The sequence below is a fragment of the Apus apus genome, chromosome 9, assembly GCF_020740795.1.
Source record: "Apus apus isolate bApuApu2 chromosome 9, bApuApu2.pri.cur, whole genome shotgun sequence".
Taxonomy (NCBI): domain Eukaryota; kingdom Metazoa; phylum Chordata; class Aves; order Apodiformes; family Apodidae; genus Apus; species Apus apus.
This window is the reverse complement of record NC_067290.1, coordinates 4627547-4753645: the sequence shown is the minus strand read 5'-3', so window position 1 is coordinate 4753645 and position 126099 is coordinate 4627547. Positions and strand designations below refer to the sequence as shown.

Below are 126099 nucleotides of genomic sequence, written 5' to 3'. Positions count from 1 at the left end.
AGCAGAAAGCAGCTCTCACTTTGTCAGCTGGACCCACATATTTCTCCCCTCTGTGGTGTCAAGGTGAATTTGGCTGTTATGGACTGAGTCAGCCCCCTCATGGTTCCTCCTGCCAGCTGCCTGTGCAGGTGAGTTACAACTCAACATAATCCTGTTGCCATCAGTACCCTGAAAGTAATAAACCTCTGACTGTTATGAGGCAGTTATTGTCTGGAGCCTTTCAACAACAAAAGAAGGGCTTAAAAAGTCCCTGTAAGCGCCACAGCTGCTGAAAGAGTGTGCTAGAGTCCAGAAATCTATTTTACTGCATAGTTCTCCCACCAAGCCTCCTCCTTTCTGGGTAAATGTGCCCTCATGAGGGTCTTTTAGGAGGGAAACAATTCTGTGTTTCCGCTCATTCCAGCTCCAAGATTTGCAGTTACTGAAGGCAGAAAAGGCTGTGCAGAAACCTCAGTCTGAGGTGAGGATATGGAATTTCAATCTGTGCTGTGCATAACAGGAACCCAGGCCAGGATGAATCATGCTATGTTACTTCAGTCTTAAATTTTTTTTGCACTGCGTAGGTTTTTCTAGGGCATAATCCATCAGGCACATCCCGGACAAATTCACTTTGAACATTTCTTGCACTGTTAGTACAAGGTACACACACTTCAGATGTCAGAAACAGTAACTAAGTGGGCTCAGCATCTTAACAAAACCCTTCCATCATTTCTGCAAATCGCCCCACAGCTTCTGAGTGCTCTTTATCACAGCCATTTGACTACTACTTTTCTTGTTAGATTTGTCAGTTCTGAGGTATTTTGATTAAAACCACACTGAGTAATTTCACCTTTTTTCCTTCATCAATACAGTAATTTGTAAATATCCCAGGAATTATTTTTTTTTGGTCCTCCCACCCAGGAATGCAAATGGCCATTATGTTCTCCCCAAGGTATCTCCAAATAACCCTTCTCCTTTTAACCTTAGGATTTTATTGTGTTAGTTGCTAGGTAACTGAGTAAGATTTATAGCCATCTATTGTTAATTTTGAAGGCAGTGTTCAATTTCCCTGTAAATAGCATTTGGGAGTTGGAGTCCACACCAATACAAACTTGCAGCCCAGTCCTGCTCTGTGGAGAGGAGCACCTGCTGTGAAACGTGGAGCTAAATGGATATGTAAAGCTTATTCCCAAAAAAAAGGGGCTCAGCCCCTCTCAAAGTGGGCAGGCTGAGCACTGCTGGGTGCTGGAGCGACCCTGCTGGTGCACGGGATGTGCTGGGCACTGAGGGCATCCCATCCTGCTACCCTCCAGCCCCCTCCTCATCCTTGCAGGCTGTTCCTCACTCCCCCACATCACAAGGCTGCAGCTTTTCCCAGAACCGAGTTTCTTCTTTGCCAGGCTGGAGCCTCCCCAGGCACAGCTCTACCTCGCCTGGCTGGCAGGGAAGGTGGGTGGTAGATGGCCCTGGTTTGTGCAGCTCCTTAATGCTTCTCAATTTGAGGCTAAACAAAGCAATCAAGTGGGGTTCTGCCAATTTGCACAAAACCTCCTCGCGCTATAGCAACAAGTCATTTTCTACTACCCCCCCTCACTCCCTCGAGCTCTCTTGCCATCCAGCAGAATTAACTTGCTTTGAGCTGTAAACACACACTCCTGCCAGGCTACTTCTGCTTTTCAGGACCATTCCTGAAGATGAGAAAAAAGAAACATCTTGGGGGTAATTCACAGAGGTGCAAGTGTCAGCAGCCAAGGAGGTGTCAGGGCTGAAGCCTTCCTGCCCTTCACTTGCCACAGCAGTGGAAACATCACATATATTGTTCAGTCCCTCACACTAATCACACATTTGCCATCCCACAGGTGGAAAGGTCCTTTCATTTATTGTGGTTTTTTTTTTTTCTTTGAAGCTGCTTTATTGTCTCTTCTCACTGGGGGAAAAGAAAATAGCCTTTTTCTTCCCCTTTCACAGGAGTGAAACCTGCTGATAAATAGGGGAGATTCCTGGCAAAACCAGACTGCTGGTGGTTGTGGGGGGGGGTGGTAACTCAAATCAGGCAGAAGTCAGGTGGCTGATCTAAGGAGATTCAGAGAAAATTATACCTATGATCCCTGAGATGCCACCAGAAATGGTTTCTCCTCTAGCCACAAATGTTGTAAGGTTTTACATCTTTGCTGTTCTTATCTGCTGGAGATGCTGGTTCTTTGGCCAAGGCAAACAGCCCAGGACCTACCTTCTGTGTAACACTTCTGATCCTCTGAAGTCAGATGCTTCTGTACATTCAGGCTGTTGAAAGGCTCAGGTCTTTAGGAATGATCGAATAGGAAAAAGCCATCAGTGAAACCTAAATTCAAGTAGTATCTGGAAAGCTTCACATACCGCTTACATAATGTGGAGGAAAGCTGATGAAGAGGAGGATATTATCAGATTACTTTGGGCACCTGGGACAGGCAGCCTCTCCCGGGGCGGGTGTGCAGCTCTTGGGGGTTATTCCAGGTGAGCTGTGCACCAGCATGAGGCACACCCTCTGCCTCTTCCACATAGAGCAGAAGAAAGCTCTATGACGTTGGCAAGAGCTGTTTGTTGGAAGGCCTTTAGAACACCCCACTTCATGCAGTTCAGTCAGCAGCATTTAGGAACATCTCTAAAACACATATCTGAAGGGCAGCCTCTCTCCATTTGCCCCAGCTCAAAGCAAGAGACAGCAGAGTGGTCTGCTGTAATGCCCTTGGCTGAGCTTCCCTTCCATCATCTGTGCCACTGATCCAGGTGGATTGTCCCCCAAACACCTGGATTTGAAGGGGCTTGATACGCTCAGGGATCCCCTGGGAAGAAAGCAGTGAAGGAGAGGAGAAGACAGCAAAGGCTCTCAGGAGCTAAGCCCCAGTGCAGACAGGAGGAAAGGGCACTGGCTTCTGCTCCCACAAGACAAGGCTTGGACTCACCCTGTTACTCCCTGCTGCTGCTGAGAAGCAAACTTCCATGGGAACTGCTGGACTATGCCTCCATCCAGCAGCTTGGCCCATGCCACACGTGGTTTACTATATCAGAGCTGAGTTATTTGCCAGTTCAGCTCACGGGGGCACATTTTATCAGTAGCTGCTTTTTCTCAAGCTGGGCAGGTTGGCACCAAGGGGTACCTCTTTGTTCTAGCCACGCTCTGGCAAGGCAGCAGCCTCAAGGGCAAGTCACCTGCTCCGTACACCAGGAATTTCACCCGGCCCCTGCTCTAAAGGGCTGGTAAAATCTGAGAGCTGCAGTTGGAACAGCTTCATCCAGGGAGCTCAAGCCATGCATGAGGCCAGAGCTCCAGCCCCTGGCAGCAGCTGGTACCTGCCTGTATCCTTTGCTGCAGGAGGCTTCACTCACACCTGCCAGGGGATTACAGAGGTATGGAAGCAAATTAACCCCCACTTGTATTTGCCAGTCCCAGCAGCTAACCTGGACGTGTTTGTTCTTGCTGGATTTCACAGGGAGCCATCCGTGCTTCCCTGCTACCGTGAGTGGGAGCAATTAAGGCATTTCACAGCAAATGCTCCATTCTGTGCGAGGGAGGGGGAAGGCAGGCAGCAGGCAGGGAATAGCTTCAAAGAGAAAGGTCAGCGAGCCAGTGAGGATGGATTAATAAAGGACAATGCAGCAAAGATCTGATTAATTTAATTGCTCAACTGAAATGTAGTCACAGATTAAAGAAGGATGAATAAATGACAAGCATATGAATGGTGCCAAGTAGTGATTTTAAAGGAGAAAATGCACAGAGTGCTGCCTCCCCCTGCACCCTTGGCCCTGAGCGTGGAGGGATTTGTATTCACTGACTACTCCAGACTTCTGGTTCTCTTCACACTGTCCTCTTGGAGGTGGAGACACCAACTACCAACAAGTGTTTAAGTAGCTGCAGCTTCATATTGCTGCTGGCAGCTCAGATTAAGCAGAAGCTTGGCATGTGCCTGCGTCTGAGAGGAGATGTCATGTGGAAACCATTTGGGCTCTTATGCTCCCAGCAGAATGGAGGTTTTCCTGGTGGGAGTGGATTGATGTGCATGGCCTCAGCCTCTGCACTTCATATCTAGTCACTGCCTTGAAGGATGTGAATACACTTCACAAAGGAGAAATCTATTTCTCCCTTCCCTCCGCTTGACATGGTACCTACATCAGATCTCCCCATACTTAAGAGTCAACAGATCATGTCTCCAAACACTTCCCAAGCAATGCTTGTAACTAGAGAGGGGCACAAGTCATTTAATGGAACAGTTTACAGGTTTGTTTTCGTTTGGGGGATTTTGGGGTGGTGTTTTTTTTTTTTTTTTGGTTGATGTTGATTTTGTTTGTGTTTTTTAAATTTTGTTGGGTTTTTTTTTTGTTGTTGTTTTCTTTTAATTGGAACAAACACACCAAAAGAACCTCAGGAAGCAAAGTATAAAAAGCATATGGGTAAGGTCAAAATACTCATTTTGATTTTTCAAAACCTGTGCCTTACATTTGGTAACATAAATGAAATAAATAAATGAAAAATGAAGCCAACTTTGATGTGGAAACTCAGACTCTTGCATGAAGGCCAAAAAGAACTTAGAATTCTTCATCTTGCTATTGCAAAGAGAGGTCAGAAACTTGTCAACTAAATCTGCTTGTGGAAAGCTACAGTTCCAATTGCCTGGATTACTCCAGCACAGGGAAAAATACTTGGAAAACTCTGGAGTGAGACCAACAGGCACTGCTTTTGGCCACTAGCTTCTTCCTCTGGCACAATGCAGAGCTGGCCCCAGGAATTTGTACTGCAAAGGGGCTCATCCCCTCCCTCTAAATTACCAAGAGTTACTAAGGTTAGTGACTTCTGGATGAACTCAAGTATATTTCTTGACTTGAAGACTTCTCAATTGGAAGAGTTCAAGTGATGGGAGAACTTACTGCGTGGGCTGAGCTGCTTCAATTGCTAATGGCTCCTGGGGTTGGTGGGATTCCTGTGCCTGGTAGACAGGAGAACTGTCTCACCCCAGTGCTGTTTCCCCAGCAGAAATGCTTTCTCTAAGTCAGCCCACAGTCATCTGTTTGGGAAGAGGAGTCATGTCAGGAAGAGCCAACAGACCAGATCTGGAAATGCCTCAGTGGAAAATTGTCTTTCAAGCCCAGACTGCCCCTCCTTGGTCTTTTCTGTGTCTCCCCAATTCTCAATATGATTTTCAAAGCATGGCTATGCAGGAGAAGGTGTTTTTCTAGCAAATGTCCTGATTTAAGATTAGTTCCTTGAGATGTGTGTTTCCAACAGCCTTCAGTAAAATGCATCTTACTTTTCTAGAGAGGAAAAAATGTCTATTTTGGGCATAGAAGGGAACATTGAAGAGATGAAGCAATCACCTCTGTCTCTGGAGCAATTAGTCCATATCAGCCACACACTGAGGCTGAAGAAGAGTGCTGTAATTTTCATAGTATATCTGGACATGAGGATGAAAAGTGTTAAAATGACTCATTATACAGGCTGGAAGGTTAAATATGATTCAGGGGCTGTGCACAGACCCCCTGCTGGCTTAATTCCACACCAGCCCACATTTAAAGCCTTTGCAATCGTGTATTAAAGATAAATGATGGAAAATGGAAGACACCTTTAAGATACCAGTCATTTAAACTAGTAGTCAAGTTTTTGAAATACAGCATATTCTATTTTCTGCATCTGATGCTGTTTTAGACAGCTTGTGGAAGATGTCCTCACTCCTTTTGGGTTAAAACACAGAAGCTGAAAAAGGCTGGACCTGCCAGGACTAAGATCTGCTGCATTTTCTGAGGCAAAGCAAGAACAACATACAAGGGAGGGCAGAAAAACGTAACTTCTTCACTCTTACCTGCAGCTTCTGGGGCAGAGGTGATATAAGACTCTGGATGCAATTTGTCCCTTGGTTGTCCTCCTGGAAGCTGGTCCTCACATTGTTTTTTTTTTCCTTTTAACTCAGATTTCTTCTACCTTGATTTTCTTGTACATTTGATACTATTTTTTTTAACTTAGAGAAGCTGATTTTTAAATTTCTTTTTTTTTTTTTCTTCCCAGATCTCTTTAAATAGCTCTGTTAGTGGTGTGAAACAAACCCAGTGTCCCAGCTTATCCTTCAAAAATTTTTGCAGAAAGAACTGTTTGGATCCTTTGGCATCCCATGGCAAGGAATGTCCCTGCTGGGTGGATGGCAGCAGCAGCTGGTCATCAGGGACCTCCAAGTAGCACCCAGGGCACCTCTGAGGTGTGCTCGTGCACATTCTGTACCTGGGGCTGTTCCTCCCCTGGAGAGAAATTGGGAAGCATCAGTCTATCCAACTGGCAGGGTACAAGTGGATGGCCATGGCCATTCTCCAGGATGGTCCTTGGACCACAGACTCCAATGTGGGCTTGGGGCAGGGCTCCATGTAACCAACATTATTGCCTTCCCTCATTCCTTTTGCATGGGACACTCAAACATGGAACCCAAAGCTTGGAAAGAAACACCAGCACAGAAAGGAGTGTTTAGCATTCAATGTATTATTCCCTTGGGTACAAAGTATTTTGCCTCTATAATAGCACACAGGTATTGAAATATGATGGCAAATGCAGAAAGATCATACAGACATGTCTTATGAGTCTTTTCATTTCCTCTGGAGTATAAGCAGAAAGAAACACTGTACAGGAAAGTGCTTGCAAAAAACCCCTCAGTTTGTAGAAAAATAATGGCATTGATATATAAAACCCCGAGTTACAGCCTGAAAAAGAAATGTCCAATGTCTCTGGTCATCAAAGTCTGCTCCTATTTAATGAAGCCCATTAATGAACTACAGGATCAGTGCTCTATCTTTTTTTTCCCCATATAGTTTATTATATATTTTGTTTGTTTGTTTTTCTTGCTTTGTTAATAGCTACTACGAAACTATATGATAGAAATGAATGTGTACAGGTCAAAATATTTTTTTATAAATAGCCATTCACTTCATTAGAGAAAGTATAAGAAGCCTGTACTTTCTAAGCACCACTGTTTCTTTCTAAAGTTCATAGTGCAATTTTCCCTTTTTCCCTACAGAAGTTATACATAAGCAATTATCATTACAAAAAATAATCACTATTCCATTACTACTCCTTTCCCCTTTTCCTCTTTCTCCTTACCTTTTCCCTTTCCCTTTTTCCCTTTCCCTTTTTCTTTCACTGTCAAAATGGTATTTTTGGCATTTTTCTCAGAAAGGTAGAATTTATTATTGTCATGCACAGACATACAATGTAGGTGTAACATCAGTCTTTCTAAGATTTGATCTACTTATGCACTATTAAGCCAAAAACCCAAGTGATGACTAAAAGTCTCATTCTTTCCTCTAAGTCTGACTATTAATGAGAGCAGCAGAGGAACACACACAGAACCAGTGGAGAGCACCAGTTCTTTAGCTGCTGTGCTGTAAGAGCCCTGCTTGCCTGTGAGGTGCTCCCAGCTGGTGGGAATTCATCCTTCCCTACTGCCAGGCTGACAGGTTTTGCTCTGAAGGCTGAACACAGCCTGGGTCTGAATCCAGGGATCAAATATTTTATCACTATTGATCCAACTGTTTCATGACAGGCTGGTTACACATCCTTTGGGGAGCTCTGCAAAAGACTCACACAAGATCCTGAGGCTGGGTTTGTTCACTAGTTGCATCCAAAATTGCAAGCCTTATCCAAAGTAACAGAAAAGCCTCTTGGGTTTTCCAAACTGCTGGCAATTTTGAGCTGCAAAGTTTCCTTTCCCTGTACTTTGTGATAGGAAGGTGCTGCCCTGTCACCTTGTCTGTTGGAGCAGCCAGAATCACAAAGTAAAATGGTGGCAAGAGAGATAAGGGACATAGTCACAGACTGCAAAAATAATCTGGTCACATCACCCCCATTCAACGTGCTATGAAGCTCTGCAAAAACCTGGCATGGCAGAAGCAGAGCACTATGTACAGGCAGGGGCCACCGCGCAGTCGTGGTGGGCGCCGATGAGAGCTGGATCCTCTATTTAAAATAATGATAATAATAATAATAATAATAATAAAAGCCAACGCTAGATGTCTGGTTGTACATGGGATGGCAGAGAGGCAAGGAGCACAGATGCCTTACCAGGAAGATCTGAAGCAACACAGGAGTAGGCGTCAAGCAGCCTGTTTTTGAAGGGAGGGGAAGAGTTATCTGTAAGTACAGAGTGATCTTGTTGAAAGGAGGCAGAGCCAGCACTGAAGCCTCCCTTTGCAGATGGTCTGTGAATGAGTAGGAAGCCAGGAAAATGCTGCAGGTGCCTGCAATGGAGTCCCCAGGCCAAGAGGAACGGGTGGCTTGGCGGGGGGGCCCTGACCCCCATCCCCTGCTGCAGACCCTGTAGTCCTCACCGGCCCCATGGGGAGATAACACGGCAGGGATGGTTTCGGCTTCACCTCAGGATTTTGTGGCAATGTCCATAAGAAACTGCACCACTTCTCAGTGCTGAGCCCAGGGAAACATATGGCCTGATCAGCCTGTCTGGGATGAGTTAATACCCCGCTTCCAGATGGAGCCAGGAAGCACAGTGGCACATGCAATTAGGAGACAAATATGTGATTTTTTTCTAAAAGCGAGTTCACTTCAGAGCCCTTTGAGACAGGAGCTCGAGCTGAAGAGCCATCTGCAGGAATTTTCCTAAACCTGGGCTAGATCCTATTTTCTTTGAGTCACCTGACAATTTTTGCTTTCTTCCCTTTTTTCACTGATAAAGGCACTGGATTAACTAAAACTACAGAGCATTAATAAATATGTTAGCACCAAACCAGTGCTTTTTAGCACTGGCCACAGAGGTCATGTGAAATTCAAAACATACCTGTGAAGGACCAGACCTTTCCTCACATGAACATCACACGCCCTTTAGGTCAGCAGTCATAACTGACTTAAAGATGGCTACTCCACCAGGTACTTGAAAGACTCTCCTGTCTGCCTGCCTCCTCTGCCATGAAACAACAACTTGGACTCCATGAGGGAGGTAACCAGCTGCCTGACAGGAGCAGTGGCGGGAAAACCGCAAGTGTTGGGAACAGCGAGTCTGCCCAGGGATGGCACAGCAGGATGGGAGGAAAGTCCCTGCCTGATTGGCAGGGAAGACCCAGGAACAAGAGTCTGGCCAACCAGGGATGAAGGAGCAAGTCCCCAGAAGCCATAAAGAGACTGCCTGCTTGCTGCTTGCTGCCGCTCTTTGGACAGACACTGAAGCTGTTGCTGCTCAGCTTTTGGGGTTTCCCTGCTTCCCTGCTTGTCTGAGGAACCTGCGCTGAGACTTCTTCCCACCACCTGTGGGTTCTAAGACCGGGCTGCAGGGGAAGTCACCCTCACCTAATATATAAATACCTAGACCATCTCAGGAATAAAGTAAGGGAGTGCATTTTGGGATCGTTCCCTCCCTAAGGTGTTCCTGCCTGACTCACTTCCGCACAAACTGCGACCCTATACAGGACAGGCATTGGGCATATCCCTCCTTCCTCTTCCCCTCTTAGATAATAATAATTAATCTGGGTGTGTAAATAATAAGTTGTATTCACATATAAGCATTAGGACATATATAGGTGTTCGGTATTTGGTGTTTTAAAGGCATTTTAAAGACCCTATCTCTTTTGATTACCCTCTTTGAGCCTCCTGCCCCAAATTGTTTTGTTTTTCACCTCAATAAACCCTGTGTTCATAAATTCTAATCGGGTGTTGGCTGCTTTTATTAGAAGCATTAGTGAGCATTAGACAAGTGTCTCACCCTAAAAGTCAGTGCTGAAGTTCACTGCTCCTCTGTGAGAGGCGAGCGCTGCGTGCGGACCTCTCGGCAGATCCCGAGAAGTTAAAATCACTCCAAAAAGGAAAGAAAATAGGTTGCTGATCGTGACATATTAATTTGGTGTCAGAAGTGGGATCTGGGGAGTATCTTGTCGTGCTCACTGTGTTTCTAATTGAAGAACAAAACCAAGTAACAATGGCAGCGAAATTCAGCGGTGATGCCGTCGATGGTGCTGTTTGCACCATAGAAAAGGAGGCTCAAAACTGGTTAACTGTGTCTCTACAACAAGAACTTGAGCAGTGCTCTCTTGTGCTCCCTTTTCAGAAACGCCTGAGCGCACATGGTTACCTTCCCTCAGCCCATTTATTTTCTATTGTATTAAATAATTAAAAGGAAGGGAAATCAGCTGAATTAGTAGAGGATTTGCATTACCTGGAGGGGGGAATCAAACTTCCAAAGTCTACCAAAAAGGAAATTAAAAAGCAGGGTATAGATTACCTTAATGCATGAGCATTCTTTACCCTTCCTGTAGTAATTTGGAATGAAAATGAGGAACCTCGCAACAAACTGGCCACTCTAAAATCTGATAATTCATCTGAATTTGGTGATTTCATTCAACATCAGGAAGGCTCAGACCCTAGTGAGGCTGACTTTGAAAACTTCTCTGATGTTGAGAGGTGTGTCCCTCATAGAAAATGCTGTCCTTCAAGCGAGGAGCTAAGCTCTGACTATACAACAGAGGAGGAAGAACTGAGATCTTCCTCAAAAAAGACTATAAGAAGGTGCACTTTGCAGTGAAAACTGGCAAATACAGGTCTGCCCTTAAGGACAAACCTAAAAAACGACAAGTGCCACCTCTGTCTCCTCTCACCAGGGCAGCAACTCCTCCCACAACTCCTCTAACACCTCCAACACCTCCCCAGGAGGTGGTGTTCTCCATATTTCAAGCCACATCCACTTCCAAGGCTACACTCACTACATGGGAGGGGCAAGAACCAGCCAGTGTACTGACACAAAAAACACCACACCCCTCTGCTCTTGTGCATAGTAGGGCAGAGGAAGGATTGGAAACACGTGAAATGACAAGACTGATCAATAAAAGAATGGACAAATTAGAAAATAAATTTAATCACCTGGCTACTAAATTAGAAAGTGCTTCCTCTTCCTCCTCTTCCTGCTATAATACTGATAGTTCAGAAGAGGAAGGGGAAAGGCACAAAATAAAGCATAAATGTCTTCACCCAGTCATGTGCACTGATATTTCATACCACGGCGAGGGTGAAGTCAGACAGAAAAATGTAGTATATAAGGAAACAATGTACACCCCAATGGAAATAGCACAATTAAAAAGGCAATATAGCCGCCTCCTTTCTGAAACAGATACGAAGTTAAGTCATTCTAGTATCTGCTTCAGGGGCAGACAACATCATGCTAACTGAGGAAGAAGCCTCAGGATACTGGGGATCAGGAATACTGTTAACAGGAGATCCCAGATATCCATGGACAATCACACAGAGGGCTGCCTACAATGTGGGCTTTATAGACCCCCCTTCACAGGGTCAACCTGCTGTATTGAAAGGTGACTCGTCCAGTCTGTTGGACAATATTCACAAAGTGGCTACTATTCAATTAGTATATAATAATGAGGTGGCCCCTCATGAAGAAAGTCCTCTTAATATCAGAATAAATCCAGAATATTCTGATTCCTGGGCTACCTGAGTCATTGAAAGGTGTAGCCGTTGACATTAAAGAAAAAATTCAAACCTCATCTAGAACAAAGGGGCAGATCTAGCCTGGGAACTTACCAATTACTCCAGAACACATGATATGCCCGAGGTGGAACTGACCCAGAAATCTGCTGGCACCAGACAGGTGATTCAGTCTCCAGTAACCACCAGAAAGCCCTCATATGCTGCCACAGCCACCAAGCCACCTCGAAGCCCCGCAACGGCGAAGGGAGTCACAGGGTGAGGGGCAAATTGTTAGTAAGAATGAAAATGGTAAAAGGCAGCAAACCAACAGCACACGTAAGGGTCAACCTTCTGAACATAAAAATACTTTGTCTCAGGATGATATGGGGCCTTATGATCAGCTAAAGGAGGAGGCTAAGTGTAAGGGCATTCTGCCTGGGCTTTTAGCCCAAAATTACTCCTACAATCACCTTAAAATGCTAATTGAGGAGTGGCCTGCAAAGCCCAATCCGGGGGAGAAATCCCATAATAAGAATCAGGGAAACTAAATAGCCCTCCCTCTGCCAACAAAGAGGTCAAAAGGATGGCAGAGGGAGGGGAACGGGGATAATCCAAGAACAGTCAATTTGACTGACCCCCTGAGTGGACCCCGGGAGGCCACCCCACAAGATGAACAAGATTGGCTAGCAAACCAATCAGGCCCTGAAACGTCAAGTCCTCCAAAAGATTGGCAAAATGTGTTAAAGATCTGTCCAAAACAAAAATAGGGACTTGGAACTTACTTGTGCTGTTGGACCAAACCGTCGTCCTGTTACACATTTGTGGTCGACACAAGGAGCACAAACCTCCACGCTAAGAGCAGAGCCGTCTGTTCTCCCGTGTCTCGCAGCCGCAGCCGTGGTGGCCGACGGGCGACAGGCCGGGCTTAGTTACATCTGGTATTCCCAGATCTGTGCGCAGGGTGTTAGAGCAGCAATGAAGCCTCAGTACAAGGCAGAGGCAAAGAGGGCAGCAATGGCCACTGTGAAGACTGTGAAACCCAAAAAGGAATAAAATGAGCTTGCCTGCAGGGGCTCCTGCTCACCTGCGGTTCCTGCTTCCCTGCAGTTCCTGCTCACCTGCAGAACCTGCGCTGAGACTTCTTCCCACCACTTGTGGGTTCTAAGACTGGGTTGCAGGGGAAGTCACCCTCATCTAATATATAAATACCTAGACCATCTCAGGAATAAAGTAAGGGATTGCATTTTGGGATCGTTCCCTCCCTAAGGTGTTTGTTCCTGCCGGACTTAGCCCCACACAAACTGCGACCCTATACAGGACAGGTGTCAGGTATATCCCTCCTTCCTCTTCCCCTCTTAGATAATAATAGTTAATCTGGGTGTGTAAATAATAAGTTGTATTCATATATAAGCATTAGGACATATATAGGTGTTTGGTATTTAGTGTTTTAAATTAAAGACCCTATCTCTTTTGATTACCCTCTTTGAGCCTCCTGCCCCAAATTGTTTTGTTTTTCACCTCAATAAACCCCGTGTTCATGAATTCTAATTGGGGGTTGGCTGCTTTTATTAGAAGCATTAGTGAGCATTAGACAAGTGTCTCACCCTAAAAGTCAGTGCTGAAGTTCACTGCTCCTCTGTGAGAGGCGAGTGCTGCGTGCGGACCTCTCGGCAGATCCCGAGAAGTTAAAATCACTCCAAAAAGGAAAGAAAATAGGTCGCAGATCGCGACAATACCTAAAATAAAATGTAAGCACATCTTGTCTATTTGCCTTACATAAAGACAGATTGAAATGCCAAAAATACCCCTATGCAGATTGTGTAGCACCGTAGAGGGCCAAAGCAGCCCGTAAGTGAAGGAAAATTACTGATTCAAAGTAAACAACTGAATACAGTGACAATAAAGTATCACTTGTCATAATGCTACATATAATGTAGAGTACGCAAAATGCAGTAGTTTGACTGCAGGATTTAACAATAAAAAATAAAAATAATAGTAAAAGCAGCCTTAATATAATGATTTTACGTACAAAAATATTAAATCAAAATAAATAAATCCAAACATAAATATTATACTGTACATTAAGAATATGCTATCTATATACACACAAACAGGTACAAAAGTGGAAGGCAGAGGTATTGCATCACTATCCTTCATCCGACTCGTCTCCGCTGGCTGCTCTCAGAGAACCTGGAAAAGACAGACAAGGTGCACATCAGAGTCAGCTCTGAAACCTGTAGCTGGAGAGATCGGCACAAGAGCAGAGCCAAAGTGGGTGCCAGTGAGGTGGGAAGTGTATTCCCAGCTGACGCTGATATCCATGAGGGCTATGGGGGGGAGCGGGGACTGGGAGCACAGGACCCCATTGCTCCATGGGGTGCGTGGCCAGCACCACGTGCTCTCAATGCACTAAAGCTTTTGCAAGCTTGGCCTGTTCTGCGCCTTCAGGAGGTTTTTTTGGGAAGATTTCCCTTGGTGCAGAGGCAGCTGGGAACTCACCATTGCTATAACACCTGAACATCGAGGCCTGTTCCAGATGATGGAGTGCACTTCCCACAGTAACCGCCACATTTTCCTACTGCTTTGGTACCATCCTGCAGGCAAAATCAGAAATAACATCTCACGTGAGGGCTCAGGAACTCCACACCACAAAAAGGGCCATATCTGGGTTATTTTAGCCAAGACAACAATAGAAAACATCTTGGAAGGAAAACAAGTTATGCCTAAGTCAATCTACAAAATCACTGACATATTAAAATGTATGCAAATGTAATTCCCTTTAGTGCTACCTCCTTTAGTGCTACCTACCTTTAGTGCTTCAGGTGGTGAACACAAACAAGAAAGGGTAGTTTTGATTTATTACACTGAAAGATGTCCAAGAAGAAGGCCATTTGATGAGATATCTCAAGGGTATCTGCTTTGTCTGTTCTGCCCCACAGTGAATAACTGTGATGAATGGAAAACCTGGCTCAAGGAAGAGCAAACCCTCTTCTAGACAATGGCAGCCCCTCAATGGTGCCTGAGCACGTGAAAGGCAGAGGAAGCACAGGCAGCACCAGGAAACATCCATTTGGAAGGGAAAGGCCTGGAGTGATTGCAGAGTCAGAACAAGAGGGATGGCGGGAGGCTGTCCCCTCTCAGCTCTGCATTGCCACAGCCAGAAGAGATAAAAAACCAGAGTGGTCCTGGTGTTGGCCTGGTCTCCAGGAGAGCCCAGCACATGTGGTGCAACTCTGGTCTTGAGTTGGGAGATTAATACCTCCATCTGTCCTTCCTTATCTACTTCTGCAGAGACTTTCTCCTCTTGGTCATTACAGTGGACAGACAGTCCTTGAGAGGAATTCAGCCCTCAATTACCAGAAAATTGGACGTAAGTGCAGGACAAGCTTGCACAAAGCATTTATTTTTAAACGAGCTCCATCCTGCCCTTGACACTATTGATCTGCAATTGCAGCAGACTGCTATCATCTCTTCTCACTACACCTTTCTTTCTTCTGCTCCTGTGGGCAATTACACTCCTGAAACAGCATTTGACAGATGCCACTGGGTGATGGAGGTAAGAGTTGCCTCTTAGACACCCTGTCTGTTAAAGTTTGCTTTAATTCTGCCAGCTGTGAAGGTGGCTGCTCTCCACAACCCCAAGGTCAGTTGTGCAGGCTTCTCCTTTCTGAAAGGGAGAATAGCAAAGCACCTTCCAGAACTAAGTCATGGAGTCTGTGCTGGTCCTCTTCTGCCTGTACTGGAGGATGCTCTGCTCCAGCACGGTTGCACCAGTAGCATTTAATTCCCCTTTAAAAGCCCCAGCACTGATAAGGCTCATGGGCTCAAGGGGCTCCCCAGAGCCAGGGAAATTGAAAACCATAACAGGAGAGGATATTTAGCAAATTGCTTTTTGTTAAATAATTATGGTGACCTCCTTCGGAGAACTTAACAGGGGCAATCAAGATGACTCATATGAAGTAGCAGCCAAAAGAGCAATCTTGGGTTTCTCCAATTTCAGAACATGACACAGAAGCAATTGTGTGAAGGCACAGAGTGATGGAGGTGTTAACAGGCTGGAAAATTAAGCCATACAAGTTCAAATTTGGCTCTGAAGTGATTTTTGAAGGCCTGCCTGGCTCATCTGGAGGCCTCTGGTTAGCAGAGCTGTGAACAGCTCCAGGGGATGGTCCTTGGGGTGCACCCCAGCCCACTCCAGCTTCAGTGACTCGGGTCTCTCTCGCGGAGATAAACTCAGCCCAGCAGAAAGCTCCACATCTTCTACCAGGCACGTTTTGGGAACAAGCCCTGCTCAGGGCAGTCTCCTGGCACCCTCTCCAGCAGGTCAAGCCCTGCTCTGTATCCTCACCCTGAGCACCCCGGTCCTGCCTGCTGCGTGATGGATGCTCTGTGCCAGACACCTCAGACAACCAACTAAGGATGTGTCTGCCCCACAGCATGCAGGAAAAGCACTGGTTAAGCTTCATGGTTAAGCAGGCTCACCAATCAATTGTAATAACTCAAACCAAGTTAAACCCCTTAAGGCCCCCCCCACTCACAGACAATCACGGGCAACATTCTAGATTTTTGTCATTCTCCACACGGAAGGTGTTGCCACAAAAGACAACAGGGCAATTAAAAACTGCTCACGAGTGGGTAGAACTGTAAGGAAAATGACAACTTACTGGGGATTTCTGAATTTCTGACACTGCGTAATTCCCTTGGGAGAGCCACTTTGCTGTTCCCATTAAGGACAGGCCTGTCCCATAAAGGTCTATGCTGAAGCGACCCTATAAAAGAAGCAGATGAGCTTGGTTATCCCAAAATGTCACACTTTGGTCTCCCACCACTTGCCACAGTGTCATTTTTCTACCAGGACCTTGCTGGCAACCTTTTCAGTTCTTCCCGTGGCTCTGACAGTGATGAGCACATCTTGCACAAACCGCAGCCTGTCTCAGGTTAGGGGTTTCCTTCCCGTTGCTGGCTGCAGGGAAGGAGGGGCTTTGGTTTTTCGCCGCCTTTTTCTCGGTTTTGCACTGCTTTTTCGCAGTTTGCCGGCTGAGGGCATTCTTCGCTTTTCCATGGCAAACTGCAGAGCCTGGTGTGCTCCAGCACTTGATGGGAAAGGTACCCCAGGGACGTGCTGCAGTCGCTCTCACTGCTCCCTCCTCAACTGGAGAGGGCACACTTGTCCTCATTTTCCTTATTTTCCACTGGGCTCTTTTTTTTTTTTCTTTTCCCCTTTTTTTTTTTTTTTTTTTCACCCCAATACCAGTAAAATCAAAGCTCTTTCAATGGTTTCTTGCTTAAAAAATGTCCTTCACTTCATTCCACCCTGTCTCAAAATGCACAAAACGGGTGGAAAATTAAGGGCTGTATTTGCACCCAGATGCCCCTAGCCTTCCCCTTGCCCCCACTGCAGACCCCCAGCCCTGCCTGTTTCTGCACCCAAGGAGGGATCCTGTGGCCACAACTCACAGCCCAGCACGGCCCTGCAGGACCAGATGGCTGTTAGCCTCGCTCCCTGCCTTGGGAATGTTGATGGGCCAGGTGGATGGATATTAACATTCATGAGCCATCCCGAGGCTACAAGTCAATCTCTCAGCCGCTGAGCTGTAAGGAAAAGTGTCAGCTCTGAAAGCAGGGAGGGAAGGAGATGGAGAGCTTTGCCCTCTGCTGTCTGTTGCTGAGACTCCCTACTTAATGCCCTTTGCAAATATAATCCATCCAGTATCTTGGACTATCCAAACATACCACTAGTTATCCCCCAGCTCCACAGAAACAAGGTGTGCTGGGGACACAGAGCAGGACACCTGTAGCACAGTGTTAATTTGTCTCCTAAAGACTTTCAAGAAAGCATATTTCTTCCAAGCGATGGGGTAATGTCCTACATCACCCCCTGAAGCTCCTAAGGATGCAGCTTAGCCTGTGCCCAGCTCTGTGATTTCATGACTTGGTACCTTGTGGTTCTGGGCCAGGCTGGATTTGCCCTGATGTGCAGGCACTGCCTTCGTTCTGTCAGCGTTTTCCCAGCCCCAGAGTGGAGTTAGTGGTGGTCCCACTGGGCTGCTCTGAAAATGAGCAGCAGGACATGGGGATGGTGGGGCAGCAGCTGACAGGTACCATCGTGGACTCTGATGAATGGGCTCCATTGGTGCAGTAGCAGAAGCTCGACCTGTTCCTGCCCTGCAAAGGTCTTCCTCTCTTCTTGATGAGCATCTCCCTCCTGAGCTGGCTTAGCAGGAGTCCTGCTGTCTGCTGCCTTCTACATCCAGAGGGGTTATCTCACTCACATTCCCACACCTCTACAAGCAGTGGTTTCAGCAGATATGGGACTGTGGAGCACAGAGGCAGGGTCCCAGGGCACCCTGATGGCCTGATTCACTGCTGCTCTCCCTGCCCAGCATGTCCACCAAGCTCTGCTGTGGACTGATACTCCTACCTCCAACTACACATGCAAAGCCCAGCCCTTCTCCCACAGCTTACCTCTCCTTACCTTTCTTCTTTACTGTCTGAAAACTTAGGGAATATCCTTTAGTTAGGGAGTGTCCTTTAGACAGTCCTTATGCTGGTCTGATAAAAACCTGACATTTTTCCATATGGAAAATGAAAAGTGCTTGAACAAATGGAGAAGTTTCTGCCCGCTGAGATGAGAATATGACACTGACTGGGTTTGGGCTGATGCGATCAGCAGTAATTAATAGAGGGCCTGAACATACCAAATGGCACAGATTCCTATGAAATGCTGTTGTCAAATACCTGTGGGCACTTGGCTGCACTGTAGCAGTCCCCAGCAGTGGCATAAGGAACAGGTCGTCCATCATGTGTCCGTGCAAACTGTAAATCAGTCGCTGTGGAGAGCAGTTGGTGAGGAACAGGGAAAGAAAGATGCAGGGAGACAGACAAAATAAATGTAAACATGCTCTTCGCTAATGTTTAAATTGACTAAAGCTGTTTTCATACATTAATCTTGAGAGTCAAGGCCTCATCTGCTTTTTATATTTATTTTTAATATTAAATCCCCCCAATTCATCCCACATGTGACTCCCATATGTGAGAGCTGAATTTAACAGGAGGCTCACACGCTCAGTGCTCACAGCTCAGTTTAAGCACTTTGGTGATTTAGGGCCCGGGTATAAATAATAACAAAACTCAAACCCATGACTTGGGTTTTATTTCTCTATCAGAAAATCCCCCACTTTCAAGAAAGCCATGGAACCTCTTAAATCTCCCTTTTAAACAAAGGCAAACAACCATCTCTGTGCTCTCCTGGCTGCCCCAGCCCAGGGGTCGGGATTTCAAAGGGAATTTGGAGTATTTTGCTTTGGAGGGATCTGAAGTAACCGAGAATCATTTAGATGGGGATGTGAGATAGCTCCTGCCTGACAGAGGTAGGTGCCCAGCTCCTTTTGAAATTCAAAGGGAGCTGGTATCAAATTCCCCGAGGGTGGTTCCTTTGAGAGCTTTGCCTAGGAGCTTTTACAGACTATTAGTAGCTTTTTACAGATTGATAGACTGGGAGGTCTAATGGCTTGAAAATTAAGTGATTAAAAAAACCTTATCAGATGAAGAGTCACTTTACAAGGAACAATTTTGATTTGCTTAAAAATCTCCACTATTTACTGAATGAACCCCCAACAGCATGTTGTATTTTTAAAACATTTGCTGGAAACTTGATAGCACCCTTGGAGTCAAGGGAACTGAAACCTTAACCCTATGGGATGCTCCAGGCTCTCTGGCTGCAGGATGGCTCCCAGCTCCCATGCTCCCAGCTCCCATGAATGACAAGAGAGGCAGAGTATCACTTACACTGCACAGCTACAGTCCCCTCCCCTGCAAATCCATGGCACCAGCTCCATCACTCTCAACACAAGTGATTTCCCCATGGTCTGGCTCTGCCAAGAACCTCCCAGAAGGAACAGCATCCCTGACCCCAGCCAAGTCCCTCGCACTGGGATGCCCTGACATGGCTGTGTGTACAATGGGGTCCAGCTCCTCCCTGGTTAAGCTTTCTGCCTGAGCTTAGTCTGAAAATAGGAGACCAAAAGAAATAAAATCCTTCAAAAATTACACTGGCCTGCCAGGAGCACAGAAATCCATCGCAGATGTACTGGTGACTGTCTTAATAGCATCCTATATTACAGAGAAATAGTATGAGCATCTCTGATGTACTCAACTTGTTGTCTCTAAGTGTAAAGCAACAAACAGCTGGCCAAGTTTCAAAGTGGCTTTTAACAGGAGAGCTCAGATATATCACTCACTAGACCACTACTGCTTCTTTGTAGTTACAGCTATATTTGTGTAAAATAAACATTAATTTAACTTTTTTTTTTTAATGGCAAGGCCCTGTTTTTTACTCACTTATTATTTGCATAGTGTTCAGGTCCAGCCTTACTTTGCTGAAGGTGGAAAACCCAGCTGCTGTGTAATCTTTCCTACACTGGCAGTCTTCTCGTCTGCTCCCGTTATATGGACACTCAGTTGGGTTATGCAATCTAAATCAAAAGAAAACCCTTCTACTCATGACCGGAAAAATATTGCCATGGAAAACAAAAATATTGCAAAGCTCAGGATTAAGGGATTTCTTACCTGTATCCATACACTTCTGAAAAATTCTCTGCATCCCCATTTACCAGGGTCACATACTCCTTTGGACTGTCAGTCTGCATCCCAGAGCAATACACCTGAGGACAGAAGCCAGGATTTTGTTAGGTATCATGTGCAAAGGATGGCTGAGAAAAATGAAGGTAGGAAATGCAAAAGTGGAAGTGAAGAGCACAGGCAGGGTCCTCTTGCACCTTTGAGAAATGCATTGACTATCAATCTGTGGCTGAAATGCACCTTTAATGTCTTTCCTTTGACTTGAAGGAAATATTCGCCATCTTCGATGATGCCTTTGAAACTTTTAACATCCTTGCAGCTCCTTGGTAATTCACCTGAAACAAACCAAAAATACTTGTAGTCACTGAGCAACCGTACATCAACATTTCTTTTGTAACACTGTGAAGCATCTAAAGCACCAAAACACCTTGTTTGTATTTAAGAGGTCTCCCTGAAGTGCTTTAATGCTTAGTTGGGTGGCTCCCAATGCTTGAAAATACCGTGCATCTCTAGGAGCTTGATGGCAACAGATACTGAAGCCACAAGAAAGGCAAAGGAAGGTGCAAATCTGCAGACTTACAGTCATGGGTGTTGTGACATGTCCTCCTCTCCTCTGGTTTCATATCTGCATGGCACAAGCTGCTGACCTGGTCATCATTTGTCAAACACTGCACTGAGCGGTGCATGACTCCAACTCCACAGGTGACAGAGCACTGCAGCGCAGGAGACAGACATTTTAGCTCAAGGCTTTCTAGGCCCCAGAAGAACAGAGACAGCCCACTTCCCTTGTGTCAAGAGAAGGCAGCAAAGGCCCTAATCCTGCAAAGTGTTCAAACACGGGCTTAATTTTAATCAAATCATCCCTTTTGTTATGAATCCCTTCATTATTATCATTGTCACTAATTATTTCGAGAAGACTACTGAACTTGCATAGCACTTAAACACTTCCCAGGACAAGGCAGTATTGGTTAAGGTGAACCACGTGTTCCTGTGAAATTGGTTTTCACACTAGATAAGTTCTACTAGAGAGAAATGTTCATCAGAAGGCCTGAATGGTAGATAGAAATCCTCTCCTGGTGGCTGGGAGACATTGCTCGGGTCACTGACAGGGGCCTCCAAACAAAAATGACGTGTTATTTTTTCTTACCCAAATTGCACCAAAAGCCCCATGACCTCCAAACCCTGTTTCTCTTCACCCTCTGAAAAAAATGCCTGTATCTGTGCACATACGGAGTCATCCTCAAATGGCTGAAATCAAGGGCAATCTTAAGGCTGAAATTGCAGAAGTTACTGGAGCTACCAAGCAGCACCTCGTGCGAACTGACTGCTGCTGAGTGTGGGTGCTGGGAGGTGGGAGCCTCTTGTTCCCCCTCCACATCTTGTTATTTCAGTGCATGAGAACAGAAAATGAGCTCTTTCTACAGGCACCAGGTTAGGCTGCCAAGAAAATGATGATGCTTATATATTTAAAATAAGTCTAAAGGAGAACACCATGAAGGAGATGGTCTTCACTCATGGCATTTGCCACTTGGCCTTTACTCTTTATCAGGTCCAAATCCGTAAAACTTAACTAAGGAGCTGAGCAGAACTCTCTGTGTCCATCAAAGGTGATGGTATTTTACATTAAATCCCTTTGAAAATCAGAGATGAGAAGGGTCGTGGCACTTGGTAGTCACACTCAGCAGCCCAAAGTGAGGAGAAAGGCCTTGCTCTCTGAAATGGATACTCTTTACGCTGAATTTGTAACAACGAGTTGGGCATTTTGCACTGAAATTCTGGGGGAAAATACCAATTATTTGAGGCTGAACTCTTTGCTGTAATTCCTCTGTCCTGACTCACAGCGAGGATGTGAGGCTTCCTATGGAGCAGAAGGAACTTAGGTTTCAAATGCTCTGTCATTTACTGTCACAACTTGCACTACATTTTGCTTGACTTGACCCTCGTTGCCTTGTAAAAGTTTGACAAATTCCTACAAATGCCTGAGCTGGTTTAATAAATCAAATTTATGGGAGAAACACCACATTTCAAAGAATGTCAGAAGCCCAAGAAGTGAAATGTTATCACCTTAACTAAAATTTGATCTTGTAGGTCAGGCCCCAGCAGAACCTTGACACAAATAACTAGCAGAAAGTGAAGTTCTTTCCCCTGCCCTGTCCCAGCATTTGTAAGAAGGTGGGGGAGGAGGGAAGAGAAAAATAAAGAAACATCCTTTTAAGGCTCAAATTACCAGTGTTTTGGCCTACTGGTGGTTCCCATGTCTTGCTCACACACATGGGCAAGTGAGAACAACCCCAGCTGCCAGCTATCCATCACTCCCTCTACTCTAGCACAAGGCTTTCAAACCTCTTGTTTCCTGGCAATGACCCTACTTCCTGACTAAGCATTAAGCCTCACCCTCAACACTACCACAGATTTTGGCTGACTGCACTTTCATGGAGATCATAACTCCATTCATAGCTGCTGGGACTTCCCGATACAGAACCACAGAATTGCCAGAGTTGGAAGGGACCTCTAGAGATCAACTAGTCCAACTCTCCCACTGAAGTAGGATAACCTACAGGACAGTATCCAGGCAGGTTTTGAGTATCTCCAGAGATGGAGACTCCACAACCTCCCTGGGGAGCCTATTCCAGTGCTCCGTCACCCTCACCATAAAGAAGTTTTTCCTCACATTTAAATGGAACTTCCTATGTTCCAACGACGGAGTCCAGCCTGGAGCAGGAGCTCTACATGCACCAGGACTGCTGCTGCACAAGGGGTATTAATTGCATTCATTTATGCAGCTCTACCCCCCTGCCAAACCTTAGGACAGCATCCCCTCTTTAAAAAAGAAAAAACATGCTTCATTTTGTCCAGCTAAAAGCAGAACTTCGCCCAACTTACGCTTCCCCAGTTGCCAACGCGCCAGGAGGCCGAGACGGGGCACTCCCCGAGGTAGCAGGGCTGGATGTTGGGTGGCTGTGTGCCAGGACAGTTGACTGTGTTCTGGTACCCGTACTCGTAGTGGTCCTTCCCGGTGTAGATCTCGCTGCAGGACACCAGGCGCTGCCGGTACCCCTTCCCACAGGTGACCGAGCACTGCGGGCAGAGGGAGCGCCCGTTAGCGCCGCGCGCTTTGGGAAGGCTGCCCGGAATGGGGAGGAAAAGCAGGCTTTGAACCAGCTTTGAGCACAGCAAGCTGCTCCCAGGGATCACTTGTCACTGTTTCAGCCACCTGTGGGTACTGTGAGCAGCTACAAGCGGCTCCCAACGCTGCCTTTCAGCATCCAGCTCTTCCCTGTGCTGCCCCTACAGCTGCTCCAGGACCCCCCACTCCAGGTTGAGTCCTGGACACAAATTATTTCTCCCCAAGGGCAAAGAAAGGAGCAGAAGATCCTTGGGAACTCAGAAATACCTCTACTGTTTGAGTTCTTATTATTATTTCATTTTTTCTTCCACCTTTTTTTCTTTTTTTTTTTTTTTTTTGCCATGAGATGGACAGAGAAACAAAACAGTCCAGATTGACCCTGAATTGCAGGTATTTGACTACTGGGAGAAAGGGAAAGTTTTCCTTGTAATTAGTGGACAAACAGTGCTTCTGCCCTCCTCACCAAAAGGCTGAGTGGGAGCTGGGGTGAGCTGAGCTCCTGCTCCACAAGCCTTAACCCACCTCTCCATCTTCATGGGCCTGAGAGCTCCTAAGGGCTCACAGGCAGTGGAAGTGGGTAGAAGGTGCCTGGGCAAGGGGCAGCCAGGGCTCCAGCCTCACAGGTCTCCTAATATGTCTCTTAGAAAACCACCCAGGAGACCAGGCTGCTTGGAGAAATTCTCATCTCTCCACATTTCTCCCTCCTGTGCTATCTTGGGTGGCTTGTTTCTCCTCCCCCTCAGTCCTGGCATGTTTTCCTTTTCCTCCTTTTTTGTTCTTTTTAATCAGTGCTGTGTCAGCAGCTGCCTTGTCATTTCCCTCTGCTGCTCCTCTAAGTGGAAAGTAATCCTTCACTCACTGTAGAAGGAAACAGGCTGAGATTAGCCCAGGTTCTCCTGCATGCAGGGCCTGCTGCAGAAAAACCCTCATCTGTTTTCCTTGCCGAGCCCTCTCCCAGCTGTGAGGGTGAACCTGCTGCCTTCCCTCATGCCAGGTCCTCACTCCTGTCAAAGACAGCACTGAGGAAGGACATGTCCCCCTGATCACATCCAGGCTCACCTTTCCCTAAGGATGCTCACTTGGACCCTCAGGCATCTCACAGGGCCCCAGAGCTCTGCAGGAGGGGATGGGGATAAAACCAAATCATTAAATGAAAGAAAACCCAGTGTCTGCTGGATGAGATGTGCTTTGGAAGAAAACTGCCTCTAGATATTAGCTAGGACTGTGAGCATACTGGCATTTACTCTTTAATATCCTGGTCTTCTCCCACAGCCCTGCTCCTTTCTCTCCAGCAGGGAAACTGCACACAGAAACAAATGAAAACACTACTAATTAAACCATGCAGCATTGCCCTGCCACTGCTGATTTGGGCTGCAATATCTCAGTGAGGCCGGCGGCGAGAGGAGAAGAGCGTGGCCTGGTGCTGAGCAGCACAGTCCCTGTGCGGGGACAGGGATGGGGACGAGGATGGGGGGCTCACCTCTGACCACTCCCCTGTGATCCAGATGTACTCGCAGGGCGGCAGCCCGCAGCTCTCCACGTCGGGGGGGGCGTTTGCTGGCCTCGCAGTACCCGCTGTTCTGCACCTGCTTGTTCTCATCCACACAGACCACCTTGCGGTACCGGGACGCCTCCCCGCACGTCTTCATGCACTGTGGGCAAGAAACAACGGCTCATGCATCCCACGAGGGACCTCAGCAAATCAACCTGTATCTGGAGAGAGCCAGCCCTCCTCCCTGCAGCCCGAGCGAGCGGGTGGCTCTGTGCCCCATGTTGGCATCTCTCCTTGGTATCACCTGGGGGCAAATTGAAGACCAGGTCCCTGCTGTGACAGCGTCCACTGACAAATTGCTCCCACTCTCTGGAGATACCAAGCCAACTCACAGCCACAGGGAGAAAGGAGAAGCCTAAGCAACAGGTATTGGGATGGGGTGGAGGTGGGATCCAGCTGTGATGGGACCAAGAGGTGCAGGGGTTGGCATGCTGGGTCAGGAGATGGGGCAAGGGGAAAAGAATGGGGCCAACCCCCATCATTTCATCCCCCAGTATATACAGCTGCTTGGAGAATGACAGCCCAGTCTTCCCCCTTCCAAAATACACACCATTGTACCCTCAGCTGGTGCAGGACCAGCTCCTTCCCTGATCCTTGCCCTGGCACAGCACACCACTGCAAACACTGCAGCAGAGGCAGCTCTACAGGTTTATTCTCTTTTAAACACTGATATTTAAGCCTGATACTAAGAGCGACCCCTGCTAGCCCAGCGCAACTGGCCCCCTACTTCTGGAAGCTTGAAAGACTCAGTTTCTCTCTGTGTCTGCCTTAGAAATACCAGCCCAGGCTGCAAGGCTGCGCTCCTGGGAGTGGGTCTGTGCTCAGAGCACAAAACACACACATAAACCAAAATAAATCAGCAAAGAGCAGATGTCTGGATAAATCCCTATTTTCCTAAAGTTATCACCTGTAATGGACTTCTAACACTCTTAACTAACTGGATTAACAAGGAGAAAAAAGCATGAAAATAATAATTTTATATAACGTGCAGGAAATATCGTCCCCTAAGGAAAAGGATAAAACATTCAATCAGACCATCCCTATCAGAACAGAAACACCATTTGAAGTCACTTAGGCTCAGAGGACTGTGCCAGCTTAATCTAGTTAGAGCCTCACCCTCCAAACATAATTTCCAGCCTCCCCAGAGCAGCTCCTGCTCTCCTGACTGGCCCACAATTAGGAAGGTCATAGGGGGTTCAGCTAATTGTGAAACACAGGCATTGTCAGGCCCCCCTTTCTGTAATTAGCTGTCAGAACCAAGACTCCAAACTATGTGAGAACTTTGAAAAATCAGATCAGTCCTTGGCAGGAGCAGCAAACCAGGAGAGCTGGAGTGAGCACAGTGTGGTGTTGGTCGTAGATATTTAGTAACTGCAAAAGGGAGGGGGACAGGGAAGCAGAGGCAGCCCCACAAAGCAGCATTTATTCCAAAGGAATAACTTAGGAGCTCTTAGGCAACAGCCAACATTGCAAAATTTGCAGTCTGCCCAAAGACCCTAAGGGCTCTGTGTGCTTTCAACCTTATTTACTCTCTTGCTCTAAGTCCTTAGACTGGAAGCTCCTTCTAGGTCTGTGCTGAAGCACAGGGATCCTACAGGGGCTGGAAGAATTTGGTGGAGTGTGATTTCCCCAGAGAGCAAACAAACTGGGCTGTCTTTGCCCTTTTCTGATACCTCCCTATTTTAGAAGTAAAATCTGAAGGGGGGTTATGGCAGGGCAAGAAGGCATCAGGAGTGCTCCATTGCCATGCAGCTTCCCTGAGCAGCACCTTTCAGAGGCACCATGAGACCCAACTTCCCACTCCTCCTGAAAAATGACAATGGCAGCAGGGCTTCAGGATGCTCCAAGCTCTCCTCATGTCTGGCTTGGAGTACGCCAGCCCAGAACGTGGTCACCAGCACAGGGTGAACCGTCCCAGCCCTCCACCACTCATGGACAAAGGAGGCATCTTGAAAGGAGCAGGATGAAGCAAAGCTGGTTTCATGTCCTCCCCTTTTTCCCTCACTCATTTATATTTAAGCCTAAATTTGCAAAGTACATTGGCTCACGCTTAATTTTAGGAGGGTGGATCATCTCCAAGCCATCAACAGGTCTTCTGATGTTGGCCATGAAGAGCTATCAGATCAAAAGCCCACCCTCTGGAGGCACCAAGCCGTTAGTTGCTGATGAGGGACTGACATTCTCAACCTCAAGCCAACCTGCATTGGGTTTCTCTGCAAATAACGGTTGTAAGGCCAAATAAACCCAAGCCAGCTCAGTGCATTTTGTCACCATCAGTAAATTTAAGTTAGATTATTTGTATTTTTAGGGATAACTGGCATTTAAAAGAGTCCCGCAGAGACATTACATAGGGCTCAAAGACAGTCAGGCCTGTCATAAAACAAATCAAAGAGAAACACTCCAGAGGTTCCAATTATCCACCCGGAGGTTATAAAGCGTTTTTCACATAGAAAGTGGACAGTTCAGCTCGAATGCAAAGGCTATTTTTCCTTTTAATATGGTGATAGATTTGGTATGAAAACTCATGTTCATGACTGATCTAAATCTCACAGAGAACAGCAGGGCCAGGGGATAACAGCCATTAGTAGCAAGAGCTGAAAAACAGGTCAAGCATTTGACAATATTTGTCTCTTTTGCCTCATTTCCCAAATTTTGAACTATTTTCCTGGCAGTTCAAATGAAGGACCATTTCAAGCACTTCTGCAACTGTTCTAGAATAATAATAATGATGATGATGATAATTTTTAAAGCACCCCAAAGGCATTGCTTTGCAAAAGCAGTCATTGTTTGCCTTTTTTTTTTTTTTTCCCCTTTTTCAAATCAAAATCTGTCACAGAGATGAAACAAAACCCCATGCCACGAGCACTCAGACATGCCTTGGGTAACTCTGCAACCCAAATCAGACAAGGATGGCGTGATTTTCCCCCAAACAGCAAATGTCAAAGATCCAAGAACTGCATGGCAGCTTCTGGAGCTGTGCACCCTCCTCCCACAGAGGTCCATATTAAAAAAAAACACCCAGCCCTTCTCTCTTCCAATTCTTTCGTTTTCTTTGTGACCCTGGTCTGGGTTTTACTTTGACATTAACAAGGCCCTTTCTATTGACTTTCTTCTCCCTGGTGTGGGCACTGAGAACAGCTAATTAAAGTTGCTACACCAACATAGCAATAAACAGTTCCCAGTAAGTCCCCTATTCCTTTTCATTGGCAAGACCAACTTTTTTCTAACTAACAACAACACAAAGGAACAATAAAAAACACCCTCTTGATAGATTCCCTTTAAAGAGAAGAAATCAAGAACAAGACAGCACTGGGATGTTATTTTACATCCTGCCTTTCATGTCAATTAGGTTCCATTGCTGTTCCCTGCTCAGAGAATACTAATGCAACCTGTGCCTCCTCACTGTAAATAACACGTGGCCAGTACTCATGGCTGGGGAGAAGGTTCTATTACTTGTTTGCACAAAATATAATGTGCTCAGTGACAAATTGCTTGGAGTCAGCCACAGGATAAACTCATATTGGGCATCTCCTGCAGGTTTCTATCAATGGCTGTTTTATGGGTTGGGAAACTTCCAGCCCATCACCCTAGCGAAGCCCCCCGGGGCAAAAAAAATCTCCATAACATGTTAAAAATTTCCATAGTGCAATGGAGAGACCTAGAAATCTAACAAAAAGATTAGCATCCCTCTCCCACGAACGGCTTGGCAGGGTTGAGGGCAGGCAGGGGCCTCTTGCTGCCAGTTTGAAAAGGTGCAAAAGTAAGGAAGAGAGGGGAAAAGGATGGGGTAGGAGCTGTGGCTCTTCAGGGCTAATGACACTGTTGGGTAAGGACAGCAACTGCCTGCTGCTTGGTGACCTACTTTATTGCCTATAGATTTATGAGCTGAAGAAAGTTAACGAGCTCTGTAAAAGTCAAAGTTCACGGCAAGGAACTTGCTGGAGCTCCCTCAGCTGTTCCTATGTCTCTTTTCCAGGCTGGGATGCTTCCATTGGGTACCACTGCATGGTCAGCTTGGCTTTCCCCTCTTCCTACAGCCCATCACACCCCAGCTCCCCAGCAGGTGGGGATGGTCCCCTCCAGCCTTGTGTAGCCATGGCGATGTTACATAGGATTATAAACCCATTGCAGCTTCCCAGAGCCACCAAGACCACGGAAATGAAGCTCAACTTGTTTGCACAGTCCCCGTCAGGTATATTAGATAATACCACATGGGGGGTGGCCTGAGGTGCTCTGCACAGTTACGAGCCACGGCTGAGCTCGTGGTGAAGGAAGGATGAGAGGAAAGCACACACTGCCTTAACCTTCCTTCTGCCCAGCTTCATCTCCTGCTCCAGCCTAAGGGGCTGGTTTTGCTGAGGACTGATTCCATTCACTTGGAAAATCGCTGTCTCCCATGGGAGAACTCATCCCAGTGCTGCTCACGGCAAAACGCATGGACTGAGAGCTCAGTGAAAAAAGAGAGCTGGCAGAAGGAGTCGAGATAACAGGGCAGGAAAGTGGGAATTACTGACATTCCCCAGTTCCTTCAGAGCCACAGGCATGGGGCTCACTGCCAGGGCAGCGCGGCAGGGCTCAGTCCAAGGGGGTTAGTGCTCAGCCTCCAGGAACAGACCCAAATCTGCCCTACCCCAAACCTGCTCAACATTGCATGGGTCCCAGCCAAGCACAGGGCAGCACAAAGCAGTAAAACAACCCTTCAGAGGGATTTTTCAGCTCCCTCTTCCAGCCAGCACACACAAGCTTCTCCTTTTTTTTTGTTAGCAAGTCTGGGTTGAAACCCCAAAACCCCAGCTCCCAGCAGTGAACTCTAGCACCATCACCCCCCCACTCTCCAGCACCATCATCCGCCCACCCTCCAGCACCATCACCCCCTGCTCTCCAGCACCATCACCCCCCCGCTCTCCAGCACCATCAACCCCACTCTCTAGCACCATCATCCACCCACCCTCCAGCACCGTCACCCCCTGCTCTCCAGCACCATCATCCCCCCACTCTCCTGCACCTTCATCCCCCACCCTCCAGCACCATCACCCCCTCACTCTCCAGCACCATCACCCCCTCACTCTCCAGCACCTTCATCCCCTCACTCTCCAGCACCTTCATCCCCCGCTCTCCAGCACCTTCATCCCCCACTCTCCAGCACCTTCATCCCCCACCCTCCAGCACCATCCTGCGCTGCACGCTCGAGCGCACAAGTGACGTGACCCCGGGGGAGGGCAGAGGGGGGGACCCCGCTTACCGCTTGCCATTCGCCGGCTGCCCAGCGGTGCGTGGGGCACTCGGGGAGGTGACAGTCCCGCTGCGGAGGGGGACGGATGGCTGGGTCACATTCTGCCTCCTCAGCTGCCTTCGGGGTGCCACCGTGGCACTGCACAGCGCGCCGCTGGACGCCCTGGCCGCAGGACACCGAGCACTGGAGGAAGGGACAGAAGGTGAGTGGTGGTCCCGCTGGCAGCCGTCACGGTACCTTCCTGGCTTTCACTCTCTGCTTTAAACTTCCAGATGAGGCTTTTCGTTGCACGGCGGAAAAGTTTTGCAAGGGTAGAGCAGGCAGGTTGAAATCCCTGCTCTGCTGAAGCCAGCAGGAATTTTTACCGTTGGCTTCAGTGGGGTCTGGGTTTCCCAGAAGACAGAGTTTATATCTCCAAACCCTCTGGAGATGGCGGCACTGCTGAACCATCACAACATCCCAGGCACAGCAAGGCTCTGGGTATTACTTCTCAGACACTTGGCTCAAAAAAGTTATAGTTCAAAAATGTATCACATGCCACAAGTGTCACTGGAGTGGATTTTATTAAAAGCAAACTTGAATGATATGGAAGAAAGTCTGTAGCAGGAGACAGACAAAGGTACGACACAGCTGGGGTTTCTTTCAGCATGCAGCTAAACATGCACATCTGCCAGGGCATGCCATTAGTTTGTGAAAATACATGTCTTTTTAAAATTAACTGCATTTCACATCCTTCATTACACTGTGGGCACATTTCTCCCCACTCGTAGGCACAGCAAGAGAAGCCGGAATCTCTCTGTGTCTCAGGCATCTTCACATTATTAGCTACACTACAACGCTTTTAACAGCTTTTTTTCTTTCATGCAACATTTCTTAGTGTTGTGACTGCATCCTGTAATATGCTCAGCAGCACTTAGTGTCCCTCTGGTGTAGATTCTTCCTTGCTAGATCTTAAGAGCATATGATACAGATTTGGAATAAAAAGAATTTACATTTATAGAAGAAAGCATGTAAAGATCAAAGGTATGCATTTAAAACACAGCTATGATAATCAGCCATTTGCTGAGCTAACAATTAATATAAGCACCCTTAATAATACATCAGGAACTAAGAAAACAAGTTTACAGCCTGTTATTGCACTATCTGGAGTAACAAGCCTTCTGAAGGCAGGGAATGAGGCGGTGCCTAATGGGGAAGCAATTCTCTCTTCTGCAGAGTATTGTTCCATAATGCTCCGTTTGCTTTACTATCCCATAAAGCCAAGAGGACCCAAGAAAAGCTGACTGTGAATATTCGCCTGGCTTCAGAGATTTGTAAGAGGGCGGGAGGGTTTTTTTTTTTGGGTATAACTTTGGAAAGTAGCAGTTGATTTCTGTCACCGGGGACGCAAATGCTTCCCATCTGCTGCACTGCCTCCCTGTGATTAACGGCGCTGTTTGTCCTACGCATTCCATAAGGGACAGTTAAATTGAATAATGGCAGCAAACTTGGAGAAACATACACACCAGTGTACACACTGTGCTCTCAAATGCCTTTTGGTTTGCATTTATTACCCATCTTAAAAAGCACATGCCCGGTATGTTATGATAAGGGAGAGCAAGTCCTGCCGTGGCTCTTTCACCGGGAGCTGTGCTGGGTGGGACAGCCAGGCACAGCAGGGGCAGGGAGGAGGAGGAGGAGGCATAAACCCAGGAAGATAAATGCTGCAATCTGACCAAATTGGTGGGAAAATTCACAGTGGGGGAGCAAGCCCCCTCCAGGACCCCAAGGCCAGGGCCGCCGTGTCCTGGACCATCCCTTGGAAGAAATTTGAACCTCCCCTCTTTGAGCAAGCAAGCAAAGAGCTTTCCTTTGGGCTAATGACAAGAGGATATGTAAAGGGCGGCTTTTCCTGGCTGAACAGGCTTCCTAAGTGCTCTTAGTGGCCAGACACCATGGCTGGCCATGGAAGAGAGGAACACCAGCATAACTCTACCCAGAGAAGATGAAGCCACAGGTAAGCTCAGCTCTGGGGCACAGGGGAGTAGCGGGGGGGATGGCCCGGGCACACTGGGATGTTGCTGCTGCTGGAGCTCAGCTGGAGAGGGGGCAAAGGCTGCACCCTGCTTGGGAGAAAGGTGGTGAGTTGGGGCCATGGAAGCTTTCCCAGAGGATGGAGGCATCTCCTGTGGGGTGCTTCCTCCCGCTGCCCCTGCTGCAGTGGATTCATAACAATCTAGAAAAGAATTACCTGGCCTCTGAATACAAAACCTCCAGAGAAAAAAACAACTGGGAGCAAAGCCCACGATTCAGTTGGCTTTTTAGCCATTCCTATATTTTTAATCCTAAGTTTTTAATCATTACTTCTCCCCAAAGGAAAAAAAACGCAAAACAAACCAACAACCAAAAACCTGAAGGCTCATGCAACAGGGTCCTGTGCATATATGGTGTCAAGGCAGATGCACTTTTATGGGAAAACCTTGCTTTATTTCTCACACAGACTTTTGCTGGTTTACCCAGGACAAAAGGCAGCCAGCTCACAGCAGCTCAGCACTGGGATTATCTTTTGGAAGCAATTAGACCTTCAGAAACCTCTTTTTGATAGTATCTAAGTGCAACCTGATCATGGCTCCCTATTTGCAACAGTGTCACCGGTGACAAGGAAGGTTGACACGGAGTTCTCGCTCCCATTTAGATCCTGATCTACTGGGTATTCAGAGTGCCAAAGCCCTGCCTGCTTCATAGTCTCAGTGAGAAGTTCAGCATCTAATTCCACCTCAGCTCTGAGGTATTCAATCTTTTGGAAAGCTGTGGAAGCCCCATGCACCTCTTGCAAGGATGGCCAGTGTTCCAAACGCCTGGCAGCCCCAGCTCTTCATCTGTCACTGGCAAAGAAAATGCTGCCAGCACGAGTGAGGATCAGGATGCAAGGAAGCCATGTCAGAGCATTTAACGTGTCTTTGAAAAGCTCAGTTCGATCTTGCAGAACGGCTGTTTCTGGGTGTTTCAACCCCTTTATTTTTTCCCAGTCAAGGCCCTGGCTGGCTGAGCACATACAGCATCAGGGACCTGGGCTGTGGGGCCAACCCACATACTGGCAAAGGGCTGCCTGTTCTTGGTCTTAGCACACAAATATTCCTTAATTGCCTAAGCACAAGAGACTACCTCAGGCCATAAATCACCTCATCCTCTTATTAACTTGGGTTTCTTTCTCCGTTTGCATAAAAGTAACTACGATGACGTGGTGGAATGTTGGGGATTTTAAACCACTTTTATCAACTGGCATTAGTGTATTTTAACGCAATCAACAAACTGTTCCGTTTATAATTATTAGCTGTAAAAAACTGGTTTCAGGAGCAGTTACTTTAACTTAGGTGCAAATAATAAATGACAAATAATAGCCTAGAGCCCTTTTCAGTCTAGGTTTCTGTACAAAATGCAGGTTTAAGAGCTTCAGGTAATAAAAGTGGTAATATTGACTTAATTTCCAATATGGGTGCAGTACTGTGCACTTCACAGGACCGCCTGGGTGCTCCCATACCTTGGGTAAAAGACCCAGACCTCAGTAACTGAACCTCCATGGTGAACACACACTTAGCCCTTTAAACACCCAATCCTCAAACACCCCTATCCTATGAATTCAAAGGTAAGCATTCAAAAAAAATACAAATACAAGTCTGAAAACAATCATAGCACATCAGCGGGTTTACTGTCTTTTTTGGTAGTTGACACTAGAAACCAGTATGCTGCCCTAGTAAAGATGTTAATGGTTTATCCTTCATGGAACTCACATGCAGTGAGTAACTGGTGTTTTGTACCTTAATTTGGAAGACAGACAGCAAGAGAACATGGTGTTTTACAAGTTAACAGTTCATTGAGTCTGGGATTTTCAATAATTCTGCTGATTAGCACACTAATGAGGCAGAGGGAAAAGTAAGGTTCAGAGATAAAAATGTGATGCAGCAGATTCAAGGTGATGACAAAGACATTATTTTCAGGAAAACAAGGACTCAAGGTATGCTTTCAGCTAGCAAGGTGCTTAATAACTCCAAGCACTTTCACATTTCCTGCAGCCTCTGCTCTACACAGAAGTGTCTGACTTTTTAATGAAGCAAAACCAAGTGAGGAGCTTGTTAAGAAACAGAAGGTAGTGAAAAGCATTTTTAATGAGCACCTCTGATTGTTCTTTAGGCTTTCCTGGGAGCTGATAATAAAATTAATTTCAGATTTCTCAAAACTAAGGAAGATTTTTCCTTGGGATGTCACATAGCTAAATAATAACAATATTAAAAACCATGAATAAATTATCTTTAATATAATGTCGTAATGCCTCTTCTAGCAGAAATTTTAAACCCACAAAATGGAATTTGCTTTCAGATAGACACTAAAAGCAAGTTCCCGTGTCTTCAGCTGGTACAAATCAGTGCTGCTCCACTGCTATCCACAAATCTACACTGATTTACACCACCTGAGGATCTGCCCCAAAACTTTACCCTTGAAAAATGCAAGAGGACAGAAGTGATGGGAAAACCAGCTTCTATCCAATCTGACCAAGGAAGGATACCAAAGGGTGCAAAGGGGTATACAACGTGTCTCACCTGTCCCCAATCTCCTGCTTTCCACTTCGGACATCTGCCCCCTCTGCATTTCTTTTGCACATTGGGCTTAGCAAGGTGCTTGCAATAATCTTCTTCTACATGCCTCCCTTCCTTTGACAAACAGTACACATTGCGGTGCTTTTGGCCCCTTCCACAGGAGACAGAACACTGTAAATATAAAGTAACAACAGATCAGCTTTCAAGCAGGGCCGTCTACACGGTTATACAGTGGCCATGGCTACCTAGGGCATTTTCTTTTAACTGGACCAAAAAGCACATCCCCAGGTCCCCAGCAGCCCACACAAAGCTTGAGGGGGATAGGAAAGGGCAGAATTTAACCGCTGGAAATGCTCCCATTTGGACTTAATATTGCCTAATATTCTTGGTCAAAGCCCCCCAAAAATGCCAATATCAAAATAGAGAAAGCAGCCGACATTCAGCAGGGATAACAGGCTGGATTCCTGGCATTGCTGCAGTGGTTTCAAAGGAGCAGAGTCATCTTACAGGGATCAAGGCAGAAGCCCTCAGTATCTACATAGAAGAACTTGAAAGGAACCATTTCCATTTACCTTGGTACAAAAGGAGGTCAAATATTGGTAAATCAGGAGAGTAAAGTGCAATCTACACCTTCACAGAGGGAAGCAACTGCATAAAGGACAAGGCAGAAGAGAAAAATGCAGCCTTTCCATGTCCTTGGTATTCAAACTCATGTTTGCTTCAGCAGTGTAGACTGATTTACCTTTTAAAATGTTTTTCTAACTAAACAGACTGAAACCAAGACATACTCATCCTAAAGATTTATGCATTTTGAAAACAACTCAGAAGGGGGCAAGAAGGCAGAGCCCAAAGAATCAAAGCAAAAAGCAAATCAGCAGGTATGTTAGCTGCAAGCTTTGTAGTGAAGCAACTAATTTCAACCTCCCTCTGCAGGTTCACTGAACTTTTTCAAATGTGACCGCTTCTGGCATGCAAACCCCAAGCAACTGCACTTTGATTTCAGATTAGTCTCCTCCAAAAGATTTAGGAATCAAAGGGGTCTGGAATCACGACAAGAATTTAATATGACAGTTTCGTGTAGAACAAGCCTCTTACTCAGCATGATACACCCAGAGACTCAGCTTCGATTCCTTCATTACATGTTATGCAAGTCATTACATGCTATGTCACAAGCATCCTGGTTTAATCCTTGAGCACAAACACACTGGTTCAACCATCTCTCAATAGCAAATGTTCTGCTTTCTTTTCAGAGTTGAGGCCTCTTCCTTTGGCTTTGGAGCCACTCCATCAGCATATTTCCTAAGAAATAAATTACAGCCCAAGCTCTTCCCAGTCTATGAATACATTTGGAAATTGAAAAACTCCAGTTGATATATGTAGCAGCTCTGGAAGATCCATTAGAATGGAAACTGGCATATGCATTGACAGCTGTGATTATTTTAAATTACTGCACTGCTTCCAAATCCTTCAGCCCCTGTTGTGTTCAGAGGTACACAAAGAACTGGCAAGAGAGAGGTAACTTGCTCCCCAATGGCAAAGCTCAGACCAGTGTGGAGAGAGATGGATGTAACTTACAAGATTAGATGTTGGTGATTAAAAGCTTGCATCAGAGGTGCTCTGAAAAGGGCTGTTTTTCTGCTGTAAGACTGGTACAGACAGATAAAAGGTGGCTGAAGTCCCTTGGGACCAGTAGGGTTTAAAAGCCAGTAATGATGCTCCTCAATGAGAGGTGGGAAGTGGGGGGAGCCTGTGGCAGGCATGGCCACCTCTGAGTTTTCCTGAGCCCACCTCCATTTCAAGATAGACCAAAAACCCCAAAAAGCAATGTCCAACCTTGCACTAAGAAACAGAAGAAATGCTGCCCCTTGCTCTAAAATAAGACTTTCATGAGTTATCCAGATTCATACACTTCTTTTCTTCAGAATCAACAGAAAAAAAAGACTGAGTCAGTGTTATCCTATTTTTATAAGCCTTCACATTTCATCAGAAGTTCATTTTTTCATTCTTTCTACATCTCTCCCCAGGCAATGAACGTCAGCAGCAAGAAGGAAATGTCAAGTCCTAACAAACCCAACTGTAAACTTCTAATACTTCCATCCATTTACTATCTTTGGACTAAGCACCAACACTGATACTTTAGCAGAAATTCAAGTGCTTCTCAGGAAGCACTCTCCATGCAGGCTGATGCCACTTCACTGTGACAGCCAAAGCTAAAGAGTAAATTCACACACTTGATCAGGACTCTCTCTTACCCACCATCCCAAAGAGGTACAGCCAAGTGCATCTTTTCTCTAATTTAAAAAGACATCAGATCCACTACTTATTCTAAAGGAAAAATGACCACTGTCTGCAACAACACGAGGACATTTCTGGTCACCTGAAGTAGGTTCATAAATATATGATCTCACAAATAATATGGTACTAGTAAATTCCTACCTTGCTATCTCCATTCTACAAATTGCTTAAATTTGATGTGGAGCCTGATTCTGACATTTATCTCACCATCAAGCAAGGCTGCACACATGCCTCAGTGCACCCAGAGGTTGAGGCATAATTTGCCTAATTTTGTTAATACTCTAATGTAATTCCCAAGATGCTGGAGTTAATCAATTTCTATGTCTGTCTTTAATATAAATCAAAGTTAGGCAGCTATGCGTTTTTATCTCTAAACCACCCATTTGCTTTTATGCACGTGTGAGTTATGATCTCATTTACACTGACAGAAAAGGAAGGTGGAATAACCTCATGTAACCAAGCATCAGAGACTGCAAATTCCTTTGCAAAGACTCCACTTCATAACTGCCTTCTAATTCTTCTCAGGTATTTCCAGCTTTCATTTGGCACGTAGACTTTAAGCATCTGTAAGCCACATGCAGAAAATAATTTAATAGTGGGCTTCACCTCAATGCCACACGACCTAGGGAAGCAAACCACCTTGCTGCTGCCACCAGCCTCATCAGTTATTTTGGACCTTGGAGAAACTTGGCATCTCATTAGCAGGGCTCTTCATTCTGCAAACGCTGCCGCCCGCTTACGATACCGATCAACACAAGTGCCCCATGAGGTAAGCTTTGACCTTGCCTTCTTTAAAACATTTGAAAAGAAGCACAGATAAACCCCCTCTTTTCATATTCCTCCTTTCATATTCCTCTTTCTTTTTTCTTGACTTCTTTCCTATCCCCCGCCTCCTGCAGAAAATACCTCAAAGTCCTGATGGCCCACTGTGGAATAGGAACCTCATCCAAGGCTCACTAAAGTCAACAGATAGACTTGAACCATTTTTAATCACCTCTGGATCCAACCCTGAAGGTGTAGCCAAGGTATTGTATACACTTTTTCACTCACCAGCTTCCTAGAGTTGAGAATCACACACACTTGGGCATGCCCATGGTCAGCCTGTCTCTGCCTCCCCTTGAGCACTGGAAAACATCTCTGAAATGCTGTTTCCAGCCTGTGGTAGAGGCCTGCCAACAAATAGCACCCCTGGGTGAACCCGGGAGGATAGCCAGGCATGGAGGATGGTGCAGAAACAACAAATTCTGTTGTTTCTTAAAAAAAAAAAAAGCGAGATAATTGTGGTCCATAAAATAGCAGAGAAATACTATTCCAAAAAAATCAGCAGTAGCCATTATGGTAAAGACTCTAGCAAACTTTCCTCATGTTATTATCTTTATTATCTCCTAAAACTACCACAGTGCTTCACACCTGGTGCTTTACATAGAGAACAAGAACAAAAGGACTTTCCTTATAGCATTAGGATCAAAGCATTTGAGCACAGATTTAAGGGTATTACGTTCACTGCATGATTAGTTTTGTTAATGTGCCAAGAACTGGGGATTGGCATGCTGCTGATTTTTTCAAATAAATATACTGCCTAGTTTAAATAACTGCAAGTAAAAAAGGTTTGAATAAATACAACAAAAATACTTCCATATCAACTGTTTCCAGAAAGGTCAGAACATGATGTTAAATCTCTCCTGCAATGCATTGCTCTGCTCCAGCACAGCAGCAAGCTAGTGTTTTTGTTTCCACAGAAATCTGTTTTGTTTCAGAGCTCAGGAATTACAAAGATCATTCTGTTTTACCAAGTACGTGCAAATTGCTTTAAGCTAAACCCTCACTGCATTTCCTACTCTGACATTCTGGAAGGTGAGGGTACGTCTTGTTCAGAAAGACCTCTCTAACATAGGAAGCTGCTGCTTGATTCACTGGGCAGGTAAAAACCAGAACTTGTACCCCAAAGCTCTTTAAAAAAGTTACAAAATTTCTGGCCCAGATTCTGACCCTCCTGCAGGAGACCATGACCTGCTCTTCAGCACTGGAAGCTTGTGTCACAGCCACGCCCTGGTCAGACTGAGGGCTGGGAGCAAGGTCAGTCCAGCACCAAAAGGACTTGACATCCCTGAGCACAAACAGGCAAATCTTGGTGAAAAGAAAGAGGCAAAACAGAGCAGGCAAGAGCTGTGGAGCAGCTCTGCTTCTCGTTCACTTTCTGCACGGAACAGGCTGCTCAATGTGGGGCAGAAAATCAAACCACAGCAAGAATCTGGGGGGCATTCTCCCCCAAAAGCAAAAAAGTTTCACAAAATGCTGCCTGACCACTTTTCCAGGCCCCCCGTGCACCAGCCCACGATCTGGGAGGCATTGGAGATAATGAATGCAAGCTGTGGTGATCACCAGATGAATTCCTCCAGATAGGTATGCTCTGATAGCTCACCAAGGGCAGGGCTGGGAAGAATTAGACTAAAAACGGCTTTATCAGATTCTGCCAGGAGCAACTTTTTGGAGGAAATTAAAATCAATCCTTGTAGGTTTAGTTTTCCACACATTAAGGATTATAGGGAAAGTAAGTGCTCACAAGTAAGCCCTTGTTCATCCTTTCCAACCATCCGAGCTGAAACATGCGCAGGGCAAAATAAAGCAGGAAAACGATGGAGCCTCACAGCATTTTCCATCCCTTTCCATGAGGGTCTGAGCTCCTGGAGGGCAGCAAACCTCTCCCAGGGCATGCAGAGCCCAACCATGCACCCTCAGACTTACATTTCAGCATCCTGTGAGCATACATCAGCTCTTACTGCAACTGGCACTGCTGCTGTCAGATGCTGAGATCACAGCCCTGGGACATTGGTACCTCTGAAGTCTTCAGAGCACAAAGAACATCAGAAGACACACCAAGGAAAGCCTGGATTGTTCCTCACCAGCTCAACCTTTCCTAGAAGACTTAAATGCCTGAGCCTTTGTGTGTTATCCAGCAACAGAGGCATCCAAACTAAGTTAATAAACTTCACAACAGCAAGGGATTTTAGCAGGTAACCCCCTTGACTTCTGTGAGACAAGCTACAGGCTTAAAAACAGGGTGCAGCTGCAGTGGCTGCAGCACTTTAGGAGATGTTTAGGAAATATGTGCTGCTGGCTACTTGGAAACCCTGTTCCTTCAACTGATCTGCTTTAGCATGGTCTCACACCACCTCCATCAGCAGGATTCAACCAGCCAGGCTTTCCTTTCTTGACAAACTGTAGGAGGGAGCCATACCTTGACACACATGGCTGCTGATGGCACGTGGTCGTGATGATTTTAGCTGGTACAAGGCCAGAAAATACATCTGATTTTTGTACAATGAAAAGGCAAGAGTGGTCTCTACGTTCAAAGGAGGACAAATGGACCAGAGACCTAAACAAAACAAACCAAAGCATTATGCTGCAGTTTGGAAGAGGCTTTAGAAATGCTTAACCTGTGCTGACTTCCTAGAGAAAAGGGAGGACTGGAAAAAAGACAGGAACATCAGGAATATTGGAGTGCATAGTCCAAGTATGTCTGTGAGTGCTGTCCAGAACCTCTGTGGAAACATCTCAAGGAGTCTCCTGGAGCCAGAGGGCTGCACTTGGCATGCACAAGAGCAGACTTTGTCCTGCTGTCCCCAGGGAGTGCTCCTTGCCCTAGGCATGGGCAAGAGGGAGCATCCACGCTGGTTCACCCAGGCTCTGCATACCAGGTCTCCATCCTCCCATTGCTCTGCCCTCAGCCCTGCAGCAAGGGCACAGAGTTTCCCAACTGATTACATGCAAAAGGGAGAAAAAAACCAATCCACTAAACCTTGACCTTCTTGATGCCAAGCCAAGCTTCAGAGACTGGCCAGGAACCTGGGATGATATCTCATAAAAAGTTGAAAATAAAAAGGCAAAAAAAAAAAAAAAAAAAAAAAGAAAAAAAAAAAAGAAAAAAAAAGAGAGGGGAATTTCTTGAAGAGAAGGGTACAACTTGATGTGTTACTGCAGCAGAAAGGAGACACTGGTGTGTCTGGAGCCTGTTCCTCCAGCAGCACTGACTGCCCCAAAGGAAAGGATGCTCTTGTGTGGAGGCTCTTTAACTCCTGCAAGATGTAAGACCCTGAGCATTGAAGTAAATAAAATAATTTCCCTGGGCTGGGCAACCTCCTGGAATATAGGGGAGAGAAGCAGATAACTGCAGCAGGAGAAACCATGCTCTCCTATTCTATGGCATCTGCCTACTAAGTAGCATCTTTTCCCCCTTTTTCACCTTCCCTGTTGTTACATCCCATACAAAGACTTCACCAGGTGCAGAAATCAGAAGAGCTGTGAACAAACAGAGCTGCCTTAAGAGCTACTGAACACGAACAACAAACAAGCAAAAGCCCCCAAATAGCCTCAGCAGGTCACTCCAGAGAGGGAGGTGTTAGATGGCATTTCCTCAAATTAAGAGGAGATGTGTGAGCTGCCCAAGGATGCCAATATAATGGGATTTGGAAGGCAATGATGAAGCCCATTTCCATGCTGTGGCACTTTTAAGAGTAGCAACTGAAGCCCATTTTCCATGCTGTGGCACTTTTAAGAGTAGCAACTGAAGCAGCAAGCAGCCCAGGCGAACTGATACTCCATCTTTTTAGAGAACAGTTGCATTATAACACCATTTAGAAGTCCCACTCCAGAACAGGATTTCTCTGTGTTGGATGGAGTGAAACACAAAGCAAAGAGCAATCCCAGGAATGTCAGCCCTATTGCACACCAGGGGGTTGTAGGAGCACCAGGCTGCTTCTTGCTCCCCAGTTTTATAAGGAAAAAATCCTTGGCTTAATGCATCAGAGATCAAACACTCTCAGTCTGCGTATGGTCTTGGGCATCAGACAGATTTTTCATCTGTGCTGCTGGCTCACTCACATCCCCTGTGAGCTAGTAAAAATGAAAACAAGAATAGAGCATTAAGTGCCTTTGGAACAAGACTGACTACCTCATTTCTCCTTATTGACTGCACAACTCAGTCACCAGGAAAGTTAGAAGCACAGTAAATGTCTTTGTGCTTAGTGTCCCTCATCATCACACAACCATGTTTCTAAATGCTGCAATCCCTAGAATTTGAGCAACAGCAGTTACTGCAGTTTGGGATATATAATGTGAATGTGGGCAAAATCTCCCACAGACCTCCCAACATCCAGCTCAGGGACCTGCTTGGAGATGCTGAACTTCACAGCTCATCCCTGCAAACACGTCACTGCTCTAACGCATCCCCTGCGGCTCAACGCAAATTTCATTTACCACCCTCAAAGCCAGAGCTTTGGGAGACAAACATCCCCAGCAACTGCCCTTTTATTTCTTGCTTTATGTCTCCTGTGTGTGAGCGTGTGCATGTGTGTGTGTACAGATCTGCAGCCTTGATGAAGCCAGTCACCCATCAACCGTGACACAAAGACTGAAGCCAGTCACGGCTGAACAGCAGTCCCACCACCTCGTGTTCAAGTTCAGGCCAGCTGTGCATGGCCTAGAAAATGACCATCTCACAGAGAAAATGTGTAAGAGGGGAGGTGTAAAAAAGCAACCACTCAGGCACATCAAATGCATCCAAACAGCCTCTGTGCTGCTCAGTATTACCCTCCCAGCCATCACCTCCTCCTTTCTGCAGGGTTTCACTGCCTACGTGCTCCAGGCTGCCATGCAACGTGCCCATGGGAGCTGCTGGCAGGGGCCAAGGAGAGACTTGCTTGCTTTGTGAGTAGAAACCCAAGTATTTTACAGAAAGTTAGAACAGAAGCATAGGTTGGACTATAGATGGTGAGAAACATCAGTAAATACTGATGGAGTTTCCTGGTCTGACTGGGGAAGCGGACTGAGGAACTTGGGGAAGGGTGCAGCAGGGGAAGGAGAAAAGGGAAAGAAAGGAGAAAAGGGAAGGAAAAGGGGCAGGGAAATGAGAAAATTTTCAAGACACAAGTAAATAACCTGCCTGAGTCCACCCACTGGTCCAGCTCACCTCTGTCCTGGCTGTGGACTGGGAGAGCCTGCTGAAGGAAAGCAGACTAGACTGGCCCTTTTCTGCAGCTCCTTCCCTGGCACTTCCCCAGCATTCAGGCACTGAGTTAGGGAGGGGAGAGGAGATACTCCTGCCCACTTCTTTTACTTCTCCATCAGACCAAAAGACATGAGATTTAACCACCAGGTCAGATCACAACAGGTGCAAAGACTAACGGGAGAAGTGTGGATTGCAAGAGCAGAGCATTAAGGTGCAGAAGATGAGTCCTGGGAGGAGCTGATCCAGCAAAGCCCAGAAGGCTCAGTATTAGGCACCCCGTGGGGCAGGGCAGTCACCTCCCCTGCAGTGTCACAGGAGGGTTCAGTGCTCGTGTTCCTGCTTACGAGAGCACCAACACTAGCAGGACCCACAGCACAAGTATATCTATACAGTTCTCATCACTTAAGGAGAAACAGAAGTGGCAATGGAAGATGTCTGGTGATGATAAAAATAACAAAAAAAAAAATTAAAAAAAATGGAAAATAGAAATTGGAGGTTTGAAAGTAGCAAGAGGGGAATAAAGTGATGTTCCTTGGCCAGGCAACTGGGCACCACTGGCTTTGCCCACCTGTAACCAGCTTAAACCCACCAGCTATGGCTCTGAGTCTCAGCAGGGATGGTGGGCACTGAGCTGAGGAAAGAGCTGCAGGAGCAGCAATTACCCCTGCCACGGAGGAGCAATGGGTGAAGCTCTGCAAACAAAATCCCAACTGCATTTACCCTCTGGGATGAGCTCTGAAAAAGGCATGAAACAGCAAAGAGGTGGATTCCCAGCTGTCACCCAGGGACATGCAGGTCTGGAGGATGGCTGAAGCTGGGCACTGGTGGTGGGGGGCTTAGAACAGGCGACACACAGCAGGGAGCAGAAGGCAGGGCTGAAATGGGTCCAGTTCACTTTTTTTGAAACAAAAGCAAAGAGGTCTGCACTGTCAAAGGCCTTTTCCTGACTGGGGAACCCAAGCAGACAAGTTCTTGCCTTTCATCAGCACATGAAACAGGCAGTCCCTGGAGTCAGCTGGCCTGAGTGAGCCCAGAGGGGAGACAGCCAGGACCCCAAGAGGGACAATAGCCTTGGTGGGCCAGCCTAGGCATACAGCAAACAGCTTTGAGACAGAGACAGCTTCAGACAGATGGCTGCAGATACCCATAGGCTACCCAATTCAGATTTTGGCCTGAATCAGCTTTATTCAGTCTATTTCTGTTTTTCTAAAGGCACACAAGCCACCCAGTGTATCCCTCTGCCTGGGTTATGGGTGCTGGGACCATACGTGCAGCCTTCCTCTGCTGTGGCAACACTTGTCCTTCCCCCACAGGCTCTCAGGGTAGGGCTGTTTTATCAGTTTTCTGATAATACATGGCACTAGAGAGAAATACAGACTCGCTGTCCCAGTCTCAGAGCCTGAACCAACATCATATGAATCAAGGACAGAGAAATCAGCGTGAATCACGAGTGAGTGGAGAGTTCAGCATGCCTATCATTTCATTTTCAAGGATGGCTTTGTTATTGCAAAAACACATGTAAAGAATCATACAGCAGCTCAGTAATGCTGCTGTCACAGCAAATTCATTTTCTGCAGAAGAGAGGAAGAGAACAGCAGAGTTATATACACTTGCAACCAATTCTGCCCCTGGTTATCACTTCTGCCTTAGCAAGAGCTGACATCCTGCCTGCTAAGAATATGATCAGAACCACGACATGGAGAGTATTGCTGTTGAACAGCCTATTTTCAGCCAGCTTCACGGGGAGGGCATTTTGTAAACAACGTGTTGGTGCTTTGACAGAATTAAATACAAACAACCTGAACTTTCCATTGACATCAATGTTAAGATTAAAACTCCTGAGCACCAACTCCCCGACAGGAGATGTTGGCCTGGCAGCCCAATCTCCTCCCACTTCCCACCAAATCCAGGGCCCCTTCACCACTACCTACATCCCTGCATGCAGCCAAAGAGCCCTGCAAAGCCATCAATGCCATCAGCTTTCAGCTCTGGCTGAGGGGATAAGGCATTATTGTCCTAACCCAAACCTGAATTCACATCAACAGTAACATTAGTTTGGCATTTGGTCAGCTGATACACTAGTTGTTTTAAGCTAAGCTTCCGTATCTTCATGGTTAGATCAAAAGGCCCTTGAAGACTAAGACAGCAGCATTTCTGTCCATTTGATAAAGAGCTGGGAAGCTCACCCAGCCTTTTTTCAGGCACTAAGAGCTGCAGCACCTTTGCATGAGCAGTGAGAAGTTTTGACCCCTGAGAGCCATCAGTACTCAACAAAGCAGATTCATTTTAAAATGTTAAAAGTCTTTAGGAAAAAAAACCCCACAGCAAACCAAAGCCTAGAAACCACCCACCAGTTTTCCACAAGTCAAATTCAAGTTATTATCACCCCACTACCATGAAGACCAAATGACTCACCCAGCTGAACCAGGATAGGGTGCTGTGAGATACAATTGTTTTACCTTATCTGAGCCCATTTCCTAACTTGGAAAGACCCGTGACAAATGAATTCAACATCATTCACAAATTGTCTCAGGATACAGATGGATATTATGGTAAACTCTCCAGCACCCAAATTTCACAGAGATTATTGCAAGGAGCAGATCTGCTCTGAGAGAAGTGGGTTCAGCCTTGGGTTTTAAGGGAAGTGATGGACAATAACCCTCTTTGTGAGCATCTCCCCTCATTCTGGAGAACATGGCGAGACTTCCTCTCGGTATTTGAGAGCGTGTATGGAGATCTGTGTTCATACCATAAGGCATTCAGAGGAGAAAAAAACCACTCTCTGTATCCTGGTGACAGTCTCTGTGTGTTTTCTACAGCGTTATTTTAATAAAAAGGTCAGGTCTATCACATGGTGTACAATTCTGCAGTGTTAAAATACATGATCTTAAATAAGCAAGGAAATAAAAAGTGTCATCTCCTCTTAGTCCCCTTTGAACATACATTATCATGACAAGGCATCTCACCAGTCTCCTGTTATAAAATTATCATTTACATACAGAATCTGTTTATTCATTTATCTCTTTAAAACCTGGATTTAACCAGCCAGATAAAAATCACTTGGTTACTGCATAATATCCCAGTGGAATTTTGCCTGAGGACTGAGGCTTGGACTCTTCAGACTCTGCTTTAATTTGTATATATTTTGTAGCACTAATTTCACTGCAACTTGAGTGAAGCTAAGCCAATCAGATGCTTGCAAGAAATTAGTTAACCAAACTTCATAATTTATACACTTTTAACTGTGTTTGTTTAATTATTGAGAACGAAGGTTTCTGTTGAAGAACAAAGCAAGTCAGAAGATGGAACAGTGCAGTAACACTTCAGAAAATTTAGCAGACGTTACCAAAACTAAGTATATGATCTCAATTTAGCAAGAGACTCAAGAAATCATTATACAAATTCATTTATGATTACATTCTACTTGTCTTTAATTTTCACTGGTCAACATTAACATTAAACATTGTAAATGTATGCAATATTTATATAAAATTAAATAACAATATTGGAAAAATAAATACACTTTTACATAAATACATAAATCCATACTGCTGAAAAGTTTCAGCTAATACTATACTCTTGTTTCAAAAGTGACCAAAAAAATATGGTAGTGACACTCCATCCCAACAGATGAAGTATGTACAGCTACAGAATGATGTTTGCAACCCATGACAGAGCTAAAGCAAATCCAGGTGATACCACACTAAAGAAAATCAATTTGGATGTTACTACCTACAGTAGTAGCACGAGGTAGACATATATGGGAAGTGTTCTGCAGGAGGGACACAAAGCCCTTGTGACCCCATAGATATAAATCAGTCTTCAAACAGCTCTGGGGTCCCCTACATCAGAGCCAAATGACACCTCAGAAGTAAGACCTGAAGACTAAAGTCACTTTGTGGCAACGACTGGGGCTCAGCTCTGCAGCCCCTTCACCCACGGGTAGCCAGGAGGAGATGCTGCAGGCAGGGTAGGATGCCCCTGCCCTCTGCCTCTTTGCCTGACATTCCACCTGCTCCCAACAAGGGACAACACACCAAGGTTAATATGACTTAGTGGAGTCAAGGGAGCTTTTCCTGGGTGAAAAAAATAAACAACCCAACCCAAAACCAAAATACAGGACTGCCCCCTGCACTTCCAACGCTGAGGAGCTGACGCAGCCCTGGAGCCTGCTCCTCAACAGCTGTGAAGAGGCTCAAAGCTGAGCAGCAACACCAAAATGCAACACAACCCTGTCCACACCCGTGGTTCTTGCAAATGGTTGGGCACAGGTAACAAAGGTTGGCAGCAATTCCCAGCTGGGAATTCTGCGGGGAAGGCACTGCTCAGGTTGCTAGCTCCTGCTGGGCTCACCTTGCTCATTTTTAGCACCAACTATATCAGTGTATGAATGATCCATGAGCACCTCAAATGAAATATTTCATATCACTGTCCTCTGTACTGGTGAAGCACCTTATAAAAACCAGTTGGGCAGTTTTATGGCTACTGCATAATTCACTGAGGTATGATAAAAATACTGAGGAGCATTACTGAAGGCATCTGTGTTACTGAAAGCACCAACAGAAACCAGAGTGTGGTTATGTTTTAGCAAGATGACTTTTAAAACCATGACAATTAAGGAAGTTCAATACATTATAAACAGACCTTTTTTTTTTTTCTTCTCTAAAGTGCTTTTGAGTCAAATTATTATTATTATTATTTTTAAATCTTCTTCAAATGCTTTTATAACAAAATACACAATAAAGGTTGACACTTGTTTTGAAGGCTGCACCAAAACTGGCAGGTTGGTGGTTTTCAGCATGCCAGAAGTACCCCAGGCAGCACTTGCCTCGGCATGGGGTTCAGCCCCAGCCACCCACCATGGCTGTGTGCCCAGCAAAGCTGCTGCTCTGGTCAGGTTGAATTTCAAAAAGTCCCAAACACCATCCCAGTCCTCCAGTTCCAGGCTGCTCTGCCCTCACAAAAGCACCTCTGTAGCAGACTATTTTAGTGGCAAAGGAGCAATGTGAGACACCTCTGCTCCAAACACTGTTTTGTTATTAGAAAATTCCCAGGGTTTTAAGCCTTTGACCACCTTGCTGATCCCTTGCTGACTTAATGACATCTGGAGCAGCAGCTGGAGATCAAGCCAGACAATAGCTCTCCAGATACAGAGAGAAGCATGAGAACAGCTCACAGGTGCCTTTGCACAGTACATCACACTCATATTATACATACATGGGAATAGAAACAGAGCACGGGCATGAAAGCACACGTGTTTCTCTATAGCTGTGTGTGGGGGGGCACGTAGGGACACGCACACACATCTATATGCACTGGAACACGCTTGGGAGTTGATGCAATTTAGTCCACATTTTCCTCTGTCATCTTGCTTTTGGCAGAGAACAGCCAGCTGGTAAACCCGGAGGAGCACAGTGCAGCATTCCCATTAAATATCAGCACAATTTAACTTCCATGGAAATGCACTGCTTAAATGCCAGGTTTAAATCCAAATGCAAAGAACTCAGCCAGAACCCAGGCTCACAATGCAAAGCCCTCGCACAGTGTAATAAAATGGACAAAGGTGGCTACTTAGCAGAAAGTGCCTTTTAAATTAAAGGACTCGAGCTCCCCTAATGTAAGCCCTTCCTGAACAGGTGTTATTCTGAATATATTGTCAATAATCCTCTTTAAGTGCAGTTTCAAGACACGAAGCGTTAGCACCTTGGTTTGAAGCAAATTAAATCTGTTGTTACGGGATATCCACAAAACTGTTCACAAAGAGAAAGAGTTTATGGTCGTACCGAGCTCCAAGGACCAGCGCTCCAGGCAGCATCTCTAGGACAGTCCTGCACATTGCATTGCTCTCTGTCTGGTGGCTTGTCCAGGATTTCACAGCTCAGATCCGTAAACCTTTCTCCGTTCGGGCGCTGGCACACGACCAGCCGTGTCCTTGTCCCTGCCCCACATGGTTTGGTGCACTGGAAGTCAGCAGAGGACAGAGGAATCACCATCTGGGCAGCAAAAATAGTGTTGACCGGTCGCTGGAAACACCAGCACCTCTCAAGACCTGACGGTTGTTTCTCTTCCCTACCAACCCATGCAGCCAGATCCCCCCCAAACTCTGCATGAGCCTCAGAAGGAGAATCAGCTGCTTTAGCTTCTCTCTCTTCCCCAAGCTGTTCATGCTGCTCCACAACAATATTATACTGCCAGGCCCAACATGATATTAGAGGTTAACATCTCTAGCTGCTCATCTCAGATGAATTTTCAGAATGGAGCAGTGTTTTTATTAAGAAAAAAGGCCTTTGGGTAAGCCAGACTTCTCTTTCAAAGGAAAAATAAAACAAATAATCTCACTTTTTGTAGAATTTGCTTTTGCCTGGGAAGAAAATTTCCCCATGACAAATGGAAAGGCAAACACTACCAAGCAGTTGCTGGTGTTCCCTCATCTATCAGAGGGCTGCCTTTCGGGGGCCAATCTTTCTAATAAATGTCACTGCAACATCCCCCTCTTTTCTCATTTTCCAGCCACTTGCTAACAGAAGCCTTCCCCTGCGCAGGGAGCCTGGGATGGACGGTGCACTCACCTCTCCCCAGTTGCCATAAGCCCACTGAGGACAGGGGCCAGATTCACACGATCTCTGCTCCATGGGTTTGCTTTTCTCATCGCAGTTATTTGCGGTGTATCCGTTCTCATCCTGGCACACCACGACCCGCCGCTGGAACCCCCCCGCACACGTGCTAGAGCACTGGAAGACACAATTGCCCAAGGCTTTGTTGAGGCCAGGAATAATTCTGCATTCCCATCTCCTTCCCAGTGCCTTGCACCGTGGGAATGTGCAGCTAAGAAACCGAATAGAGCTAGCAGGCATTATTAACTTCAAAAACTGCTGTTACTAATAGCAGTGCAATGACTTAGATGCTGACTAAGCAAGGAAAATAAAGACAAGCCTAGTTTTAAGCAGGTGAGTAATCCCCACTGCCTTTAATGCAGTATCTGACATCCCATTTGTGCTAAATTCCCTTTAGGGATTTCTGTGATCAAGTTTTGCAGACTGGCTGGGGTGAGAGGAGCTGGCACTGAGGCTCTTACTGTGCTTTGGCAACAGCTCTGCACAGCTGTAAATGTCCTGGGAGAAGGCCAAGAAACAGAGGTTGGCCTCATGGAAAATGATGCCATCAACTTTCTGCCTGGAGACCCTTAGAGATACGAGGTGTAAGAGGCTGAGAAGTGATCCCTGCACCCTCTGCAACACTTGCTGGTGTGAGCAGGGAGAAGGGCCCCTCCTTTCCCTGTGTGGTGACATTAAGAAAAGCCTGGATTAGCCTGGGGTGGGGGGGGAAATAATTAAAAAATTAACAGCAATAAGAAAATCAGGGCACTTACTGCACCCCAGGGGCCAATCCTCCACTGATTGCCTCCTGGTACATGGGCACGGTTTCGGTTTGGGCTCCCTCCCGGGTGCAGTTTCAGGCGATGATCCGGATAGAGGAAAGGGTGGATGGGCCTGCCGAAGTCAGGGCTGTTTGGATGACAAGGAGACATGGAGCAATCTTGTTCGGTGGCAGGGAGGTCGTCTGGGTCACACTCACTCCTATCCACCAGCTGGTCACTGTAATTGATGCAGATCACTTGTCGCGTTGCCTTACCTTGACCACAAGTCACCGAGCACTGCATTAACAGTGGGAAAAGGAGAGACAAGTCACATTTCCAGCTTTGAAAACCAGACAGACAGCTACTGCTTGTAACAAACAGCAGAAAACCTTTAACTCCTCACTTATACAAGGGCAAGCGTGACAGATTAATGAAACACATTTCCAGTAACGAGGTCTATAGGTCAGTCCTGCAAGAGACACGATGCTTACAGAGCTCCACTCCAAGGCTTTCCACTGCCCACACGGTGTCACGGTGCACATTTCCGTGGCTGATGGCTTCGGGAGGTGGAAACAAGCTGACTCGTCGGCCACCGAGCCCTGGTCATCCCGACAGCTGACATACCTCATCCGGGTACCCTTCCCACATGTGGCAGAGCACTAGGGAAGATCAACAAGCACTCCACTAGAAAGTTTCCTGATATATATTCCAAGGGCTTTGGAATGAAAAGCTGGTCAAAGACCCTTAAAAAGATCACACTGTCTACTGCAAAATAATCCTGAAAGGATTATGCCACACACTTACCGGTGTCCAGGATCCAAATCTCCACTGTGTCCTGTGAATGCCTGATATGGATCTCTTGGCTTCAGGACTATTTGGATGGGGAGGACACGTTGCTATTTCACAGTCCTGCACATGAAATACATGAGGGAAAAGAGGGAAATAAAGAATTTACAGATGTTTCAGTTAAACCACCTCCTCTTCAATGTAATTATCAACCACACACAATATCTTGAAAATCTGTGACCTGCATGCTTGTGTGTTGGCAGGTTTTCTCCTTGCATCTTCTTGGTGAATCAGCAAAATTTGGTATCAATACCCCCCGAGGGCTTCCTATGCAGAACCTCGGTGGACTTTTGACTTCTTCAGAACTCTACAATAGGCATCCCCACAACCATGTGCCATCTCCATGTGCTAAAACCAGATGGTTTTGAGGCAAAAGATGAAAGTTCATTAAGAGAGTTTTGATATGAACACAGATCTGCGAAGCAGCAACTTTATCTCCCTTCAAAGCTCCCTTCCTTCAGTCCAAGACCTGCAGCTGACTCAATAAAGGTTATGCTGCTGAGCTGATAGCAGCCCTTTGATGCCCTGCAGCCCAGCAGATGACCTAGATCCACATGCTGATCTTCACCACACACTAAGCATGCAAGGTTTTGGGGACAGGCGTGTCATTCCGCTCAGCCTTGGTACAGTGCCTAACAGGAGGGCTCTAGTCCTGTCAGGACCTCCTGGGAGGTCTGGCAACAGAAATGATGAATAGCCGTGACTTTACTCCATGAGTCTATGAGCAGTCTTTGCCAAAAAGGAAATTAATACTGATCGTCACTGCGAGGGAGAGAGCAGCTCTTGACAAATGGCATAAATGATTTCCGCATTGCTGTGATTTCACTTACACTGGAGACGTGCGTGCCAAGGGATGGCTGATGACAAGTGGGTTTGTTACCCCTTGACTACAGTGCACTTGGTCTCCATACATGGGAAAAACAGCCCTTTCCTAAGTGTCATGGCCTCAGTTAAACCCTGTGAAGTCATGCGGGACCAAAGCTGGGCAGGGCGTCAAGCACTGTGACCTTCCCAGCTGACAGAGAGATGGCAATGTGCTGCTTTATTCAACTCCTTCAGGCACCCTGGACACTTCTTCTGCTTGAAATGGGAATTTACATCTTCACTTTCAAGTACCAGGGAATACAGCATGGAAAGCCACTTCAGCAAATCTGCAAACGGTGTGCAACACTTCTCAATTTATCTGGCCAGGGCAGACGCATCCGGAATTGTAGCTGGCACAGACACTATATTGTCACATGCAGCAGACAAGAAGTGATGGCCCCTCGTCGTCATTTGTACCACAAAACAACAGTCCTGCAGCCAAGCGAGCCCAGACTGCAGCCAGGCATTCCAGACCCCATGCAAGCCAAAGGATGTGTACCCTCCTACTCTCTGGTTGTCTTCCCATATTCATCTACAGCTGCTTCTTCAGCTCATGAGCTGTTAGAGGACCAAGATAGTGCTTGACATAGGCTGGCACTCAGGACAAGCCTTTGCTGCTACAAGACATCCCCTGAAGCTGCAGCCCCTGGGTTGCCTCTGTATGCTGGCACAAGATGGAGCCAGGTCAGCAGGATTTACCTGGGTATCTGTAGGTCTGGTTGCAGCATTACACTCATTATCATCCACCACTGACACATAGGTGCCCACGACACACTTCACCGCTCTCATCTGGTAGCCTTGGCCACAGGTACTCGTGCACTGGGAGAGGACAGACAGAAGAAAGAAGTGCTGGGTCTGAGTAACTGCTTTGGTTAGAAAGTACTCATCAGCCCAGCCTGTGTTCAGGCACTCAGCATGAGCAGCAAAAATAAAACCCAGCTTCCCTCTGGTTTCTCTCCACTTCATGCATTTCAGCTTTACATTAAGTCAAAGTTTTAATTCACTGTGCCCACCAGAGCCTCGCACGCTTCACTTGCTTCCCCAGGAATGAAGGTGTGAGCATTTAAATGATTTACTGTGCTGCACAGAGTAAATCATAGTCTGGTAGAAGCTGCACCATATCTTCCTTTAAAACTGGTTGTTCAGCCCCACAGTAGCATAAGCAACTAATGAATAATTTTGCTGATGGGAAATGAGTCTGACTGGGAAGACTGGTCTGGGTTTGTTGCTTTTCTTTTAAATCAAAAGCTAAGAGCTTTATGGAAAAGGAGATGCCAGAACACTCCAGGAGAGATAAGCAACTTGTGTTTTGACAGAAAAAAACACCCACCAAACCAGAAACTGGACAACATTAACAGCAACAACAGCTATTCAATGGGAGCAGCTTTTCTATGAAAATTAGGCCATGTATTTATGTGCCTAAATATGGATTTGGGAGAGTAACCTCGGAATCCCTGTTTTTGAAAATCGTGGCCAATTATGTATGACAGAGATGCCATTTAGTAGAAAGAGCAGTTACTGTTACTGCTGCATATCCACTGAACCCAAGCTTTGGCGTGCAAATCAATTAGCACAGTTATGCCACAGAATCTGGATGGAAGGACAGCACCCAGCTTGGGCTACCAACACCTAGGTCCCTCCAGCCTGGACCCCTGCAGCTACTCTGTGGTACCTGGCCCCACGGCCCCACTTGCCACGAAGCACATTCCTGCTGCTGGCACGTCTGCACCGACTCCGGCTTCGTTTCGGGATCGCAGAACCTGTCGTTTAACCGATCTTCTCCAAACTGGCACCAGGTCTGGCGGTGCTTGTGCCCCTTCCCGCAGGTGACCAGGCACTGTGAGGAGGAAAGCACAGGCTCAGGCAGTGCCAGGATGTGCTGCCAACCCCAGAGCTGGAAAATCAACCTGGAGACCCACTTCAAACTGCAAACCACTGCATAAGAACTGCTGCTGAGAGGCAGCTCTTCAGCTGATGACCACGTGTGTTGGGAAACATGTGAGGGTCTTTCAACAAGATGGGACTGCTGTTGGGAACTGGTCCAGAGCAGAGGCTGGAGCACGGAGATTGCAGCCAGGCTGGGACTCTTTGGCAGGGACAAATTGAGACCACTCCCAGCAGCTGTGAGATACAAGGCAAAGCCACAGCACTGCTCGGTGGGGCTTTAGTTGTGCCCAATGAGGTGCCAAAGGCTTGCAATACAACTTGCTCAGCTCTGAGAGCATGCAACGAGGGTCTCAGCTCCCATGGGCTGCAAGAGCATCTGCCACCACCCTGGCATGGCTTGGGCTGCCAGCAGCTCAATCCAAAAGACAGACATTTTGCAGAGAACAATCCCTCTTCCTACCTAATTGCTTTCAGTATTTGCTCAAAGAACATGGTTCACAGAAACAAGAGCTATTTGGCCACGAAGGTGATGAGCAACCTTTGAAGACTGTTCCCTGACATCCCCAGTCCTGCTGCAGGGAAAAGCTTATCAAGACATGGTTTTGTGGAATTGCAAAGGACACCAGCAGCAGTAGAAGAGATAACAGTAATAAGCGACAGGGAGAGGGCTAAGCAAGCCACGAGCAGGGTGAAATCCTGCCCTCCAGTGACAGCCAGAGCTGTCGGGGCTTGTGAGGACAATCTCAAGGGAAAATGAGGACAGAAAGTATTTTTCTTCTAAAGCTGCAGAGGAGCACTGGAAAAACTGAGGAGAAATTACTGCAGGACTGGAGAGGAATTAACCCCTTGTGGCTTTGCAGGGAGGGAAACAGCCACAGTGGCCAGCGACAAGGCCGGTGACTTTGCTCCTGTCTCCAACCTCCTTGTGCACAGGCTTGAGGCAAGAGGCTCTTCTGCAGCAGGCAGGGTGCCACCACACCCCAGGGCACAAACAAGACAGGGACAGAGCTATCTCTTTGCAGGCACTAGCCCCTCGGGATGGAGGACCAGCAGGGTGAGCGCGCACCCTGGTGACCAGGACCTACCTCGGACCAGTCGCCAGTTTTCCACTGGGGGCACAAGAAGTCACTGCATCGTTGCACTGTCAGCTTCTCCTGCTGACTGCACTTGCTGTCGTCCAGGACATCATTGTAGGTGTTCACACACATGGCTCGTCGCCGCCGCGTGCCCCCGCCGCAGCTCTTGGAGCACTGGGAAGGACAGACATGGAGTCAAGACTTTCTGCCACTACAGGCTGAGAGCCCATTTATTTCCTTCTACTCCTGTGCAGTCCGAACTGTGAAGAGACTGCAGAAGACCTCTAGAAGAACAATTTGTACTTTAAGTAACAGGCTGTTACTTTATATGTTCCTTTAAAAAAATCCCATTGTGCTAGGCTTAGTAAAATCTAGCAGCAATGAGTTTCACAAATCCATTTTGGGTTATAACCCCATTATTACTTTTACAAGTGTTGCCTTTCAGTTCTCTCAAATTGCTGTTCCCTCAAATTGCTGTTACTTATTCTCATTTTAGGAGAGATTAATTCTCTCTAACCAGCCTGCCCCTCTTTGCTGTGCCCTCCCTGGAAAGCCCCAGGCTTATTATTCCAGCCAGTCCTAAGTCTGCATTCAGGAATATTTTTGGTTGTGGAAAAGTATACTGCTAAAAAAGTGTAAAGGTAACAAATTTCAGAAGTCCTCCTCTGATGGTAACATGTGCTTCTTGCTCCTGCCAGCAGGGCTGGCTGTGATGGTAGAAGAGAGCCAGCAAGGCTTAGTATAGTAAAGATCACCTCACTCCCTACAACTCCCTGAAAGGAGGTTGTAACGAGGTGGGGTGGGTCTCTTCTTGCAAGTAACAAGCAACATGACAAGAGAAAATGGCCTCAAGTTGCACCAAGAAAACTTTAGATTGGATATTAGGAAAAATTTCTTCACTGAAAGGGTTGTCAGGCCCTGGGACAGACTATTCAGGGAAGTGCTTGAGTCACCCTCCATGGAGGTATTTAAAAGCTGTGTAGATGTGGTGCTGAGGGACGTGGCTTAGTTGTGGACTTGGCAGTGCTGGGTTAACAGTTAGACTTGATAATCTTAAAGGTCTCTTCCAACCAAACCAATTCTGATTCTATGCTTAAAAGTATAAATCACATTAGAAAATAAGAACTACCAGGCTGATTTGTTCTACAGTGTCCTCCAGAAAAAGCAACAGAAGCAGGATCACTGTGGCCAACTTCTATGCGCTGTGTGCAGCCTAAACAGCCTGACAGCCCCACGTGAGGAGGAGACGGCGTCTGTTGTGCTGCTGAGCACCCCATACCTCAGTCCAGGCCGAGTACCTCCACCCGCCCACGTTGCAGTCCCCAGTGCACTTCTCCCTGGTGCTCGGCTTGGGCTGGCTGCTGCAGAAGCGGTCGTCGACCTTCTCTGTCTTCCCCTCCATCCTGCTGTACTTGGAGCAGAAGATCTCCAGGGTGCGGTAGCCCAGCCCGCACTGGGCCGTGCACTCGCTCTTCCTTGCAATGTGCCACCTGGGCCAAGGAAAGCAAATGTCAGCTCTCAGGCAGCAAAAGCCCAGGATTTCATGTGAAGGCACCTGCCTTGGAAAGGATCAGAAGAGGCAGAAGGAGCTGTGGGTCTTGCCCTCAAGGACCCCCACTCAGCCTAAAGATACCCCTGCTTTATATCAGCTCTGGCAAGAGATGCTGGACACAAGGCCTGACCTAGGGAGATGTCAAAGACCCTGGGGTAAAAGCAGGAGCTGGGGTGACTCTGGGAGAAGATGGCAGTGATGTCCCCAGTGGGTTCTGGAGACTGCCCGGCCTGTTGCCAGCCCCACTCCTAAGCCGAGAGAGCAAACTTCAGCACAGCTAGGAGAAGAATAAGATCAAGGGGATTTGGAGTCAATAGCTCCTGAATGGTGTGAGCCCTCACATCCCTGACTGCTTTTCAAACCCCTGCATTTGCCCGTCTCAAGTTTCCAACCTGTTGCAATGGCAACAGCTGTTACCGAGACAACTCGGCCTCCAGCCCCCCGCGAGGAATCCCCTCGGGAAACACGGCCATCTGAATTGCTTCACCAGCAGCCGTTCAATGCCACCATATTTAAGCTCCAGAAAGGAAAACAGATTGGTTTTTTAGAGGAAAATGGGTTGCAATGATTTAGGCCATGCCCCATCCATTCCAGCTCACCAGGAATTGGTCTGGGGACAGCCCCAGACCCACTCTACTCTTAAGCCCATTCTTCAGTTCAAGCACATGGCAATAAATCCAAGCTCTAGTTGTTACCCTTTTACTTTGAGCCTACGTTCTTCCCTCTTTGTAGGCTGTTAGGAGGATGGTGCTGAACCTTTCTGATCCAGACAGATGTGAATTTCAGGCACAGGGGGATTTTTCAACATTAGGTGAATCTTTTTAATAGTAACCGCTAATCCTTTTATTTTTTAAAATCTAATACAGGCTGGCGAGAAAAGGAACTATGGTGAGAGGTGAAAGGGGAATAAACAATAAATATATGATATAATTATACACATGGCTGAGCAGAGTGCACCTTAGTTCACATTCTGTGCCACAAGGCTCAGTGATGGGGTCAGGCTGGGGAATTCGATCACATCGCTGGTCTGACACCGTGAGCTGATCCGACTCTCTCGTACACACCGGTTTCCTTTTGCGTTCTCCTAGGCAGGAAAACAAGCCAGAGATGGTGTGAATCATACAGGGAAGCGATCAAATCCCTATACTCCTCTCAAAAAGAATCTTGCAGTCAATCCAGGACACAACTGTGTCTTCTTTAAAGCCCTCCCAAGCACCCACCTTGGCAGAGCTTACTGCAGGGCTGCCATGGGCCGTATGCATTCCAGTAAAACTGCTGAGGTTTGTCCTCAATGGGGATATTAAAAGTGTAACGAACATCGGGGTTGTACAAATTGCCCACTGATAAAACCTGAGGGGGGAAAAAAAGATGAAGCAGAGTGAACCAACAGACGTCGCTGCTCACTGTTTTCAGTCCAATAATGCTGGGCAGACTTTACCACACACAACATGTACTTCACCTGAAGCGTTATTTCTTGCTCAATCCGATCTGTAGAATTAATCCTTTCAATAGTATTATCCGATCCGCTGTATTCGATCACAGCATTCCCAACTTTGATTTCCCTTTTAAACATACTGACGACAAAGTCTCCATTTAATATAAAGTCTCCATGACTGTTAGATAAGGCTGCATAGGTGCAAAAAACAAGAACTAAAGACGCAGAATTAACTCATACGTACATAATAACGTGGGTCATGCGCTCTCAGGGCTCCGCTTCTTTGGGGTGGGAAGAAGAGCCCACTGGCACTCTCAAACAGAAAGGATGTAAAGAGAGCAGCAGAACTCTTACAGACATTGTGCCTTCTCCTTTTTCCACTGGAGAGCCTCATTAAAACGAAGGCTGAATGCCTGAAGCTGTTGCTAAATAGCTCACCCATAGCCCAGGCAGAGAGGTGCCCAAAAGGCACTGTCAGGCTGGCTGCTCCATGCAATACACACTCTGTATCCCCTCAGATACCAGAGAAATCATCCTCCCCAAATCTTCTTGTTACCCATGCAGATAGAGTGGCTTCCCTGTTGTTTCCAGGTGTGTTATTAGGGTAAATGCACGTAGCCTAATTGCCCAAACGTCATTTTCTGGTAGATAATTACAGGGAGTTTGGTCAGTATCTCTCCCTCTCCCCTCCTCCCCCCTGTACTTTTTATTATTCCAAATCTTAAGGTATGTGAAAGCACTGGAGGCTTAAAGCCTAAATGCTTTATAAAAGGAATGGTTTCCTGAAAACAGCAGTCTGCTGCACAACTTCACACTAATGCGATTATGTAGCTAATTTCCTAAGTTAGTTTCCCCACCATTTCACCCATCATAGCTACATTACTACAAAGCCTCTGTACTGAAAAATCTAAACTTAACACCGAAACACCAAAGGGAAGGTTTTTACACCAAACAAGGAGAGATAATGAAGCAAAACACTGCTTGGTAGCAAACAGACATAGGTGGAGAAAAACTCACAAAGCAGACGCTATACTCGATCAAATTCCACACTTCAGAGGCTTTAATGTCATTAGGCAGTAGTAAAACTCATTAAAAGATTCCTTCCCGTTTACTGTATCTCCTACAACAGTAGGTACATGTCTTGAACTTGATGACAACATCAAATTCCTCCTAAATTGTTAAGCAACTGCAAGGTTCATAGTACTGAGGGCCCAAGATTTCACACTCAGTGAGCTGCAAAATAAGCGGACACATGCACACTTCTCATTTGCTTCTAGTCAGGCCTAATGTGAAGAGATGCTTTCCCAGCAATATTAAAGCAACATTAAAGAAGACTTTACTTCATTGCTTCCCAAGAAGATTAAAGGCCCTCCAAGAAGAGATGAGAAGTTCTTTGGGGCTCTTTCTGGGGTGAGCCATTTTAAATACGCACAACGCAAGGAGAATTGTTTGTCTAGAAAAGATGAATAATGAAATGCATCTCCCTCTCCTAGGATGGAAACCTACCACACCTCAGCCAGGTTTTCTTGGTATTGAGGTGCAGTCATGGTGCACCAACCTGCTTCATTGCTGCAATGTGCAGAAAGGATGCGAGGGGGCTGGAAGCGAGCGGCCGCGTGCATGCAGGGACAGCCAGCCTTGCATGACCCCAGGCTGGGAATGAGGACAGGGAAGACTCTCTCAGCTTTTTGCCTGAATGAAGGGTCCAGCCACATGGATGGCATCTCAGAGTGACTGCCAAAGCTGTCAGTACTATTTCCCTTTGGTGCACAATAGTTGCCTCTACTTGTTTCTGAAGCAAGTTCCTTTACCTTCAATGGGCTTAGGAACCACCAGCCTAGTCCCATTTTAAACATTCCCAATTACAATGAGCACTTGGGCTAAGCCCCGTATTTTGCAAAAAACACTCAACAGCTTGGGGATTCTATGAGATGAAGTGCCCTGCTCAGGGATGTAAATAAGGGACCCCAGGCAGTGCCAAGCACAGGGCATGCAGAAGAGGGAACAAAGCCAGAGAGCACCATCTCCCTGGGACCACACAGGGCCACAGCCTGACTCCCTGCTCCATCAGCAGTCTGAACAGACTCTGAGGGACACAAACAGGGCGACACGACAAAACCAGCCTTCCACTGGCAGATGTAACAACAGTCATAATGTGTGGTTGCATTACCTCCACTATTGAACCCCAACAGAGCTCAGTATGAGGCGAATTACTGGTCAGCATGGTTAAAAATAAACACATGGCCATGATAAAAGCATATGTGCCTGCAGCAGGCTGGTCTAACACAGCACCACGAGCATTTTCATCTGGCTCGAGAGACATACCCACAGACTGGAGAAGACAGTGACTATGAATGTCCAACAGCTGAAGGCCAAGGTATCGATAGGTTTAAATCAAACAAACAACTTTGGCGCAGGGTACTTCATTACAGCTACGTATCACTGTTGGGCAGGGACAAGACGGGCTCAGTCTAAGTGAAACCAGAATCATTGTTGTCAGAGGAACAGAAAATAATTTCTCTTTAGATTTGTTTGTACACACGTCTTTCAGGGTATAGCAAATTTACTCTCCAGCCAAGGCAAGGCACAGTGACAGCAGAGATGTATTAAGTTGCAATGCAAGGACTCCAAGAGAACTGAAAAGCGTGTTTGGTTCCTAGCTTTGTGCCTCAGCTTCCACCTACAGCCCAGGCTCAACAGTCCCTCCCAGCTCCAGAGACACTCTCAGGAGATACTGTAATCTGTCAGCTTCCCAAACTTTGCAGCAAGGATGGCATGAACAAAAGGAGGTAAGAGAAGACTGAATGTTTGGTAGATATACGAGCTAAGTTCTAGCAAACAAAACATGTGCCTTCAATAAATTCCCTCTCCTCCCCAGAGAGCAGTCAGTAGATGTATCACCACAACCAGACATTGAAGCAGAGTTCTGGAGTAAAACAAGGACTGCAACTCACCCAGGTAGTTGTCATCCTCTGGTTTCCCTGAGTAACTGTGCTGACGCACATCAATATTCGTTGCACCAGCTGGGATGCGGACCACAATGTTATAGCCTAGAAAAGATTTAACAGAAATTCAAGGCTATTACACTGACACTTCATTTGCTTTTTAACAGGAGGAAGGGAAATGAGCAAAATTACCTCACATTACACAAGCCAATACTTTTCATTTAGGGATAGCATAAATAGTTATAAAATGGAAGATGCAATAGCTAGAAGGATTTTGAGTTTTCCATCAGTGTTTGTGCGGATTAAGTGGGGTAATGGCTTTTATAGACTCACATTTTTCACTATAAAGTTTTTAGCAACAGATTCTTACCATAATGCACCGTATTAAATGTGCCTGCAACAGTTTTGCATGAAGAATTATCCCCACCACAAACACCACATTTATCTCTTCTTGCTTTTGAATTCAGCACATGATCACATCCAGCTTGCTATAAGACAGAAATTGAGAAAACTAGATTGAGCAAATACAGACTAGAGCAGCATTTACAAACCTCCCAATTAAGGCACACAAAAGCTCTGTATGCAAAAGGCTGCCATGAGACAAATTGGTTTGCTTCCCCACATTTTTCTGCTGATGTACAGTGTGGCCATCCCACACTATTTTCAAACAAAAGGCTTTTTTACAAAGCTAGAGGCACAAGTGCCATTTGCACCAGACGACGCCTTCGCTAGAGAAAAATGTGTTGCAATGTTGTTCCCACAGAGGAGAGTGTGAAAAATAATTGTGAATGGAAATGTACAGTGCTCTGGGGGTCTGACTGGGAGGAACCGGAGCAGAGCACAGGAGGAAGCATCATTTGGATTTAGTCTTGGACCTCCATGGCCCTCGGCAACTTAGACGTACAGACATCCTCCCCACAGGGTTGTTCTGCACATCCACAGGCTGCCACGGCTGCAGCCCGGGCTGGCAGATGCTCCCGGCGGCCCCCGAGCAAAGAGGACACGCCAACAACCCGGTGGAGCAAGGTGCAGAAGTGCCACCCTGCCACGCAGAAACTGCAACCACCCTGGCTGAAGAGAAGGGGAAACAATTACCCGGCAAAGGCCCTGCACGCAGATGTCATTGGTGTCGGGGCCGCAGGGCGTCCCGTCGATGACGCGGTCCCGCAGCTGGTAATAGGCCGTGTTTCCCGCCACGCGGCAGAACAGCTTGCACCGATCCTTCATCAGGACTGGGGACGGGAGGGAGGGAAACCAGGAGCACTGTTACCCAAACACCATCACCCCCAGGGTGACGATGCAGGGGGCAGGATTGGCATCTCCCCCGTCCCACTCCCCCTCCGCCACTTACTGCCGCTGTACTTGGGAACCCAGCGCACGTTCGTGGGCAGCCCGTTGATGTTAAAGTGCTTCCCGTCGAAGTCGGCACACTGCTCATCCCGGAAGTCCTTCTTCAGCTTCGAGCAGGGCTCGGTGTTGCAGGATTTAAACTTCATGCGACGCCCCACGCAGTACTTCCCACCGTTTTTAGGCCTGCAGAAACAGGATCCAAATGCAGCTCTGGAACCCGTTCAGCACAGTTGGGATTTACAACACAGCTCTGTCTTTGTGCCTGTCTTTAACTAACATCCCATGCTGACAGCAGGAAAGATTATACAGGTGTCTAATAAAAAAAGACCATATATGTGATGCTAAAAAGAGATGAAAAAGAGAATATTTCCTCTCCAATGAATGCAGTGCTAGTGGGAAGACAGAGAGGAAAAGCAACATCTTCCTCCCTGACTGGGGGTATAGTTTGACACTAAGGGTTCCCATATGGGACCATCCACCATCAATTCTATGGATTTAGTGGCTTAAGAGTTTCCATCTGATCTTCTGGGTTGCACAGAACTACAGATCACGGCAGAAAGGAGAAAGGGCTTCCCTGCAGAGGCTGAAAGGTCAGGCAGCCCTTAGTCCTTCAGGTTTTCTAGCCCTAAATGGTGGAAATGGTAATGCTAGAGACTTTTAAACAACTTTATCACCACATACTCCAGACAGCACCAAAGACAACCAATACTTTACCCCTATTTTATAAGATGATGACTCTGGTATAAAACTGGGGAGAGTGATATCATCCAAGTCACATAAAAGCCAGTGGATAATAAGCCTAAGAGAAATTCTCATGTTGATTTTCTCAAACTCCCAGATTCTGGGCTGCAGTCATAACTCTATTTCTGTACTTGCATGCAGAGTCTTTGCCAGATAACAGCTCACTTCAGGGACTGAGAAAGCCTCTCCCACTCCAGCTACTGTCAGCAGCCGTGTGGGAGCTGCACATGGATGGCATCAGAGGAGCCCAGCAGAAGGCACTTTTCTGGTGAGGACTCATTTTCAGCTATGGCAATGCTGTGAGGAAAGTACCCTTGGGATACAAGCTAGCCTTATTCACTTTCTGCTCAACAGACAATTATTCTAGGAACTCTGCTAAGATTCCATCTGCCCATCGATGTGCAGCCCTCTATGTATATAATAAATTGTAATAATAAAATAGAAAAGGATTCAGTGCTCTTTAAATATTAAAAAAACCCCTCACAGTCTCTGCTGCTCTCTCTTGAACCTTCAAATGAGATTGGGTGGGCACGGTGGAGGCTTCTCCAAGCTACCACCAATAATATGCATAATAACAACTGCAGTACCACCCAGGCAGCTTTGGTTTTCTCTGATGCTACAGAGATTGCAATCTGGATGAACTGCTGGTAGGGTCAACTTGGGCAAAGCTGTGATTATCCAAAAGGGAAAAATTATACCAACTAGGACCTGCAATGAAGATAACACTCATCTAAGCCCTCAGCGTGGGAAAGCCTCCACCAGCTGAGGTGGAGGTCCCAGCCTCTCCCTTGAACAGACTGTTTCAGGGAAGTCAGTGGAGGGCAAGAGCACCCTGAGCAGCCAGAGCTGCCATGATCTGACAGCTGTGTTGGGGCATGTGTACAGAGGCAGAGTGTGGCTCCTGAAGCTCAAGATGATGTTTGTGCCCAACTCCAGCCTCTACTCCAAAGTAACCACTAAATCTACATCTTCTAGCCAACTTCTGAACAGAACAAGCATCTGCACAAGCAAGAAGCACAGATCAGAAAAGTGACTTGCCAGGCATTGAAGTCCTGGCACTCACAGCTTCTGCCTTTCTGGGCTTTTCTTCAGGATAAGCTCTGCCTTGGGACCCGCTGCCCGTTGGTGGCCCAGGGAAGCTGGCTGAACACATCTTCCCATTGAACCTTCTTGGGAAGGAAATCAGTTTGCACACTTGGAGACTCTCCAAATGCAAATCAATGAGTGATAAATGGGAACCACCTCTGCCCTTAGCATGGAGATGCCCACTGTCAGCTCTCCATCTTGCAAGCACCCAGCATCTCCAGATGCAGAGACAGAAACCCCCTACACACGTAGGAGGGTCTTTACACAGCGAGTCAAGCAGCTCCTACAGCTGAACACAACTTAGCACCTCTTGAAGTACAGGCACATCAACCAACTACAAAGCTCAGCAGTGCTTGTCCCCCCACAAATAGCAATTCTTCACTCTTAACATTTGAAAACTATTTCTGACTCAAGAAGGAGAGCTCCTGTGAAATAAATACGGGGATGATGGCACAGAGCAGCTTGCACTTCCTAAAAGATTACCTGCAAAGCAGGGAAGGACAGGGAGGCTTCTCACGGCCCCATCAGCACCACACTACAGATGTTCACGGGTCTGGCAGGAGGAGCTGCCTCCTCCAACAGCTGTGGGTGAGATGCAGAGCACCACCACATGGGATTTTTCCTGCCAGCATCCTCTTCTGGTTGAGATATGCACTGCTTTAAATGTTCATCATCTGATTGCAGCCTAAGCAAGCAGCATTGCTAAAAAGCCCAAACAACCACACAGCACCTGGTGCAGATTTCAGTTTACAGACTGATTTCACACCAATTCCTAGTGAAGCAAAACCAGTCTAAACCTGGTTTCTACCAATTTAGTCTATTCTCCACCTTGGTGTGACAAGCAATTTGATTTAATTTAACTGAGCACACTTGGGACCACTCCAGAATGGACTTTTCATCCCTTGCAGGCACTACAATGATTTCTAGGGGCTTCCCACCACTGGAGCCTGTCCCATAGACTATTCCCAAGCAGGCATATTATCTACCTCCAGCTACAAAGGGACCCCTCGACCATCTCACAACACAGCACATGGGGAAACTTCCCAGCTGTGGCAGCAGCAAACTCCAGACATTGGTGAGCACGGGTCATTCAGGGGGAGTTAACAGGATTCACCATTTTCACTTTGAAAGCATCTATACCACGAGAGGACTGTTGCAATTTGATAAGGGCTCTAAATTATGCAAACCAGTGATAGGGCATTTCTTTTTAAAAAAAAAAAAATAATAATAAAATTGCAATGACAACATTTTTTATGGCAACCACATGACTTCCAATTTAAATCAATGTAATTAAAATGAGACTTTTAATATTAACTTAGTTAAGGAGAACATGCAGGATTTGTTTTAAGAGTATGTCTAACAACATCCAAAGATCCCAAGCTACTGGGTACAGCTTCCTTTTCTCTAAACATGACCAGTGAGATGGAGATAACACTGAACACATGGACACACTGCCAACTGGAGGATGCTAAAACTTGCCATCATGTTGCAGACTGTCATCTTTGTAACTGTGGCAGTAAATCTCCCCGCAGCCAGCGTTCAGGCCTGAAGCACACTCTCACTTCTGACATTTCAAAATGGTCCCAAACCACCCTGACAGTTTTAGGGTGTTTTTAAACCAGAACTGCTTTTCAGAGAGTCTGAGTAAACAGAAAGAGCTAACCCTGAAAAATAAGTCACAAAGGAATATGGGATACTTGGCACTACCTAATATTTTTATGGATAATCATCAATGATGTAGTACAGAGGCAGAAGGAATGCAGTGCATGCAGAGAAACCTCCTCGGTCTCTCTCCATTTTCCTTCTCTCTGGCATCATTTATGTGATGAACTAATGGCCAGTGTGGACCTGCTTTCAACGCAGCCTAATTCCCCTCACAAGCTCCCACGTACACCCTGGCTTTGCTGCGTTCCTCCCAGCATGTCAGACACCCTCAGGACACAGCAGAGATGCCTGGAGAACAGTGGGGTCTTTTCCCCACTCCCACCCTGGCAGGCCTCCAATATGCAATGCCTCATGCACCAGCTGCCATTACTAACCCTGAAGGTTTTCCCTAGGGACAGCTCCCAGCAGCCCAGGAGCACCAGGTCCAGGCACTTCTCCAAGAGGTGGCTTTTCTTATTTTTTTGGAGCTTTGGTTGGGCTGCCACAGCAGAAGGACCCTGGAGACCAGCTGTGGGGATGTGTGTTCACCTGCACGCCTGCCCATGTGCCTGTGCTCATGCAGTGACTGCAGAGCTATCTGTGAAGCTCTAGCACGCACAGCTGAGAGCTCCTCTGCAGCATCCTGGGAAGCCCTGGGACTGGGAATTGGTGGTACCTGTGCTGTCAGTGACCAGCCCAGTTACCTATGGATGTGTTTACATGTCAGCTCAGACAGCTTTCAGCATCAGTATCAGGTGGATACTTTTGTGACAGACTAAAATCTCAGATGTGATCTGACTCGCACCCAGAGGTAACATTCCCCCATCCAGAAAGCCATTCCTGAGAGCAGGGCTCCTGGCATTGACATGTTATGAAATATGCCTGTTCCCCATCATTCTGCAGCTATGTCTTGCTTTGAAAACCAGGGCTTGCTCTGCAGACCCTCTACGTGACGTGCTACAGCAACGGGCTTTGTCCGTACCAGCCAACCTGGAATTCCCAAGTGGGCAATCTTGGTGGGAAGGATCTGGTCTGGTTAGCTAATGCATTCCTTCAGTGTATGTCAAAACACAAGTCTGCTGCCGTTTCAGAGGCTTGCAGCTTCCTACAGCCCTGCAAGATACTCATCCATGTAGGTGTCAGAGCACATTACCAGCAGAAGCAGGAGCTTCAGCCTTATTTTCTGTACCACGGCAGGGAGGGGTTCAGTTGCAATGCCACAATATTTCACTGGCATGCAAGATACCAGCCCAGTTCTTCATGCACAAAAAAAAATAAAATAAAAAAATCTTAAACAATCTAAACCATCTTTTATATTCAAAGTCTTAATGAAAACTATTTCAGGTGTTACTGAAGATATCTGCAATGGTTTTGCTGCCTTCTACAACAGAGAAGAAACAGAGACTAGACCTATTCTGTATATTTTCAAAGTCATATGAAAACTGGGAGAGGCAGGAGAGTACCCAGCAGTGTCTCATCCACTTGCATCATCTCAGCAGTTCCACAATAACGGGGATGCAGATGGTGGGACACCCTGCCACGATGTGAAATGGGGAGCACAAGCAACAGAGTTGGTGCAAAGCTCTGTGGATGGTGCCAGGACAGAAGATCCCCGTAGAGGCAGTGTGAGGGGTTGGAGAAGAGGTCACTGCCAGCTACACAGTCTACAAAAAGGGGCCTGGAAAAGAACCACTATTAATGATAAGCACAGGGGACTTCACAGGCAGCTTGGTGCCTAGTGTATTTGGGTGCTTGGGTGCCATATTTTGCAAACCCCAGGCCAAAGCAAAACGCCTCACACAACACCAAGATACAAAACACGAGCTGTAAGAGAAAATGGAATTTAAAATCCTTTGGCTATCCTTCAGGATAAAGGAGATTTTCTATCACAAAAAGTGATCAGGGCTGAACAGATGCCTCTCCAGAAGATGGGAATACTTGTCACTGACAGAATCCAAAGGCTCAGCAGCAGAGCTATTTTTGCATGTGGAAACATATTTTATTTTTGTGTCTCCATGGCTACTGTAAAGGCCATATGGCATGTGCTGACTCAGCACAGCAAGACGAGAACTCCTTTGCACTTTGTGTTTCTCAGCATCATTTTAATTAACGTGCTGGTGTCTGATTTCCTCAGCCTCAACCTTCCTCTTCTCTTTCAACACTCGCCCAGCCGTGCTGAGCCAGCCCCTCCTGTCACTTCACCACTGGTGCTGCAGGTACAAGCTCTCCCTTCTCCTGTTATCAGTGATGAAACTGTCACTGCCACATCACTACAGGCAATTTCCTAAGCAATGAGCTGTCAACACCAATGACAAGAAAGTGGAACAAGCCTGCTCAAGCCTTTTCACATCCCTTAGCCCAACCAGCTCTGCAGACCCCTCTCTCCTTGTCTCAGTCCCACATGAGAGCCTGGAAAGCATCCTGCCCACTCCCGGGCAGAAAGAAGGCAGTTAACCACAAACCAGCACAGTTCACAATTGATGTAAACAGGCTGTTTTCACACCAGCTGCTCAACCTTTTACCAATACTTTGCTGGCCACGCATTCATAGAATCACAGAATGGTTAAGGTTGGAAGGGACCTTAAAGATCATCTAGATCCAGCCCCCCTGCTATGAGCAGGGACACCTCCTACCAGCCCAGGCTGCACAAGCCTCATCCAACCTGGCCTTGAACACCTCCAGGGATGGGGCAGCCACAACCTCCCTGGGCAACCTGTTCCAATGCCTTACTGCCTTCATGGTGAAGAACTTCTTTCTGATATCTAACCTAAATCTCCCCTCTTTCAGCTTAAAACCATTACCCCTTATCCTGTCAATGCCCCCTCTGGTGAAAAGCCCTTCCCCAGCTTTCCTATAGCCCCTCCATGTACTGGAAGGCCACTATAAGGTCTCCCCAGAGCCTTCTCTTCTCCAGCCTCAACCCTCTCATCCAGTCTCCACAGCAGAGGTGCTCCAGCCTTCTGATCATTTTTGTGGCCCTTCTCTGGACCCTCTCCATCTCTCTCATCTCCTTGAAGCCCACAGCAAAGTTCCCTGCCATGTCAGCGGGTGCAGGATTTTACATTCCAACATTTTGGAATGCCACTTTTTAATGGGGCACAGATTTCTGCTGAGCTTTGGCTGGTCTGTACCAGCTGACATGTAACTGTAAAAAGGATCCACTGCAAAAGCTGCCAGAAGCTGCAAAACCAGCCAAAGCAGTAAAACGTCTGAAAACTGTATGAAAGAACTGGCCTGTAGGAACAGCTGCAAACGCAGCCAAAGCAGGGGAAAAATGGTGAAAAATGGATAAAAACACGGCTCCTTCCTTACTGCCTCCTTTCTGATCCACAGCTTTGGAGGAGGAAAAACACCTTTGGCAGTGGGACCAATTCACACACCCAGCTGTGCCCTCCCCGGGAAAACTGGAGGCAGGAAACCAACATTAGGCATTAGCTTTTTTCTTCTTTTTCCATCGCACGGATCCCTTTCTAGCGCGTTTTGACCCACAAACCAAACCTGCAACCAGCTCCTCTGGGTTCCTCTGCTGTCTCATCCACAACAGGTAAAACCACCGGTCCCCAGGACAGAGCCACCAAGTCCCCAAGACATAAAAACGGCTGGAGACAGTGCCCATGGTGGGGGTGGATTTCAGAATTAGAATCACAGAATCTTAGGGGTTGGAAGGGACCTCGGAAAATCATCTAGTCCAACCCCCCTGCCAGAGCAGGGTCACCCAGAGCACATCACACAGGAACGTGTCCAGGTGGGGTTTGAATGTCTCCAGTGAAGGAGACTCCACAGCCTCTCTGGGCAGCCTGTCCCAGGGCTCTGTCACTCTCACAGGAAAGAAGTTCTTCCTGATATTCACATGGAACCTCCTATGCTCCAGTTTGCACCCACTGCCCCTTGTCCTATCACTGGACATCACTGAACAAAGCCTGGCTCTCTCCTCCTGACACTCCTCCTTTACATATTTGTAACCATTGATGAGGTCACCCCTCAGTCTCCTCTTCTCCAAGCTCAAGAGACCCAGCTCCCTCAGCCTTTCCTCATCAGGGGGACATTCCACTCCATCATCTTTGTGGCTCTGTGCTGGACTCTCTCAAGCAGTTCCCTGTCCTTTTTGAACTGAGGGGCCCAGAACTGGACACAATATTCCAGATGCAGCCTCACCAGGGCAGAATAGAGGGGGAGGAGAACCTCCCTTGACCTACTAACCACCCCCTAACACACCCCAGGAGGCCATTGGCCTTCTTGGCCACAAGGGCACACTGCTGGCTCATGGTCATCCTCCTGTCCACCAGGACCCCCAGGTCTCTTTCTCCTACACTGCTCTCCAGCAGCTCAGCCCCCAGCCTGTACTGGTACATGGGGGTACTGGTACATTTCAGCCCGTTTAGGCAACCCAGCCTCTTTCCCCCACCCCACCCCACCCAGCGAGGCGGCCCCTCCGCGCACTCACTCGGGCCTGTTGCACTCTCGTAGCGCCGTCTTGATGCCGCCGCCGCAGGTCCTCGAGCAGGTCCCAAAAGGGCTCCAGGTCCCCCAGGCTCCATCTGTCACCGGTGCCTCTCGCTCCTTGGGCACACACATCCCAAACCGGCAGTGCTGTGCACGGAAAGAGGTGGGAAAGGTGGGTTTGCCTTGCTTTTTTCCACGGCCAGGCTGGATGCTGAGACTCAACACTCACTCGTTTCTCAGCCGCTCACAAAACGCAGCAAAGATTTGGCAATCAAATAAAATTCAACTTCATTTTTTTGGTCCGTCACCCCCATATTTTTTTCCTCCCTGCACCCTCGAAGTGGAGAAGAGAAGGCAAGATGTAGAGTCCATGGGAGTGGTTTATGGGAAGACAGAGGACAACAGCAACCACCAAATATTCCCTGTTTACTGGTGCCAAATAGCACAGCAACACTGGCTTTTCAAAAAGCTGCTTATCTGATTTCCTGGAGAGCAGCAGGAACTGCCTGGTGTCAGGGGAGGAGACAGACATTAGGGAAAACATAAGGGAGAAGAATTCAAACCTCACCACAGCTGTACAAAGCCTCAGAACTGAAGAGGGAAAGGAAACTTCCAAAACCAAAGGGCAAATAAAACAGAAAAATTAATTCCTCGAACCAAAGTTGCTGGTTGTTACTTTTTTTTTTTTCACTCAGACATAACATGGGATTTGCCAAGGCCTGGCCTACATTTTTGTTTTCCAGCTATAACTCTTGTTTTCTTTTGTTTGGAAAACTGGTTTAAATTATCTTGGCAAGCCTCCATGCTCCATTTTTATGATATAAATTGTGTCCCTTTGGGGTATGTCTGCTAGTTTGACTATACAGACTGCTGGAGAGATGAGATCCAGGGGAGAATCACCTTCTGACCCCACCAGATCAGACAGAAAAGCACCCCCAAGACCCATGAGAGGGGGGTTTCCCTCTCATCAAATGGTGCTTGCTAAAGCAGGTTTAAACCCAGAGATGTGCTCATTATGCTGGCAAATACCTAAATCTTTGCAATTACAGGAAGCCCAAACATTGCTGATTGCTCACAAATTAGAACAGGTTACAGACCTAAAGAAGAAAACACATAGAGCATCAGTAAAATATTCCCCTGCAATATTTGTTGGCACCAGATGCGTTCAGGCAGGGGAAACAAGCACCTGACAATCTTTATGGCAACAGGGTTCGATTTACTGATGTGTTATGTTTTTCCAGCCCTTTTACTAACAGTGGGACAAGGTTTTATCAAGACACACCATGAGCTCATTCCCCCTTTTTTTAGACACCCTTATGAAGCACCTTAGAGAGAGTTACCCAGGAAATCAGAACAAAACCAAGCTATCAGGAGAGTTGCGCATCCAGCATGTAGGACCCTTCTCCATGACACATTTAGCACCTTTTGCCCATGAAGGCCAGCTTGTCACACTGGTTTGCTGATGAAAAAAGCTGATCTTGGGTGCATTTGCCTACGGGCAAGGTTTGCAGGACAGCTGAACAACTTGTAGCTTGGGACTAGAAGTGATGTTTGCTCAGGGAAGGGCATGGTCTCTAGCTACAGCATGCCCTGGATTTACTTTTATCTGAGTATTTGATACCCCAGAGAGAAACTGGATGAAAAGCACCTGCTACAGTAAAAGACAGGAATAAAAGAAGCTGAAATGCCTGTTTCTTTGCTGCAGGACAAAGCCTTATGATGCACAACTCCTCCTGGCATTTAGAGGGCAGAAAAACTGCAGGATGGGGACTCCTGAGCCAGTCCTGTACCGAGAGGTCCTGACAGCTATCATCAACATACAAAAATACAAGACACCAATCCAGCAGAGTGTTGTCCTGGTAGAGAACTTCTCTCAGCGCTGTTGATGCTCACAGCTAAATATATAACCACAGTCATGCTTGGCACCACTGACCCAGAGAAGATGACTGAATAGCTAACTAGTGAATGTACACAGCTAACAGACCGTGACATGACCTATACGTCTCCCATCCGATGGTTGAGAATTAACCAGGAAATCACCTACGTCCCTTGATTTTATTAAAAATTGGGGGGGTTGGAGTGGATGGTAAATCAAAGAGGGGGCGGGGGTGGGGAAAGAAAGAGCAGCAGCTGTTTTAAATAAACACCAAGGTTATCATATGGAAACGCAATGGTGTTTCTTGGACCGGCGCTGTGAATAGTCTGGCTACGCAACCTTCGTGCCTTTTATATTTTAAAAATAATTTCTAAGTTGAATTACAACATCGGAGCCAAAAAGCCTGCCAGGGTTCTCTTTCCTATGAGCTTACAGATCAGAGAGTGAAGAGAATAATAGAGTTTTTGTCTGGAGCAGGCTCAAAATAAGTTAGGCGCACAGTTGAGCAGGAGAGCAATGGCAGGGACGGGAGACACTACAACAGACTTTCCTTTCCTTTGTCTTGCTACTGAAGTATCAGCTAATTCACCAAATCCAGCTCCCATCCTTGGGCTGACTTTGGCTGAATAGATTAGCAGGGGGCAGACAAGTGCTGTGAAGCTTCATGCATGCATAACATATATGCTACCTGCTGCCATACGGCAGGAGACAGAAATGATCACTGTTGGTCTCCTCTTCTCTTACCAGTCTTTAAACAACCCTGAAAACCACAAGAGACAGAGGCCCAAGTTTATGGCCCCCTTGATTTTCTTGCAGTGATTTATTTCCACCTGACAATGCACTGCTGCTGTGAAACACTGTAAAACATCACGACTGGTGCTCACCCAGCAAAGGCCAAATCCTGGGCTGGGTTTATTTTAGCAAGATCAGATTCGGTGTCCTCACATGCAAAATATGCATAAGCTAATACTCCTTTGTTGTTTTAGTGTCCTTGATTTAAAAATAAATTTAGAGCCTGGTTAAATCTACATCCCTATAGTTTTTCTTAGCTATTCAGGCTCCCTCATTTCCAAAGATATCTCTGAAAAAACCAGCATGGTATTTTCTCCGTCTGCCAACCCATATATCACAGGCTTGAAACGTGCAGACTCGAGGCATTAGTCAGCAAGCAACAGTCTGATGGGGCTCCTGGCCACAGCAGAGTACCAAAATAGTGATTTATTCCAATGAAAAGCACTCCAGACTTGCACCTCAGCACTTCATAAGTCCAAATAAACACTGAGGAGGAGAAAGTTTATGATGATCCAAACCTTAAATTTAAGTTAGACCAACACACAATACAAGAACTACTCCATAAAGCCTTTCTGGGAGACTACATTCTAATGCCTGAACACCAGCAGTCTGCATCAGCTTTTCTTAAGAGCCCATCTGCTCTCAGCTGAGAAGCTCAGGTCACACTTGTCTAATTTGTCTAAACTTGTTAAATTGTCTAAATTTGTGGACTGCAATGTTTTTGCTTACACGGTCTCTATTAAGAGCCATGCAGCTGGACCTGGGCTCTTGGCTGATGCAGGGTAGCTCTAAGGAGGTGCTAAAGCTGCTCAATTGCAGTTGTTTGCACCAAACTCTGCTCATATCCAAGGGTAACAGCAGGTTTGTGGGAACAAAACTGCACTCCAGATTTTTGGAATTTCAGAAGTAGAGTGATTTCTGAGCCTTCAGTGGTGAGCAGACCCAAGCTCACCAACTGAGAGGTTGAAGACACAACATCACAAGTCACAGAGACTCCTCGTATGCCTAAACTTCATCCCAAGTCTCAAAAAAGGGGGGACTTTACATAAAAACATTAACTGCTGGTGCACCACTGACTCCAAGGAGTGGCACAGGAATAGGATTTCCAACCAGACCTCTATTGCATTCTCAACAATGAAAACAAACGTGTTGATGGCACTTTTCCCTAAGAAAGGGAGGCAAATGGATACACCACACCCACTGTCTTGGAGGAAATCAGTCAAGTGTCATTGAACAATTAACTTTGCAGATACATGCAACAGAAGATTAATTACCAAGGAAATCCACAGCTCGTATGGAAAATTATATCTAAAATAGCATTGGGATATTTTTATTTGAATATATTTGAAAGACTATGAAAGAAAGTACTGACTCTTTCTCATGAAAACTCTATTGAGCATTAATAGCCAGAAAAGCAATTTTTAAAGCTATAACTTGTAAAGAAACATCTCATTTTTTTTTTTTTTTACTGGACCCAGATGGAAAATATTTTTGTTCAGACACAAAAATGATGAAAATTAGTTAGGACTTTTCTTCCAAAGCTTCAGTACCTCAATAAAAGAAAAATCCTCTCCATTATTTTCCTCTAGATCTGGACAACTAAAAACTAAATACTTATTCTAGAAACCACAATGCTAGCTGGAAACTAATATTGCACATGGAAATGGGAAGTTTCTATGAATTACTGCCAAAACTGTTCCATAAAGAAAATGTCAACCAGTTCTGTATTTTAGTCTGAAGTTGTCAAGATGAGAAGCCAGTTGGCAAAGTTCATGTTACACAAAATTACTAATTGCTCACATCACATAGGAAATTTCTAATAAAAGCCTAGGGGAGCTTTGCAAAAGTTTTGCTCAAGAGTTCACTCAGGGGCACTAATTTAAAAAGATAAGCACTCCAGAAGGAATACCTGCTTTAAGCAATGTTATGCCAAGAAATCTACTTTAATCACATTATCTGGGGTAGAGTTAACCCGTGCATACCAGCCTTGAAATGCACAGAGCTGCTGTGGGCTTCCACCTTTGTGGTCAGCAGCTGTGCCCCACGGGACTGGCCACTGGGATAGGATGATTTGGACTGAGAAGCTCAGCCTGAGGCCTGGGAAACATAACCACGAGGCATGAACCACTGGGTATTACAGACCTTCCCAGGCTCACATTCTGTCCCGTCAGCCCAAGGTGTGTGTTGGGTACGACATCCCTTGTGTGCACCATCGATGTTGATACACCAAAGTCGCCGACACTGCATCTGCTTAAGTTATTGAGAAGATAAAAAATAAGAAAGAAACATTAACCACGTGTCTCACCAGACAGATGTTCCTCTATGAAATTATCCCCCTAGGATTTATCATTACCTCACAAGCCTGACAATAATTTGACGGCTCGTGAGCCTCCCATTCATCCAACCCCAGGAGGCCTTATTTTGCCATGGCAACACTAGGAAAACCAAGGTGTGGAATTGCACTTACCATGTATGGGCACACTTGAGATCCCGGTCCAAAAATCAACTCACATTGTTTGTTGACATCATAAATCAGCCCGGGGAGCTGCTGAGGCAATGTGTAAGTTCTTGATGAAGGTTCATCAAGCAAACACTCCCCATAACCAGTGCTACAACACAAAGCAGAAACATGGGATTAAGCAGGAGGCGATGAGCCTTCAGTGTTTACCTGAGCCAGCCTTAAGGCAGCTGTGCCCCACATCTGCCACATTAAACAAGCACTACATCACCTACTGCAGGCCCAAGCACAGGATCTTGCTTTTAAAATTTACCACCATCCCTGTGCTAACGGCTGTCAGCTACCCTGACAGAAGCACTTCTGAGCATGAACAACTTGCATGTAGTTCCTGGGCAAGCACTGGTATATATTTAGAAAGAAAAGAATTGATTAGCAGATGCACCACCCAAGAGACCAAGCTCCTGGATTTGCCAGGACACCACTGTGGGTCTCGTTCTGCTCCTCCAACACAACATGTGGGAAGGCATCACAGCAAAACGGGTGATCACAGGGCATCAAACTGATCCTTGGGCTCCTGGAAGTGTTTTCCCACCATGGACTAGTGCCAGGGCTTTATCTTGACCTGCAGAGCAGAAAGGCAGATTCAATCTGCTTCCTAAAACACAGCTCCGTATCTGCACCACAGGGCTTGGAAAACTCACTCTTCGGGTTTGAGGAGAAGAACACACATTCCTTAAAAGCAATATCCATGGGGGAAGACTTATTCTTCCCCATAGAGAGGCTGGTCCTTGCCAGCTTATCACGAGGCTGAACTGGCAGGGACCGGATGCCAGGGCTGCATTCCTGCTCTATGTAAAGGATGCGTGCGTGCACAAATCCCTCTGATTTCCTCCAAATGCTGCACACTAGGATTTCAGATTACCTGATGAACCCCATGGCATGCATGCACATGTAAAAACAGCCTAACACATGCATATGCAAGGCCTTACTCCAGAAATTCAGTGATGTATTTCCTACTGCATTTTGACCACATCCAAGGATTGGTGTAGAAGTTCAGTGTTGGTGCCATGACATGCTGTTGATTTTTGCCTCCATCTTCTTTGCACTTATGATTGTCATCATGTGGCATGTTAAATCTAAGAGAAACACAGCAACAAAAAATAGTCAGTTAAGTGTTAAGGATTTAGTATAGCAAAAGTAAACCCAAGAATTTTTCCTAGATATGCTCCTGACGGCTATTACAGAATAAAAGTATTAATATGCACATATTCAGAAGTGTCAGCAAGCATGAGTTCCTTGCTCTTGTCTGCAAAAAGCTACACAGCACCCCAGTAAGCTCTGCACACCGTCACTGCACATATTTAGCCAGACAAGTCCTGGAGGGAGCCTGGAGTAAAATGAAATTTCTGCCAGTTTCCTTTTCAGCTGATGGTTGCGATCCTGCAGGCAAGCTGGAGTCCAGCCCCACCTTTGGGAAAATGGCAAGTTCACTGGAATGGAGCCAAAGAGCCAAGTTTCTGAAGGAAATTCATAACTTGAGCCCACAAGTGCCCAAAATCCCTCGTGTAGATTGGGTAGCACCCTACGTCAGGTGCCAAATGTCTTCTAATGTTGTTGAATGCCTCGGGCCAGGCTGATCCTTCGTGCTGTTGCCTGAATAGGGTTGCGCTGGGGACAGACTTGGCTTCTAAGCTTTCTGTGGTAGGTTTACAAAATGCCATCAAGCATCAATCTCAGCAGAAACCCAGGCGAAGTCTGCAGCACATGACACGCTGAAGAATGCGGCAAACACGCTAACGGAGACAGAAGGGCTTAAAGGCCTTTGCTGTTTGAAGTGGAGAAGGGGAAATGACCCGGTGTGATCCTGCCTCCGAAGGCTGGGGAGTTTATATCCCATTAAGATTACCTCCAATGAACCACCTTTATGCTCTGCTCCCTGTAAAAGAGCAAAGAGGCATTTCCTGCTCGGGAGAGCCTCTAACCCCTCCAGCAGCTCTGGGGCAGCATCAGCAAAGGAATTAGCTACAGGTTAGGTGTGGGGAAGGCCAAACCTTTGGGGACATGCTGTTGGGAAATCTTGTTTAAACAGACACTGCTGGGGTTAAAAATAGACTGTCTCAGCCAGCAACTGGAGCAGAAAAAGGCAGTTGGAAACAAAGAGAGATCTGTTCCCAGGTACTCATCCATTCCACACCTACAGAGCTCCGCTGGAAACCAGGCATGAGGTGGTTTGGGACTGAACCAGCTGCCCAAGAATTGTAGCTGGGGGGTAAAGGACTATGTGACCTAAGGTAATTTTTCTCATTACCACTCTTGAAAAGAGTCAGAATCAGTTAAAAGAATTTTCCATTGGAGGAGGTGCATCTTGAATGACAGCACCTCTTCTGGGGATGTCCAACAGCACGAGATTTGCCTTCATGAAATGACCTGGCAGTTGGTCAGGCTCACTTGTACATCACAATCACCTGCCAGACGCCCGGGGGAAATTCCTGTGTTTGCACACAGCTGCTGTGCTGCCTTCAGCAGCACCATGCACAGCGGTGGGATGAGCTGTGGCAGGCTCAGCACCTGCTCTCAGAGGAGACTTCAGCCCCAAAGACCAGGTGAGATGTGCTCATGCCCCTCACCCTGGTCCTCCCTGAGGCACCCAGCTCCTCCCAGCCCAAAACCTGCCTGGTCCCAGTGGCTGCTCTGAGACATCGTGATTGCTGGGGAAGCTCCAGCTGACATTTGCACGTAGATATGAGAAGATGCAGTAATATGGAACTCTCCTCCCCTGCTTAGGTGCTGCCTGGGTACTCAGTCACTCACCCTCCCAAAACACAGGTCTGCTGTTTTTACTACTCTCTGATGGGCTCTGGAGCACCCCACTGCCTCCCAGAGTCACATCGTAGTCTAATCTTCCTTGGTAGTGCCTCCTCTCCCCAAGTGTATTTCTCTCCTCTCAAATAATTAGGCTCAGCAGGTGCCAAGTCCTAGCCTGGCTGGCAAGTCCTACCTAGCAGAAAGCTTGGGCTATTTAAATGTAAATGTATTTACATAAAACATACACATGGCCAAGTTCATGTGCTATTGTGAAAGCAGTGCTTAGTCCGTTATCTTCACTAATGGAACAGCTCCTGTATGGGTCACAGACTGTGCCCAGCTCTGCCAGACCTAGGAGAGAACAAAGAGGTTTACAACAGAAGAAGAAATGTTGCCCACAGTTCAACACAGGCAACAAGCATTGTCACTACTAAAAAAATTGTTAGAAAACAAAGAAAAGGTTGTCCTTACCCAGAGTATCACATTTGTCGTGCGCTCTACAAATATCCTGTCTGAAAGAACAGACCTGACACATTAATTTTCAATGCATCAGTGAGTTAAGGCACAAGCACAGCAATAACAACATCCAAAAGCAATTCTTGGTCCTCCACTGGACCTTCTCATGCTGGTTTGCCACAGCATCCAATCAAGACTCTGAACCAGCTCCCTACCACAGTTAGTTTCTCATCTTGTATTGAACCCTTGAGCAGACCTTGGGCAGTCCCAAACCCTCTCAAAGTCATCTGCCACTATGGTGGACACATTAGCCTCATGCTGCTCACCATGACGCTGCTCCCACAATTGCAAATGTCATTACACCCACATCAAAACCCCAACTTTTCCCACAGCTGGAAATACTACACGCTCACAGCCTTGGGCACACGACTGGCTACAGTTTCCATGAGAATATTCACCTTACCTGGTAACAAGCACGGCTGTATCATGTTGAAGGTGACTTCCTTCTGGGTGGTTCTGAGATTGCTGCCACTGGCAGAAGTTTTTTAATGTTGTCTGAGCATTGTAAGATATTGCAGGACCATCCTGATAAGCAACACACAAAGCAGGTATTTTAATTACGCATCCCAAGGCTTGCTACAAATGCCAGTGTCAGAAGGAGAAGAAAACCACTTCCATTACCTGCTCATTATGTATCACGACCAATTTCACAATAACAATATTAATTAAATTTCCAATGCTTGGGTCTTTGTAGATAGAAGCCACCTGTTTAAAAAAAAAAAAAAAAAGAGAATTGTTGCTAACACAGAAAGAAAAAAACCAAGACAACACACACATTTTCCAATTTGCAGCTCTTTCTCTCCTGAGCTGTTCTTCTGCCCCACTCTGTGCTCTGATGCTACTTGGAGAGACCTCCTGCCAGAAGCACAATTTCAGAATGAAACAAACCTGCTGGTGACACAGAAACTCAGCATTTCCTGTTGCTTTAGCACACATTTCACCAAATTGCAGGATCATTCTGCTCTGAGATACAATGACCACTGACCAAGACTGTCAAAGGCAACTAATTCTCTCAAGTGCCTCATTTTGACATCGACATTTTTAGACCACATATTCACTGCACTTCTACCCCCGGATTGGATGAAAATCCAGTGACACTGCTATGCTGGATACCCACTTCCAGTCACTCTGCACATACAGAGCTGCCTTTTCGGGGACTGCACTACTGCATCCTAGCACCAGCAGTTACTAAAATGATTCTTCTCAGCCTCCAAAGCCAACCCTAGCACTCTGCCAAGGATCAAGATGACCCCAGACTCCCCCTTGCAAGGGAAGTCAGGCAACTGCAGAACCTGTGAGCACCAGTCCCTTGGAAGGAACAGTCCCCAAAGCACCTTTGTAGTTCAGCTACTATTTCATGTGGGCCTAAATAAAAAGCAGCACTGGTGCGTGGACAGTTGTTGTGTTGTCTGTGTTCCAGAAAGCTGGATGGGAGTGACATGGGAAGGGTTAGGAAACATGATGTATCTGGGAAGGAAGAAGACTCCAGCCAGTGCTCCCCAGCCACCTTTCACCAAGCTTTGCTCTAATCCCAGCATTTTCTCCAGGCCTGACCAAGGGAAACTGATGGTATTAAATAAGAACACAGCAGGGAGGAGACTAGGAGCACTAGAAAATGATCCCTGGGTGAAACCTACTCCTAGTTGAATACTCACTATTGACATTAACGTTAAGACATAGTGCTGTAGATTAGCTCCATGGTAGGCGACCATCCTGCTGTCAGCCACCACCATCACTTCCACAAACCGAGGGTAGGAGAGAAACCGCTTTGTCCTTCTATGGCTCTTCCTTTCACTGACGGTCCCAGTCTTGTTGCTGTCCACAGAGAACGAATTCACTTCCAGGCTGTGTTTTAACATCTCCACGTCAGATAATAAGCTGCTTTCTGCCCACTGTCTTCTCCAGTGTTTCCGCTTGTTCTTCTTGTGACTGTGCTCGTGATCTACGATTAAAAAGCAGACAAAAGCATAAAGGAGTGAATATTTCACGTTCTGGAGTGAATCGAGTTAATGCACTTTATGTCAAAACACCTGTTTGCAAAGTACCTGTTTACTTCAACCAAGAGTCAGTGGGCTTGTTCCAAACAGCTGCCCAAAGCAGAAGGGTGATATGGAAGCCCACCACACAGTGAATCATCTAAGGTTTATTTGGTCTTATGTGCGGGGAGAGGACGGGCCGTTCTCCACATAAGGCTTTCTTAATCTTTCAAGTGATCTTACTGAAGCCAAAGGCACTCAAAGGTGGACACCCAGGTCCAGTCTTTCCCACGGCAGAGCCGCCTCCGTGCCGGCACAGGAGGGCTGGGGCCCGGGCTGCAGCTCAGCTCAACACGACCCGAGCTTGCCCGTGGTAATTAGCCACTGCTGAGGCAGCGTGAGGATTCTGGGCACGTCCAAGGTGGCCAGGAAACCACAGGAAACAAAAGTCCAAATCCTGTATTTCTAACTCAGGCATGAAGGACGGCAGGATTTGGCCTTCATAGCGAAGCAATTATATATGATTTATTTCTGTCTCTAACAATAACATGGCTGGCCTTCAATTCCCCCCCTCCCTTTATTATTCTGTGCTACGGGAATGGTAAAGGTCATCTAATAGCACAGCTGCCACTGGCTAAAGAATAGAATTCAGGAAGTTTCACATATACTGCTTTTGATATTCAATTAGGCCAGACATAAAAGCAGCCTGGAAATATACTCCATGCTGCTACAGAGACGACAAAGTGAAGCAGGAGAACAGGCAAATAAAACATATGGAACGTGTACAATTAAGATTTACCATCTGATTAGTATGTAATTATAGTATTATTTAAACGTAGGAGCAAAATCAGTCTTATTTGATGCCATTTAATTTTTAATCAGTTCATCATAGGAAGTAGCTAATTGAATGTGATTCATCCATGAGAGACTGTTCGTTTCTGCATTTAATATAAAGCAAGATCTGAACTACTCATCTAAGACTCCAGGCTACAACCCTCACGCTCTTTGTAGCTTTAGTTCAGTTTCGTCATGGTAGTGAAAAATATCACATTTCCTTATCTGACCCACTGAGTAGGTTAGAGGAAGCATAATATTAGGGAACAAAGGAATATTCAGTGTTCAAACAAGATTGAAGTGATAGGAAACTTCTTAGCTATTTTTCCTGTGTAGTTTCCTTTCAGGTTATGTTGCAATAATTTCCAAAAAAAGAAATATGAAATACTTTTTCTAATATCAAGGCAAGCAAAGGAGGTTGGCCAGCTCCTACCCATGTGGAAAATGCTCTTTTTGCCCTATGTGTAAATAAGCAATGGGGTATTTCAGAATTAAATTCTGTTTACTCTGCACAACCTAAGGCTTTGAACTTCCCTTTCTTGATATACTCCAGACCACCTTAATACAGCAGAGAGTCAGCAGTTATTTGAGTAAGAATTTGAGAAAGCCAATGGCATTTGTGGTTATAATTGGATTGCCCTAGTTCCTCTGCACTAATCAATGCCCCTGTGTTGGCAAGGTTGTGCTCTCATGCTGGCATGGCTTCGTGGGCAACCGTGACATTATCCTGACTTGTTCCGTGCCAATCCATGTGGGAAGCCAACTGTGCACACAAATAACTTAAAGGTGAGACGAAGACCAGCCTGAGGAGAAACTGCTAACCTCAGCCCTTCAGCTAGTTCCCCCCTTCTCTGCACCCTCCGTCAGTCACTTAAGTTTCCCTTTTCAATAACTTCCAAAAGAAGCAGGTGCTCCAGAAAAATTGCATTAAGGATGGGGAGAAGCTCAACAGGGCTCAAATGAGGTTGAGGGCAAGGCTGCGGTGCAAGGGCAGAGCTCCAAATGGAACCACAGGCTCAGGTGTCTTTCCTCTGGCCAGCCTCACAAAGGGAGGTTAGGTGGCAAAAGAAATGCAAAGGATTCTTTGAAGAGACACCTGCCACACAGGAGGTGTTCAAAGTAAAGTAATTGACCAGGCTTGCACTCACGTCTGGCAGCTGGCGCTGTCACACGCTCAAAAAAACCCCTCCCAAACCCCCCCACCCAAAAACCAGAGAGGTTTACATGAAATGCCAGGTCTGGTTTGGAGAGCCCCAACCTGACCCAGCATGCAGAAGAACCAGAGCCCAACACAGCCAGGTGTGCCTAGCACAGAGGGAAAACTGCCTTTCCTTCTGTTGCAGAGATCTGGCACAGTGTCACCACAGGATCATTTTGGCCGGACCCTTCAGATCATCGAGTCCACTCGTTAACCTAACACTGCCAAGTGCTGGTACAGTACCAGTGTACTTCCTCCATCCAGCACACCAATCTAGTCAGCAACATCATCCCTTCAAAAACCAACACATTTTTCCCCAGGTACAAAGACACTCCAATACTTAACACACACTATTTGCACCGGTCCTGTACAAGATGTTTGCCAGCCTAGTAACTGTAAAGCCAAGCACGAGCGATGCATCACTGCATGTAAAGCCACTCCTGGACTTTGATAGTAGTGAACTGTTATCTTCAGCCATCTTTCTTGCATGTAACTACACTCAGAGATGGTGCACGTTCACCTGTAAAAAATTAAACACTAATGGCAGGGCACTGCTCTCAACCCATCCGTAAAACCCCCCCAGCAGTACTGGGAGTTGCTCACAGGGACTGCCAGTGCCCCACGTGCCTGATGCTGTTGATATCTCACTTGCTCCATTACAACAGCCCCAACAGAAATGCTCTTATGGAATGGTCCACCATGCTGCCATTCAATCAAGCAGAAGCATTACACACACACACAAAAAAAGGGTGTGAATTTTTTCCACCTGGTTTGGCTATTTTTTCTTTTTCCTATTGTGTTACCCTATCAACAGAAATCAAGAAGGAAATTATTTGCTTGGCAAGCTCTCAAGCTTTGCAAATGACCTGAAAAACATCTACCTACACATGGCAGTATTTGGATGGGTTTAAGGACCAAAATATTTTCTTTAATTTGCAGAATTAAACCCCAATGAGCAGACAAACACTTCAAAACCACGGAAACTACAGAGCAACAGTTCAAACACTAGGTGAGCCTGAGCAATGATCCAACAGTTAATACTAATTTAAGAGGTGGTTGAAAGGCTGCTGGAATAATGTCTATTTTATTGCTAGCTTTACTAAGATACTTTGTGGTGCTTGCATTGTCTTTAGACAGACCTGAGGTGTATGCTCATTTTTTTCTACTTGGTTTCTTCTTTGTTATGTAGGACTTAAAGAGGAGACCCAGTTCTCTGATGGGGATATTCCTTCCTGATGGCATCTTCCCACCCGTGCCATTTATTCTTATTTGCACAAGAAGCCTCAGCTCAGAGCTCATTGAGCTGATTTATGGATGATTCCTGCTGATGAATGGACTTTGGATCTACCTCAAAAGAGAAGGCAGAGAGACTCAGGCCCTATGTGAACTCTGTGTCTGCATGAGAGGGTGACAGGGCAGAGCCAGGGACTGCTTTTGAAATAGTAGCTATTGTTATGCTAAAACCAAAAATTAAGAGTGATCGCTTATCCCAACAGTTCTAATCCTTTCCATTTCTACATTAACTTGTCCTTGGAATAGAAATCAATTTGCACAATTAAATAAGACATGACAATGCAAGCAGTTCCAGTTCAGCTCCAAGTTCATGAGAGCTGCACTTAGCAGGGCGGGGGTGGGGGGCGGAAAGAATTAAAAGCCAGTGAGCAAGAGAAGGGAAAAAATAATCTACTTTAGAGCTAACAACATGAACATCTCCCTGCTTGAAAAGGGACATGGTCCTTTCTCTCCAACTTACTATCATCTCTTTTCCTGAATGCGTGACCTAGGATTTTTAACACAAAGTTTGTTGCTCAGTGCTTGGTCCATGACAACACCTGCTCTGATCCAGCTGCACAGATGACAAAACTAGTGGTTGGAAGTTAATTATTTATTGCACACCTCCACCAAGGAGATCAATTTGCAGCTGAGCTCCCTCCAGGCAGTCAGTCAGCATGTGACCTGCCTCCCTTGACTTGAGCAGGAGCCGCAGGAGCCTCAGAAGCAAACCCTGCCCCATCAGTTTGCTATAAGCTCCAGCCACAGTTGGCTGGCCCAATTTTGCTGCCTGTAGCTGGTACAACAGCAGTCACTGAAATGACTGTCATCACCTGGAAAACAGGCAAGAGGCAAAATGGATGTTCTTCATGCAGAGGTCAGACTAGCTAAAATCAAACCCTATTTTTAGGCTCTTCTTGCCAGGATATGGGTGGAAACTGCCTTCTCTTTAGGACCTAAACAGGTCCTAAACTAGACCAAAGGATTCTTCTAGCCCTGGGTCTGTTTTAATTCTATACTGGTATGGTTTACAGCTCTATCTTTCAGTGTATCTACAGATATAGCTCAGATGAATTGGCATGAGGCCAAATTCTCGTCTCTGTTGCTGTGCGTGTGCTGTTGTGGGCAGAATAAGCCAGAGCTGAACACCCCTTTGCTGTCAGCAGCTTCTTGTCCTGCTCAGACAACAGCCAGGGATGGTAGCATAACAGGGGAGCAGAAACTGCCTTGCTCTGTGCCACACTGAGATGATCGGTCCTATGAGCAGGACCAATCCTGTCGTCCCTCAGAGTAGCTCCTTGACTGTGCAACTGGAGCTGCTGCTACAGCTAGAAAGAAAGAAAAACTGCCTTTATTAATAGAGATGAGATCAATGACCTACATCAGAAGTGAAGTGAAGGATCTGAGCCAACTGGGATCCAAAAAGAAAGGTGTTCTGCACTAAGAGTGAAAATGAAAGTTTGGTCGATTTGCCTAATCTCCAAACTGGGAAGTGTTCAAATGCAAATCAGTCTGAACTCACTTAACAAGAGAGATCAAGAGTTTCAGTCTTCCTTGGCAAGAGCTGGTCAAAATGGCATAGATCAAACTTTCATGGTTGGAACAATTCAAAATGCAGTAAAAGATCAGACCTTTCACAGGTGTCACTTTAATTTTCCTCCTGTTGTTCATACCTTCCTTTGAATTAGGAAGCTATCTGAGCTCAAAGGAGCTCCATCCCAAACTGTTCCAATAGAATCAAATACTGGGCTTCTACAAGAAAGTTTTCTTTGCTACTAAGAGAAATGTTTGCACAAACAGATCATAAGCCCTCATGACCTAGGTAGTCCCACCTTCATTCACCCACTGACACCTGTGGTGGCTTTGACTACAGAGACTCAGCCTGGAAGATGCCAAAGCTCAAGGTGATGCTGAACCCTCCTGTGTCTTTGGGGGTTATCCTGCCTTTCTTCCTGCTGCTCAAACCAGCACACTTGACAACCACAGACTTACAGTTTGCACCGATCAACTTCCCTTTGTAAGAAATTATTCTCTGTTTTTCTACCATGCAAACACCAAAGACCACACACCCTCTAGTTATTTCCTTTCCTGATTCTGTATGTGAGAATGCATTCTAGCTTTAAAGAATTTTTTTCTGCCTAAGGTAAAAAGTTGTACATGAAAACTGTTGATTTTGCACAGTAGACAGAAACTAGGTTAATGAACAAAACAATAAGTTGCCTCTTTAAGAAAGCAGAGAGCAACACGTGAGCTGAGCGTGAAATGATTCCAGATCATCTTATAGACAAAATAACTAAATAGTTGCATCTCACAACCACAAGACACAAAAGCATGACTGAACTGGTACAAAATTGGTTTAAGGTATGGCTGGCAAAAAGTTACAATGCAGAAAATCACTGATACCAGTTCCATAATCCACTAGTTCAGGAAGAAAAATAAACTAGCCCTGTAAAATGACTAAACAAAACCATGGTAAAATATACCTTTGAAAACTACCCTGACACTGCCAGGGCTGGGCAGTTTGCTAAAGTACATTCCAGTGTTTCACCTCTGAGTATGTGAGCCAGGCTGTGGGTTAAACCAGTATGGACACACCACACTGACATACACTGGTGGCATTTCAGCACCTCAGGGAAACCAGCCAGGGCTGCTGCCTTCTACCCTGCCTGGGCTCAGTGAACCTCTTTACCTGCAGAGCTCTAGAGGCTGCTGAACACAACTTGCCTTACAAGCCACCTGAGCACCCCAGCTCCCAGGCTTCTTCATGGGCTTTTCATGCAGCTTTCAACATGTAACAGTCACAAGTACAGCAACACGTTATCCACACTCGTGTCTAGTGATACCTAAGGAGGCACCACGCCCAACAAGAACACCACCAAGATCACCACATCTTTGTACAGGTAGAAGATGAGAAAAAATATGCCATTAAAAAGAAAGAAACTTTGCCTACTCATTGGCCACAGGGATGGTGATAATGACAATACAGGCATGTGAGAAGAGGAATTACAGAATAGTCAGCCTGTTTATTTCCAGCAGTATATGCCATGGGGTAGAGATGGAAAGTACCAAAGCGATACCTCCCTCCTTCCCCCACCTGCCCTTCTTCCAAGGATTTCCACACAGATGATGTAAAAGTATATGCAAAATTGCATGTGCATCCATTCCAGGAGAATAATTTAACTCTATTCATGTACAATGTTGAAGTTGCAAAACAATAATCAATTAATAATATTTTTAGTCCCAATCTTGGTCTCCCACCATTGGGGTGCCAGATGGTTGCTTGATACATTTGCAATACTAAAAGTAACAACAATAAAATGTGTGAACATTGCTTATAATCACATTGAGAAATTTTCAAACAAGTCCAGTTATGGCATCTGTACCATTGGCTGTGATAGAATTTTTTAGCTAAAGTCAGTCTAGTACCTTATTTCACTTGCCAACACCACAGCAAGATAGCACCAACATTACAGCCCGATTCCTGTCCCAACTCAGTATGGGAAAAGCTCACATTTGACATCCCAGGCCCATTTGACCAAGAACTAGTTGGCTGTTACAGTGCTATTACCTCAATAGGAAGCCAGAAATAGAATTAATTACATTAGCATACGGGACTCGTGACATAACTCTCTCGGGTGCTGTTCTTGTGAGGGAAGGAAACCTGAAATAGTTACTATCTGACTATAAATTACAATTCACTTAGACTTTTGAAAGAGCTCAAGGATTGCTCAACCTGGAAGCAAAGGCTTAGAAAAACCTCCCCACAGATCTTGTGCAACCCCATAGTTACGTGAGACCCAGTGGTACAGAATTTCCAGACCTGCCTGGAAACCAGACACCTAGAATGTGAAATTCTGCTGGATGAGGAAGGTGAAAACCAAGTTAAGGTCATGGTTGGAAGCAAGAGAGTCCAAAAGAAATAGTAAAAATACAAAAGGGCTGTAGACCAACAGCTTGACTGCAAAGCATCTGGGATTTCAACATGGACTACTCACAAGAGTACTAACTTTGAGTCCTGTGGAAAAGGTATTCAAAGTTTCTTTATTTTATAGCAGTTTTGTGGCAGAGTGTAAAAGATATAAATGATCTGTAGAATGAGTATGAAATTTCCCACCTCTGGCCCTCTTTGGCCCTGTTCCTCACCACTGCCAATTTTAACACTGGGCATACACAGCTCAGGCAGAAGCAAGAGCTCATCACCTACCTATGCCAACCAGAGACCACATGACATGGCAAGGAACAAAGTCAGGCTTTAGCCATGGTGCCAGACCCCCCAGCACCTTCTCCCCCAGGTCACCTCCCCGGTCACCATGCTGAGAACACATTAACAAAACCACACCCTGCCAACCTCAACCTGGCCACCCCTTCCCCAGCAGTGAGAAGAGGGGTGTGGCAGGACCATCTTGTGCCATGGGTTCACCAATGATTTCCCGTAAAGCTGGGTGGCAGCACAAGAGAGATGACAACCACCTGTAAGGGCTGAGCAGGCTGGTGCTAATTATAACGAGGAAACAAGACCACAATCACCGAGCTGGCAGCACCAGCCATTTGCTTGCTCAAGACACAGGGCAGTACTCCTCTGTGCTGGTGGCCCTCCAGTGCCCCGTTCAGTGGGAAGGGTTGATAAAGTTACTACAAAAGGGTAATCTATTACAAATTACTCACTAATGCAACTGAAAAATCAGTGACATATTAGCAATTATGCTTGCATCACACTAGCTTGGTGGCAAGACTTGGTTCACGCTGTTGATTTGTCTCGTGCTTTTCACAGCGACCTTCTCAAGACAACTCAGACACAGAGCTTCTGTTCTCCTCCTGACCTGGATGAGCGCACAGGCCTTGCCTGGTGACACACATTATGCCTCCTGAGTAGTCAAACTGCTTTAACACCTCATGACCACACACCCTGTTGCAAATTTGAGACCCTTCCGTGCCCATTTCTGGCAGGCACTGGGTGCTAAGCCTCTGGGCTGTGCCCAGCAGCCATCTGTGCTGGTAATGCTTGGTGGGTTTTGGAAAGCAATCCCATCAGCTGAGTCACTGGGTTTCCCCACCTCCACCAGCAGCAGGCAGGGGCACAGCCAGCTCTGTGCAGGTAAGATCTGCTCTGTCCTGCACTCATCTGAGCCCGCTTCCAAAATCTCACCACCTAAGCACAAATTGCTGGAAGGCCTCTTTGCTGGCTGCAGCCCCTTGGCTCTCCTCCAGAAATAGAAAAAGCTCTAATCATCTTCCTACTACTTTGGCACCGTCAGAGTGTTATTGCTGCTTCTGCATGAGGAGTTTTGCCCGTGGTAGATATTCCCACTTTAAGCACTCTCATTAAGGAGCCAGGACTTTGTGCAAGATCCCTGCACACAGCTCCAGAGCTCACATTTAACACCAGCCTCAGGATGGGCATGGTTGACCAGCAACAAGTCACAGGAACAGCTAGCCACCACTATATATTCAGTCCTTGATTTATTCCTCTCAGCCACAGATGGGTCTTGAATATACAAGAATTCTGAAAAACGAGGCAAGAACAGGGAGGTATTTAATTAGCAAAGCTGGGAAGGAAACGGGAGGCACAGATCAGGAGAGCAGAAAAGTGAACACGGTGGGAACAAAGAAGGAGCTGCCCAAAATATTTCCTTTGGGAGTCCTGCACCAGGGTCACAGTAAAAGCTGCAAGGAATCTGCAAAGCTTGAAGCAATAAAGAGCTGAACACATCAGAAGCAGGGAGATGAGAAAGCTCAACTCTTGCATCGACACTCCTGGCCACAGGGCAATCGTGGCTTGGCATCACAGGCAGGTGGAGACCACATCTGTCTCAGAACATGGGGTGGACAACAGGCTGAACGATTGGGTAAGATTCAGTAAAAGGTTGAAGTGATCACAAAGCCCAACGAAACTGGAAGAGAAGAGCTCCAGAGAAGCCAACGATCAAAACATACGTATAAACATATCAATGACAAAATCCATGGGAAATGGGCAGAGCAAGAGGTGGCCCAAAGTGGTTTATTTAGGTGATGACCATAGGCAGGGTCCTGTTGGCTTCTGGAGCTGGACATCTCTCTGCAAGACCAAGCCTTTGGGCTTTCAGATGGACATTGGCGGGTAGGACTTGCTGGTCTCCCGGCAGGAGGACAGGGGAGCTGGAGAGCTGCTGCTGGCCTCCCAGAGCTGGCCAGCACGGCAGACTCAGCTCCCCGTGGCACCGCAGGATGCAGCTCCGCGCCTTTTATCATCCCAGTCAGATTGTTCCTCCGTGGAGTGCAGGAAAGCTCCGCTCTCCAGCTTCCCAATGAGCCACTTCCTTTTTTTGTTTTTAGGATCAGAATTTCTTTGCTCTTCTTCCTCCACCTCAAAAAAAGCGGATATTTAATAATCTGGGTGGGAAGAGCTGGCTATCACGAAGCGATGGGTGGTAGCGGCGCTGCACCTCATGACATCACGCCGTCAGCCAGGCCAAGTCTTCATCCCGTCAGGGCTATTCACTAAAACACAACTAATTATTCTGCCAGATCCTCGACCAGATGACAAATTGATTCACGGCACTAACTAAAAGAAGGCAAGGAGGAGACCGTTTCCTATGACTGAAACTCCATTAACCTGTTACCCCAAGGAAAACTCTGTCAGAAGCTTTTATTGCGGCAGCTGAGCTATCTGCCAGACGGCTGAAGCACATTGCCAGGAGACCCGGGTCCTGGGCTATGAAAGTTCATATGCAGAGCACAGTCTCCATTTGAGATCCATCAGCGTTCAGAGAAGAAAGATATTTTTTAAGAACATCTGCAAAGTATCTTTTCTGTCAGAGGACCCCAAACTGCTATCAGAAACTGCTAATTAAAAGCGAACAAAATCAAATACCTGCTTTTCTAAGCTGACCAGAACCAGAGGATGCTGAAAGCTAAAAGTAACACCAGGGAGATGGCTGGAAATGAAAGTTTTTACTCAATCTTTCAGTCAACTCACAAGGGGAACTTTTCCTGGATACTGCAAGGAGTCTACAATTACATCATCATGGCAAGGGCACACCAGTAAGTTGCTTATTAATTATTTCCAGGAAGAAGGCTATCAGAAAGCCATTCTTAATAGCACCACTGCCCGGCAACGCGGGCTCCCGTGATCACTGCAGGGTGGGTACTTCAGATTTCCTTTGCATGAAGCTCCTCTTTAAGCAAATTTCAATCCCTGCCAGAAGCCTGCAATGCAAACACACCTTTTCACACGTTCTTCTGACAAGAGGCTGTGTTCACACAACGCCCTAGGCCTACAGCAAACTCTCATGAAACCATTCTTCCCTCATAGGAGCAACAGATGCAGCCCATTCAAAACAGTGAGTGCTGCTGGATTTTGCGTTCTCCCATTTGCTCCAAACACACAAGACACCTTCTCTCCACCAGATGTAACCCCAGGGGGGAACGCCAAGGTCCAGCACTGCCCAACTGGCCCTGCACTTGCTCTTTAAATGAAGTGACCAAGACTTGGTCACCAAAAGCTATGACCGAAGCATCGTTGCCTTTGAGAACTCAGAAAAAGTAGAAGGGAGAGAGAAAGGGGAGGAGGACAGAAGCACAAGATTATCACAATTATCTGGAACCCTTAAGCCTGTGTTTGAGGAGACCTCTTTTCTCCACTATATGAAATCTTTGAGAAGAACAAGGAAACAAAGATAAGCAAGAGGCAAAACATGTTGGAAAAGAGGAGGGAGATGCATCACGTAGGTGATATCACAGATGAGTGTTATTCTTGTGAATTATGATCCAGAAAAATAACACCCTAAACGGAAGCCGTGGGACAGTGGGGTGAAATGCAGCAGACTTATCACTGCACAGAGTTAAAGGCCACAAGCCAATGTCAGAGCCCTCCCATCTACCTTTGATTCAATGAGTCCTGTGATCTGCTGCTCCGTTCCTCCAAGGGCTACTGATGCAATGTGCCAGATTCCGTGTTTCTTTCCAACTGTTCTGAGTCTCCTGCATCTGATCTCAAAGAAGGGAGCAGAAACAGCTGGAAGAGAGAAACCAGAATGGCATAGTCCAGCAGCAACCCTTGGAAGAACAAACAATGACAGCCTTGTGAGAGGTACCGTTGTCCCCCAGCACATACGCTTGTATGTGGACATGTATCCACACATGTCTTCTAGAAGAAACACACGTTGCTAGTGGAGCAGCCCTGGCTGGTCAAAGATCACCAGAGCACCTTCTGACTTAGTGTGGTCAGTGCAAGCTAAACAGACTGACAGTTCAACAGCACAGCTGTGACCCACAGTCTGGGGTGCCAAACGAGTCACACGTGCTAAATGCAGTCTAAGTTTGGCACCACGCTTCTCCTCCAGTGGTACCTTTTACTCCCTGAGCAACTCCACCTACTTTGTAGCACATGAGCGGCTTGCAGCCTACACAAGGGAAGCCACTCAAGGTCTACTCTGTTTAGGCTTTAAAGCTCTTGTAGGTCTAGCTGCAGGCCACAGGAGGAGGGCAAAACAGCAGGAGAAACAGGAGACCGAAGGAATAAGCTTCTTCAGAGAGAACTTAGCTATTTGCTGCCAAAGGAGAGGATTAGTTGTGAAAATCAGGAAGTCAACGAAGCAGGAGAGCAGCAGGAGGCCACTGCAGATAATAGGGACAGTAGGAGCAAGGCTATTGCTCACCAAGGCACGTGAAGGGGAGATAAAAAGGGTTGTGCTCTTTCATATGTGCAAAGACTAGAAAGAGGGAGCGAGGAGGTCAGGGAGATGGTGCTGATGGAGGAAGGGCCACAAGGAAAGAAAAAAGCCTTTGAAAGTGAACCATGGAAAAGTGATTAATAAGGGAAGACCTGTCAGGATTGGGGTTATAGGATCTTCTCATTTCCACTAGAAAGAAATGACATTGCAACTCACAACCAGATCTGGGGAGGGAAGACCAGGAGCACAGCAAGGCCAAGACAGAAGAATGTCATTTAAAGGACAGAGACAGAATTTCAGAGAGCAAATCAGGTTAGGAAAGCAAGTTGAAAAGCTCACGGGATACTTTAGGCAAGACAGCCCAAAGGATCTCTTGCCAGCCTTACAGCCCGACGAAAGAGAAACTGTAACATTTTTCCTGACCGCAATTTCCGTGTAACCGATTACTAGAAAGCACAGACACGCCTCTCCAGGACAGCAGCACCAGGGCGAGCCCCGTCCTTAGAGAGGTCCCTCAATTCCTCAACCCTTCTGCCCCACACAAACCTACTGGCTTTTTATCACAAATCAGTTCCCCTTTGTAAGTGCCAAGTCATCAAGGGCAGTAACAAAATGAGTACCTGGAGTGTCGCAAGTCTGCCTGTCCCCTGAAGAGTTGGTTGGAGGTGTCCTGTGTCGATAGACCAGATGTGGTTTATTGTGCTCTTCTTCATACTCCTGTTCTTCAAGTGATAGCAGCGGCTCCACAAAATAGTCCCCATCATCAGACTTGAACGTGCCTATCTGAGAGAGAACAGAGAAGAACAGGCGGTCAGTGTCCGGCGATGACACCGTGGAGCAGGACTATCCAACAAGAGGAGTGGTTAAGGAGGGAGGTGCGTGAGCACCCAGTTCTGCAGCAACCCCTGTGGAGGCATGGGCTGAAGCTCCAGCTCCCATCACATTGCTCACACCCATGCCAGGCTGCGTGGCTCCCTTCAGCTGTCCCACTGGAACTTACAGACAGCAAATTACTAACCCAGAGACAGGCAGCATGAGAGGGGGACGTCTGCCAGACCCTGTCCCTTTGCTAGTGACATTTACCAAGCCACCTCTGCCTGGTGGGAGATGGTGCTGCAGCATAGTGCAACCTCATCACTTTGTGAAGTTTTTCATACAGCAGCTCTCCCTGAGACAAGCTTTAAACCCACACGTAGGACCAGAGGGAGGTGGCCAGCCAGTGAAATCCCTGCTTATGAGAAGTCACTAGCACTCCTAGTTGCACGTGACTATGAGTTGGTGACTTGGCAGGTAAATAAAAGGTGTCAAAGACAAAAAACATCCTAAAGCCATCCTAGAGTGGGATGTATGGACAGTAACTGGAAGGCCTGCACAGTCACACACATATGCACTAGCTTGGGTGAACATGCTCAGCCAGGGGAACTCCTGGATGAAAGCAGAGACCTCCCAGGGGAGCACCTGGGACAGGCACCCCAGGGTACAGGAAGGCACTAGGGCAGCCAGAAGGCTCAGCCTTGCTGGGAGCTTCTGCTCATCCCTTGGCCAATATCCCCTGTGCTGAAGGGCACCAGGATGGCAGGAGGGGCTGCCAGGGGGTCTGCTCTCCTGGGGAGGTGCCGCTGCAGCGGGGTGCAGAACTGCTGTGAGGGCAGCGCTGCTGGGGAGCCCACAGACATCCCTTCGCAGGAGGGTGTCCGTGTCCAGAGTCTGCGCCCGTCGACCTCCCCCCACGGGGTGCCACTGGGTGGCAGTTTTTCCCCCCCAAAAAAAAACCCCCAGGGAGCAAGAGGGCTTCACCCCGCTGCCAGAATCCGACGGAATAATACAAGCGGGGGGGTGGGAGAAAAACCACAGAGCGGGTCGAACCGCAGCCGCCAGCCCCATCCAGCAGCCGGGGGGCGGGGGGAAGGGGCCGTCCCCGTCCCTCTGCCCACCCTCCCTCGCCCTGCTCCACCTCCTCGCTTCCGCCCTGGCGCGCCGCTCGCTGGGCGCCCGGCGGGGCCGGGGGTCGGGGCCGGCAGCGGGAGGAGGGTCTCACCATCCCGGAGCAGAGGCTGATGACGGCGGTGTGCCGCGGCCGGGCGTTGACGTGTCCCCGGTAGAAACAGTGCTTCACGTCGGCGTCGGCAGCCTCGGCGTAGAGACGCCGCTGGTCGGCGGTGGGCTCGCCCAAGAGGCTGACGGTGAAGAGCGGGGCGATGAAGGCCGAGCTGGCCGTCAGGTTGAAGAGGAACTGCTGCCCGAAGGCGGAGAGCCTGTAGTGAGCCTTGGGGGAGGCGGCGGTGGCCGTCCAGGCGTCTCGGGCAGCGCTGGTGCTCCGCCGCCGCCGCCTGAAGTGGACATCGGTGGGAAAGGGCTCACCGAACTCATTCACCCGGGTAGGAGTCACGATCTCGTACTCGCTCAGCTTCTCCAGCAGCTTGGCTGCAAGGGAACAGAAGCACATGCCCCTGAGCGGTGAGGCCGAGCCCCTCCATTCACCTCCCGGGGCTGGGGGCAGCCCAGCACCCCTCCGGCTGCGGCACCCCCCCCACCCCCCCCCCAACCCTTCCCCAACCAAGCACCCCCTTACCCTGCCTGGGGTGCAGCTTCTGCCTCCTCGCTCCTGTCCTCAAGCCATCGATGAAGAGCGTGCTGAGTGCCAGCGCCAGCGGCGCCAGCTGCATGGTGCTGCGCGCTGTCCTCAGAGGAGAGCAGCCTTCCCCCCCCCTTTTCCTCGGGGGTCTTCTTTTCCTCCCTCTTTTTCTCTCTTCTCTCTTGCCCCCCCCCGCCCCCCCCCTTTCCCCCCCACCCCCCCTTTTCGCCCCCTGTCTCTCCCCTCCCCGCGGCTCTGCCGGGGGGACGGCGCTGGAGCCGGGCGGCGTCAGGGGCGGGCGGGCCGGCGGGGCGCGGGGCGCAGGGGGCCGCGCATTGTGCGCGGGGGCGGACGGGCCAGGAGCGACGGGCCGGGACGGGGGAGCCGGCCGCCCGCCCGCTCTTCCTCGCTTTCTGTCTCTCTCTCCCCCCGTCGGGTTGGTGGACGGGGCGCTCCAGGACCGGGTGCTCCCGGACGCCAATTTAAGGGGGCGGGCTCCATAGATCAAGCGCCCGCCCTGCAGGAGCAAGGACAGCCTCCTCGCATGTTTTCGCAATGAAGAGCCCTCGCTGTGGCTAGACGGGGCGGGGGGGAGCTGCTGGCTGCCCGTCCCCGCAGCCGCCTTGGCAAAGTGGTTCTCAAAGAGTCAAAGTGGCCCGGGTAGGGGGACACCGGCTGCTGCCTGTTCTGCCGGGTCCCAGGGGTAAGAGCCGCTTTGTGACTCCCCGGGAGGACAGCCCCGTTTTCTTACATAATCGATGCTTTCTGTTCTTTTTTTTTCTTTTAAGACGGCTCAAAGAAGCGGACCAACAATCGAAGAATCCTCCGTGTGACACTTGCAGCAGTTGTTCTGCATCTCTCACATTCTCTCAGTTGAAGCAACTCTTGTTCGGGGTTATTTTTATGTTGTGCACTTTTCAGGCACCCTAAGTGGGGGGGGGAACAAAAAAATTCCTCATCTGAGTTTGTTTTGATTTGGTTTAGAGTTCGGAAGTCTTCTATAAAAACGTGCCACCCTTTAAAGCTAAATGTAATGAAGCATTGTCTCCTGTCCATCTTCAAAGCAAACTCCCAAAACCTTGGTTTTGCTTTCAAAATGGGGAAGGATGCAATGAGAGTTTAAGCCTGTAGGCAAGGCAAAAGAAAACAGATGGTTGGGAGCTTGGGTTTGCACTTCCATCCAGAATTTCAAAGTTCTGTCCTTTGGAGCAAAGAACAGAAATATCAGTATTTGCTTGCATAAAGGGAAAGCTTTGGAAAAAAAATAAAATCAGAATCTACTTCTGGGCAAAACGGAACCCCCTGTTTCTTCTAAACTAACTGCTTGAAGGCCTACACAGCTCAAGTAATAGCAGTAAATTATTAATTTTGCACAATAAATAGAAGAATAAAAGGAAGCAAAGCATCACCTGCAAAGCCACGTGTCTAACTCTGCACAGCTGAGTGTGGTGCAGGAATTGCCACGTTGGTGGAGACCCAAGTCAGCTCACCTTTTGGGCAAGGCATAATGGCACATTACCTGCCAGCATGGCATTGTGCCCACACTTACAAACTATGCTTGATTTACATCTCGGATGCTTACAATAAGATAACTCACTCTTATTGGCTTCGGGGGCTTGGCAAAGCTGGGATGCTTCCTGACCTGAATTGACTTGCGTAGAGTCAGGCCCAAGAATGGTGGTGTGTCTTCTCACTGTGTCCAGCCTCAGGGCAGGTGTCAGCGGAGCCATTGCTGCCTGATGGTCCCTCGGTTCTGGGGAGCAGAGCTGTTTCCCTCCTTCCATTGTAGGAGTGACGACATGCTTCTTCTGGTAGGTGTCATCCACAGCCAGGAGCAGCTCTTCCCAATAACCAAACCTGGTTGTATCTCCAGTAACATCTTCCTACCCTAGCAGCCAGTTGCTTGCTCTTGCACACACAGTAAGGAAGAAATCCTCAGAAGAGGAGAAAGACCAGACTATCCTAAAATAACTTCAATCTGCAAAGCCTGCTGGGGCTGCCCCACAAACCCCTGGCTTGCATGGCCTTTCCTGGCTCAGCATCAAAAAGCCTGGCATCCCCACCCATCCCACACTGAATTGTGTCTTGATTGAGTTGGAGAAGCCACCGAGGTCCTTGGGCTGCTGGATGAACAAAAAGGGGAATCTCATAACATCACACAGCAGCCCAGGCTTCCTTCCTGGGGGGTTTTTCACTTGGATTCTTCAGGCTCTCTCTTTCTCATCATCAAATAAATTGCTTAACTCACAGCAGGAGCAATACCTTTTCCCTGAGGTGCAGTGCTGCTCCACCAGGCTAGTGGGAGCACTGTGTGCCTTACTGAACCCCTGACAGTCTTCCAGTGCCTTCCCATAGCTTCTACACATGCCCCAAAACTTTAGGACTGCGTGGGGAGAGGGATACAGGTTGATTGAGCTTGGGACATGGCTCCAAAAGTCGTGGCAGGGGAGGGGAGACAGTATCCTCTGCTCAGGTGGGTGCGGTCACGTATCCCAGCCGTGCTGGGGTGAACTGGTGCTGCTGGTTGGGCGTGTTGAGCCATATCAAGGTGCTGGTCAGCAAAGGAGGAGTGAAGAAAAGTGAACAGAGTTGCCTGAGGAAGAAAGTGAAAAGCTGAGCATAGCATTAGAGCTGAGTCAGAGGGGAGGGGAGGAGGCTTACGTGGAGCTACTCCTGCCGGAGTGTCCTGGGCGAGAGGGGTGCAGCCTTCACTCATCTCCTTGTCCTCAAATCAAGATGGTGTTGGGAAACAGGTTTGCTGCTTTTTTATCTGGGTTGCAGAGAGCCCCAGGGCATCTGCTATCCCCATTTCACAAGGATCTCATGTCCCACCACTCCCAGCCTCAGCATCCCCGTGTGCCGGGTCTGGTGCTGAAGGGCCCTCTCTTGCTCTGTTTGGCTCACTGACACAGGAAAACCTATCAAAGCTTTGCTTTTTTTGCTTAGTTTTCTACAAGGTAACCAGTTTCTTTAGCTCTTGGGTGGGGTCCAAAGATGCTCAGGAGCCAGCATGGAGTGAGAAGTGGCATTATGTGCCTGTGACTTGGATGTGTTGGACCCTTTCCTTTCTGGCACTGAGCTGAAAGGAGTGAGGTAGTCTTGCAGAGGAGCATCCTCATGGGCTTACTCACTGATCTGAAACCTTAGCACCTACAGCCCTGAGGGTAGGAAAGAAACACCCCCCCTCCCTCTTTCAGAAGCTGGGAGTTGACCTATCGAGGAACTAATTAGAATCATAGAATCCTAGGGGTTGGAAGGGACCTCGAAAGATCATCTAGTCCAACCCCCCCGCCAGAGCAGGGTCACCTAGAGTACATCACACAGGAAGGTGTCCAGGCGGGTTTTGAATGTCTCCAGTGAAGAAGACTCCACAACCTCTCTGGGCAGCCTGTTCCAGTGCTCTGTCACTCTCACGGTAAAAAAAAAAATTCTGATATTCACCTTAAACATCCTATGATCCAATTTGTATCCATTACTCCTTGTGCTATCACTGGTCACGACTGAAAAAAGCTTAACTCCATCTTCTTGACACTCACCCTTTACGTACTTGTAGACATTGATGAGGTCACCCCTCAGTCTCCTCTTCTCCAAACTAAAGAGACCCAGCTCCCTCAGCCTTTCCTCATAAGGGAGATGTTCCACTCCCTTCATCATCTCTGTGGCTCTGTGCTGGACTCTTTCAAGCACTTCCCTGTCCTTCTTGAACTGAGGGGCCCAGAACTGGACACAATTAGGTCTCAATTATGGGCCCGATGTGGGGATGGACTTCAGTGCTCTTGAGACCAATTCCTGGCTTTGCGATGGCACTAAATCCTTTCCAGGAACTTGGCATTACCCTACTTACAGTGACATTTCCATTGATATACAGAAAAGTTACATGTTGTGCAGCATTTTCCATCTTTGCAGCTGGAGACGAGGAAGTGCAGAAGGAAAGATCTAGTGTAAGTAAACAGATTATGTGGAGTTTAGAGAAACTAAGCTACAATCTTAAATTTAAATAACTTTTCTATTAGGAAGGATCTATTAATACTTACAGTATGGTAATTGTGCAGACTCCAAGTCCTCACCCAGTCAAAAGAAACCCCTAAGAGCTCTACCTACCCAAGGAAAAATCCCCTTAAAACACTGGGAATTTTGCCTATGTAAATACTGCAGAAGTTGAGCTGCAAATGCCTCTTCTATAAACTACAAAATGAGAACTTGATCACAACAGCGGGAAGTTTAAGGCAGTGCATGCTGCTGCAAGAACACATACAGAGAACCCACATTTCCTGTGGTTTTTGCACTGCTTTACCCCCTCATTACCATTTCCTCATCCCCATAGGTGAGGCCAATCCCCAGTCACTAATCTTTGTTCTTTGCCGCTCAGCCTCTCCGGGTAAACCTCATCTTCCTTTATCTGCTGCATCCACTCGCTATCCCAGAAGGCAAGACTTTCCCTTTGATGGTTGCTCTTCAATGCCACAAGATAACCAAAGACAGCAAACATTTTCTCCTTGCGTCTAATCTGTGTGGTCAGAAAGTGAAAGATTTAATTCCCTTCAAACAGACAACTGCTTGCTGGCTGGATTTCAGCCTCTCTTGCTCATCTGCCTATGCTGCTAACCAGGATACTGCTCTGTGCTGCTTTTCTCTCAGTTTAGGAAGCTGTTCTGCTCACATAAAGGTTTCCTTTTAATATAGAGTTTTCTACAGTTGTGTCAAGGCTGAATTTTTAAGTTGTGTCAAGCCTTTCTCGTTTGCTTGTAGGGGCTGAGACTTTCAGGTTTTGGTTTATACTTAATTTTCAAACTTGTTATCTGTGCCGAGCCAGCTCTTTTTGATCCTGCTTAAAAGGATTTAAGTACACAGTTCAACTCATCTACGGTAGCCATTTAAGCTCCTGCTTCCTCCGTGGGGCTTTCTGTTCTTATCCAGGGCTGTGCCCCACATATCAAGCTGCTGCCATCAAGGTCTGAATTGCTTAGTTGCTTTGGAGTTTGCTCCACTGACCCAAAGAGGGTACTTGCTATTCACAACAATACCAGCACAGCACTTCTGTCACTCCTGTCATAGCTTGCCCACTGCAAGCCCACATTCTGGTCCTCATGTTAGGGCTGGTGGCAGAGGGAGACATTAAATGATGTGCCTGGATTTTGCAGAGCAGAATTTTACCTTTGGTCCCATCCCAGTCCTCTGAGTACTGAGATGTACACGTTGGTCCTGTGGGACCATGTCTCTGCACAGAGGCACAAACTGGGTGCTGTGGAAATGCAAGTAGAACCCTGTCCTTGCAGATATCATCTCTGCTCCTTGCCTGGGTGGGGAACTACCATTTGGGAACAGAAGGTGAAAAAGAAAAAGCAAACAAGTCTCTCCCATGCTCCACTCTCATGCAAGGAAGCTGGCTCTTTTTGCCTTAGAAACAACTTTGACCCTGGAAAACAGATGAGTAGGAACTAGGGACTGGGTGGGAGGAACAGCAAAGCCACATAGATGCTGCAAATGTGTGGGATTTTCAGCTTCAGGTCAGCATGGATGGACATAATGATCCCTTGAGGCTTTCCACTTAAAACTGCTGGCTCCAGCTCACCCCTCCCCTGCTCCCAGCATTGCTGCAGACTGTTCACACACTGCTCCTTTTGCTTACACCTCTTATCTGCCTTGTGGAAAATGCATGCACCCCAACTTGTGGGTCTCTCTGCAGCCTGGCAGCTCCCTTGGCCTGAGAAACATTTCTAGACCCTGTCCCTTACTCTTTACTACAGGTAGCAATCTGAGACAGGTCCTAAAGTAGCTGAGAAACACTTCATTCTGGATATTCCCATTTTTGTGCCAATTAAGCCATCAAGCTAAACATTATATTATTCATCTTTTGTGTTCAAGATGCTATAAATGAAACAGGACCTGAATACACTCCTTTTGATTTGTGATATTGTGTACATGTGCACTTACACTGTGTTCCAGGTTCTTTTGCCAAAACGTTAACAGCAATACTAGGAGGACTAAGCAGAGCAGATGTTCTGTAATCCCACACCAAAAAGCAACCTGGGAATGTTGGAAGTTCTGCAGGTACAAAAGGCTTTACCTCTCAAAGCCATGTACTTTGATTCATACAAACAATTGTAACAGCTCTGTGAGGTGTCACCATCACCTTAGGAAGAGGAGACTGAGATGGTTGAGTTGGCAAAGGACACACAGCCATGTAGCTCTGACCCTGTGGTCCCTGCTGCTCCCCACTCAAGCCTGCAAGCAGCATAGAATGTAATATTTCAGTGCAGGGATCATTAAATCGTAAAACTCTATTTTAGGAGGGTTGTTTTAATTTTTTTCCCCAAATAGTAGATTGTCTCCAGAGACAACAAAATACAAATATCCATTCAAGTAGGAAAAAAGCTAAACAGCTTTACAGATACCAAGTTATTTTTCCCTAGGGGTGTCACAAGGTAGCCAGCTAAAAGCAAAGACATCACCCTTGGGGAATTATTTGGGAAGTCTACCAGTTATAAAACCATCAAAAAGATGATCAGTGGCTAAAAAAATGGGAATGTTTTAGGCCTAATCCAGCTCCTGTAAAAATTAATCTACAAAACTTCCACTGACTTGGAGAAGTGCAGAAATAGGGCATCTGTGTCTTTTCAGGAGCTATTTTACACCATCACATCAAGCTCATAAATATCCACCTGACAAGCATATCTAACACCCAGTATTTCATTAACAAGAGGCAACATCCTGAAAAAACAAACATTTCTTTCCAACTCTGTAAAATGACTGCTCCCTAAGGTGCAGCACTGAAACCCAGAGAGTTTAAAAATTCTGCCCAGGTAGTTGAGGGTTGCCAGCACTGACTGGCATGAGGAGGGAGAAGATCATCTAATGGCAGCTCCATCACTTGGTACAACTGCTGGCATCGCATCGCTACTACAGGCAGAAGGTGCAGCAGACCAGAGCAGTGATGTGGGATTGCTTCCCCAATACTAAAGGAATAAAAGATGATGCTTAAATGTGATGCTACAGATACAACTTCCAGCAAGTCTCTAACTTGCCGAGTGCAGGGTGAGCTGGGAAGGAGCTTTCCTCCTACACCTGCTTTCACATCCTTGCACCCAGTTTCCTTGTTGCTTCTGAAAGCAGCATCGATAAGGCACAGAGTAAGGATGCTTAGGCAGCGGAGAGACAGAAAAATTACATGACAAGAATCTAAAAAGGGATTTGATCCCTCCCCAGCTGTGTTGTGTTTGCCCTGGATGAGCAGGGGGTGAGCAGGTTCTATTTTCACTTGGGCGCTCAGTGACAACCTGCTTGTTTCTCATGATAACAATCACCCCTCCTGAGCATGGCTAACACAGGGTCCCTCACTCTGGTTTGTGCCTGGGTCTTTGCCTTGCTGTCAGGTGCCTGCAGCCTTGGCTTTGTCACTTTCCTTCACTGCCAAGCTCTGCTCTTGCAACCAAAATAGGGCACATAACAGTAAGAGTTCAGCGTTTCTGAAACGATGGAGTTTAGGTGAGATGTTAAGGAGCAGGATCAGAAGTAGTGGGATGCAACCAAGGGAGAGCACACTCTGGATGATCTGCAAAGCTGAAACAGAGCTGTCCTCTACCTCCCAGCTGTTTGCTTCAGCCATCTCTGCTCCTCACTTTCCTGCCTTCTCACTCACTACCTTTTTTGATGGCAGATCCTGTGCAGGAGCAAACCTGGAATCCCTAAGTTCCCCTCGCAGGTGCAGGGAGAGCTACACAAGTGATGTGAATTGGCTGCAGCCTTCATAACCACATTCATGTCATGCCACTCGGGCTGGGCTGCTGGAGAGAGAATTAATGGAGTGTAAATCCCTGTTTGGAAGTACACAGCGTCTCCAGCTTCTCCCTGTAACTCCTTCGCTCCCCTCGCGGACCACACAAGGAAGGGATCTCCCCAAAGAACCACAGCTGGACATTTTGGGTCATGATAGAAAGAAGTGGAGTATTCCCACAGCCAGAGCTCGCTGGCTGATGGCTTCAGATTTAGCTGTGATACATCCAAGGGAATCTGTAGTCCTGAGGCTAGAGGCTGCTAACAACAATCCTCTTTTAAAGTTATTGTATGGCTTGGCTACAAAGATAAGACACCAGATGGCTTGGGAAGAATTTTTAGGAGGCAGTTGTGCTGGTATGTCTGGAAGGATCTTAAGAGTTTACATTTACAATAGCTTATTTCTTTGGAGGCAAGTGTTTGTCAGGATCATCCGTTTTAATTATTTAAAATGTAGGCTGGTTCTAAATGCAGAAAGTGTTCAAGGCTTGGTGTTTTTTTCCTGTCTTTGTGGGCTTTTTTTCTGAAGAGAGGACAGCCTGCAGGAATCCTTTTCTTTAACTTTATAGGTAACAGATTGACTCCTGGACACTGACAATATGTGGATTTCATCCCAAACACTGCAGCACTTTGTTTCACTGCTTAATTATTCACTGCACAGGCAGGTATTTCTTTTTTATCTCTTTTCAGTCAATAAATTGAGCAGCTAATTTTGTGGACTCTAAGCATGCAAAAACATGGGTCAGTCCTCAGGATTCATAGAATCATAAGGGTTGGAAGAAGGGACCTCTGAAGATCATCGAGTCCAACCCCCATGCTGCAGCAAGAACACCTAGGGGAGCTCATCCGGGAACACATGCAGATGGGCCTCAAAACTCTCCAGAGAGGGAGACTCCACAACCTCTCTGGGCAGCCTGTCCCAGGGCTCTGCCACCCACTCAGTGAAGGAGTTTCTCCTCATGTTGAGGTGGAACTTCCTGTATTGTAGCTTGGTACCATTTCCCCTCATCCTATTACAGGGCACCACTGAAAAGAGACTGGCCCATTCTTGATATCCACCCTTCAGAGATTTATAGACATTAATAAGGTCCTCTTTCTCAGTCTTCTTTTCTCAAGACTAAACAGCTCCAGGTCTTAGCCTTTCCTTGTGTGACAAATGTTCCAATCACTTAATCATTCCCAAGTTTTAAACCAAGCCTTACTTTTGGTTGCAAGCAGGGATGAGCTGGGACAGGATCCATAAGGATTAAGTAGGAATAAGCAGTATGGGTGAAGGAGTCAGCTAGCAATGTGCCAGTAACCTACATGTTGCTTTCATACACCCAACTTATTTCTAAGACAAGCATGATCAGTTTGCAGTAAGGATCATAGCACTGTTACCTACAGTATCAGGGGCTGGATTTGATGACACCAGGAACAGAGCACACATACACCCAGATTGAGGGCATGACATTTCTGTCTCAGCCAGAAGTTTTACCTGGGTGTATTTAGAGGATCTGGACCATTTGGGCCTTCCTGATAACCATAACTCCACTGGAGCTCCTCATGACCTGCAGGTGCATGACTGACCTGAGGGGATGTGCATGTGGACAGCATGTCTTGTGTGCCTGGAGATACGGCAGTTCTGCTAAGGAGGCCATTTCCTGTCCTATGACACATGTATGTTGGGATCTACATGTCATATCTCTTAGGCCTCTCTACTTTCTGTATACACTAGAATATAAATAACATTACTGAACACTGGGGATGGGAATCAGGCTCATGTTTGTGAGCCAGCTGGTTCTCCCCACGTTTTCTCGTCTTAATTCTTACATATCCCTAACATTTTCATCTAGAATTTTTAAAGGGAGGAAGCCTAACTTGGAAATGACTGTAACATGAATGGATTTGTTGACTTAACTGACATCATTTTGACATGACAGAGCCTACTGAGGGACCAAGACCTCTTTGTGCTAACAGCAGAACAAACACAGGACTGAAAATGGAGCTGGTATCAGAGTTCTCCTGCCTTATCACACTCAGTTAATGCATTACCCACACTACAGCATTTGTTACAGGAGAGGGAAAAATCATGCATAGCAGCAGCACTGTTTCTCTACAATGTTTTGATAGCAGGTTCCTGCCCATGGCTCTTTGGAACTCAAAGCCTAGATTCAAAACAAAGAATTGAGCAAATCTGAGCCATTTAATTTACCAGCAAGGTGGGTATTTCTCTTCGTGCAGCACCAGGACAGGGAGGTTCTGATGGCTGAGAACCCTAGACCTGTCACAGCTTGTGAGCCATGCTGGCATCTCCCAGCACCCATGGGTCAACAAATACCCCAAGAGCCAAAAGGGCACCCCCTCAGAATACATGTATAGCACTGGGCTCATTAAAACAAACACATGCTTATCCTGTTTCATTCTGTGAAATAATTAACCCCTCTGAACAGTGAGAACATAACATTGCAGCCCTGTATATGTATACATAAAACCATCTGGTTTGGAGCAGCAGTATCTAATTGTCTGCATGACATTTTTTTGAACACCACTATGAATAGAAAATAGGCCTCTGGGACAGGAGTCAGCAGTTTTCAAGATCTGACATGCATCTACCAAGAGCATCAGGAGAGGTCCAGTGTCACCACCTCTCTGCTGCTTTGGCAGCCTCATGACAGCTCTGAACCAAGAAATATCTCCATGGCCTCTCTTGCAGCTATCCCTGAGCCACTCTCCTGCAACAAACTGCACAACACAAGGAACAAAAAGGGAGCTTCTACATTGTTTAATGTTTATTGTTAATTTGTACCCATAAGTACTGCTGCCCTGTTAGGGCCTTTTCATGCCATCTCCAAGGCACGCCAGTAGTGACTGCTCAGTGGTGACAGGGCAAGAACAAGTTAAGCAGAGTCTTACCTGGGCACCAGTCCAGCTTCAGGGGATCTGCTGTTGGGTGACTTGTGCCAGAGGTATTGTCCCTGTGTCCTTCTGCTGAGCTGCTCCAGGAGGAGAGAGACCCAAATCCTGCCTGGGGAGATAAACACCTCATTTTAACTCTTCCCATTTTGCATGTGCAGTGCTGGTGTTGAAGAGTCTGACCTCACATTGCCCTGTGGTCTGACAGTGGTACCAAACATGACAGTTTAAGCTTCCACTGAGCACCCAAGACAGATATGGCTGTGGAAATCCCAGATAAACCAATTCTGATTAACTCCCACCACCACCACCTTCTCAAAGGCACACGTGTGGCCAGGATAAGATTGCCAGTGCTGTGAGCTTTTGGCAGAAAGGGCTGAGATCCCTCAGTGCATGGAACTACAATTTCAGCTGTCAGGGACAGAAGTCCCTTTTGCTTCTCTGCCCCATTCCCCAAGACTTTTCCTATGTCCCAGCCCTCTCCTTGGCTCCCTCCTTCCAGCCTTGGGTCATCTACCCAAAGCTGGATTCCTGTGCCTAAAAACCAGCTCTTGACTTATGAGCAGACCTTTTTCTTTCTGCGTCCATTGAGATCTATAATAATAAGACAATGCATGAGTAATTTTTAAACCTAATTATACTTGTGTTTGCTTGGCAAAATCTTAGATATTTTGCAACCAATTTATTTGATCCAGCAGAGAGCTTCCAGGAGAAGACATGAGTGTGTGAAGCAGTGACATGGATGGCTGCTGTCGGTCTGAAATGTGGTATGAGCCTGCACTTCTCTACCCAATCCCTCCAGCAGAAGTGAATGTTTCTTGCTTTCAGGGCACATGTGCCAATGGAACAGCCTCACCCTGCAGTTGGAGGTGTCTGGAGTACCCTGCAAGCTTGGCTACAGGAGTGTCTGGTCCTCATGGCACAGCCACGAGCCCCCGGGCAGCGTGTGAGCGGCGCAGCAGTTGGAAAAATTCACACTGAGGATTTTGCAAGTGCTTTTGTTGGTTGAAACTTTGTCCTAGAGGCTGGAGTCTCCTGCAACTGTGAGAAAGGAGGCTCCTCGTCATTTATAGCTGAGGTCAGTGGAGGGCCAGAGCAAGGAAGTTTGTATTGCAGCAATTTGTACCTTATCTTCTGTAGAGATGTAAACAGAAAGTTTACGCTTCCGTTACTGAGCTCTCCTACAGCAAAAATCTTCAGTCCACAGAGGAGGAGAGGGATAGGGAATGTGTGCACATACATTTCTTGAGCACGTTTCAAGTAGCACTATTAAAGAATCTGGTGTTTCTGAAGCATTTGGAAATTAAGTCTCCCTTGCACTGGACTGGAAAAACCAATCCCTTTGCAGACTAGAGGGGTCATTCCAGGATCTCCATAGGGTCTGGATCTAACTCTCAAGTCTCATGGACTTGGGTCAACACCATCGAAGCCAAGAGTCCTTTAATGAGCTTTTGGTCACTCCCAACTGTTTCTGAAGTTATTGCCCAGGCTTTTCTCATTTTAGTCACAGTACCAGAATTTTGCATCATTTGAAAAGCTCCAAGGCAAGGGACATATGGAGTCTACAAAAGCACAGTTATTGTGCTAGCGAGCTCCAGTCCCATGCCAAGCAAATTATTCATGCACACTCTGTGGATAGGAGGCAAAAGCTTTCATGTGGTTATATGGATAAAGGGAGGAGAATTTGGGCCACTGACTCAGCCTGTCAGCAATGTTTCCCCCCTAAACACAGCCACAGAGCTGCAAAGCAGATTTCTCACAGCTCTGGCAGTGGGGCAGCACTTTCTTTGGAAAATGTGACCCCTTATTTACATGCTACTTGGGAACCAGTATCATATAAGGGAGCCAAACTCTTCCAAAACATCTGGCCTTTTGATCATAACCTTTCATGAAAGTAAGGAGTTGAACAAAAGCAGCTTAGAGATAGCATTTCAAATGAGAATCAGACAAGGTGCCCAGAACAGGAGCAATAACAAACTGCCCAAGCTGGTGGAGACATGACCCCACTATATGATCCTGCTCTCCTGCATCCAAAAGGGAACCTGACATTCAACAGGTGTTCTGCTTTCTTGGGTAGTCTCATGGAATGAGAAAGAGTTTAAGGAGATGCACTACAAAAAGGTCCTTTAAAGGCACCTACTTTTCCATTTCAGCTCCATGACCAAAGTGCTTTTTTTTTTTTCACTTCCAGCAGATTTTAATCAATTACCATTGAAGCAGCCACTGCAGAGTGTGGAGCACATTCCTGCTTCAGTCATTTTTGTGTCCACTTGGCAGCAATCCTGAACACCCAGAAAAGCAGACAGTTCTTATTTTCCTTCATTTTTACATTCCCCTTCAAAATATTTCTTATTTGGCTTTGCCACACTGCAAAAAATAATTAATACTTATGATCCTTTCATAAAGAAATTAAATTTACTCTATTATTTTAGTTAGTGGAAATAGAAAAGCCACTCAGCTGACTGTAATTTTACAATAAAGCCAAGAGTAGTTTATTTCAATCCTTGTTCCATAATAGTTATATAATTCAGACCTGGAAACAAAAGCACTAAGGTCATGGATTAGCAGTGGCTTAAAGTTGAAAATAGCCTGAGGAAGTAAGGATGACAAAGTAATTACTAGTGGGCAAATCATATGTTAATGGCTATGGGAATTATTTAGTGTATGACATTTAATCAATGTAAATGGAAGAAATGTAAAAGCAAATTCAACTGTTAAGGTCTCCATGTATATATATATACATATATCTATATATGACTAGCCTCTGTAGTTGAAACAGATCTACAGAAAATTAAATTTGAGATGACAAAATATTAAAATAAGTAATTTTGTCATAACTGAAACAGTTATTGAAATACAGAGACAGTTCTCATGAACAGTCCTTTAGAAGACTGGGTTTTTTTTTCAGTGATGTATAAAACTAAAACCTGTGCCATTCAACTGAGGGGCCAAACCATTGAAAACCACACTGCAGAAACTCATCCCTAAACACTTGCCATAATCTGCACTGTCCTAGATAAAAGAACACAGTTCAGAGGTAAATAATTGTAGCAATTCCCTTAGCTAGAGCACGGGAGGTAAATCACATCAAAGCCTTCATGTGCATCCCAAAACAAATTAGCAAAAGTCCATAATAAAACCTCTGGTGGGATCTGTCCTCACCAGTGCTGGAATTTCACAAGACATAGCAATGTTTCAGTAGGATCACCTCTTGCAAGAACCACAGCTGGGGCAAGAATTGCTGTGCCAAAGATAATTGCAGGGATTGCAAGAGTGCAAACCAGAGGAAAACTAGAAAAGGAACTCTGTGACAAGAATGCCATGCCATTTTCCCCACAACAAATAAGGGAAGCAAATTAGATTTCTAAACAAAGGCTGAACGCTTGTTTGCCAGGATAACTGCTACTGCCTGCACAGAAACCATCCCCCAGAGCCCAGGGGATGTTCAGAACAAGGAGCAGCTGAACACATCCAAGGAGAACAGCAGCAATTAACTTCTCAGTGCTTCTGTGCTAAAAAAAATGACACCTGCACACTCTTCCTTTGGGTGGAAAAAGCACACACCTGTAAAAATGCATATGAACTAGCTGGGTTATTGATCAGACCCCACCTTAACCTTCGTGTCTAGGACACCTCTTTGAAGGCAAGTGCTGTGTCTCAGTGATTGGGACTTACTGGGAGAAGTTAATCTTGGCCCTAACTCATAGCAGAGACTTTACAGAGACCATCCAGGTCTTCGTAACACTATGTTAGTAAGAGCAGAAACAATACCATGCTCTTGGGATAATGCACCTTCTTTTATACAAACATTTCATCTCAAGGTCTTAAATAGGCAATAAAACAATATTTAGCCTTCTAAGTCTTCTTTGTTTAGGTTCATAATGTACCAACCTACCTCATACATTTCACACATTCAGAACACCTAGAAACCTCTATTTATTAGTAACCCATCCCAAAGTAAATGTACCATTTGAGTCAAAGATAATCTGTTCTGAAGAGGAGTGCTAGCCAGGACCTATGGATACAGGAGGGTGAGGTGCTCTTGATTATATTTAAAACAAAAAAACAAAAAAAAAGAAAAAGGGGAAAAAACAAAACAAACCAACACACAACAAAACCCAGAGAAAGTAACAGGGTTTCTATTTCAGAAGTGAAGTTTTGCACGCCCTTATTCAAACCCAGGTTTTCTTCCTTCAGATATTGTTTGTGACCTCCAGAAAGTATCCAAAGACCTTTCCCAGTCCCAGCCTCTGGATGCCTACATCAGGATGATGATGAGACATCCATTGCATGCATCCTGTGCCCATACACACAGCACAGTATCTCAGGCTGTCCATAGAATCCTAGAATGCCAGGTTGGCAGGGACCTCAAGGATCACCTTGTCCAACCTTTCAAGGTACTACTATAGTTGATATGAGATGGTTCAGCACCCTGTTAGGCTGAGACTTAAAACTGTCCAGTGTGAGGGAATCTGCCACTTGCCTTGGGAGACTATTCCAATGTTTGACTGTCCTCATGGTGAAAAATTTACCTCTTGTGTCCAGTCAGAATCTCCCCAGGGTTTTACCTGCCCTTGTGCTGCCCCATGCAGAAGCAGCCTGATTGTTACACATATGTAGTATAACTTAAAGCCTGCTTAAGAAGCTGGTTCTGTGTGTCTTACAAGCCACATAACCTTATTTAGTGTTTCAGCTGTTTCATACATGCTTTGGTGGCTCTGGGCTGTTCCTTGGCCAGTGATGGTAGAGCCTTTGGGCTGCAGCACTCAGCTAAGGCCAGCACTGAAAGCGTTAACTCAAAGGCAGGATTATGTCCTATTTGGTTGAAGTAAAAAGAAAATAAATACAGGATTTACTGCAATTTAAGGCTTAAGATGAGATCAGATGCCTGTCATCTCCAAACACCTCTCAATAAGCAAAAAATAATCCTTCACAAAATAGATTGTGGATTTTTGGTGCAAGTGTTTCCCGAGCAAGTGGAGCCATATATTATTTCTCTGCAGAGTAGAAGGAGGTGAAGGAAAAAAAAATCAGCTGAAAACTTATCCGGGGCTTCTGGCAAGTGTGTTTTGTTCTGCTTACCAGAATCTTTCCATTTCATGAATCCCAGATGATGTGCAGGAGGATCTCTTTAAAAGGATGTGGGAAGTTAGAACTATCATCGACTAGCAAAGAGGGCAGGGATATGAAAATGGAGCAAAAGGGAGAGCAGGCTTAGAGCTCTGTCCTCACCATGCAGGAGGGAGGACTTACTCATGTTCCTGGGAGTTAGAGCTTCAGAGTCACCTGCATACAGGGTTAACTTTCTTCCCCTCTTTATTTCAAATGAGGGGAGTCAACCCGACCTTTACTTTCAGATCTGAGAGAAGCCTTGAAAATGAGAGCAGTGAAGCTGTCCAAATGCAAACACTGGCTGCAGTAGACCTATTTATAAATAGTTTAGAAGAACACCATGAACTGCAGAAGGAGGGGAATTTTCTTCCCCCTCCCAAGTTTGCTGCCTCAGTGAACACAGTGGCATGCTTGAATTTGCTCTCTTACATACCAGGAGGCCCGTAGCAGAAAATGAAGTTAAATGCACAAATAAAGGACCCGATGCAGTCAAGTGCCACCAGCTCTTGTTTTGCTGCAGGACATGGAGGGGCTGTTCTGCAAAGCAAGTCCCTGTTCCCAACACAGTCCTTCAGGCTTTGGTTAGTGATCCTGCCTCATGGGAATGGCCCTTGGACAAGGCTGCTGAGGGAAAAACATCCCAAACCAGGTCAAGTGGCAGGGAGGAAATCTGCCTGAGAGGATGGAGGGGCTGGGGACAGGCTGCCTCCGGCCCTCTCCTCCAGATCTCTCCAACCTAAAAAGGTTTTCTTTTATAGGGTTCATAAAGAACAAATAAACAAACCTCCCAACCAGACTGACTGCAATAATAAGCAACACGAAAAACTCAGAAAGAGAGAAAAATAACCCAAAACAGAGGACACCCAAACCCTCACGATTCTTATAGTAATTCAGACTGATCCTCGCACCCGACTGGGTACACACCTCTCCCTCCTGTCTAGTACTAGCACACTCCTGCTGGGCTGTTACTTTCAGTTTGGAGCCTTAGCCCTACAAGGACTTGTCTGACCAGCTGGTTAACCTTTGTTTTAAAGGACATCAAAAGTAAAAGCAAACTCTGGCCTTGTAAAGCTTCCCTGTTTGTATTTTCTTCCCCCAGTTACTGGGAAAAGTAATCCAATAGATTAAATTTCCCTTTCTGAGAAGTGTTATCTAATGGCAAACCTCTGCTGATGTCACCATGCAGATGATACAGTCACTAAAGTGCAGCTACTTGGTCAATGGAGGTGGCTCAGATGCTTGAAAAAACATTGCAGAATAAGTGTTTAATCCCTTTTCTGTCTGCCCCCCACACAAACACAGGATCAAGGCAGCTTTCTGGTCCCTGACAAAATTAGACCAGATCTCAGAGAAAGTCAGCTGGCTGTATTTTGCATCATTTCATAATTATACCCAGCTACCTGTAATTATTGACATATCTTAGCTTCTCCTATCAGCAGACATCACAGGCTGTCTTCCCCCCTATTGAATCATGCCACAAATGACACTGGAGCTTATGAGGACTGGGAGCAGAAGTCAATTAAAAGTGACATGCAGAGCAAAACAGTGCACATCTTTGACACATCTCTATTAACCAAGGCTAATCCACTCTCCCCTCTTTTGCAGGTCACTGAAAATGGGGTGAATTTTACCAATCCAGCCATTTCCAGATACCTTTATCTTCAGTTTCCTATCTCCAGGCTGCACTCTCCAGCCAGCTGCCCGAAATACCCCACTCTGTCTCATAGCAAATCACTTGGTATATGAGTTAGCTGGAAGGGACATGGAGCAAGTTGCTGGCTATGTCCATAGCAGACTTGCTCTTCTATGGTAGTTATGGCTAAGTTACTTGAATTTCTTACAGTTCTACTATTGAATTAGAGGACAATAAGAGAAGAGCAGAGATGAAGAAGAGAGAAGAGCAGAGATGAAGAAGAGAGAAGAGCAGAGATGAAGAAGAGAGAAGAGCAGAGATGAAGAAGAGAGAAGAGCAGAGATGAAGAAGAGAGAAGAGCAGAGATGAAGAAGAGAGAAGAGCAGAGATGAAGAAGAGAGAAGAGCAGAGATGAAGAAGAGAGAAGAGCAGAGATGAAGAAGAGAGAAGAGCAGAGATGAAGAGGTGGGCCCATTATCTAGGCCAGGCATGGCAGCCCCCACCCTGGGCAACCTCCTGGTGAAGAGACAGAGTCCCCAAAGCTCAAGCATGTCTCAGGTCCTCTGCAAATCAACTCCATCAGGACCTGGTAATACCCTGGGTGATGAGGGAAGGAGCCCTGAAAGTGCTTGTGCCTGCACCAAAATCCCTGACATTACTGGCAAAGCACTCACTGGATTTATTAACTTTGGATTAAGCTGATTACAGAAACAGCTGGAAAGGTGAGTGTCTTTAATTAAATGGACAATAATTTATGAATCACATTGGATGCTTCACAGTAACAAAATAAACTGTTTATTAATAATGGTTTTAGGGCTCAGTTCCTGTTTTAAGCAAAATCAATTTGAGTAAGTAGTCCCAGCTGAGCTTCTGGTGGCAGGGAATTTACTAGAAAAATTAAATGATTGCAAAAACAAAAAAGCTATTCAGAATTTACTAGTGGTCATTTGCCATCTTTAAGTTTTCGGAGGAAGACAGTGCAACGTAGCACTTGGACTTCAGGTGCTTTCATGAGCCATTAGCAACATAGTTCTCCTTTAGAGGAGAACTGAGAACTCCAGGAATTGTCATTTCTTATTTTCTTGATACTTTGAATATATTTTGTGTGTATATATATGTGTGTATACACATACAGAGTTTATATATACGCACACACACTTATTCCTAACACAAAGAAGTTTAGGAGTTTCCCTCAACAGAGAATTTGGCAGCTGGAATGATCCCTGTTCAAGCTGGCAAACCACAGAACACGCCCCATGATTAAACACCATTTCTGCTGCTGAAGAAGGATCAGTTACCTGTGATACTTCCAATTCCTTCTCTAACCATGGGTAGATGATTTAGTGTCAGACATTCAGAGGGATTTAGGTTTGCAAAGATGTGGATAGATGGGAATTTCTTTACTGCTTGGTGTCAAGGGGAGCTGGACATCTGGGAAGAGTTTTGAGAACTGCTGTGCCTGTTTCTCTCCTCATTTGTTTCAACAGATGTAGTTTTCCCTGCCTCAGTTCTTCCTATTTAGAAAACAGCAAAATTATGAATTTCTTCTCCAATCGGGAAGGATCAGGACAGTGAAGCACTCCAACAAACAAGTCCACTGAAATAAGGAGACAGAGGAAGGAAAACAAAGAAGTTCCTTTCTGTGAGGGTGGTGAGACCCTGGCCCAGGTTGCCCAGGGAACCTGTGGCTGCCCCATCCCTGGAAATGTTGAAGGGCAGGTTGGATGGGGCTTGGAGCAACCTGGGCTGATGGGAGGTGTCCCTGCCCATGCAGGGTGTTGGATCTAGATGAGCTATAAGGTCCCTTCCAACCCAAACCATACTATGATGTTGAATTTATTGCTTCTTACCTTTGCCAGACATGAATGACCTTTGAAATACTTATTATCAGAACCACTGTCCTTGTGCTAAGCAATGCTGCCTAGAGCCTATGCTTCTTCCTTCCTCCCTATACGTCAGTAAGGAAGGTACTGGAGATGTAACTCTCAGGACAGCTGCACAACACTTAATGGAAAACCCACATTTGTGTGCTTGAAACAAAAAACCCAGAGGCTGACGCACATCTCTGACACTGAACTTCAGAAAGCCTTTAACAAGAAGCCAATCTGTAAGCAACAGAAGCTGCAGAGCCTTGTTTCCTTTGGCTCCCTGGCTCAGGGTTGGGCCAGTCTCTGGGTAGCAATACACAAAGTCAAATCAGATCATCTCCTCTAGCAGGAATATTTTTCCTACGAGTAGCTTGGGGGGTCTGGAGATTTACTTGAGATTACAGGGCAACTTCTGGTCCTGACTGGGAGTGTAAACTGAATCCCTCCCCAGCTGCTTATCTTGCTATCGCTGACACATCTGTCTGTCAGATTTGGATGAAATTTAGCAACACATTCAGGTGTAGAGTCTGACTTAGAGTGTGATGGTAGAAATCTCTTTAGGAAATCTGGCTTAAAAAGACCCCAAAACTACGTAATTGTGGCTTGACTTGTCTACTTCAACTGTGTCAACTTTACTGATGACTCATGAGAAGTTACTGAAGCAAGTTCACAAGCCATCACTGGTGCACACCTTGGAAACCCTGCTGATTGTAATTACTAGGAGGATTGGTTGGAGCATTAAATGACAGCCATTTATTTGACTAATAAACACAGAACTTAAGTGTTCCTGTAGGAAACACGAGCAAATTCGATGCAAGACAAACAACCATGGAATGGTTTCCTTGTGGATGTGGTACATGCAAAGAAGTATTTGTTCTATCAGAATCCCAGCATCTTTCTAAGTAACATTTCCAAGTGAAGGACCACCAAGAAATCCAAACATAGTCCATAGTTCTCCCCAGGATACATCCTGCTGTGTTCTCTTACAGGACATTAATATGTTATCTGCTGAGAAATAAGACAGCAAGAAAAGCCAGAGAAATATAGTCTAATGAAATTTGACATGAGTAGGAGGTGCATTGGTTTGCTACTTAAAGAAATAAATGTTCAAATATTTAAATGAAAATTCTGGTTTAAAAGGAAAAGCTGCATGTGAGGGAGAGGCCAGATGAAAGCTGACGTTATCTGGACCAACAACAGATCTAACTACTGATCAAAAAACTTTGAATACAGAAAGCACTTCCACGTGGACGGATAAGAAATGGTTGGAGTAGTTAAGTGAAAAGAGATGTTACGTGATGCTGATATGTAAAACCCCCAAAGGATGTAACTGAACTGCTTTGATCAAGTGAAGAAAGAAATTCCCACCTTGGCTTTCCACAGCAGAGATGATTGTCTTGGCAAAGTTGATGAGGAGAAATGGCTGAGCTTGCTCTGAACTCATGTCAGCAGTCTCCTCATGGCTCCATCTGACCCCACTGTACAGGAAAGCCCCGAGACAGAGAAGAGCAGTAGCCTGAGTAGGAGTAGCTTGGTGAAGTTGTCCAAGCAGCATCATTCCCCTCCACCCCTGGGGAGCAGTTTCAGTGGTTTACTGGCTATGACAAGAAGAGACCTTATTCACCAGACACAGAGGGGAGTCATTGTCCAACAAACTGCCCCAGGTGTCTCCTCTGAACATGAGGGACAAACAGGACCATTCTGCTTCCCAGATTTCAGTAAGAAAGCTTCATCTGCTGGCAAAAACCTTACAGCTGGGATATAATTCTGCTGTGAACATTAGCAACCAAATGACCAAAGCATGCATTATTTCTCAATCCTCTCACAGGAAGGGTGATGCCCGGAGCTCCAGGAGCTCAGGGTCTTTCCTCCCTTCATATACTCACCAGAATACCTCACCATCATGTTTTTACCTCCCACACTCCTTATAACTCCAATTGTATCCCAAACTCAAGACAGTTTATTAGACAGAGCTGAAATGATAAGTGATTATGAGAACATCTTGAGGGAGTGTAATCAGTGACTGCAAATACCAAACAGAAGTTACTCATCTATTGTGCATTCAACACCATGCCCAGGAGAAGATGAAGTTCTGACCTTTGTAACCTAAAATTACCACTAACATTAAGACAAATATTTTCTTGCCTACATGTGGGAGGCACCTGCTGAAGTCAAAGGAAGGATTCCCACTACTTTGGAGCCTAGGGCTTCCAAACAAGGTGCAGGTGCTCTCCCATTTAATGCACATTCAGTGTTTTCCAAAAATCAGGCATCTTTGGCTTAAGATACACGTGCTCAGTGGATCAGGCCAGAAGGGGCTCAGGCACCATGTGCCATGAGCTTTCCCCATCTTTGAAGAGGTCTGTACACATAAGTTCCCTTTCTGGTATTGATTCAGCAGGAGCTCTGGCCACATCCCCAGTTTCACGTTCAACACCTTGATGCCTGACTACAGACCTGAGTCTGAGGAAGCTTTTGTAGCTATATGTAAATTTTTCACCCTGAGGACAGTCAAACATTGCAATAGTCTCCCAAGGGAAGTGGTGGATTCCCCCACACTGGACAGTTTTAAGTCTCAGCTTGAAACGGTGCTGAACCATCTCATATAAACTTTACTAGGACCTGGAAAGATTGGACCAGATGATCCTTGAGGCCCCTTCCAACCTGTGTTCTGTATGTCCTGTCTTCACAAATCCAAACATGAAAATCTTCAATTTCATAGGACATCTTCAAACTGAGCAGATTTTACCTTCCACAGTTTCAGAACCTCTCACTGCTGGTACACCCATAGATTCAGCTGGAATATTAATAACTGTACTACACAAACTCTGAAACTTCTTAAACCAAACTGTCTTCTAAAGCCAAGCATTTCTCAGAAGGTCCTTGTTCCTTTACAACAACATGTTCTTCCTTAAATAATATTGCACTCAAAATATCAGTGTGTTTTAAAATGACAGAAAAAGTTTCACATGTCAAATTAGAGGTTACACAGAAAACATCATATAGACCATCTGTGTTTGACCAGTCAGTTCATTTTTATTTCTGGAGTTCTGGGTCATAAAATTATATCAATTTCAAATGCTGGCTAAAAGATCACTTAGATTTTATCCTGCTGGCTTGGATCTTGTGTGTCTTGTACAACTTCCTGGCTGTGTAGATGACACGTTGCAGCAGTAAGCACAGAACACTTGGAGGAATAAAACTGAGCAGTCTTTGGACACTGGGACAGTTTTCAAAGGCCATTGCAAATACACTCAGTCCATCATTTGTTTTGCATGACTCGAAACCACATACACTCTTTGGGAAATAAAAGTAAATGTTGGTGGGGGGAGGGAATGGAAGAGGACAAGAGAGGGAAAGAAAGGAAATATAAATACTTGAAGTGGAAATTAAAATTAAAGAAATAGTTATTTATGCTAAACAACTATTCCCAGGCTGAATATCAAACATTTCCTATTTAAATGTAAACTAAGCTATCTGTGTAACGTAAGCACAGTTGATAAATGGGAGGTTATTTCAAGTAAATATCTAATTTTTTTTTTCAATTAAAATAATTGCTGAAGTTAGTGAAATACCTCAACTGCTTCGACAGTTATTTAACCAAGGCTCTGCATGACTGCTGGGATTTTGCATGGAAAGCAAACCTTTGGTACTTGTTGGAGCATCAGAGGACAGAGACTGTCCTTGTGCCCAAGGCTGCTCCTAGAAACCCTGTTGAGCCAGTTTCTAAAGTCCTGCACATGCTTTCTCCTCCAGCATCCCCTTCACCCAAAATAGAGACAAGTTTGAGAACCAGCTTCGCTGACTTAAGCCTGACCTGGTGCTGTGAATTCCATCACCTACTGCCTGGGACTCTTCTCTTGGCCTGGGAGCCAAGTTACCACTTAGGTACCACTGAGACCTTCCCAGCAAATGTTTTACCTGCTCTCAGACACTACCAGGGATGGAGGCTCATGCCCTCCAGAGACAAACCATTTCCATTCTCAAATACCTTCAGTTACAAAGCTCACCCCAGTGCTGACTCTGAGTCTACTCACCCCACTTTAAGCCAAACCCTTCCTGTTTCCTGTAACCAATACCGGGCCCCATCCCTGCTTCTGGAACAGAAGAGGATGAAAGAAGAACACACGAGCAGCAAGATGCTTGGGTAGGGGAGAAACCCTCCCTGGTGGGCTTTTAGAGCAGGCTGGCTGTCTTTTGAATTGTGGTTGTGTTCAAGCCTCACTGTCTCTCTCCATGCCCATGCAATCCTCACACTTCAAGGTGCATGGGAAGCTGAGATGAGCTCAGTGAGTTCCTTTGAGGTGGTGCTCAGGGGCAGGAGCATATTTATTCATATTATGTTAGTGGAAATCTAAGGTTTCACTCCTTGGTCCTTCCCTAACATGTAACACATATTGAGATTGCTGGCACTGCAAAACATCCCATGGACCTAATGATACATAGCATCAAATGTTTGCAAGACAAACCAGGAACCGTGGGTGCAAATCAAGTGCTGCCAAGAAAAGCCTTCCCAGAACAAAACAATTTCCAGACTGGAGAGCTAAGGGAATGTTATCTTCAGAGAAGTGGGTTTCCGAGTTACTTTGATCAAATGAGTTGCAGAGGTAATTACAGCCTCATAAGTGTTTCTCTAAGCAGTATCCTGTGGGATGGGGAAGGCCAGAATTCAGGCAGAATCTTTCTCCTGCACAAAAGCCTTGTACTGACATTGTCAAGGGATCTGTTGCACTCCATTGTGTCCATAATCTTCAAATTAAAGCTCCCTAAATCCACAATAGTCTAATAAACCACAAGCCTGTAACAACCCCTTCAATTTTCCACGTTAATAATCCATGGATTAAGGGTCCCTCTGCTGCTACAATAGACAGAACTGATCTTCTCTACTGTGTCATTGACCCATGAATTATAGGGCTGTGTCTCAGATGGTTAGATAATGCTTCACTCAAGTCCCCGCAAGAGATTTTTCTAACAGGGTAAATTCAGAGCTCAGTTTTGGAGTAAAAACACGTTGTGGCACTCTCATTTTTAGGACTGCTCTTCCTTTTCCTCGTGGCAGCAAGCCCACACCAAAGCACAGCCCCCTTTTTCTCATATCAGTCCTTTTGTGTTTTGCAATAAATGGCCCAGTTGCCTTTCATTTACAACTGCACATTTCATGTCACACGAAAGCCTAGTAAGAGACACTTTCAGAACTGGTTAATCAACTGATGCAAAATCCTTCAGTTTTCTTGTAATATGGTCTTATAATAACCTGGAATATTTTATACTGATTTATGGATAGCACTTCTTAAACACACTTGTATCACTTAATAACCCTTCATTACATCATTTGCTATGAAGTACCTACGGCATCTATAGCAGTCAAATCAGAGGGCAAGAAGAAGCAGGGCAGAGTCACTTCAGAAGAACTGCCCAAACACATCATCTATAAAATGCTCATCAACTTTTCTCATGGGGGGCAAGCCAGCTTCTGTAGCAGCTGCATGATGTCACCTCTGCAAATAACCACTGTGGTGGGCAGCACGGATCTTTGTGTAGGGATGGAAGTGCCCCACCAGCCACTGGCATGGGAAGAAATGTGATGGGTAGGAGCAGAGAAATTGTCTCTGTGACATTTTCACCATGCAGAATGGTCCCTATGGCACATTGTCTGCTGGAACAGAATGCCAATGCAATTTTTTCCCTTTACTTTTTAAAGCAGAAACCTTCATATTGAACTGAAAGCCGCACAAATCGTTGCACGCTGTAGCAGGGTTGTTAAAATCCAGGAATGCCTGTTTGGTTAGCCAGCCATGTCTCCATCAAAGCCTAGCTGTTCCATACCATATCTTTTACAGCATTTCGTCCAGACTCCTATTACTTGAGACATGTAGAACTGCACTGTCAGCTCAGATAGGCATGTGAAGAGGCTCTGCACTGCAAGTGACTGGCTACTTCTATCTCTGCTGCTGCATCTTCAAGTGTATTGAGCAAGAAGTTTGGTTTTATTTTACCCTTCACAGGCCAATAAATCACCTGGTTAAGAGCTAAAGCAGTAATGCTTTGGGGCAGGTAAAGCCTTGGCCCATGACTTAGGGGCCAGGGTGTTTCTCCATGAGGAAGGATCCATTACTTGCTGAGGAAACGTATTTGCTGATTATCTGGTTTTCAAGACTGTGAGTGAAGGTCAGTTTTGTAAATCACTCCCAGTAGCTATGAGAGTCTCTGACATAAAATAGACCCAAATAAAGACTTGTTAACATTGATTCTGGAACCTAACTCCACTGTTAAATCTTTCAGTGTCAGACAGAAAATCAGTGCAGCATCTATAGGCAATTAAAACTATAGTGGCAGCAACCACTGTGGTGGCTGGTAGAGGGTGAAGATAAATCTCTTCTGATGCAGTGAAAAGAGGGTGGTACAGTAATAAATGGTGTGTTTTTACTGTTAGTGTAGTAATTGTGAAAACAAGTGTTGAGCCAAAGTGAAGTAAGTTTTGTGCTGCTGGCTATCATGTGTTACATGTTCCTGCAGCAAACCCCTGCAATGCCACAAATAATTGGATTCACCTTAGCTGGCTGCCAAGTTTACAGCCATCAGCATCTCACCTCTTATTTCACTCTGGTGGAGATTTTAATGACTTACTTTATCATCCTTTAGAAGATGATAAAGTAAGGCTCTGAGTTGCATACATCTCTATCAGGCTGCAGCTCAGATTTGTGAGCCCAGATGTACTGTGCTAAATGGCAAGAAAAAGAAACCTGACCCATTTGCCTCATGGAGAGGCACTAAAATTCTGTCTTCAGTTCATTTCCCTTTGCAAACAGGTGTAAGAACAATAAGGGTATTGTCATTAGCCAGCATGTAGAATAAGTAAGAGGCACAAGCCCATGCTAGCTGACCCACGTGTGATAGAAAGTGCTGCTTAATCTTGCTGTGACTGCCAGGACCTGTGCGAGGAGTCTCCCCTGACTTTGACACAAAGTCAGCATTGTCTTCTAAACCCACCTCAGCCTGTAAGTTGACCTTGCAGTGTTTTTTCTTGGTTGTCATGCTGAGCACCGTGTTTATCCTGTTAACACCATGGATACACAGCAGACTATTTTTCAAAAGGGAAATCCTAAGTTTCAAGCATCTGAAAGTCCTGAGGGCCATATACTTTGGCCAGAGTCCTTGCTCCAAAGATGGGACAACCCTGCTATAGCCCAGTGGGAGCACCATGCCAGCACTGAGCTCCCAGTGCCCAGCACCGTAGTCCTTGAACCTTCCCATGACACAAAACATTAGTGGCATCTAATGCCTTCACTCATTCAGTCCACGTTAGAAGATTAATTGCTATCAAGAGACTTACAGTAGCTTTTCAGGTAGGTTAATGCTGTAATTCCCATTTAACAATAAACCACCGAGCCCAGATAAGGAATGACAGAGCAACACACGCAATTGCCACACAAATAGCAGAGCTTGTCACTCCTCTCGTGTGGGAAATAGTCCAGTTCCCAGGGTGGATGGGGTCAGGAGAAGCCCCATGAAGGTGCTCCCCAGCCAGGCATGGGTCTGTTGGAGATGCAGGCAGGAGGGACACCTAAAGGACAGCTTAGGATGACCCTGAGCCTGTTGCACTGAAAGGCACTGCACAGCTTTAGCTTACATGAGCTCGGACACCCCTCTGCCCCCACAACACACTCCTGTGTGCTCTCAATATACACAGAGCTTGTTAGCAGCTCTGCAGGGTTCCCAGGAGCTGTGAATGAACAGAAGCTGGGATTGTATGATCATAACAACCAGCTCACTTTTTTCTGTCTCCTAAGCTCCCTCCCTGATCACAGGAGGAGGGGCTCCAGAGGAAAGGCCATGAATTTTTTATTTCCCTGACTAGAGGGTGATTTTACCCAGTCAAAGCTACGTACATTGTTCCTCGTTACTAAGGCAACAGGTACCTTACAAATGCTGATAATACATAAACTAACACAACTCTGCAGTTTGCTCTTTCTTTCCAGTGCAGCCTAATAACCCACGTGGATGCTGCTAACCACCCCTCTCCTGCTGGGATAAATGAGCACTTCAGGAAGTATTATCTCCCTTCCAGCACGGACTCTGTGGTGCCTGCACAAAGACGAGGCACTGAACTGGGGAGCTGGGCCACTATCAAAAGGCAGAGGAGTTTCAAAAAGCTCCAGGGAGGAATGGGAACACCACACAGCTCTGCTGCCTTCCTAAAAGCAGCAAAAGATCCTTAATGCTCACAGACCAGAGGGAACACCTCACTTTTCCAGTCCCGGAGCACAAACTCCTTTGTTTCTAGTTGTTCCCATCTCATCAGCATCACAAGCTAACTGGATTAAGGGCTGTTTGTTAAACTCTGCCTCACTCCCTCTCTCATATCGCAGCCTCTTTGATACACAGGCTTGGTTATTAAGTGAGCACACCAGGTCCTCACTGCTCTTACAGTGAGAGCAGGGTTAAAATGCTTCACTGTGCTCCTTAATCCCTCTCACATGATTTAGTCAACACCAGTGGGGGAGAAGGACCTGCAGGTTCTGCCTCTGTAGCTCTGCCCTTCTCCAGAAGTCAGGGAGAGGAGAGGAATTCTGCATGGCATGGATGCTGTGGGAGCTGAGGAACACTGAGGGCACCCAATAGGTACAGGGGGCTGCGTCTGCAGAGCTTCTGGGCTCCAGACCTGCTCCTGCCCTGGTCTTGAAGCTTGGTGGTTTTTTTACTACTCAGCAACTTTTACATTTTGAAGCAGGAGAATAAAGGAGAATAAAATAAAATACAGATTTCTGCTCCTGTCCTGAGTTGCTGTAGCATTAGTTCAGTGATGAGGAGATGATCACTGTTCAACAGCAGAAGGAAAAGCCACCAGGAAAGAGGGCACTGGATGCACTCCTCCTCAGTGCACCCAACACACCAATGATCTATCTGCAGAATTTCATTTTCAAGAGCAAATATTCTCTTAGAGAAACCAAATAAGTGGCCCTGTTTCTCAGGACTGGAGATATAGCCCGAGATGCAAAAGGCTAACAGGAGCTCAGGGAAAGAAAACCAAGCAGCCAAAGCAGCTCAAACCCTAATGACTGATCTTCACTCTTTTTCTTTTTTTCTTTTCCTGTTTCTGGAGGCTTGTTTTGGTTTTTTTGGACAAAGAATCAATGGGGGCATGTATTTCAACTATTTTATGCTTGCTACCAGTCAGCCCCTTTGTCCCAGTGATCTAACAATAACACAAATAACTTAAATAATGTATGTTTAACTTCCTTCCAAAAGCAAAACACAGGATGGGTAGCGTGCTCTCTCTCAAAGAGCTTTACAAGCACAAAAAGAAGACAGTTTTACAGACCCCATTCTTGTGCTGGAGGACTTGCTGCTGCTGCAAGACAAGGGTCTTTTATTGAAACCCCAGCAGAAAAGTAAACATTTGAAATAAAGCTAAACAAGAGTTTAGTTGTTAAGGAAAGGACAGTCATCTGTCAGCATCTGGCAAACAAGCTCTTCTGAAGAGTGACCTTCTGCAGTGCTGGGCTGGGACTCCACTACTTGGATTTAATCACTGGAGTCTCAATCCCTTCTACCTAATGAGAGGACTCCCTGCTGCATCAAAGTTGTGGCACTATTAGCTGCTGGAAGCATTATTCATCTGCCCAATAGATTTTAGGAAAAAAAACAAACCTGGCTTCCAAGTCTCAGGAACACCAAAATATTCTACTGGAGGAGATTCCCCAAAGGAAAACACCCAGAGCTCAGCACCTCCCATTCTAAGCCATTAGCAAATGGTGCCCACCCTCTAGTTGTAAATTCACTACCCATTTTATCTCCCCAGACCTTATCTGCACTATCCTCTAACCCAAGCCAACCTGTCAGGGGACACGTGGAGCTGTAAGGAACAAACAAATGGGCTGCCAGGCTCAGAGAGCAGTGATCTTGATGCTTGGCTGGTGGCTGATTATCAGTGGAGCTTCTCACAGTTTGATACTGGGGCTCACTGTGTTTAGCCCCACTAACCTAGCCACCAGTTGGGATGCACCTTCAGCATGTCCACACCAGACAGTAAATGGGTGGGAATGGCTGACATGCCCCAGGGCAGGGCTCTGTTCACCTGCAGCTGGTCAGGTGAAGCCAACTGACAGAAACCTCACAAAATTCAACAAAGTCCAGTGCAAACTCCTGCACCTGAAGCAACAATCTCCACACGTGCTGCAGATTATCTAACTAGAAAGCAGGATTGCAGAGAAGGAGGTGGGGACTCAGGAGACAGAATTTAAATGTGAGCCAGCAGGACATCAAAGGTCAACCATCCACCACCCTGAACTCACAACAACTAAGCCAGCAGGTCTTCCTTGACCCTGTATTCCCATAGGAAGGTTACCTCAGAAGTACTACACTCAAGGAAGACCTGAATATGCTGTGGCCAAGGCTAACAAGGACACAAGCAGAGCCTGGGAATGGCATTTGTTCAGCCTGGAAAAGAGAGAGCAGAGCAAAGGTGCAGTAATGACTTTCTGCAGCTACTGCATGGGTGGCTGCAATGAAGACAAAGGCAGAAGCTCCTGCTTTGTGCAGGGATTGGTCTAGATAACCTCCAAGTCTTATTTCCAACCTCAATTGTTCCATGGTTCTATGAAACCATTCCAGGGAAAACAATTTGCAGAACACGAAAATTGAAGTGATTAACTCCGGGAGAGTATGTAAAGTTTGGTTTCACCATCAACTCAAAGAAGCAAGAAAAAAACCCAATAATAATTAAAAAAATTACATCTTCTCATCTACCAAGTCCTTCCCTTGCCTCTGGATGACTTGCCAACCCAAACACCTGTTTCGTATGGATAGAATACAACAAATAGTTGACCCATATCTGTAATTAATCTTGAGGGCCTTTTGATTTTTCAGAGGATTAATGCACCCAATGCCTTTAATGAAAAACAAAAGGCCAAAACAATCCAACCCTTCGTGAAATCAAGCAAAACCTAAAGCAGATGGGTAGACAACAGTTGCAAGACAACTATTCCATGGTTCAGCTCAACTTCAAATAAGTTCAGCACTGAAAAACCTGAGTAAGCAAAGATAGTTGTGTTACCTTTGGCACTCTGCACAGCTTCAGCTTTGCAATCATTTCTGATCTATGCAGTCTGCTAATCAAAAATGACTAAACAGATTCTAATCAAAATAAACCACCAAATTACTTCAGATGTAAACCGTGGTTAGGACTAAAATGTCAACTATTTGAAAAAGTTCTTTGTGCACCACAGTTCAGTCAAGCTTGCGCCAAGGGATGATGCTTCAGTCTTTGGTTTTACACAGAGCACGAGAGAACTGAGGGAAAAAGTGGCCTGGCAGCCCCAGTTCCTACTCTGCTTTATCAGAATGACACCACTTGACCTGAGCAAGAGCAAGGCACAATCAATCCAACACGCCCAGGAAACAGCAAGACCAAGACATTCTTATAATCATGTTTTTTTTCTTCATGCAACATTTCTCCCAAACAACAGAAAAGTCTTAAAGCAGGCAAAATTCACAACAATCAATGCCTGACTCTGTCAGCATTCAAATTCCTCCTCCTCAATACATACTTTTAACTCACTTGTTCTGAATTTCTTAGTTTAAAAATAAAGTACCAAGAAATAATTGTTTTCTTCGCCTTCGGATTTTCAGGTGTTACCCAGTTTCTCTGGCAGACTAACAAGAGTGACAACATGTTTTATTAATAGGACAGAAGTGCTGTGGGAAATCCATTGCTGGAGTATATGGAAGAGGAGAAGGAGAGGGGGGAGCACAAGTGCTTTATATACCGGATGAGACTGGGATCATCGTACAGACCCTTTACACCACGGTTCCTGGAGGTGTTGACAGGCACAGATGATTTTGCCTGGAATGGAGGATGTGGG

At 46.3% G+C, this 126099-nt stretch overlaps 2 protein-coding genes across 2 annotated transcripts; one reads left to right on the top strand and one right to left on the bottom strand.

The window, feature by feature from the left end:
* Positions 1-6454: 6454 nt before the first annotated feature.
* Positions 6455-95126, bottom strand: ADAMTS9 (ADAM metallopeptidase with thrombospondin type 1 motif 9). The gene is given in 41 exon segments (XM_051627795.1): positions 6455-13597; positions 13907-14001; positions 16072-16176; positions 18146-18237; positions 19748-19881; positions 19976-20070; positions 20228-20322; positions 20568-20700; positions 22871-23065; positions 24595-24663; positions 24665-24766; positions 29909-30082; positions 34477-34644; positions 48559-48735; positions 49345-49506; positions 50145-50429; positions 50624-50791; positions 50937-51041; positions 52542-52661; positions 53515-53679; positions 54815-54979; positions 56085-56295; positions 57315-57441; positions 57578-57707; positions 57817-57983; positions 60747-60842; positions 61108-61225; positions 61833-61969; positions 62089-62270; positions 70003-70148; positions 74812-74916; positions 75137-75278; positions 76117-76263; positions 78178-78283; positions 78404-78444; positions 78852-78973; positions 79070-79153; positions 80104-80390; positions 93000-93162; positions 94418-94803; positions 94952-95126. Coding segments are annotated over 40 exon segments (5790 nt in total). The 5' UTR covers positions 95046-95126; the 3' UTR covers positions 6455-13597; positions 13907-13911.
* Positions 11791-12460, top strand: LOC127388389 (ATP synthase subunit epsilon, mitochondrial-like). Its single transcript, XM_051627854.1, has 2 exons — positions 11791-11827; positions 12297-12460. The coding sequence occupies exons 1-2, from the start codon at positions 11791-11793 to the stop codon at positions 12458-12460; spliced, it is 201 nt and encodes a 66-aa protein (XP_051483814.1).
* Positions 95127-126099: the final 30973 nt, after the last annotated feature.

Excerpts from the sequence above, each read along its gene's own strand:
- LOC127388389 (XM_051627854.1), top strand. The coding sequence starts at position 11,791 with ATGGGGCCTTATGATCAGCTAAAGGAGGAGGCTAAGT. Across the intron at positions 11,828-12,296 it reads GCTAAAGGAGGAGGCTAAGT|CCGCAGCCGTGGTGGCCGAC; the intron begins GTAAGGGCATTC and ends CGTGTCTCGCAG.